General features: G+C 41.0%; 1 protein-coding gene and 1 pseudogene across 6 annotated transcripts; both read left to right on the forward strand.

Moving 5' to 3' along the window:
* Positions 1–31,481: 31,481 nt before the first annotated feature.
* On the forward strand, positions 31,482–75,688 carry LOC148018095 (Protein kinase superfamily protein). Of its 6 annotated transcripts, none has more exons than XM_087661345.1 (13): positions 31,485–31,763; positions 31,925–32,482; positions 32,703–32,828; positions 32,922–33,116; positions 33,296–33,343; positions 47,675–47,803; positions 72,156–72,283; positions 72,473–72,583; positions 73,696–73,804; positions 73,892–74,010; positions 74,132–74,285; positions 75,010–75,142; positions 75,227–75,688. In XM_087661345.1, the coding sequence occupies exons 2-13, from the start codon at positions 32,255–32,257 to the stop codon at positions 75,316–75,318; spliced, it is 1,572 nt and encodes a 523-aa protein (XP_087517471.1). In that variant the 5' UTR covers positions 31,485–31,763; positions 31,925–32,254; the 3' UTR covers positions 75,319–75,688. The 6 variants fall into 6 exon arrangements, with proteins under 6 accessions (XP_087517474.1, XP_087517475.1, XP_087517472.1 ...); XM_087661344.1 differs by having other exon boundaries at positions 31,943–32,482; XM_087661346.1 differs by lacking the exon at positions 32,703–32,828 and having other exon boundaries at positions 31,484–31,763; positions 31,943–32,482.
* A 67,553-nt stretch (positions 75,689–143,241) lies between these two features.
* LOC148018096 (NADPH--cytochrome P450 reductase 1 pseudogene) overlaps positions 143,242–144,179 on the forward strand; it is a 4,002-nt pseudogene continuing 3,064 nt past the window's right edge.

Here is a 144,179-nt window from a genome sequence, read left to right on the forward strand (position 1 = left end):
GCATGCGGAGCTTGCACCGAAGACGTGGGTGGAAGGGACTATTGTGGCTTGCCTTGGAGGAGTTCTGATGTTGGTGCGGATGAAGGTCGTTGGTGGCACTTTGCTGTTTTGATTGGCTGGTGATATGATTGTTGTAGGTGGCGATAGGGCTACTCTTTGTTGGGAATGGTCACTCATAGTTGGCATGGGTGTTGGTGTTCTTGGGATGCTCATGGTGGATTCTGCTCATGATGATTCTCTGGTGGTCTTGCATGATGAAGTAAAGGACAAGAGTTCAAAGTTGAGTGTTGATGTAGAGATGACGGCGCTTTCGTTGGAGTCTTTAATACCTGCAATTGGAAAACCTCTCATGTGGTCTCTTCTTAAGGGGTAGTGCTAATCTTCTTATCATGCACAAGACATATTTTGATTAGTTTGGGAGATAGGTCGAACTCTAAGCAAGCCTAGAGTATTGTCCTGCACTTGAGGACCTAAACCATGTATAGGTTATAGTGTGAATATTAAGTGAGTGCACGTGCATATTTAGGTATTACTTAGTTAGAAGACTGTTAGCCTGGTTCCTTATATAGCAATGGGTCAGTGAAGCAAGGGGCTAAGTTGATGGAAAAATTTATTGATGAAGACGGGGAGTGCACTTGAAGATTGCTTGAGACATCATTATGGTCTTGTCAATGCAATGTAGCATAATTGAGCTCCTTGATGTCTTAGCTTTTGGTAGCTAGTGGCTACTTGTAGCGCTTGAAAAGTATGGTGTACTTTTCCATTGTCTTTCATGCCTTGCTTACCACTGTTGATTGTAATGGCATTGAGATGGAGTGTAAAAAAATTGTGCAAGTGGTTCAGGGTGACAGGTCTAGGTATGTCCTGCCCTTAATGTGCCCTGACCAATTGTGGGGGATGTACAAAGGGCTAGGGGATTAGGGACGAAGCCAGTCGACCAAGGTGACTGGACGTACCTAATTTGAGGACCCCTAGGTGCGGTGCTGTGATCGTGTGTGCTTTTTTTCTCTCTCTCTTTTTTTCATTTTCTTTTTTTTTCTTGCTTTCTTTTTTTTTTTGGGTGGGAAAAATGAATACAATCAATGCCATACATTGAGGCTGTTAGCCTTTCATTTGGATTGAGAAATGTTGGGATCCAAAGGCTATGAAGAATGGATATTACAGAGATGATTGTGTCACCACCCTTGATGCTAGAGGAACTGTTGTTGAGATGAAGAGATACACTTTAGATTTTGCAAACCTCTTTGTAACATGTGAGACATCGAACAATTGAGGTAGCACTTGGAGTGAGCTGTGCATGGACAAGGGCAGAGCATCTTGCGAATTGAATCCTGGATGATGAAGAGATGTTTGCTCTTGTTGAGAGCGTGGCTCCTGCCTGAACATAGAGTTTGGCCAAGGAGGAGGTAATCGATGATTATGCTTTGGCCATGCTCAGTTGCAACATGTGCTTTCTGCAGAGGTGTCCTTGGGTTCTCATCCAGTGGTGTTTCCGTCATGGCTTTTGTTTCTTGGTATTCCTATCACTTCCTCCATAATAATTCTTTGTGGGGTTGGTGGTCTTGTGGTCACTTGGATATTAAACGCTTCTAGACATTGACCTGTGTCATTCTGCATTCACTTGGAAAGGCGTGAGAGTACATGCAAGTCACATGCTTCAACCATAATGAAAATGTCCAGCTAAACAAGACATTGCCAACCTGAATCCCTTAGTTTTGACTTGATACGTATCACTTGCACTTGGTCATTATTGCTCATGGGGTGTGTTGGCCTTTGCTTCTTTTGGTATTATTTACACAATCACAAAACACGTTGTTTATTTATGTACATGTTCATGAAACCATGTCACTCCGTGAGGATAAAAACCAATTGTAGAACTCAGGATTGTACTCGAGTGTGGCACACATATCTAGCTTCTGTGGTAGCATACTTAGCAATAATAAATATTTGGCAAAATTGAGTAGCATGGTGCCTTGTCCGAATCTACTGGAAACATGTAGCTCCTCCTTAGTGAGAACTTTATTAATCAAAGGGTTCTCTAGGCTAGTTCCAGCTAGGTCCATACCTCGAACTATAGCTAGAACTCGAAATGAAGTTGGTGCCACATAGGTCGGGTCTCTTTGGGACTGCCATTTGGCCAGTCGCTCCTCTGAGACTGTCATGATTTGGGCTCCAAGTTCGGCCATTGTAGTGCGGTTTTCAAACCAACATTTTTCAAATTGGCTTCTACCCTCTGATTGTCGCTTTAGTTGCTCATTCTCTAAGAGATTTGGCTGGTAGAGCATTTCATTAAATGTCACGATTAAGCGTAGTTCGTTAGCCTCCTCATTAGAGATGAGTCGCATGCATTCATGTAAGAGCTTGTCATAATGTCCATCAAGATATTCTTGCTCTTGCCATGATAGCGGATAAGGCAAATATTCCTCAAGCTGCTCCCTAGGGAATGTGCCCATGTCTGCATGAACATAGACACATGCAAATAATTTCAGTTTAGTGTCCCACTTGGTCAAGCACTCTGCGACATCTCTATGTTCTATGAGGGCTTGCTTGGTTGCTATCTCATGCAAAGTTCTAAGGGTTTCCTTAGGCTTTAGCATAGCTAGGGGCTCAGGCCTAGATGAGTAAGATTGATCAATGCCAGGATTGCTTATGCCTTCGAGGTTTTCATGTTTCTCCTAAGGCTTTATGGTAGTTGTGTCATGATTCTCCTCGGATGTGACCGGCGTGGTCTTAGCATCCTATTGTGACAGTGTTGTATCCACTCTTGATTGATCAATGCAAGTTTCTCTATCGGTGGATTGAGTGTTGCAAACAATAGTTGACGGTAATTGTTGCTTTGATTTATCAGAACACATGGATGTGTCTGAGATTTCATTGCTGTTAGGAGAGATGGCAATGGGTTTATCTATGGATGAACAAGATGCTTTGTTCATCATCTCTTCAGTACTCTTGGTCCCAATCTTCTTGTCGTCTGCAGTAGCTTGCAACTGTCATTGTTTTTGTTGTTTTCTTCTCTTTCTCTTGGGCACTAGAGTTGTATCCTTTAAGGACTCAGGATCCTGAACTAGGTCAGCAGTTGATGTGCTTGGTTGGGCCTTAGCATTCTCTTTCTGTGGCATGTCGTCATGGGATTTTGCTATGGCCTCACTAGGTTGAACAACCTTGCTAGGTTGCGAGGGTTCAACTACCTCTATTTTTGGAAAGCCTAGCTGTCCAACTAATTCTCCTCTATTCAGCCCCGCATTCAATTGCATTGACAGTTGCTCTTGGTTAGGCATTTGCTTTAGATTTTTGTCCTTATCTATTAGAACCTGTCTCCATTGCTTCTTGTCAAGGTGAGTATTGTGTTTAGAGTTGTTGTTCTCTTGCTCTGAAGGTTTAGGTAACTCTAGTGTAGAACCATGAGACGGTTTAGGGTTTTTGTAATGTAGGCTGTGAAGAAACCAATTGAAGAAGTCAGGGTTGTATTGATGGGAAGCATAGAGATCTAGGATTGCAGGGTCTTGAGTGAGGCAGAAGACATATGCGCTGACATCAAGTACCATGCTCCCTACTCCTAGCATGCTAGCCACGTGAAGATCTTCTTCTAGAAGCACTTTATTATACAAGGGATGTTTTTGGACAGTGGTAGAAAGCTGGACATCATGGGCAGTTGCCAACACTCTCAATGAGGTCGGGGCAACATACGTGGAATCATGTATTGATGTCCAAAGGGCTTTCCTTTGCTTAGCAAGTGTCATTAGTCGGTGGCCACTTTTGGCTGCCAAACTTTGGTTGGAGTACCAAATTTGTGCAAAGGTACCTTGTCCTTTCCCTTTTCGTTTGATTGCTTCAAGCTTTTCCTTGTTTGTCTCACATAGAGCTATATAAAATGAGGGTATCAAGAGCAATTCTCTAGCTGTGGCTTTTGGGATGTCCTTCATGACTTCTTCAACAATAGCTGCATAGCAGAAACAAACATGTTGCTGCTCATACCAAGTTAGTGGTTCAACTATGAGCTTTGTGTGCTCTAGTGTTGGCCTTCCGATGTCCACATGGACGTATGCACGTGTGATGGCTATCAGCTTGTGATCAAGCTTCACCGTGCACTTCATCTCTGGTTCATTGGTCAGATGCGCCATTTCTTTGGCCAATTCTTCGAGAGATTTATCCTCAAGCCTAGGATTTAGGTGCTTTGGAAGGATTGAAGGTGTCAAGGATATTTGTTGCGACATCTCTTCCAAAGGTGAATTGCTAAGGACATGTTCCGCAATGGGTGTTGTCACGACCAAAGGTGGTGACTGATGTGGTCCTTGATTGGAAGTAGTGGTGGCTAGTTCAATGGACTGGCTACCATTGGTAGATTGCGGTGTCAAGTCCTTATGCAGATCAAAAGTGGTCGTGTCTTTTGTTGCCCCTTGCGCATTCACTTGTGCAGATTGAGCAACGGCACGAGGCTACTGCTGCCGTGCTTCCCGTGTCCATTTAGGTGAAGAGGATGTAGGAGATTTGGGACTCCTACATGGGCTCGGCACTAACTAGAGAATTTGCTCGTGATTGTTAGACGATTTTGTCATTAGCTTTGTTGAGCAATCAGCCTTATCATGAGCAATGTTGTGCATGTGGTTCTCATTATCATCTTGGGAAGTCAAAGGCTCCTTGGGCACTAGTGGACCTTGTGCACGCTCGATAGTTACCTTTGATATCTGCTTTCTAAGCACGCTAGACTGAGGATCTACTTTTTGATAGGTCATGTTTGGTTTCTTGATTTCAATCGTGAGGAGCTCAATCACTCCAATATTTTTGATTCGAGACTTGGATTTTTGTTTAGGTTTCTCCTACGCCTCTTTGCTTTTAACATAATTTGGGCTTTTGACAGAGGTGGTTTAGCAGGGGGTTTTGGTACCCAAATCCATCGGTTGCCTGTATAGTACCCTTGAGCACGAAGCAACGCCTTGGATATCCATTGCGGCATTGTGCTGGCTCTCCATTGATGCCTTCGTCTATAAGGCTTGGGCTTCTTTCGTGGTCTTCTACGATATTTGTAAGTCCAAACCCTATCCTTGGCCTTGTCTCCTAACCTTTTTGTTTCAAGTATGGCCTCACTCACTAGTTCTCTCCGTTCAATCTGCGCTTGTATCAACTCTTTCAACAACTCCTTGCTCTCATTACTAGGCTTGCTTGGCATGTCAGAATGCTCCTTGCCCTTCCCTTGAGGTTTGGTGAGGTCACCCTTGCTAAAATTCGTGATTATCCTCACACCTGGTAGTGTTAGGTGTATCCTCTGTGCTATATAGTCGGCTTCACACTTCGTTGCCTTTTTGAAGGGCCTTCCTAGGAGGATTTCCTTTCCACAATTCTCACTATTTGGAGGAACATAGAACAGAGCTGGCAAGCTTTTTGTTTCAATAGTTACAAGGATTCTGCACTTCCCTAGAAGTGCTTGTGGGTGTTCCTTGTAAGGATTAAGGGTTGCATTAGTCGGTTTGAGCTCCGGATGACCTAGTAGAGTCCATGCTTCGTAAGTCAAGATATTGAAATCTGCTCCTTCATCAATGAGAGCATCAACACTATGCTCTCTTTTTGTGGTGAGTTTGACCCTAAGATAAGCAGGTGGCACTATGTCTTCATCTTCCGGGTCTTGGTTTACAGCTTTAAGCCTTCTGATACATGCCTTTGAGTCCCTAGCTGCACAATCAGACGTGGATTCTCTACTAAGGTCTTGGGTTGTCTGTGCAGCGCTGATCAAGATACATCTATCATCCAGACTATCATGTCTAGTCATTCTTGCATTGATAGCTTGATGATGTTGCATTCTGCTTCGACTAGACGCAATTTGAACACAATGTACATGTGTTCTTGTGGTGTGGCCTTTTTGCCCTTGATGGCTAGATTGGCCCGTTGAGGTTCTAGGGTCTTTGTTCGTCTTTGTTTGGGTATGGGGGGCTTCTGTTTGCTGCTTTGCAAGTGAAGATCTATGCTTGTGTAGAGCCATTACTACCCGAGGGTCTAAGTTGGAGGGCCTGTCATGGCGCGCATTTTCTCTCCAACCTACTTGGGGAAGGTGCAGAGGGGGCAAAGCCCTCTCTGCGGGGGTCCGGGGGGCAGTCCCCTCCCCGACTCGCAGGGCCGTTACGGTAAATACCATGTGTAGTTTGGAGGATCGTTCAGCTAAATCTTGAACCACTTGCTCGAAGTTTTGACCCAATGGTGGATCTATGATGCGCCTTTCGCTGTATGTAGCCCATGGGGTCAATTTCGGGGTTCAGAGTTTTTCTAAACTTGTGGCCTCGCTCGTTTCTGGGTATAATCAAGCTTTTTCACTCAACGGTTTGCATTTAAGTCCCTGGTCTCGCAACTGCCTACTTCTAGCACAGCTGAGCGGCTACGCCCTACAATCTTGCCTATTTCGTGTGCCAGAATCAAGTTCTGAGCATCCTAAGGGCTTTTTAAAGTTCGTACTACTGAGTTCTAGCCGAGTCAGGTCAAGGTCTCTGAAAATTTGGTGAAACTGTACACTCGGCCTAACTGGTCCGAATTGCAGGGTCCGAGTGTCCGGTTCGGCACGTCTGAGGGCCGAGTGGGAAGGGCCGTATGTAACTATCCGAATGCCGAATTCGGCCGGTCCGAACCCGGATCTCCGAGGGCCGAGTGGGCTGATGCTGGGTCAGGTGGCTGAGTGGGCCGAGGATGAACTCTAAGGTAGTCCGAGTGCTCGATTCGGACGGGCCGAGTGTGGGCATCCGAGTGGTAGTGGCCGAGTGGGTCAAGTCGAGCAGTCTGAGGGCCGATTTTGGGCCTCGAACCAGAGTAGTCGTCACTCGGACGTGCAGGGTGCTATGTGCCTTTTCGTCGAACCTCACGAAATTCGCCGTGTCGGGTGTTGGAGGCCTTCCCCCTTGTCGAGCAGCTCAGATCTATCCTATTCATGTAGGGAAGGTGTAGAATTACCTGGGCTGGCCAAATATCTCTCTGATGCCAAGATTAAAGCGGATCCCCTCACTAAGCTTTCCTATTCTCTCCTGCTCTCTTGAAACCCTGCAGTGTACAATGTGGCCTTTATTGCCACTTTTGGCCCTTATACCCCTTCTCGGGTAAGGTATTGATGCCCCCAATAGCTCACTTGCCGATCTTAGGCATCACAAGCGAGTTTTTTACCACTTTTGCACGATTCTTTCCCTATTTTGCAACAGTAAAACCTAGTGTTTATTTTCTTTGTTTTCTCCTACTCTAATACATCCAAATCAAAAAGTAAATACCTACACTACTCCATCTCACAACATCAATCTCAAAAAGCAAAAATTCTATTTCTCAAGGAGATCGAATACCATCTTCAACCCCCTCACTTCCTACCCATCTCAAGCATTGGTTCGGGGGAAAACCCTTGCTTCGATGCTCGATTCGAAGTGCGCAAGCGCTCAAGACTTGAATCCGTTGGTCCCGGCAACGGAACCAAAATGTGGGAGCTTTCGCTCAACCGCCAAGACCCACGGACGGCTTATTGTTTCAAGCGTTCCAAGCCGAGCACTAGTGGCTACCTCTCACATAGCCGACGTGCCATCCATATCTACGAGTGTAGTGAGCTTACCTCCATGCCATTCGAGTTACCTCCTCTCCTGCGCACTTCGGTAGCTCCACGATCCAAGTGCAAGCTTCAAGCAAGCTCCATCCTCAAGCTCCACGCTCCAAGCTCCATAGTTGCGAGCAAGACAAGAGAAGAGAAGAGAAGAGAAGAGAAGAGAAGAAGAGAGGAGAAGATGGAGAGCTTCTCTTCCTCGATCCCTCACCCTCACACACTCACTCCCTCACACTCTCACACTCCCTCTCTCAAGTACAAGCTCAAGCAAGCAAGAAGAAGAAGAAGAAGAAGAAGAAGAAGAAGAGGAGAGCCACTTTTGGCCACGCACAAGAATAAGCTTCTCATTCACTTTTCAACTTTATATACAAAACCCTAAATCCCTTTTGGGCGGTCATCCCCTTATCTCCTTTTTTACATGGCCGACCGTGGCCTAGGCCCTTTTTCCCATTGCCCTTCTATCTTCCTAGCTTCCTTCCTACCGCCCATCTACCTTTACAAATTGCACGAGTGAGAGACCGGCGCTCTTTAAATTAAACCATGATGCGCTTGCGCTCTTTTACAAAAGTATTGATTCGCGCTTTTTCTTGTGCACCCTTTTCCTTTATTTAGGACTTTTCTGCATTTCTTGTGCTTCCATAGTTTTCTTGGCGCGCCTTCGTCTTCCGTTTCACTTTTGCCTTGGCCTTTGTCTTCTGCCAGCTTTTTCAATATTTTCACCTTGTTTATCTAACGGTTAACAAGAGTAGGAGCTCACCTACCTCATTTAATGTACCACACACACACACACACACAGAGAGAGAGGCAAACATGTGGACAAAAGGATCTCGTAGTTATCCTCTTTGTAAGTATCTTGGATATTTGGGGTAGGAGCTCACCTACCTCATTTAATGTACCATATATACCATATATTGGAAAACATGTGGACAAAAGGATCCTGTAGTTATCCTCTTTGTAAATATCTTGGATATTTAGGGTAGGATCTCACCTACCTCATTTAATGTATCTCATATATATATATATATATATGTGTATACTAGTAATGAAATCAATAAATGTAGTTCACTCTGCTTTTCACATTGTCTCTATCTCTTTCTCTCATTGTGCACAATGTCCTCTCATCTACTAATCCTCTAATCCCTATTTTTTACTACAACATATTTTTGGGATGTGTGTCATGCACGATCGCTCTAAGGGGCTCCTTTACTTGTTACAAAATGAGTATATCCAAAAGGTCCTTGACTGGTTTCATATACAGGATGTTAAGCCCGATGGGTATCCTTCACCTTCTCATATGAAGGTTAGTCAAGGCCTATTATTCATAGTTTGATGAGCACATGACCGAGATGGCCAAGATCCCTTAAGCACATGCAATGGGCAGTTTGATATATGCCAAGATAGCCACTCATCCTGACATATCATTTGCAATATGAGTTATGGCATGCTATATGGCTACACATGGCAGATGGCATTGAGATGTCATAAAGGGTATCATGAGATACCTTAAGGGCACTACAGATATGTGCATATGTTATGGTGGCCAGGATATATATAAGTCCTAGGGTACATTGACTTATTTAATAATTCTCACTCTTCTCTTTCCAAACAAGATGAACATGTACTCTTTCAAATCTATTTATTTTGATCTCTTAATATATGTTCTACAAAGAAAAATCAAAATCCAAATAGTTTCATTGCATTCCTTTACTCATTGCAAGTACAACTCATAGTTCCATTATGTTTCTACCTTGGTGCTATGTGTTCTTAAATAATGAAATATAGTAAGTGTTGGGGATAAAGGTGCCTATGCCTATGTTGGCATGTATTTAGTTCACATATCATGACCGCACACTTGTACAAATCAGGTGGCAAGTGCCCATCATTGTCACTTTATTCTTTAATCTTTTGATGACCATTGAATAAGGGAAGACCAATCACACATTGTGACTGTTGAAGTTCCCACATACGGTGTCTCTCTCTCTTACTCTCTAGCTCCATCTGTTATAGCTCTTACTTTTGCTTGTGTGCTTCCATTCAGGATTTATCTTTCAACTAGTATCAAAGTAAATATTTGAGGAGCTTCTTCATTCTTTGCTTCAGCCTAAATTCAAAGCTTCAGCTTAAGGTTTCATGGCAACCATTGTTTCTTCCTCTTGAGGTATGTATTGAGTCTTCCCTTCTCTTGGCTTGTTCCAACTTATTCCTAGCTTGTTGAGGAACTTTTCAAGGCACTAAGCCTTGTTGAGTGCTTATTGAGGTGAGAAGTAGCCATTCTATCCATTTGGAGTGGATATAGAGCATACTACTGAAGTCATGGACAACTATGGTAGCTTGACATCACTTTCATATTTTGGCCATAACTTTTACATACGATATCAGATTCAAGTGTTCTATAGTTAAAAGCAAAGAGCACGACAATAACTATAGATTTAAGCACTAAAATTTTTACTTTTTTATAAGTTTTAATTCTTTATTTTACAAATAATAGAATAGTTCTAGTATGATAGCAAATATAAATTCCATAATGCATGTTTGATGTTTTAGGGATGCTATTTTCATGTCTCATGGTATGGTTATGCTTTGGGGTTGTAGTTAGATGGTTCAGAGCTTGATTAGCTCAATTTTGCAAATGTATATTATTGTCATAATAGTTTGGATAGCAAGCATACAACAATGAGCTTCATGCTTTAAATGCCTATTATGTCTACATGGTATTTTTGATATGTTACATGTCTAGGTGATGTAGAGCATTGATATATGAGCCCGGATATGCTTATGACATGCTTTGGCACTTGGATTTGAGCTACATTTGACGTACTTGGGATTGAAAGGTGGAGCCTAAGTGGAAATACACAAGTGAAAGCAAGAGCCATTGCAGAAGGATCAAGAGAGAAAGAGAGAGAGACAATGTATATGGGAACTCCAATAGTCACAATGTGCAACGGGCCTTTCCTTATTCAATAGTCACTAAAAGAATAAAGAATAAAGTGATAGTGATGGGTCCCCTCCACTTATAGTGTATAGGTGTGTGATCATAGTGTGTGAAGTAAATAGAGGGTGGCATAGGCACATGTGCCTTTACTCCCAACAAGCAAGACTCTACTTCATTCCACAAAGAGTGACATCAAGAATTTTCTTCCATTAACATGAATGAACCCTAACTAGTGACATGTATTTTGGTGTTGGCATTTGTATGCATATACTATTTTGTTACGTAGGACATATAAGAGACTACATGGCCGATGTGTCCTTTGTCCTAGTAATGGAATCAAAATGTTGCAATCTACGAGCTTAATGTTGGGATCCTTGAACACAATCCTTATTGGTTCAAGGATTTCAACATATGAATCATGTAGCTATCTCTTACCTTGCCTACTCATGCGCCTTTATGAATCTAAACAACTTGAAGCAATGTAGTGAATGCGCTTACTAATATTCACCACATTATGGTCTTTCGTATTGACAAGCCATGCTCCATGATCCATGCATATACTCATTAACTTGTCTCCTTCCTTTTGTTATCATCCATGAGCTTAAGAGGTGTCGATGCCACAAATGAAAGGAGATAAAGATTTAGAGAAGAGCTTTGCATTGCACACCCCTCACAAACTCGACACCACACACTCTAGCTCAAGCTCTCAACTCACCACAAAGGGATGGACATTAAGAGAAAAGAAGAAAATAGATGAAGCTTCATTATTCACAAATCCCTCATTCCACACACATTGTAGGCACATTCTCAATGACTCCTCCTTCACTCTCATACTTTTCAATAATAGAATAGTAAGAGAGATAGAAAGCAAAGTTAGTGCACACATAAAGAGCTTGGTCTATTCTTTCTCATCTCTTTTATACATGTTTTTTAGGGTTATGATTTTCCCATTTTCCTCGGCATCCAACCCTCTTTGTGGCCACATGACCAGTCTTCCCTCCTTTTGCATGCACTAGACCTTAGTTTTAATGAGAAATTAACTTGTGCTCATCCTAGCCTCACGGTGCTGCTTAATTTGATACAATTTGCACAAGAAAAAGCCGAACTCCAAAGAAAATATACAATTGATTAATACAACAATCCTTCTCAAAAATTATGGGCCTCTCCTTTTCAAAAATTATGGAGCCTTTTGCATTTGCAGTTAAGAGAACGCTATAATTAACTAGGGGGTTTAATCCATTTCTTTTATACATGAAGCTTATGGTATGGAAAGAGCAAGTTAAAACAAGCCTTTTGTATGGGAAGAGCAAATTAAAACTAGCTTTCAATTTCTTAAGGATTTATACAATAATGAGGATATGTTATGGCCTCTCAAGACCACAATAGAAACCTAGAAAACACCAAACTACCTGAAATTAGCAGATAACCTTCTTGAATCAGCTTACAACCATTTTAATCTTTTAATATTTAGGAACGATATGCAAACACAAAATATATATTATATTCATTAATATAGAGCTGTTGTCTTGAAAAATATACATAGTTTACTATCATCATGATCATTTCTAAATGAATAACTTAAAATAGACAACATTAGTTTTCTGAAAACCAACACAGATAGATAAAACCAAATATCAACAACCATATTTAGATGCTATCTTGAAGATTTTTCTCATTCATGATCACAAAAAATGTGAAAGGTTATAACACTTGATACCAAGGACAAGTGCCTTCACTTCAAGTAAACTCATATGACATTTAAAGATGCTTTACACATGCTCATCCTATGAGCATACATGCATATAAGTACTAAGGTATAAAAGTACTAAATAAATTATGCAATCTGAGCCCTAACACCTAGCACAACCCAATGGATGATTGAGATAGTCAAGACCCAAACCCACCAACATGAACTAAATGATCTGAAGTATGAAAACTAAATGACATGAAGACTAACCTAGAGAACATAGTTATACCTTGCTAGAGGCTTTGCACCTTGTGATAAGCCACACTGAGCAACAGTGAATAGAGCCCCTCTAGGATACTCAAAGACCTCTGATGTAGTTGTATAACTAGTCCTAAGTGCCAATAAAATGTATGTAGCTAGTAACTGTGATGAAGCCAAATAGGAAGTACAACTATTACAAACTTAAAACTATGCATACCCTATGATGAAGCCAAACATGAAGTACAACTATTACAAACTAAAAACTATGCCTAGATACATAGGGTATGATAGCCATGCATAAAGAAAGTTCCATAACTGGCTAATGAGCAGTAGCTAGTATAGAAGAATCATGGTCTACGACTTTAAGCTCTACCTTAACTTCATGAAGTATCTCTTACAACATGTCATCCTTGTCAATAGACTTAAATTCTTTTTGTTGCAACAAAGAAGCCACATAGTCATCACTTTGTCTTTTTGCTTCCAAAGCATTTTCCAACTTTGTAGTCAAATCCAAACATCTAGTCTCCAAATCATTCTATCTTTTGAGGCAATGCATTCTTCTCCTACACCAAAATGCATCAGATTCTACTAAAATGAAGATATCTTTAAGCATGTTATACGGCCTAGATATAACACCATCAAGCTTTTCAACCACCATTTTCCATGCATTTTTACCATCAGCAACTAAATCATTTCGAATATCCTAGAATTCAGATTTCAATTCCACAAAAGCATCCACATCAACTTCCAGATTTTGTAGAATATGGTTTTACACCTCTTGAAGAGTTTGAAATATCTCAAACAAAGTTTATGTTCTCACATACATTTCCATGAAATTTTCCATTTGTGCCATACATTTAGTTTGAAGCTCATGTGTCCATTATTCAAACAAGGTTAATAGTCTGAGTTACCACAAGTCTAGAAGAACTCTTCAAGATTACCTTCTTAAATGTTGAGAATATGATGTCCTTGAGTCCTCTAGGAATACATACATAATCATTCCCCAAGTCCTTGTCCAATTTGGCTAATTTAAATCATGATCTATCCAAAAGCATTTTATAAGAATCCCCAACTTCTGACATCCTTAGCATAACAAAACTTACCTTGAACTTCAGGCATGAACTTCAAGCCAGCCACTTTGATTTGCTCATTCTTAAGAGTACCCAATGGATGTAACCTCCTTTCATCTACCATGCTAACCTCGAATGGGGCTTGTAGGATTTCTCATGCTCGGTGGCCAAATATGCATGTTTAGGAAGTATGCTGACTCCTAATCCCCTATACAACAAGACATCATCATGCTTCTTTCCTACATAACTTGAATAGTGGGCACATGATAATCCACAACCTCTTGTTGGGTTGATATGACTACCTAACATTCAGGAATTGCTTGATCTTGAAGAGTTTTATCTTCAAGAACTTCTTATTGCTTTTTCCTGAGCTTCAAGAGCAACTTTTCCTTGAATCCTTGTATTAAGTCCAAGATCTACTCCAAGGTTAACTACAAGGGTCACTTTTCTAGAGCTTGAAATAGCTCTTTTGAACCTCCTTCCTGAAAATTTTTTAATATCCTGTCGTCGAGGTCTTGTTGATCTAGATGTAGGGGACCTCGGCCCTCTTGATCATCAAACTTCTTAGATATTGCTGTCCCTGCAACTTTTTGTAACTTCCTAACTTGCTTTGTTGCCTTTTTCTTGGCTTTCTCTTGTTCTTGCCAATCAAGTTTCAAGCCTACTTCACCTCTAGTAATAGCTAGTACCATAGCTTCATCAGGACAATCCTCTACTTAAATGCAATTAGAAAAATCACATTCAACATGCATACATATAGCATTCAAGTTACCTAACACCTTCTTTGCCCTTTCTTGAACTCTCTCTTGATGAGTTTTCCTATAACCAGCACCACCAGTACCTTCAAGAAGTTGCCTTTGCTCATCTTGGTTAGGTAGCTCTATGAGAACTACTGCAATTGGGGCAAGTGGATGCTCTGGATGAGGTGCTCTTGCAGGTTTTCCATCATTGTGGGCCCTTGCTACTAGCATTCCTCTCTTAGTCCTATGCCTTGCCCAAAGTTCACAGTTTGGTCCAACAAAGTGTCCTTGACCTCCACAATAGTGGCATATTCTTGATTGAGTAGTTTGCTGTTGTACTTGAAAATTTCCCCAAGGTTGTCTCACATGCATTCTTTTAGGTCCCTTGAAGGGTCTCTAAGGCATTGTGTTAGTAATAACTTGATTGACTACAATTGGCTATACATATCTTAACCTAGGTTGCATCACTGGCATCTGCTATGCCATCTTGACATTAGGATTGTACCAACAAGTCCTAGTTTCATGGCTATTCCTTTGGCATATTTCATAGTCCTTTTCCTTCCTCTTAATGTCAAAAAGACCTATATCTTTCAACTTTTGTTTAATCTTCTTATCTAGTTTACTCTCCTATGTCTTTTTGTTGGTTTTATCCTTTGCCTTCTTATTCTTAGTCTTGTATGAACCCAATTTCCTCTTTTTCTTCCTATGCTTCTTCTTATTAGACAACTCATCATATGAGTCACTGAAATCATCCTCTAATTCTGAAATGTACTCACTATCCTCATGCTCACTATCACTCTTTGATCATGAATCTGAATCTACATCAGAATTTGAATCCAAGGAATCATCATTCTTTAGGGGTTTTGATCAAGAGGTACCTAGCCTCCTTTCCACTCTCATAGCAACCCTGATCACGGTAACTAATGTACCATTTTGACCCAATACCACATTACCAATTGGGTTCCTAGTTTTACCCATAAAACCCTCAATGAAATAAGTGATTTACATCCCCACAAATGGTGCATCGACATCATTCAGCCTATTAAGCAAGTTATTGAACTTCTAGCCATAATCTTCAACTAACATGTTCTTTTACTTTATCTTCTTGATCTTCCTCGATATATCTATAGGATTTTTGTCCTTCTTGAACCTACCTAAAAATGCATTCCTTAACTCATCATATGTATTAAATGATGCCATGCCATAGCTGCTAAACCAGTCCATGGCTTTCCCTTGCAAGGTGGCTACAAATTGATGCTTATTGACCCGATCTTCATACATTTGATTAAATCCACTTGTTGTCCATCTTGTTTCAAACTGAGCCACATGGTAATCAGGGTCTTCCATCTTCTTACCTGAAAACTTAGAAGCTCTCACCTTTGGGTTGACCAACTAATTTGGATTCATTGTATTTTGCTACTTTTCGGGCTTCTTCAAGGGTGCTAAAGGGTTAAACTTTAAAGATTTCTTTACTATAACTCTAGTACTTTACAAAGAAGATTGTCCTTCCCAATACTAAATGTTGCAATCGTTAAAGTGCCTATTTGGGAGGAGTATCTTGATCCTTTGGGAATAATAGTGTTTCCTCATCATTTAAGAGGCTTGGTATGCTTGGAGGAGTTAGAGGATATTCTATGGAAGTGGCAAGGGAATGGTATACTATTGTGGTACACACATCCTGAAAGCCATAACCATCATTTGTGAACTTTTCTTTATCTAGCAACATGCCTAATCCTCCTACTCCCCATGTATTATTCAACAATGCTTCGTGTTGTTGTTGTCTTGCCAAAGCTTCCCTTAATTCCCGAGATCTACTCCTTGTTAAAATAGGATTTGACATATATACTACCCATGAAAGGCACTTAAACATCTTTACTACCATTAGCGTCTTGCACTCCTATAGTCTGATCTTGTGGAAATTGGTTGCCTAACTCATGAGAATTAGGCACATGAAACCAACAGGATCACCGAAGTGATATGGCCTCTCAAGACCACAACAAAAATAGAGAAAATACCAAAGTGCCTGAAATTACCTTGTTGCTGCAAATAACTTCATGAATCAACTTACAACCATTTTAAGCATTCAATATTTAGGAACAATATGTAGACACAAAATACATATTATATTCATTAATACAAAATTGTTGTCCTACAAAATATCACACACAGTTTATTGTCATCATGACTATTCCTGAATGAAAAACTTGAAATAGACAGCATTAGTTTTCCAGAGACCAACACAAATAGATAAAACTAGACATCAACAACCATATTTAGGCACTATCTTGGAGATTTTTCTTATTCGTGATCATGAAAAAAATGAAAGGTTACAACTCTTGATACTTAGGACAAGTGCCTTCACTTCAGGTGAAGTCACATGACATCTAAAGTTGCTTTACACATGCTGATCCTATGAGCATACACACGTATAAGTACCAAGGTATAAAAGTACTAAATAGATTATGCAATCCAAGCCCTAATAGATATTAGGGCCATCCCAATAGAGCATACAATTAAGGGAAGCACAAGAATATATTTTGTTATAAAGCCTAATTGAATGGATACAAGTCTCAAGTTTGGGCTTGTTAAAGATGAAGTAATGCATACTACAAATGGTACTCCAATAGTATTGAAGTCTTATAAGCAAGGTAACTTATGGTTAAGAAACTTGGGGTCACTTATTTAGGAATAATAAGCATCATTTGTAGCACATCTATTTTGAGTACAAAATTTTCATGCATAGAGTAAGCAATGCAAGCTGCATACTAAATAAAAATGAGAATATTAAAAATGAGAATAGAGTAAGCAATGCAAGTTGCATACTAAATAAAATGAGAATATTAAAAATGTCAACAACAATGCACTACATAGAGAGAAAATCTATAATACATGTTGGAACAAGAAACCATTTAAAAGAATTCATCTAACTAAAGCTATGTTAACTACAAAAATATACAATAGAGTAGTAATGACATTAAATCATTTGTAATAACTACCCTAAATCTAAAAGTTTGTAGAAAAGGCGATGCTTAAATTTGTTTAATGATTAAAAAGAAACATCAAGTCAATAATAACAATAACTTGTGATGGGTCAAAAATTCAATGATTGAATTATTGCAAGCATGGAATTAATATAACAAGCATTGTTGGACTAATCGAATTAATTTTCATTCACTCTTAATAGCATCCCATTATGGGCAATTAGAAGCTAATAACCTTGCAAAACCTATTAAAGAAAGGAAAGATTTCATAGTAGGAATGGGTGGAGAGTTTGCTTATTGGGACTACCAGTTAAAAACATTATTATCCAACAACTATAGTAATCCAAGTTGGTTATCTTTACAATAGTTCCATATGGTTCAAAATCCTATATACTTAAGAACATGAGATAAAATTACTTTACTAAAGCAATGATGAAATTCATTATCCAAATGCCTTAATAAAGCTAGTTTACATGAACTTATATCATATTTAATTGGGATTAGGGTATGTAAGAGAAAATGCCCATGGTCATCCACAATATCAACCCTTCATTTCCCAAAGAATTTACAAGTAGGAAAAGGCAAGGAGTGATTCCAACTATTTTTGGAAACCCAAAATTTTAACTATGTGTGCGGCTAAAGATTTAAATATAATTTTCATTGTGAGCACTAACCATGAATATATAATATATCATGAAATCATATTTAAGGTAAGTAGATCAATTCACTTAGTAAGCACTGATATATCAATTTACAAGTATACTAAACTGAAGGGAAAGAGCCAAACTTAGCATGTTAGAAATGATTTTAAGGCATATCACTTCATTTAGAAAAATGAATTTAGGGGTTACACTTTCTATCAAAGTATACATGTAAAATCATGTTAATACCAATTTAGAAGCTAGAATCAAACTCGTTAACACATTACAATAAGAGTTAAATCAATAATAGATCATAGTTGATTAAGGCAGTTTGAATATTGGGTTGAAAGATGTAGAGCATTTAGGGATTTTACTTTGTACATATACATGTAAAAGCATGTAAATACCAAAGTAGATGCATGTTGGAAATAGAGCCCGAATTCATTGTACTAGTAATAACATAGCTCAGGAGAAAAAAAAAATAGAACCGGCTAACATTGCCAAACATGAAGGGGTCTTTTTATGAGAGAATATACCAATCAATTTCTGAACCTTACTATATATGTGGAGTCTGTTAATGATGCTACTAAACTTCACATATACATGCATGGTTTAGACCCTAGTCTTTCAGCTAATATAATTGCATAATCCCTTGTAAGTTTATTTAAGGCTCCTTTGCAGTCACGTTTTGGGTAGCAAACAAATATATTGAGACACGGCCAGTTAGAGGGACATGTTATGGAGGAAGTAATAATTCATTTAGCAACCCTATAATACCCACCTATCCACCTTTCAATGCATTATGACAACAAGGTACTTTTAGCCCAATAAATAGTTCAAGAATGGATCATAAACAAGGGGATAGCAAGACTAGAAATACTTAAGCAATTGCTAATCCAAAGTCTATTCCTATGGAGATATACTAGGAAACAAAAGAAAAGGGGCTTTGTTTTAAATGTGATGAGAAGTATACATTCAATCATGCAACAAACTGTGCCTACAAGAATGCAAAAAGCCAAGGTTCATAGTACGATAGTCCTTGAGGATCTCAAAGGATGATAATGATGATGCAAATGCACTTATGGCTAAAGCCAAGGTTCATAGTATGATAGTCCTTGAGGATTTCGGAGGATGATAATGATGACACAAATGCAATTATTGCTAAAGTGTGCCTACAAGAATGCAAAAGCCAAGGCTCATAGTATGATAGTCCTTGAGGATTCAAAGGATGATAATGATGATGCAAATGCACTTATGGCTACCACTAAAAATGAGGATATTGATGAGGATGTTGGGCAATAACAATTCTATGATCATGTTGATGCTTTTTCCTTTTGACCTTGGTGGTAGCATTCCTTTTGATCCATGAGGGAACGATGAGTCATATGCTGCCACTACTTGCTCTATTTCAATGGATGCATGGATGGATTAAGAAGCCCAAGCACACTTTGTACCCAAAGGAGAATTAATGGGAAAAATGTATTCATTTGGGTTGATAGTGGTAGTACCCATAGTTTCATAAATAAATTAGCCACCATAGATAGGTTGAAGTGTTTCCATACCGATTTACATCAGCCTAATCATCAAAGTCGAAGTGGAAAATGGAGATGAAGAAATCACCAACCAAGTGTGTCCCAAAGTGTATATTCAGTTGGTTGAAAATTATGGGCAAAAAATGGACTTAATTGCTTTGGAGTCGAAAAGTTTTATGACAAAATAACTTCTATGGAGATGGAGAAATCAGCGATCAAGTGTGTCCCAAAGTGTATGTTTAGTTGGCTAAAAATTGTGGGTAGAAAATGGACTTAATTGCTTTGGACTCAAAAAGTTTTATGAGAAAATAACTTCTATGTAGAATATTTAGATACTATTCTAAAGGTAACTTTATTCTAACTTGTATAAGTCCATTTGCAAATACACACACATCCAAATTAGTGTTTACAAACCCTCATCCATGTATAAAGCTCAAAGCTTGGTGCCTTATCAATGTGTCTTGAGTGGAAATGTTTTTTGACAAAATTTTTATAGAGTAATCAAATACTATCCCTAAACATAACTTTATTGTAGCTTGAGTAAGTCCATTTGTAAATAGACACACATGTAATCCAATCAAGTGACACTGTCAACAACAACTACAACAATTTGTAATAGATTAAAACAATATATTGTGAGAATAATTAATTCAATGGCACCATCAATCAAAACCATTAGCATGAAATGTTTGGCTTGCAACCAAAATCCTCTATGAGGATGTATAAGAAACATCAATAATATGCACAAGTTCAGTTTTAAGACTAGACCAAAGGCCAAATGCATCTCTCACCACATGCATTAGCTCAATCTCCTGACACAAGTGGGCCTAATCTTCTATCTACTTAGTCAAGTATGAACATATGGTACATAGGCTCAACTTTAACTACATCTTCATGCATGCCAACATCTAAGTAAATATTACACATAGATATGTGAGTAGCAAGGTCCCTTATCCAAGCTCATTATATGTTCAAATGCTTGTCTTGCAAGCTCAACATTGCTCCACTTTTGACCGATGCCCAGCACAAACATGCCAAACCATAATATTAGAAGGGAAGGGCATCTTCTTAATCATCTTTATTACTTTTTCTAATTGCCAAACACAACTAAAGAGCTCAACAATCCAAGTGAACTGCTCACAAGTTGGAAGAAAGTATAGTCTTTATTCATGCTCTCAAAATACATTGCACCCCTCTCCACTAATCTTGCATGACTAGATGCATGAAGGTGAAAGGTGAGAAGGATCGAAGCTTGCACGCGAGCTATGGCGGGAGAGCAAGAGCAAGAAAGAGAGAGACAAGAAATGGGAACTCCAACAGTCACAATGTGTGACCGGGCCTTCCTTTATTCAAACTGTCACTAAAAGAATAAAGAATAAAGTGACGTGACGGGCGCCCGCCACCTGCAGTGTGCAGTGGCGGGTACTGTCAGTGTAGTAATACACGGCCCAAATCCTTCATCTCAAAGCTCTTCTTTAGCTGAGATTTAAGAGCATCTAGCTCATCATGAGCTTTCCCTACTATCAGCATATCATCAACATAGAGTACCAAGATAAGCAAACTGCCATCACGGGCTTTCTTCGTGTAAAGACACGGATCCATAGCACTCCTGCTGTAGCCCTGTGACTGCATAAAGGCATCAAACTTATGATACCATTCCCTAGGTGCCTGCTTCAAGCCATACAAGCTCTTCTTCAACTTGCACACTAGGTGCTCCCTGCCAGGTTCTGCAAAGCCCTTAGGCTGATCCATATAGATCTCATCATGCAAGTCCCCATGTAGAAAAGCCGTCTTGACATCCATCTGATATAGATCTAAGTCAAGCTGTGCAACCAAAGCCAAGACTAAGCGCAGGGTGGTCATCTTAACCACAGGAGAGAAGACCTCATCAAAGTCCACACCATGTTCCTGCTTAAAACCCTTTGCTACCAATCTAGCCTTGTATGCCGGCTTGGGGTGTCCAGGGGTACTTTTCAGCTTGTACACCCACTTGCATGGCAAAGCCTTCTTGCCCTTAGGCAAGGCAACCAAATCCCAAGTCTCATTCTTATGCAGGGAGTCTATCTCAGACTGCATAGCCCTCTCCCAAGAGTGACTGTCACCCCTGCGCATAGCCTCATCATAAGTGAAAGGCTCTCATGCATCTGTAACCAAAACATAATGCATAGAGGGCTGAAATCTGTCAGGTGGACGTCTATCTCTAGCAGACCGTCTCACCGCAGGCTCTGCTGCCTGTCTAACTACCTGTCCAACATCCTGGCCCTGTGGAGGAACTGCTGCAGGCTGTACTACTGGCTGTGCTGGAGCTTTAGGCTCCTCCTGAAAGATCACTCTGCGGATCTCAACCACCTTCTCAGGCTGCCTGTGCATCTTGTCTTCATGGAAGACGACATCATGGCTGCGTACTATTTTCCGCGCCTGCGGATCCCATAGGCGATAGCCCATCTCTCCTGACTCACCATAGCCAAGGAATATGCATTTAATGCTCTTTGGATCCAATTTACTCCTCTTGTCCTTGGGCACATGGCAGAATGCCTCACATCCAAAGACACGGAGATGCGCATAAGAGGGTGGCTTACCAGCCCAAACTTCCTCTGCAACCTGGAAATCCAATCCACTGGAAGGCGATCGGTTTATGACATGCACTGACGTACTAACTGCCTCAGCCCAAAAACTCGGGGGTAGGCCTGCATGGCTAAGCATAGAGCGCACACGCTCTTGAATAGTCCTGTTCATGCGCTCAGCCAAACCATTCTGGGGTGGGGTGTAAGGGGCGGTCAACTGACGCTTAATACCCCTGTCATCACAAAACTGCTCAAAAGCATGCGAGACATATTCTCCCCCATTATCTGTCCTAAGGCATTTCAGCCTATACCCAGTCTGGTTCTCAACAAGAGCAAGCCATCTCTGAAAAACTGCCAAGACATCGGACTTCTGCTTTATGGGATAAGCCCACACTTTCCTAGAAAAATCATCAATGAAGGTAACGAAGTACTTCGCGCCACCCATAGACATGCAAGGCATAGGCCCACAAACATCGGAATGCACCAATGCCAAGGGCTCACTCATGCGTGGCCTACCCGATTTCTTATGCGTAGACCTATTCTGCTTACCATAAAGACAATGATCACACGAGTCAAAACATGCATAATCCAAAGGCGGAAGATACTGCAAACCAGATAACATTTTCATTCCTTTCAAAGACATATGCCCCAAACGGGCATGCCAAAGTGATACATGTGGGATAGAGCCCACTGCCAAAACATGGTCTACAGAAGACCCAGATACAACAAGAGGATAGAGGCTGCCAACCTTGGCGCCTCTAGCAAGCACAAGTCTGCCTTTGGTAATCTTCCAGGTAGAATCCCCAAAACAGACATGAAATCCTGCATCATCCAACTGTCCTGCAGACATAAGACTACGCGTAAGCGCAGGTACATGACGTACATCCCTGAGCAAAAAGGAACTGCCAGTGGAAAACTGCAACTGAATATCTCCACAGCCCACAATATCAAGAGACCTGTCATCTCCAAGTTTGACTGATCCAGATACAGTACGGTAAGAGTGAAACCACTCACGGTAAGGCGTCACATGGAAGGACGCACCTGAATCCAATAACCAGCACTGTGCATACATACTAGGTGTCTCAGTCAAGTGTGAAGCATCAGAAGAACTAGCTGCAAGTATAAACTCATCACCACCATCGAACTCTTCAGTCTGCGTGACATTAATTTCCTCAATCTTGACGTTGGACTTCGCAGGTACTATGCTGCGATCAGAGGACTTCTCCTGCACTTTATCTTTCCCCTTATCCTTGCGCTTCTCATTGCGCAACTCATGACACTGTGGTCTAATATGGCCCTTTTTCCCACAATGATGACAAGTGACATTTGCATTGCGCCCACGCGACTTACTACGTGACTTGCCACCACGAGATTTAGACCGACCCTTCTGCGAGTCACGGCCTCGGCCATTACCATGGTCATACCTGTCATTCCTGCCTCTAACTGTCAAAGCATGACTACCACGAGAGGCATCCAAGTTTTTGCGATTCACCTCTTCCTGAAGAAGAGCACTCTCAACATCTGCCAATTTTAGAGTAGCACTAGAGGCACAAAGAGCAGTGCGGAATACATCCCATGACTCATTCAGAGTTCCAAGCAAGAAAAGAGGAGTTACTTCCTCTCCAAAGGTGATATCCTGCGAAGTCAGGTTCTTCAGTATAGCATGGAACTGGCTCAAGTGAGCAGACATAGTCGCATTATCCTTCATGCGCAGATCCATAAGCTGCTTCAACCAGTACATCTGACTCGCCGGACTTTTCTTATCATAAAGATTCTTGATCTTATTCCATAGATCCCATGCACTCTGTGCTTCCTCAAATACATTATAATGTACCTGTTCAGTGAGAGACAATACAATCGTGGACTTGCATAGCTCATCAAGTTCAAGCCAGTCGTCAATGTCCATAGTTTTAGGCTGCTCCCCACTCAACCGAAGTGGCTTAATCTGAGATTTCTGCACCAAAACCTGCCATATTTGACTCTTCCAGTAAGAGTAGTTGGTACCATCCAACTTTGTAATGTTAAAGATGGCACTATCATGCGAAGATGACGCCATTATGCAGGCTGGAAATGCCCAAACAGTCCAAAACTGCTTGCTGTTTTACTGCAGAAACTGCCCAAAAATGACCAAAACGGGGTCCAAAGGGTGAGCAAAGTGTGCCAAAAGTTGCTGCCCACTTAGTACTAGGTGCGGTACACCAAATCAGGATATTTCAGCATGAAAAGTACACCTCAGTCCACCAATAACTGCTTGCTGTAATAAATTGCAGGTATGCAGTCTAGAGAGCAAACTGTCCCAAAATAGGATCCAATGTCAAGCAAACAATGCTAGGTCCAAAGCCGGCATGAAACGGACATAAGCAAGGCCAATGACAGTGAAAATAACATGAGCTCAACACCAAGCATGTCAAAATAACATCTGCCAGTGAAAGGCACACCCCCAGACACTCTAGGCAAAGTGTTCCTGTAACTGCCAAAACCTGACACAAATAGGTATTTGCTCAAAGAGAAAGATCCAAATATGAGACTCAGCTCATAAGCATCCTGTGAACCAAGAGTACATCAATGCATATCCATAAAGATCGGAGTATGATCCCAAAGTCTCAATGTGTATGTAGCTGCTCAAGACATAAACTGCTTCAAATACATGTAAGTGCTCCAATAGCATGCAACTGTCAAAGGTCAAGAAAGCATGTAAAATGCTCCCACTGGCACAAAAGGCATACAAAGCGAGCTCAGAAGCTCAAACAACCCAAGAGAAAGCACCAGTGATAAGTGACCCTGTCAATGCATCAAGCGCATCCGAGAGAGCATGACATACATGAAGCACCGGTCGTATTAACCATGAAGCAATACATAAGCCCAAATAAGCTCTCGGTCAACTCAATGACATCCAAATAGCAACCAAGATCAGTGATCAAGTAAGCCGGGAATGCTCAAATACATCCAAATCCAAGCTCCAAATGTCGGTATGGCATACACGAACCAAATAGCATATGTCACGAACCAAAGCATGTAATGCAAAAGCCTAACTGTCAAGCAGAGACATGAGGCATAGGTGGTCCACGAGCATGCCGAGTCGGTCCAAATGCCAGTGAAGACGGAGCTAATGCGAAGCTCAAAAGCATCCCATAATCTCATACATATGCTCCAAGTCGTCCCCAAATGTCAGAGATATCATGCCAAAGCTCAAAGCATACATCCGGTATCGGTAGGTAAGTGCCAAAGCATGTAAAGTACCTTCAGCCCACTGTTATTCCAGCATGTATTTACTGTTCTAAACAGTAGATTTCAGCCCCAAATTCAAGCCAAAATCATGGTCAAACCAAATGCATACATCCCCAATACATCCGGGTAGGAAGTAGACCGCATACGGGCATCAAACAAGGTAACCGGAGTAGAGTATAAGCATTAAATGCCAATGCCAAGTGTGGCTGCCCTGTTTCCAGCACTGTATAACAGTAAATAACAGTCCCAAATCAGCCAATATTTCAAGCCAAAATCATGGCATAATCATGTGCATACATTCCCAAGGCACTAGGCATCATGTAGACCGCATACGGGCATCAAATAGCACAACCGGAATGGAGTATAAGCAACAAATGCTAATGCCAATGGTGCTGCCCTGTTTTCAGCCTGTTATGACAGTTTATGACAGTCCCAAATCTGAAGAAATCAGCCCTGAAAGATCAAGACCAATACCCAAAGCTTGAATGACATCAAACATGAAGTCTATAGCCCTCTTGATCAAGGTATAGAGCAAGAAGCAATGGCCAAGTGTGGAGCTGAAGTAGATGAGTGCTCACAGCCTGGAAAAAAATGATGCAATCTGCCCTGTTGGTGCTGAACTTGCTGTTGCTCCACATGGGCTGAAAAGGGGGTAATGGGGGGCTCAATGATGGCCTTTTTGGTGATGGTTTGGAGGTGGTGAAAAAGGAGCAGGGTGGGCAACGGGGTGGAACTTGTGTTAATGATGGTTTGAATCCTACTAGTTTTGGTTTTTACATAGCTATGCAACTTGTGTTTGGCACGTCTAGCTTAGAATTGCCCAAAAAGTGGAGTTTTGCCATGATATTGGTAGAGCAAATAGAAAATGAACACATGAAATATTATCACATTTTTCCCCCTTTCATTGGTTGGGTTTGAGCTGGCCCTTAGATCATATCCAATCGTGCCATTTTGGGGCCTTCCTTGTTGAGTACTTATGATCCACATGATGTGAAAATAAGTTCATATTCATTAGTTTGTTTTTTGGGGGAAGGAATTGTGAAAAATGAACCATTTGTAGTTTATTGTTTGAATCCTTGACAATTCAATGTATATGGATGAACCTTCTCCAAATGAAGACTTGTGGTTGTTTCTCTTTTGAAACATCAAGTATGTCTTAGTCATAGGTAGATAATTATTACTTTAAAAATGAATACATGTTGCAAGCTTGTCAAATATTTATTTGTAGCTCATTTACAAGGGTTATTTTAATTGCAAGATAGTTCTTGCAATGGATGGAGAAGAGGGAGATGGGTCTAGAATTTGCTAGTGAAATATGTGTTGAAGGTAAAGCCTTTGTTATGCCATTTGTGGTATTTTTGAATTTTACTAGAATGATCTTGTTTAATTAATTTTAAAGTATATGTGTTACATGCTATTTCTCAACTTTTACTATGCAAGGTCTTGGCAAGATTGTTTCAACAATTTCTCTTACCCCAAAGGGTTAGCCTCATTTCCCATCTCTTTCTTTAATACTTATAAATAGTCGAATTGTGAACTATGGATATTGATGAAGATGATTTCCAATCCAAAATGACAACTGGTTAGATAAGGATCAAAGAGACATGCCATGTAGAGAGAAATCTGCTCTTATTTCACAAGGTTGTTTGTCTACTGGCACTTTAGTTGCCTATCCTACAACTGTTTTGAGAAAATAGGAACTTGAGGGTTTTTTTTTTTTTTTTTTTTTTTTTTTTGGGGGGGGGGGGGGCAGGGGGAGACACCCTTGTTTGTATTTGTGTTGTGCACTTGAGTGAAAGTTTATTATCATTTGTGATCACATTACATTGAACAATTGAGCCATGCAAAAGGTACTAGGCAACGTAAGCAAGATCATAATGATGGATTTTTTAACACAACTCACTTAGTGCTAAGGTTTGGTTTTTGTTGAGTACATACATTAAGAAAAGCAACACTTGACAACTCTACACGTGCAAAATCAATGGTTCTCATGTATGGTAAATCAAACTTCACAAGTAATCATTTGTAAGTCAAACATCCCTTTGTTTGTGCCAAATTGTTTTAAATACAATGCTTTTGATATGCTTGCTCTTTTTCTTGTTTTCTTAGTGGAAATTCTCATAGACAATTTGTGTAAAAGTGGAATATATTCCCCAACTTTTTATTCCTATCTTTTAGTTTACACATTACTCGTATGAAACAAATTTAAAGAGTCACATGACATATTTGTGTACTTGATTTCATTAATACTTGATCATGAAGCTCTATAATGGTACAACTTTCCTAAAGGCTAGTGATGTTACTTTGACATAAGTGTTTAAAGTAGGTACCTTGACAGGTGATAAGGAAAGCAAATTGATGTGAATGATGAGTCATTGTAAGATAAGCTATATTAATGGCTTTATATTTTAGTTTACTTGCTTCAAAACCTTACGGATCTTAGTAAGAAAGTAACGTAATAAGGGTTTGGCAAAAACACCCTAGTGAATGGGATACATAACCTAATTTGAGTATATCAATGGGCTAATCGTGGGTCTATGACAAGGGACACAACAACAAAGTATGAATAGAGTATAAGAATTATAGGTGATCGTGATTGTAGTGTGAAGATGGAGCTCACTTCTTATACATAAAGGATTGAACATGTTCTAGTTGTCAATACAATAATTGATAGCTTTTAGACTTTGCAACACCACAAAAAGGCTCCTCCATTGCAATCAACAACTCAATAATGCATGCAGAAGACTTGAGACTTTCTAAAGATCAAAATAATGTGGGTATTATAAAATCAATTCAAATGATAAAAACTAGCGTTGGAATGCTAGGCCGCTTCGCAACAACTTCGCTGGCTTGAAGCAACGAGCAAAGCTGCATGGTAACTTTGCTCAACAATCCATTTCTCATCTTTCTCTCTCCTCTTTTTCATCTCTGTTTCTAATTTGTTAATTTACTCTCTCTCTCTCTCTCTCTCTCCCCCCCAAATTCCCTATGTCTAATTTTCTCTCTTTCCCTCTCTTTGCCTTCTATTTTAGTTTATTTTTTCTCCTCTTGGTTTTCTCTCTCCCTGCTTTTCTTCTCTCTCTCTCTCTCTCTCTCCTCTCCTCTTTTTTCCTTTTTTTTTCCTTCTTCTCTCTCTCCTTCTTATTCTTCTTTCACTTTCTTCCCCCCCTTCAGTCTCTCTTAAAGTATGTAAATTTCATCTTTTCCCTATTTATAATTCTCTCTTTATGTTTATATTCTCTCTCTCTCTCTCTCTCTCTCTCTCCACCCCCTTTTCTTCTCCTCCCCTTTCTCCTAATTTTCCTTTTTTTCTTCTCTCCCTCTCTCTCTTTTAAATCTTATCTTTTTCTTCTTCTTCTCTCTCTCTCTCTCTCTTCCCCCCTCTCTCCTTCTCTCTCCCTTCCTCTCTCTCTCAAAAAATATTTAAATGAAAAAAATTTATTTTCTCTTTTTCCCCATCTCTCTTCCTCCTTCTTCTTCTTATTCTTCTCCTCTCTCTCTCTCTCTCTCTCTCTCTCTCCCCCCTCTCCTCTCTTTTTCTTCTCTCCTCTTTTTTCCTTTTTTCTTCTCTCTTTAAATTTTTACTTTTCTCTTTCTTTTAAATTGCACATTTCCTCTCTTTGTAATTCTCTTTCTTCTTCTTCTTCTTATTTTCTCTCTCCTTTTCTTCTCTCTGTTTCTCTCCCCCCTTTTCTTGTCCCCCCTCTCTCCTCTCTTTTCCTTTTTTCTTTTCCTCTCTATAAATTTCTCTTAAATTTTATAATTCCTGTCTCTATAATTATCTTTCTCTATTTCCCCTCTCTCTCCCTCTCTCTCCTCTTCTTTCTTTTTTGCTCTTTGTATCTCTCTCTCCCTCTCTCTCGCTCTTTGTTAGATTAAACTTTTGAATTAATAAGGAGAGAGAGAGAGAGAGAGAGAGAGAGAGAGAGAGAGAGAGAGAGAGAGAGAGAGAGAGAGAGAGAGAGAACCTAGGCTCTACACATGAGAGAGAGGGGGGAGGGGGAGAAGAAAAATGTTTAAATTAAAAAAGACTATTCTCTTTCCTCTTTCCCCCTCATCTCGTAGTCGTCTTCTTTTTATCATTCTTCTTCTTCTTCTTCTCAAAGTGTGTGAAAAACTATGTTTGAGAAACTTTGAATTTAAAAATGATTTTAAAAATGTTTAATTTAAAAAATTAAATTAAAAAGTTTAATCAGAGAGAGAGAGAGAGAGAGAGAGAGAGAGAACCTAGGCCTTACACCATGAGAGAGAGAGAGAGGGAGGGAGAGGAGAGGAATGCAATCAAAAGGAGGAGAGGGAAAATAAAGAGAGAGATTAAAAGTGAGAAAGAGGGGAGGGGGCTTTAATTAAAAAAAGTCAGGTTGGGGAGGGGGGGGGGGGGGGGAGAGGGGGGAGGGGGAAGGCTTTAATGAAAAAAGGGAGAAAGAAGAGAAAATGAGAGATTACTTGTGAGAAAGAGAGGAGGGGAGGGGGTTTTGATTGAAAAAGGGAGGTTTGGAAAAGGGGGTAAGTTCAGGAAGCCCTATGGAGGTTTGGGGCTTTTTGAACCTATAGCAAAAATAATATAGGAGTAATATATTTTTATGTTTCTTAGAGAAGAAAATTCGCATGCATGTTGTGAACGTTGCCCTTGAGGGCGTTTGTTAGCCATAAACATTTAGATCAAGCTTACTTTACATTTAGCGCACATGGGCTACATTTCTAAGCTCTTTTCTATAGCCTTGTTTCATATCACCTCCCTTTCTCTCTCTCAAAACCTAAGCTTTGCCTCATCTCTTGGATGACACTTGCACCCAATTCATTTAAAGTAGAGAATGTTCTTCATTGGCACGATTAGGACAAGATTCAAACACTTTGAAGTTGTATTTAAATGTGAATTTGAAAAATCATATAACATGATCGAATGAAGATAGATTGTTTTTAGGAAAATATTAACATATCCTTATTTTGTGAAAATGCATAAAAACCCTTAAATTTGAAACTCCAAATTTCCCCTCATATTTGATTAAAATTCTCAATATATGTGCTCTTGATTTCTCCCCAAAATTCCCAATACTTGTTACAAAAAATTCCTAAATACATGATTTTGCAAGCTTTTGCGGATTATTGTATTCATGAATAAGGGATAACGAGGATAGTGTTATACAATGATGAGACAAATTAGTTTATTATTCAAGAATACAAAATGTCACTATTTTTGGACTCATTTGTGATAATTGGCATTAAGGCACTTAATATATATCCTTGATATATAAAAGAACAATGGGGTGTATATTCACAAAGTAATTTGAGTAAAGATAAATAAAGAGGGAGGTTTGGGAAATTACCTTATTACAAGAATGATAATTTTTAAAACATGCTAAGAGACTAGAGACGAGTTGAAGTCTTGCGAACAAAGATGGTAGGGTAAGGAGGGGACAAACTTCGATAGATAGGCATGTCCTCCCTGAAAAGCTTGTAGTACTTCATTTATGAATATAATAAGCCAAGTATGTATGTCCTCCCCTAAGAGCTTGTAGTACTTCTTTTTACTCATGTGCGTTGATAAGGAATTTTGTTGTTGCATCGTGCAAGGTATAGTAACCCTTGGAGTCGCAAATCAACCAAACATGGTTTATTATTGGCTATTGGCTATTGCATCCTAATACATCATCCAATAAAAAAAAGGGGGATGTGTCCTTTTAGTTTTGTGACAGTACAATAAAAAAAGAACTCAAAAGAAGGGTTTGTACATGAGAAAGATAGGCATCCATCATATTGGCTTGCTTAACCTAAGGTTTAGAAGCTCCAATTTGAGCACATCCTAGATAGACCTTGGATCTCGCCCTTGTACGCTTGATGTCTTCATAATTGAAAAGAAAGGCCTCTGCAATATTGGCTTGCTTACCTTAAGGTTCGGTAGCAAATCCTAGATGCAACTTGGATTTCATACAATTGTACGTTTGTGATTTCCATTAATGAGGTAAATAAACATAGGCATAAGCTTACAATTAGGGGATCAAGATTCGAGTGTATATAATGGAGGTCTTCATCAATGAGGTACATGCAAATATATGTTTATAAGGATTCTTTTATTTAGTCTTTGGAGGGATTAGGAACCACTTTAATTTAAGAAAAGGCAATCTTAGGATTGAGTGTATAAGGATAATTGCTCTTTGATGAGGAACCACTAAAATAAAAATAATAGAAGGCATTTTCAGGGTTAAGTTTATAATTATAGTGAAGGGAGCAGGACCACTTAAATTTAATTAAGGCATTTTCCAGCCGCTTTTCAGACCACCCAAGAGAGAGAGAGAGAGAGAGAGAGAGAGAGAGAGAGAGAGGGGTTTTCAAGTGGTTGGAACATTCCAAATGATGTCTCAAAGGGAGAGAGGGAGAGTTCAACCAATAGTTGAGCTCTGTTTCTCAGCTCCCAAATCTTTGCCAGCTTATCAAGTTGCAAGCATCATAATTGCAGGTCATAAGCAGGCTTGTTGAGCCAAGGGTGGCTGCTATCAGGTTCCCGCATCGACCATATCCTATCCTAATCATGCCTATGTAAACTTGGAGCATACTTCAACCGGCAAGGCCAGGTGCGTTTCATTTACCAACCCATATTATCGCTTCGCCTTCTTACTGACTTAAAGATCGAGCATAAAGCTTTAGGCGATAGTAGTCTTGAAGGCTTGGCTCATCAAAAAACACAGTCTTTTTGCGTTTTTTCTCGTCTCTCAATCTTGGGATGCCACAACAGATTGGGTGCTGGATACAGGTTTTCATCATAACGGCTGGATAATCATATTGGCTAGTGATTTTTTACAATTGGCATGCTAAGATGATAAATTTTGACATAATCATTACTGGGTCTTCCACTTGTACACAACCGGATTGCCCAGAGGACTCCAAGAGAGGTAATCGTCCAGGCAAAGCTTTCCTCCTTTGGGAAAGCTCATAAGATCTAAGGCCCAGACTTGCTCAGTATGAACGGATGAAATGAGGATTAGGCCTCCCTTGGTATAATACGAAACAGACCATACTGACTGAGTGTCAATCAGTTGATGTGCTCTTAGAAGGAGTATCTGCCATGGTTCATTTACAGACAGAGGATTTGTACACAACATCAAGAAGCTCATCTCATCTGACTGTCTTCTTTCAAGAGCATGTAAAGACCTGGGCAGGAGCAGTTTTAGATGTAAAGAAAAGGTCTGTTCATTTGGACTCCCTTCATCAGACATGGCTAAAGAAGCAACAACCACTTGATAGAACTGTACGATTTTGGAAGCGTGCCATTTGTATTTATGCAAGCTACAAGGTGATAACCCATTTCTAAGTCAGTTGGTGCTTTTTACGTTTGCTCTTTAGCTCATCTTGGACATGAAATGCTGTTCACTATATGACAAATGTATGAGATTTTGCATTGGTTGGTCATCCAGCAGTGATTAACAGTAATGTGTAGTCTACTATGCATCACACATACACCTTAGAAGATGATTTATTAAATGCTCCTGCCAGTGAGGTTGTTTTTGTTGCAGCTTTGTCAGTTACGCACTGTGTTTCTCCCCAAGAATGCAACAAATGATGTTTGGGAATCACAGCATGAGTGGGGTGCAACAAAAGTGTACTCACTATGTTCCGAGCTTGGAGGATTTTTTCTGAAGGTGTTTTTGGGGAAAATTGTTGAAAGTTCTTGCGTTTGTGTGGTTTGAGAATCAAATGCTTGGGGACTAAATAGTGGACCATTTAGTGTACAGGTTGCACAGCTCATTGGAAAGCCAGATCTTGCTCCAGATGCTTGGGTCAGAAAATTAGTGACTCTTTGTGATGCTGCACCTGCAACACCTTATTCAACCATGAAATGTATGCTTGAGCAAGAACTGGGGGCATCGATCGACAATTTGTTCGAGGAATTTCACAAGGACCCGATTGGTTCTGCTTCGGTGGCTCAGGTTTTCTTTCTGAACACAGGAATCAGTTTGTCAGCTTTGTTTTGAGAGTGATTAAGGACTTTTTTTAGTGTTGTTACTTGCAAAAGTGCCATGTCAATCTATGTACCAAAAAGCTTATTTTTATTCTCTTTTATTAGCTTAAGTTTAACATGCATAACTTTGTTCCCTTTTTTCTACAGGTCCACCGTGCAAGAATCAGGGGTGCTAAAGATGATGTTGCTGTCAAGGTGGGGCTTTTTACAGAGTAAAAGCTTCACTTATTGTGTGATAGGTTGAAATCTATGCCAATTCTGTTTTTTATGAGTAGAGTGTTCTATATGAAAGTTCACATCTAGAGTATAGAGCAAGATGTGAGATATGGCCCTAGCTCTTGCACTGTACTGTTGCGAATAAAAAGTGAAGATGCATAGGCTGTATGATGAGCATTTATGTAGATGCCTTGTACAACATAGCATGCCCGATAATCATATTATTTGATTATATTCGAGACTTAACATCTCAAGAAAATGGAAATAATGAATATTTAGAGTTGGAAATGATAATTATGTAGAAAATTATTGCCATGGAGACAAGTTGATGGTTAATGATGGGCAACAACCACACACCATATAAAACAACCCAGTTACACTTCTCAGTCTCACAAGATCATGCAAAGGATGTACTTAGTTACAACTTGAGGGTGAGAAGTATTTCTTACTCTCATGAGATCATGCAAAGGATGTACATATGTACACATGTGTCACATGCATATACGTATTTTGAGGTAAAACAATTTCTTACAAATTAGGATAGGATGAAAAGGAAAATTAGTCTTTCTTCATTGTCGATTAGTAGTACATGGATGTGGCTTCCTTTCGATAACACTGAAGGTTTAGCTTGAAAGAGAAGGAAGAGATTGCCAAGCAATTGTACGACTATCTTGCAAAGGGTTTTATTGAACTTGTGAGAGTCTGCAATGGAAAGGAAAGTGAACATGGAGAGAAGGAAACAAAGAGAGAACGTAGGTAAGAGGAGGAACTAGTGATTGTGATGTACAAGGCTGCAATAGTTAGCCCCAACATGTAGCTCTACGCATCAGTGTGGGTGCCGGATGGTAGTAGGGGGATGAGAGAATGAGGAGGATTGACTGATCACGAAGGATCAATGATGGATAACGAGAATAGGAGGGCAGGCTATTTATTTTTAGGTGCACACGAGGATCTTGGGCTGCTATCACTTGCAAGAGCATCTCCTTGCTCTCTAACAGCCTCCTTCTCTCTCACAATGGCTAGAATAGACTTCCACTAGCTCCTAAAAACGTTTTTCCCACTTGCATGGGCAAGTTTTGCCAAGTGCAGCCGTCTAATCCCATTTTTTAGCATTTTCAGCTTATTAAATCAATTATAAAAATTATTTAATAATTACTTTAGTGCTTAAAAAATAATTTCACTAGTCAGTAATTAGATTGGCCAGGCCAATTTGTCTTCCAAGTATCCATGAGTAGTTATTGACCCTTAGACTATTATTAATCAATTAATTAATGCCTAGTCTCGAATGTCACCACTGACCTTAGTGACCAATTAATTGGTCTAGGCCCAAATCTGAGACTGGGTACCACCTAGCACTTGTTGGGCATAACTCCAAAAATCTCCTTCTAATACTAATTTCATAGTCCATGAATCTACAAAAAAGAAAGAGTTACAAAGAGAGCAAATATCAGTCAATACACATGCTCCAAACAACAATGGTTATTCTATCAAAATATTAGAAAATTTGGGTCACACAATAGTGATGTTGACATAGAATACATGACATTTCAATATGCAAAAGCATTCAACTTTTCACAACCATGGAATTTTTCTTTATGTTTGTTGATTTAAAAAAAAATCACAATGTGTCCACAATCAGTACTTACACACTACTAGTCCTTGTAGAATATGAACCGTCCAAATGATGCATCAGCTTGTTCAAGCTTAGATTCCACCAATAGCACTCCAAGGGGAATAAAATTGACAATTTATTTGTTATGTCCTATCCGTAATTTAATTGACTATTGTGAAAATTAGTAGCTCACGAGAAACCCTTCAAGCCCTCCCCTACAACCTTCAGTGCTTCCATGGGCCAAGGACGATCATGAAGTTATCGATGTCTTTCTCCACCCAATGTCGACGTTGCTTTGGGGTGCATCTGCTTCAATCCACAGACGGCCAAGATTTGAAAGATACTTTGGAGAAGAAGTTACGCATTGGCACATAAAACTAAGGCTGTCAATACATGTCAGAAGTGGAGCAGCGGTGGAAGCATAAACATGTGCTGAAATAAACTGCTGAAACACAAGACAAAAAAGAGAAAAGAAAACGATACAGATGAGAACTCAGATGTATGCACGGGAAATGGAATCCATATATCTGAACACGAGACAGTCGCATACAACAGTGAGTCACTGGCTGCGTGGGCACTGGCACTGGCACTGGCACTGGCTCCTCTCTCTCCACAAAGTCTGCAGATGGTGAAGATGATGATACTGACTGAGGAGGAGCACTGAGTACAAATAGGCTGAAAAAGTGGGGAGCAATAATGCTGGTCGGACAGCATTAATGCTGGCCGACTGGTGCATAAAATGCTCCATTGGCATAAAATGCCACACCAGAAAATACCTAAAATACCTAATAAAAATGCCCAGCCCAGATCAAGCTCAGACTCACACATGAGCTGACAAATACTCTGCTAACACCCTCTCTCAGATCATGGGTGATCTGATACAATACAATAGTACAATGAAAAGGGATCAAAAACTATACAACAGAGAACCACCAAGTAGAATCATGGATACCCAAGCAGTGGGTGATCAAGCCACCACCAAGGTGCCTCGGAGAGAACCTGATGTCGATGTCGATCGTACCAAACACCTGAAAATAGAGAAGATCATAGCATGTCTCTGTGTCCTTCACCAATGTCTCGCAGTAGCATACAAGACCATCCTGTCAAAAATGCCCCTGAACATAGGTGACCATGGATTTCCCGCCTTTGGCCAGACCGCCAAAGTGTCCCCTCATGTGAGCTCCAGACGAAAGCCTCCCGTTCTCTGTTGTAAACGCCCCGAACAACGTAGTATGCTTAACAATTATGATATTCGCTTGTTTTCAAGATTTAATATAAAAGAGAATGAACACTTAAAGCTAAAAATGAAAATTACTCACAAAATTATAGCCATGAAAATGTAAAAGTAATGGAGACAAGATTGAGGGTTGAAGATGGGCAACCCCCCCCGAAGGAATGTATTTCTGCTCAACCCAAGTCCCTTAGGGAAGAGCTCAGTTACAATCAACCTGAGAGTGAGAAAAAGGTAATTCTCACTCTCACAAGATCATGCAAAGATGTACAAACACACATGCATTATCTATTATGCAATGATAAGAACTGATTTCTTTACAGTATGAGAGAAGAAAAAGGGGAAATCAGCCTTTCTCCATCGTTGATCAGCAGTACATGGATAGGGCTTGCTTCTTGTTGCTAAAATGGAAGAAAAAGCTCAAGAAGGAGGTGTTGTAATGAATTTACAAGCTTGCTGTCTTGTAAAACAGCAGTGATAGAAGAGGGCATATGGAGGAATTTGATAATGGAGAAGTGGGGGATGATGATGGGGATGGATGGGGCCAGTTTCTGGCTATCTGTGGGTGCTGTACATGAGTTTACAGCAAAGAAAAATGATGTTGAATGAAGAAAAACGAGCTCTTATTTATAGGAGAGGGGAGAGCTAGTACAAAAGGGGAAAGTGGAGTAGCACAAGACAAGTGTCCAGCCACATGTCATGAGATGTGACAAGTGGTGGGACACTTGGAAACTTGTGTGACAAGTGTCTTGACACTTGTCTCTTCTCTATGGCCTTCCTTTTTGGGTTGAATACTGTCAAGAATAGAAACAACCAAATTTAGTAAGCACAGTCAAAGTACAGAACTTACTATTTTGAGAATGACATCCCTATTTTTTAGGACTAGCATTTTTAGGCTAATTCGAGGCTCCTAAAATTTAGGGATCTCCTAAAATTTAGGGACCCCCCCAATATGGGTATCATATGAAAGCTTTTTCCGTGTATATCGCAAAAATGGTATCCGAATCTTCATGTGACTTTCCTATGCAAAGAAATGTGCATTTCAAGCTTTCAGCCCACACATGCACATTATACAAGCATTTCATGATCATGCCATCTTGTTGATTGTAACTGTCTGTTCTGGTGGATCTAGCCCACACTTCAAGGCATCAATCCTTTCTGTGTGCGAGTCTAACCCTGATATGTGTGAGTTCTAGTCACAGGCACCCAATCGGGTAATATAGGTGGAAGTGTGAACTATCTTTTCTCTAACCCACCGCGTGGGTCCACCATAACCTGTGACCACTCATCAGTGGCCAGCTCCAATGCACTTTTCTTTATATCTAATTAGTGCAAAGGAAATAAATTGAATAAATCATTATATAGACAAATTAATGAAAAAGGATACAAATTCTGTTTCTATAGAGTTGTGACATCTGTCAGATAACCAGCTCATCATGAACCTGGATGTCAATCCCAACTCCAGGATGTGATTCCGCCAGACTGAAGTCGATGCGTCAAGGACGTCCCTCTCTGGAACCTGTGTATCTGTATAAAAGTATAGATGAGGCGCGGCTGCCCCATCTGAACACCTGCTCACACTCCCTCTCTGGCACAAGAGAGTCGTGAGGGATGACCTCATCACCACCACTAGAAAGCAGCCAAGGAAGGGGCCACCAAGCCCTTCCCGTGATCCGAAGAAGAGGATCCCTTCCGCGCCTTGGACTTCACCTTGGTCGGAGGATCGGAGTCGGAGTCTGATGAAGGAGAGGACTCATCGGTAGAGTCAACATCCCGCTTCGTCTTTCTGCTCCGTCTTCCTGGAAGCCGCTAACTTCTTGCAGTCCTTCCGAAAATGTCCCTTCTTGCCACAGTGGTAACACTGGGCCTTCGACTTCTTCTTCCCGTCACCCCTCTCTGAAGCTACATAAGCCTCACCTCCATAATGTGCCGGAAGCCGCCCCTGTAATCTCAAGGATGTCTCATGCTCAAGAAGCATCGAGGTCATATGTGTAAAACTGACAGGAGTTGATGAGTCTGCGTCCGCAAAGCATTGGCCACTCCATCAAACTCCGGGGGGAGCTTGTAGAGGACCGTCCCGACGAGATGCGCCTCGGGAAGAGCAAATTGCATGTGCCCAAGCTGGTCCTGTACCTGCATAACACGAAGAAGAAAAGACTGAATAGTATCTTTCGGCTCAAACTTCATCTGCTGGAGCTGGCCATAAAGTGTGACGGCTTGCATGGTGGAAGGTGCCTCGTACATCTGCTGCAACTTTTGCCATACTTCAAGAGATGTCCTACAGGAGGTAACCGCCGGTAAGACTGCTTTAGAAATACACCGAAGCAACGCCGAGTAAGCACGGGCATCGTCCGAGTCCCATGTGAGCGCCGCTTCCTCATGGTTGTCCTCATCAAAGTCTTCAGGAAGAGGAAAAGGACAGAGAGGACGAGGAGTAGCTCCACAGACGATGTACCATAACCGCTTCTGCACAAACCAAGCTTTCATGACAGCACTCCATGTGAGATAATCAGGTCCATGTAACTTATCATCAGTGGAAGTGCACGGAGGAGCCATATGGAGAGGATAAGAAGAGAAGTAGAGAAGAGATGGAATGTAGAGAGGAAACACAGCCAAAACACAAGCACAGACTGCAGAAAATGAGAGTTCACATGCAATAGAACCCAAAATCTGATCAATAGAAGACAAAATCTGCTGCAGAAAGTCAAAAAATCAGTAAAAAACTGCCAAAAACAGCAAAAACGGCCTGAATTAACAGTCACCCAGCCACGAGAGATGCTGAATCAGCAAAACACAGGCTGTGAACTGGAGAAAAACAGGTAGAAAACTGTCTCCAGCAGCTGCAAATGAAAAACGCAGGCAGTAGAGGGTGCATAGGCAGCAGACGATGGCAAAACTGCAAAAAACGCAGGCTGAAAACAGCCCCAAAACAGGTTGCCTGGCTGCGACAGCAGTCGCCTGATCAGCAGGGGTACAAAACAGTCCTGAAATCAGCAAGAAAACACAGCAGGAGCACAGATCCTGAAATTTGATACCATGTCAGAAGTGGAGCAACGGTGGAAGCATAAACATGTGCTGAAATAAACTGCTGAAACACAAGACAAAAAAGAGAAAAGAAAACGATACAGATGAGAACTCAGATGTATGCACGGGAAATGGAATCCATATATCTGAACACGAGACAGTCGCATACAACAGTGAGTCACTGGCTGCGTGGGCACTGGCACTGGCACTGGCTCCTCTCTCTCCACAAAGTCTGCAGATGTTGAAGATGATGATACTGACTGAGGAGGAGCATTGAGTATAAATAGGCTGAAAAAGTGGGGGGCAATAATGTTGGTCGGACAGCATTAATGCTGGCCAACTGGTGCATAAAATGCTCCACTGGCATAAAATGCCACACCAGAAAATACCTAAAATACCTAATAAAAATGCCCAGCCCAGATCAAGCTCAGACTCACACATGAGCTGACAAATACTCTGCTAACAATACATTGGTGGAACCACTTTGTCTTCTATAGTCGAGAAGACGACGAGCATTGGTGGGAGCTATTTAGGCTACTCTATCCCCTTTTCACAACACACTGCGATTCGCTCCATCTAGATTTGCAACAAGGGAACATTCCAACATCTCTTTGCAAGATGCTTGGCCGTATTTTCAGTATGAAGCGATAGTGGTCATGCTACTACTTTAGGGAATATCCATGCGCACATTGTAAACACTTTTGGATGTGGTCACTCCATTGTCACAAAGTTTTTGCAAGAGTTCATCCATGCCATTATGCAATATGGTTCCCACTTTATTCATTGGCCCAACGCAGAAAACGAGCTAGGAGAGGTGAAGGAAGGCTTGCTTTAGATCACTTCATGGGATGCCCAATTGTTATGGAGCAATTGATTGCACACACATAAACATGACTCTCCCTCCCCACGAAAATGGAACCCCAATGGTTTGATTGTCACTTTAACTACAATATGATCATCTAGGCTATATGTGATACACACATGAAATTCCTTGATGTGAATGTCAGATAGGCCGGATCAGCAAATGATAGGCACGTGCTAAAGAACATTGGCTTCTATCACCTTTATCAAGGGCATCAATGTCTTTCTAAAAAGCCAAATGATTACTAATAAAATGTTATCGGCAAGATTAAAGCATCTCAAAATTTCACATCCCCGTAACATACAATGTACCCACACACCTATATATTATAGGTAGTGGGCGCCCATCATTGTCACTTTATTCTTTATTCTTTATTCTTTCAGTGATATTTGACTAAGGGAAGGCCGATCACACATTGTGACTGTTGGAGTTCTCACGTACAATGTCTCTCTCTCTCTCTCTCTCTCTCTCTCTCTCTCGCTCGCTCTTTTGCTCCATCTGCCATAGCTTGTATCTCTCTTGCTTCCACTTGCTCGTGTCTCCACTCGGGCTCTACCTTTCAAGATAAATAATGTATCCATCGAGAATTTTGACTCCCCCCAATGTGTCCATAAAGTCCATGTGCGCCATTCAGATGTGAATATGTAGGTTACACCTACGCTATATGCTACCCAAGGAATCAGATCTAGTAGTAGCCCTTATTGTATCAAGAGAGGATGAAGACAATACTGCCACTCTTCTTCCATGTCGACAACAACTTGGTCCCTTTGTCAAGTGGACATGCAATTGTGCGAAGCCTATTTAGGCTTGCCATCTAGACTTGCTGCTGCCCACGCATAGACCAATCACCCCACACAAACTAGTCACTGCCACTACATCCTCCCCCCCGCCGGCCTGTTTGCCCCCGCCCCGCCGGCCCATCGTTACCAGCCGCTAATACATACTCTCTCTCCTTGACACACGATCGTTTTTCTCTTTCTTGACATGATTGTCTCTCTTCTCTTTCTCTCTCTCTCTCTCCTCGACACCCATCATTCTCTTTTCCTCTCCCCAATATTAGATTGTTTGATGTATTCAAACTATTAACAACAATGTCAACATAAAATTAACAATAACATTAATGTATACATCAAATGCTAAGAATATTGTAGCATTTAGTGTTAAGTTAACATTAACATTAATGATAATGTGCACATCAAATGTTAAATCAATTGTCAAGAGAGAAATTCTAATATCCCTAAATGGTGAGGTTTCAATGATGATTGATAACGGTCTGTCATAGCCATTAAGTGGCAGCTCCCCAAGCTCCATCATCAATATTATTGAAAACCCCTATGCACATGCATCACCCCAATGTAAAGTCTCGAGCGTGAGTATTAGACAAGAAACATATCTTGTTGTACCTACCACTTGCAACATGTGTCCCCATGCATGCCTTGCCTGCTAGCAGTGTCTCATACTATCCTAAATGAGATAAGAGTGTACTTGTTAGGTGTGAACTATCATGGTTTTGTGAGCAAAAGTGGTTTTGTGTACGTCATCCAATCTCGTGCCAAATTGCAAGTTGATGTGTTGTTACAAATGAAATGTACCCTTAGGATCCAACTTGCACACGAGATATGACACAAGCCACATTCACAAATATCAAGGATTAGACATGAGACTCACCCCTCAGCCATATAGCCAAATAGGCTCACCCCCAAATTTGGGGAGCTAGTAGCACTCTGGGTCATGACTATACCACCAATCCACACCATCCAGATATATGGATGTGTCGACCAATGGGCCAAGAGTCCTAGAGTGGTGATCACACAATGAATGAATGTGCACAATAGGGCCTTGAGTTCTATAAATAGGACTTGGCTGCCCTAACGCCAAAGTGTCCTTAGTGCATTTGCATGAAGTCACTCCATGACCATTGTGAACAATGCTATGACCATCTGGATGTCCAAGGATATAACATCTAGCCTCCTCTCTTTGCTTTTGTGCTGTCATCACCACCATGAGTGGACCTCCCTTTCACATGCTTTCAGCCCCTCTTTTTCCTTTTGTAATTCTTCCTACAGATTTATATCTTTTTTCTCAAGTGCATTCAATTCTTCCCTTATTTCCAAGATTTCAGATTCAAAAGCTTCTATCATTTTCTGCATTTCAAATTTCAATGTGTCTATTTCAGAAGACATTAGCACTATTTCTTTTTCCAATTCCTGCCTCATAATTTGTAGTTTTGCGAATCATGAGATGAACTTGTTGATATTTCCTTTCATTCATGATGTGCGAGGTCTTCTCAAGCTTGTTAGATTCTGGGGAGATGGTCTAGTCATGGACCCTATGATTGTAAGTCTTATACCATGTGTTTTTAGAAGGGGTGTGATACACTGCTTCCATTGACAGTTGTTGCAGCTTTTGGTCAGATCCATCTCCCAAATACTCTTGTTCCACGGTTTGATGTTTACATTTATCCGTAGCATTCATCAGACATCCCCATGATTAATGGAATCACACACCATGCATGGAGTCAAGCACACAAATAGTGGCACTGATTTGCATGCAGTTGTTATAGATGTGTTCGGCCCAAATAGTGTCCACTAGTTTTCTCAGCACAATCATGTTGGTCTGAGTACATTCACTTCAGTCTGAGTACACCTGCAATCTGAATATATTCATGTCAATCTGAGTACATGCACTTCAGTCTCAGTGCATCTGCAATCTCAGTACTCTTACGTCAGTCTGGATTCACACAGGTATCCAGTCTGCACAGCACATCAGGCTTCATGTCAGTCTGAGTGCATTCATGTCACATCAGTCTGAGTACATCTGCCATCTCGATACGTTCACACAGGTCTGCATTGATGTCAGTCTGAGTACATTCGTGTCACATCAGTCTGAGTACATCTGCAATCTTGGTACGTTCACACAGGTCTGCATTCATGTCAGTCTGAGTACATTCATGTCACATCAGTCTGAGTACATCTGCAATCTAAGTACATTCACACAAGACTGCATTCACATCAGTCTGCACAGCACGTCAGGCTTCTGAGCACATTCCGGTCAGTCTGCACAGGACAACAGTCACTCCAGCATAGCTATGACATGCATGCCAGCAGTTCTCTTCATGCCAGGGCAGTTCCATTCCCTTAACGCCAGCAGTTCCCTCATTCCCGTCATTCAACATCAGATTCTCCTGTCATTCCAGTGTCAGATCATTCCCTCAGAGTTCTCCTATCAGATTCTCAAGTGAGAGTCCTTCTGTCAGATCATTCCCGTCAGAGTTCTCATGTTACATTCTCACTTGAGAGAGAGAGAGAGAGAGAGTTCTTACTAGGGATGTGCTGCCATGTCTTCAGTCACTTTGTCTTATACTTGGTAGTCACGTGGCTCCTGGTGGAAATCATGGGTGTGTATGGCATCCAAGAGAGAGAGAGAGTTCTTACTAGGGATGATCTGGCTCCTTTGCATACTTTGATCTCTTCAACAGTTGTGTGACTTACTTTCTATAGGTTGAAATTAAAACAATTATGCATTATTTGGGTGTGTTTGGGAGAGAGAGAGTGAAACCAGCCTTCCTTCTTGGAATGGGTAGTGATAACCTGATTTAAGAGTTAATTACAGCAATAAATAAATGCACATAAAACGAAATACACACTTTACCATAACATTATTGGACAGTAGACTCTCTGTTGGCCCCAAAATTACGCCCCTTGCGGTATTTCTTTAGCTTTCATTCAATTGGAAGGAGTACAACTCGAGATTCTTCAACCTCCTTCTGTTAACCGATTGCTCTTGCTGTTATAAATGACCAGTAAGCCTTTTGGGTCATTTGCCCCTTGATTCACCCAGGACTTCTTCTCCAATTTGACCCTTGGCTGGCCAAATGCTGCCCCAAATCAAGTCGGGATGGGCTGGCTCCTAAAATCCCTTGATAATCCTCAATTATCAGCTGCTGATTTCAATCCCTTGAGCCTTCAATCTCTGGCACGGATCCCAAGGTGGCTGCTAAAGCCTAATTTCTGCTGTAAATTAGGGTTTACTGCAGAAATTACAGATTAGCCCACCAAAAATGGCCGAAATCTCCTCCAAATGGCTAAGAATTACTGAGCATAGGCTGAAGGAGATGAGAGAATGCTATAGAGAGAGAAAATTCTGAGATTTGTTGCGAAGAACTGATCAAAATCAGCTGCTGCCCTGCTGTACCAGCCCCAAACGGATGCACCAACAACAATAGGAGCATCAGAGACTGTGATCTTCAAGAGAAAGTGCATCAACAGCAATTGCCAGCTTCCCAAGGTCAAGAATATGCAATCTCCATCACCAAAATGGTCTCCAATGGCTAGGAAATGGCCCCAAAAGCTGGCAGCCACAGTCCAACACCTCTTCCCAACAGCTCCAAAATGAAAAAACGAGATTTCCCTCTCCCTTTAGTCCTATTTAATCTTTTTCCCACTTGCATGGGAAAGTTTTGCCAAGTGGCAGCTTTCTTAATCCATTTTCAGCAATTTCCAGCCATTTAATTAATTTTCAGAATTAATTATTTCTGAAAATTAATTCAGCCTTTGATCCATGCCCAGAAAATTGACATTGCCCATCCAAAAATTAATTGGCTAGGCCATTTGCAACCCAAAGCGATCCCATGCATAAATTGACCTTTGGATAAGCATTAATCCATTAATTAATGCCTAGTCCCTAGTGTCACCACTGACACTTAATGGTCAATTAATGGTCCTAGGGGCAAACTGACACCAAAATTCACCTAGAATCTAACAAGTGTAACTTGTTACAACTTCTGCCTTTGACATCCATCTTCAACTGTAAAAGAGTAGCTTGCACCTCACACGTGCAACAAATGTGCATTTTTTAATTGCACATTTGATTAATCCTTTAATCAAATGTCAATTAAACACAAGCAAAGCATCAAATTTTCACGTCCTCATGACACACACACACACACACACACACACACACACACACACACACACAGAGAGATTAATGTTTTACGAAAAAAAAAGAGAGAGATTAATGTCTACAAGTGGCCAATGTGGCCTATGAGACAAGGACCAATACATCTGTATCCAATGTCATCTCATCATGATAAAGCTGAAGTGAAATAACATGAAATAAATGTATCCTAATACGAGGCTAATATCTACAAAAATGAAAAATGTCTCTAAAGCTGAAGACTCTGTGTGTGTGTGTGATATTTGGCTATAATGATCCCTCTTTGGGTCTCAGGATCAGCATAGAATCTCCATCCTAAATGGTCCAGGGCCACTCTACTGATGTGTTGAGGGGTAAGTCTCCTGTGTCTTGCAGTGATGGCTCTAATATGACACTGGTATGGGCCTCTTCGTTGTTAGTCAGGTGCTCTAGGTCGTCGCACTTTGTAGAGTGCGATTGCCCTATCCAATGTGATTCTACAGTGTGAATGGTTTGAATAGATGGGGCTGGATCTGCTGAACTAGTGGTATGTGTGGAATCTCATTTGTAAAAGAAGTCTGTCACCACCCTCTACTTGGGTCCCCTTGGGTGGATTGGTCTCCTGTCTTGTAACAATACTATGGAGCACGTTTGAAGCTCTAGGAGCAAAAGTCCTAAGCATCTTTGGTCCTCGTGCTCCATGACCCGGCGGAGAGGACCAAAGCCTTCACGTAAGAGAGAATGATCTCTTCTTGGTATATCATAGTAAATTGTGCATCTGCATGTGTAGTGTTCCTCCATCTTGGGCTCTTGATCACAAAGGTGACATATCCTATCCTTTGCCGTAGTATCTACCCATCTGCTTATCTCTGACTTGAGCTAGTGGGAGGAGGTGTGCATTTGTCCAATAGCAACTTGCATACCATGGAGGAGGTGTGTGTCCATATATTGTGGTCGAACAATGAATCCATTCTCAGAGGGATGTAGAAAATGGTTCTTGAAACGCTCCATCCTCAATCCTAGAGGGACAGGTTGTTGGATCCAAATTCTCCCTGTTTCCACTCGCACAATATTGGCTCTAATGATTGAATTCTAGCTCAAATCAGGTAAGGGGGAGTTTAGGGCAATCCAAGCCATAGTGAAATGGGAGATCTAGTTGATGTCCTGTCCATGTAGGCTTATCCATGTTGTCATTTGCGAGAACCAACAATCTTTCATCCCTTCCTTTGCTAGCTTTTTGGAAGAGGCCAGTGCCAATCTAGAGTATCTATGATGTGGGAGCTCCCATATCCTATGTAGGAATGTCATTGCTCTAAAGAGTGCCTCTACAACCATGGGTGTTGTCCCTAGCTTTGCTTTGATGATAGGGTGTAGTGTGGAGGCCTTAATCTTGATCATATGTGATATCATCCTCGTCAATGGCCTCTCTATGTGATCCCAGCGATCATAATGGTCTCTCTCTAGGCCGGTGTGGTCTAGAGGGGGGTCAATCGTCTATGGTATAGGTTGCAGCTGCATATTTCAGCTCCATGCAGGAGAGTAGGAGTGACTAAGGTATCAAATAGCCATAATTTGGTGTGGGGTTCTTGAAATTGTACATGGGTGCACAGACTCTCAAGGGCCCCAATTGCTACATAGCCTCATGCTAATCGGGCTCTAGCTACTCCCCTCAGTGAAATCTCGAGTTAGAAAGGGTGGCTCCCAAGTATACATATTCCCTTACATGCTCCACTGTATCCCCTCCAAATGTGGACTGATACATAGATTGGGTCACCCATGTTACTGAGGTATCGAATACCATCACTTTGGTTTTCTATGAGGTCTTTGTCCCTGCAAAAAGCATGCAATGCATCTAAGTGGTGCTGCAATCCCTCTGGTGAATCAGAGACAAGTACAATATGATCAGCATAAAGTAGTATCGGTATCAATACTCCCGCTAAGCTAGCTCCAGTCTCTCCTCCCCTATCAATGTATTCAAACACCTTGTCTAAATAATGTGGGTGAGAGTGGGCATCCTTGTTTTACTCCTATGGTGCTGTCAATTCGTTTAGACATCCCTGTAGGTGTGCATATATGGCTTCCCACATTCTCATACAATGCATAGATGTTCCATTGCATACCTTCTGGCACACCAACTTCATGCAGTCTTTGCATGAAACGTGCTCGAGGTACTGTATCGGTTTACAAAGTATCAATAGGTCTTCTTGCCTTGAGCCCTGTCCTTCCCCAACGATCGCTTTGATGATGTCTCAAACCAGCTCATCCTTGTGCTCTTCTATCCTTCTGCTCAGCCCATGCACTAAGTTTATGTTCCAATATGGATCCATATATTTTGGCAAATGTGTGGCCAACCATAATGGTCCTATAGTTGTTAGGGATCAAAGGATCATTGCTTTTAATTAGTGGAACTGTGGTACGGTTTGACCAAATCTCAGGGAATCCCTTGCAAACGGCCCTATTGAACATTTGTGGCAGTATGGGTGCTAGTATGTCACATGCATGTGAGAAGTGCTCTACTACTAGACCGTCCTCATCCTATGATGCACTAAAAGATAATCCGTGATATACTTTGCAGAGAAGCTACGGTGGTGTACGAGAGAGAGAGAGAGAGAGAGAGAGAGAGAGAGAGAGAGAGAGAGATTCATTAAGGTTGACATTCCTTTTTAGGTACAACATCCTGGTGTCGAGGAGTTGATGATGACCGACATTAGAAATCTGAAAGCATTTGATGCTTTTGTGCGACGATTTGATATTAAATTTGACACGTTATCAGTATTGAACGAGCTTGAAGAACAGGTATGTGCAAACCTACTCTAGTACATCCTAATCTATTGAGAAGTGCGTTGATGAGGTTCAAGCTTTGTTTTCAAATCTCATTTCTTGTTGGGATTCATGAAGGGGTCACTCATGTATCCAGATTCCAGGAAAAATTTGATGAGGGTATCTGTAATATTCAATGATCAGTTTATTATACTTGTTTGCAATTTTTGAGTCATCCTTGATACCAGAACCTATTTTTGTGTCATGTTAAAAAAAAAAAAAACTTGAGGGAAGAGACTTCCTGGCAGGAAAAAAAAAGGGGTGGCAGGGGTTTTTGGTTTGTGGAACACATCGTTTCTCTTGTAGCATATTGCCTGACTCTATTAATTAGGCAGCAGTGATATCTCTTGATAATCAAGCAGCACCATCAGAAGGGGTAGGACATAATTTTTCTCACGTTTAATCATAGAAGAATCCTTCAATTTAGGCTAAGTAATAAAATCAGACAGAAGCCATGATTTAGACTCATCAATACATAGTATCAATGGTGGAATACTACTGGTTCATCCTAACATAGTTTTTGATAATCTTAGTTGGGCACCTATCCATATAACACATTTTGTCCTTTATTGAGTTTAACTATATCATTGTCTATCCAAGTTTCTACGCCTTGTTGTTACAAGCATCAATCAGTCCAAACACTTACACAAATGTTGGTGTAAGTTTCTGTCAGCCAGGCTTCATTTTATGAGTTCAATGATGCAAACAACATGCCATGTGGTAGTCCAGCTAGTATATCATCAATCCTGTCTGCTCTCCCATTTGTCTTTCTGCTGTCGTGTACTTTTTAATTTTTATTATGTCAAGACTGTGTGTGTAATGGGCATTTGATGGGTGGATCCAACTCCCTGCCTAATTGTGGATGTTCCCAGATGCATCGCCTCGTCCAAAGTTACAGTGTCTTTGCAAAACTGCCTCTCATCAAGCCAGGCCACATCTGGCACTAGATAAAACTTGAACAGGTACTGAAGCTTATTTCTGTGTGAGTCCTTTTATATCAATGAAAAGCCACCTCCTTTGGAATCAAGTCCTTTTGTATGCCTTTGTCAGCCATGAGTTGGGTCAGCTCATGATTTGGAATGGAAGAAGGAATAGGCCATTGAACTCCACCAAATAACTTTTTAATGAACAGTGAATGCATCTTCCAAAGTGGCCAGCAGATCTAAGTTTTAGGCTACATAACCAACATTTACTCCCTGCAAAAAGACCTCTCTTTACATAGTGTCCTATTAAGAAGTATGCCTTGTCAAACTTCATAGGATATCATTTATGATATGCCCTACAATTTAATTATTCCAGCTAAGGACTTTGGCTAAACCACAACTTTCAAAGGGCATTGTGAACGTATCTATCTATCACAATTTTATCAGATCCATGCCAGCTTAAGACATTGTGAATGAAGACATGAGCTTTTGGAACATTTAACATTTGTCTTGCATGGATTCAACTAATGGTGCTTAGTTAGCCTATGTGTTATGCCCTTGGACATCTAGAATAGGCACTTGCAGCATTAGTTGCTGCCTTGTGTCATAAAATGAATAGGTTTAAATGTGCCCTTAGGCTAGGTTGGTTAAGAAGTTAAATAAATAGGACTTACGGGCTCCTTTGCTATGATCATTGCACTTAAACTCCAGCCAAGCACTTTCGCTGAAGCAGGACTTTCAAATGCAGAGTTAACTTTCTATGTCTACTTGTCCCAATTTAATCACAGCCATGCCATTTGAAGACAATGTGATTGAAGATACAAGCTTCTGGAGCAGTTGCATCTAACTTGCATGGAATCAAGTGTCCATGCTAGCTTAGCATGTGTGTTACATCCTCAAACCTCCAAAATGGGCACTTGCAGCATTAGTTACAGCCTTGGGTCATGAAATGACTTTATATGAACACACCCTTAGGCTAGGTTGGTCAAGGAGTCCTATAAATAAGACTATGTGTCAAGATTGTGGGAGAGAAGGAAGGAGTCTCACTTGTAGCTTTCTTGCTTGCACAATGGGGGAATACACACAAAGGCGGAGGCTGAAAACAGTTTTCCTCTTCTTAGTTGTGTAAGCCAAAAAGAACTCAAGTACATAGAAATAGAAGAACCCTATATATGGGTCAAAAACCAAACTCAACTAACTAAGGTGGCATACTAACTGAGCCACGAACTAGAGTAGATAAGGATAGCTGTCATCTAGCTATTATTCATGGGCGGTGTACCAACCGCATTTGTAATTGACAAGTCGGTGACATAAATGCATAACGGTCACCTTGGCATATCACAAGTGGAGCTCGATATCTCAACACTCCCCCTCGAGCTCAATCCCAATTCCTGCACACCAAGTAGGTCTCTGAACTTGCGCAGCTTCTCTGTGCCCAATGCCTTCGTAAATATGTCAGCTACCTGATCCTCTGTGCTGACATAAACTAGATCAATAAGACCTAGTAAAACCCTCTCCCGCACATAGTGATAATGCACCTCAATGTGCTTTGTTCTAGCATGATAGACTGGGTTATTTGCCAAGTGTATACTACTCATGTTATCACAATAAATGACAACTGGCCCTTCTGTAGGCTGATGCATATCATAAAGTAGCTTATGCAACCAAGCTACCTCACATGCAGCCATTGTTGCACCCCTGTACTCAGCCTCTGTGCTTGACAAGGCAACTGTAGGCTATTTCTTGCTGCTCCAAGTGACTGCAACACTCCCAAAAGAGAACACATATCCACTGGTAGATCGTCTATCAGAAATACTACCAGCCTAATCAGCATCAGTGTATCCATGCAACTGTATCTGAACCCCAGTCTCATAAAGTAGTTCATACTGCAATGTGGACTTCACATACCTGAGTATGATGCGTCTAGCCGCATCCAAATGCGGTTTTCTTGGAGCCTGCATAAACTGACTTACCAATCCAACAGCATAGCTCAAATCTGGCCTGGTAATAGTCATATAAATCAAACTTCCTACTATGCGTCTGTACATAGTAGGGTCTTCCAGAAGCTCACCTGCATCTGCGCTCAGCTTCACATTCTGCTCTAAAGGAACTGAAATAGGCTTACAACCTGTTATCCCATATTTGGACAGCATGTCCAATCCATACTGCCTCTGCAAGAGCCGTATCCCACTTGGTGATCTAATCACCTCAATGTCCAAGAAATAACGCAGTTCTTCCAAATCCTTCATCTCAAACTTCTGCTTCAATAGCATTTTCACATGAAGGATATCTTCATCATTGTCACCTGTCATAATCAAATCATCAACATAAATGACAAGTAGCATAATACCTTTCTCTGTTTTTCTCACATAAAGTGAGAAATCTGCCTTGGAAATCTAAAAGCCAATAGTGACAAGATACTGTCCTATCTTGTTAGACCATGCTCTAGGTGCTTGCTTCAAGCCATACAAGGCTTTCTTCAACCTGCAAACAAACTCAGGATAAACAGCATGCACATAACCTGGTGGCTGCTCCATATAGACCTCTTCTTGCAAATCACCATGCAAGAATGCATTCTTTACATCCATCTGATGTAAAGACCATCCCTTTGATGCAGCCATAGCAATGACTGCTCTTACGGTTGCCATTCTTGCAACCGGACTGAATGTTTCTTCATAATCAATGCCATATGTTTGTGCATACCCCTTGACTACTAATCTTGCCTTGTATCTATTCACAGAACCATCTGCATTGTGTTTCACCTTATAAACCCACTTACAACCAATTGCATGCTTATCTTTAGGCAAAGGTACCAATTCCCATGTAGCATTTGCTTCCAAGGCATCCATTTCTTCATCCATGGCTTTCTCCCATTTTTCTTTTCCCATGGCTTGCTCAAAAGAAGTGGGTTCTGGTTCCTGTATCACTTTGACCATATATGCATAGTGAATGGCTGTAAATCCATCATATTTCAGCCTATCCACAGGATACCTAGCTCTGGTAGACCTGCGCAAAGTAGGTTCACTCCCAGGTGCTCTCAAAACATCCCTGGTCTTCCTTACTCCAGGTGTAACAATAGAAGGAATACCCAACTCATCATCAATGCTCTGTTTTGAGCCACTGGATTCACCATACACATAAGAGTGACCTGCATTCACATCAAACATGGGCTGATCTACCTTCTCTTTTCCTTTTCGTGATACCTGCATACCACTATCTGTATTTCTTTGAGAAGATTCTCTTGATCTCAATTTGCCTGTCCATGGCGAAGAATGTGAATCACTGCTAGAGGACGTTCCAGGTCCACTAATATTTTGTGACTGCTGCTGTGAATTCTGTGCAGCATTACCATTTTGTACATCTACATCATCAATCACATTTACTGGTTTATACCAGCTACTCATCTTATCAAAAACATCTCTGCTCACTGTAAACTTACGAGTAGAAGGGTTATAGCATCTATACCCTTTCTGTTGCAAAGAGTAACCAATAAAGATGCACTTCTCAGCTTTTGGATCCAATTTGGATCTCAACTCATCTGGCACATGAACATAGGCAATGCAACAAAAAATTTTCAAATGAGAAATATCTGGTTTCCTACCAGTATACCTCTTCTCTGGAGTCATCCCATGTATTGCTGCAGTGGGAGTCCTGTTCATTATGTAGACTGCTGTAGCAACTGTCTCAGCCCAATAAAAATCTGGCAGGTCTTTTTCATTGAGCATGGCACGAGATACCTCTCCAATATGCTTGTTTTTCCTTTCTGCAATTCCATTTTGTTGTGGAGTATGACTGCATGAATATTGCTGCTTTATGCCATGCTCCTGCAGAAACCTTGCAAACTCATTTGAGAGGTATTCTCCCTCTCCATCTGACCTTAGGCATTTTATTTGCAGGCCTGTTTCTTTTTCAACCATAGCTTTAAGAGTTTTGAAATGCCCAAAAACTTCACTTTTCTTTTTCATAAAATACACCCAAACTTTTCTGCTATAGTCATCAATAAAAGTGACAAAATAATGACAGCCTCCAAGAGATGCAGCTTTAGTAGTCCACACATCAGAGTAGATTAATTCCAATGGCTTATTACTCTCTTGAACATGTCTAGGAAATGGCTTCCTTGCCTGTTTTCCAAATTGGCAGGCTTCACATACCTTATGCATTTCTGCAATCTTGAATTTAGGCAATCCTGCAACAATATTTTGGGCCTGCATTGATTTAAGTTGCTGTATATTAACATGACCAATGCGTTTATGCCAGATATCAATATCTGCAACTACACCGGTTCCATGTGCAAACATTGCTGCACTCAATTCAGACATGTCTGCATCCAACGTAAACATTCTGCCCTTCTTCTTTCCTTTTGCTATCAAGCGACCTTTATTTTTCATATCCTCAACAAAGCATCCATGAGGATTAAATCTGGCCTGCAAGCCCTGCTTAACCATTTGACCAACAGAAACCAGGTTCTTGGTGATATTCGGGACATGAAATACATCCGACAGGTATTTCTTTTTGCCATCCTGCATAGACAAATGAATTTTTCCAATCTATACAATAGGATGTGCAGTATCATCACCAGTCTCCACAAATCCTGGTTTTTCCATTTTCCTTGCATCCTCCATCCATTCTGTATGACCTGTCATGTGGTTTGATGCACCTGAGTCAACATACCATACATCCTTGCTTTCTTCTGCACTTGTCACAGAATTGTTCATGTGCTGCACCATAAACAAATGCTCATTTCTGTCATTACCCTGTGTACTAGAAGATGCATAATTCCCTTGTTGCAATTTTCCATTCATGATGTCATTCTGCTTTTTATAGCAGTCTTTAGCCATATGACCCATTTACCACAGTAGTAGCATTTAACATTACTGTTTGCATTTTGGCCTCTTTGGCATCCACCACGACCTCTTTGGCTCCCCCTGCCTCTAGAGTTACCACGTCCTCCTCCATAGGACTGGTTTTCTTGAGTTTGCTGCATATTCTGATTTCTACCACGGCCTTCAGATCGGCCTCCTCTACCTCTGCCTCTACCTCTTCTAGCATTTGAGTAGAAGACAGCTTCTTTTGAAGTTCCTCCTGAAGAAGATGCACCACCATTTCTCTGCTCCTCAGAAATTAGAAGAGCAATCAACTCCTCAAAATCAGGAAATCTTTCACGGACGGAAATAGATGTTCGGAACTGTGCATAATCCTTTTCTAGACCATTCAAGGTCACAGAAACTAAATCATCATTTTCCACTGGCGACCCGATGGAAGCAAGTGCATCTGCAATCTTCTTCACCTTCATGTGGTAGTCATTGATGCTCATATTTTCTCTTTGCACATTGTGCAACTCTTGCTTGAGCTGCATTTTCCTGGCTTGCGTATTTGTGCTATACATTTTTTACAAAGTATCCCATGCCTCCTTTGGCGTACTTGCATCTTGAATATGCACAATCATAGAGTCTGAAATGTTGATAGACAGCCAGTACATAACTTTCCTGGCTCTCTCATGCCATGCTTTAAATGTCTGCATTTGCTGTTGATTGGGAACATCAAGAAGAACTGGTTCTTCCTCATTTCCTGCAACGAATTCCCAATATTCTTTTCCCATAAGGAAATTCGTCATTCTAAACTTCCATGCTTGAAAGTTGTTCTTGTCAAGCTTTTCAGTGACAATCTGTGAAAGAGAATCAGACGCCATTACAGAACACTGCAAAAAATTCTATCACTGTAAAGCACACAGCTTCAGCTTCACAAGGGCAAATCTGCAAAACTGACGAAAGTGGTATTGACCACACAATCACTTCCTAGTGACGATTTTGCATCAACAGGCAACAAGGATGATTCTGTAACTTCCAATGTCTTTGCGCACAGGCATACGATGCAATTTCTACAGTAACTTTTCACCGACCTGTAGAACAGTGGTCGCACAACATAAAACTGGGCATTTTCCTGAGTGCGTGCAGAAAACTTCCGCCTCCAAAACAGGACCCGAAATGGCCTCAAATAAAAAAAACAGAGCAACCAAGGGCTAAAGCTCTTTCCGCAGCATATACTGCCCTCTTGCTACACCGCGAAGGGCGTCTTAATCTGAGACAATGCACTCTTGCACTTTCCGGCTGTGCTACCTGCAGAGACTTGCTCCCAAAACAGAAAAATGAAAGCAACACTGGTCCTCTTACCAGAACACCGCGAGCTTGGTTTGCTTTTTTGAGCTCCTTACCACGAACAAGGCTCTGATACCATGTCAAGATTGTGGGAGAAAAGCTTTCTTGCTTGCACAATGGGGGAATACACACAAAGGTGGAGGCTGAAAACAGTTTTCCTCTTCTTAGTTGTGTAAGCCAAAAAGAACTCAAGTACATAGAAATAGAAGAACCCTATATATGGGTCAAAAACCAAACTCAACTAACTAAGGTGGCATACTAACTGAGCCACGAACTAGAGTAGATAAGGATAGCTGTCATCTAGCTATTATTCATGGGCGGTGTACCAACCGCATCTGCAACTGACAAGTCGGTGACATAAATGCATAACGGTCACCCTGGCATATCACGAGTGGAGCTCGATATCTCAACAGTTTGTGCCACCTTTGGTATGATCACCACACTTGGACTCTAGGGACATAAACATATGACAACACATAAGGATCTTGCAGTTTGCGTTTTTGCGTTTCCGCATTTTACTTTTAGGGTTTGCAGCCCTAAAAAGGGGTGGCATCCTAGATTGATTGTGCCTATTTATAGGTCACTCTCTCATTCATTCCTCACGGCTGATTCATTCGGTCCATCACCTCTTCACTCCAGCCTCTCCATTGCCCTCACACCCCTTGAGGAGGACATTGTGTTTCGTGGTTTGTGGTTGTCTTCATCATCTTCCGTGTGCTACGGTACCCTTGTTCCCTTGTATCACATTCGCTCCATGATTCAGATCTTCATCATTCCATTCATCAGAGTTTTTTCTCTCTTCTCTTCTCTTCTCCATGTTTGCCGAGTTCACTCCGTGTTCCTCCCCGCAAACCCTACTATCTCGTTGGTATGTCATCTTCTGACATGGCATTAGAGCTGGATCTGCTCAAATAATAGCAAAGATCCCCACTCTAGTGGCGGCAACGACCGGTGTCGGGTTCGGCATCCACTTCTCTTCTTCTTTCGCTGCATCAAAATCTCGTTTTTGCAAGTTTCAGGTGTTTTTAGCTTGTTGCCCACACCCCTTTCGCGGAGGACATTGCAGTCTCAGTTGTCCCTTGCTGTCATCTACAGTCTGGCGCTTGTTTCTAGCCTTCCACTTGCAGTTTGCAGCTATTTACAGCAGAGCGATTGTTGCTAATCTCTCTCCATTCAAAAAACAATCTCGTTTTTGCAGATTTCAGGTATTTTAGCTTATTGCCCACACCCCGAACGCGGAGAACATCGTTGTCCAAGCTGACCATTGCTGTCTACAACAGTCTGGCGCCTGTTTCCAGCCTACCACATATTGTTCGGAGCTGATTTCAGCATATTGATTGCTGTTATTGGTTTTTCTTGCGTTTTAAGTCTTTCTCTCTCCTCCTTGTTGTCGCTGCTGTTTTTCTCTCCTCAGCGTGTCGCAATAGATTTTCTCTCTCCTATAGTCTGCGTTTTTAGTCTTTCTCTCTCCTTACATGCATTTTTCTATTGCTTGCAATCTCTTACTGTTGGTCGCATCCTCCTCCCACTAGCAGCTCACTTCCAACCCTTTCATTGTCCTCCGTGCCCTTGAGGCGAACATTGCAGTTCATGGTTTGTGGCTGATCTCTTCCTTCTTTAGCAAGGCACACTGGAATCCATGGCTTCTTTACCAATAGATGACCAGACTACTAGGTGCTTCTACTATGGTATCACTAGACATACCACCGATGATTTCTGACTTTGACCTTTGCTCCCTATCCCCTTGGAGTATATGCGTCTTCCACCAGACACTCCTTGTGCCACCTCTCCTTTTTGGGCCACAAAGATCGTTCTGCATCGGCTATCAAAGTACTATGCTCAAGGCAATGAGACTCATCCGATGCGTACTAAGTCCTTACGAGCACATGGAGGATTGATTGGTGCTACAATCTCCTGGAGATCGTCGCAATGCCGGTAGTAGTCTTCTCCCATCTATTTTTGGGTACAATGGTTACCATGGTCCGCGGTTCTGCAGTTCGCTCCATCGAGAGACAGTGATTGTTTGATATCGTCTCCTCATCCGTCCGCTCCTTCGAGAGACAGTGACTATTCAACTCCTTCCTCTTCTTCGGCTTCCCGGTCCACTTTATTGAGAAGAAGCTATTGTTGCCCACTCATTGCTCAGTCTAAGCCCCATCCTTCACCCTCGCTTACTCAAGTTCGATAGGCCACCTCTGGGAGTTCTTCACCACCCTAGATACCTTCTTTAGCACGATCGGTAGCACTTCCTTCACCTTCAGACATTTCAGATCTGTGATCCATAAGTTTTTGGATTCCCTATCTACCTTAGAGGGGGATGATCTTTCTTTGCCCTCCGAGGGGGCATCTACATCTATTGTGACTTCAGAGGGGATTCCTATTCCTCTAGTTTCACAAGGGGTCCCCACCCACCGCTCAGTCCTCCCCACACCTTGGCAGAGGCCTTTTACCTTTTTCTACTCTTGGATGGGGTGGCTTCCTTCCAGCGGTCATCTCACCTATTGATTCCCAGGATCTTGAGGATCTACCTAGATTGGGGCCTTGGAGGTTAAGCTGTGACTTGGTGACGAGGCCTTCATATTCCTTCTTGCATGGATACACGGAGCTAGTGGCTTTTCTCTTGAGGTTGAGTTTCGGGTTCTTCCGTTCACTCTGTCTACTGTTCTTTACTGCAAGTTACCTTTTAGGTGGAAATCTTGGATCTTAGGGATCCTCTACATCTTCTTCCTCCTCTTCTTCTTGCCTTGGTTACTTGGTCAGCATGGAGCCAACTCCCGATGTAACTAGCCTTCCTTCCGTGGATGGGTGGTAAATCCCTAATTATAACTTTATTACAACAGAAAACAATTAATACAAATCTGAAAATATAAATTCACCTACTGATCTTGGACAATGCACACCCGATTGGTCCCAAAATTGGCGCCCCTTTCGGTATTTCTTTAGCTTTATTGAAGAAGAAGTTGATTTACAATGGGATTCTCTCGATTTCCTTCGCAATCCAAACTACTCTTGCTGTTCAAAGTGACCAGCAAGTTTTCAATCTATTTTGCCCCTTGATTCGGGCACTTAATTGGCCTTCACCACTTCATAGACGATGGAAATGCCCCAAATTCAATGGCTGGCTAGTCCTCCACCTGAATTTAGCTGAAATTCACCTTTAGTCTTGTTAAATCCAAGTCTTGGAGCTTCCAATTTGTGGCACGCTTCCCAAGGCTACTGCTAAACCCTAATTTTGTTAGAGATCAGGTCATAGCCTGATCAGGGGCAGCAGGCTGGTGCAGTTGGACTGCCACGTGGCAGTCCGACCTGCAGCAGCCAGTCGGCTGCATTTAATGCAGCCGCCTGGCCATTTCTGGCGCCCTATTTCCCCCGGTTTTTCGGCTATTTATACCCAACATTCTCAGCAGTCTGACACACTTCTCTGCTCGCAGATTACAGACCGGTGACACGCGCAGATTCCGTCTCTGTTCGCAGATTTCAGACAGCAGACAGTGCAGACTGCAGCGGACTTCGAGGTGGACAGCAGGTTGCATCGTCGAGGTGGAGATACGCAGTCCAGCGCACTGCGCCCGTGTATATATCTGCATATCTTTGTATTCAGCATTCTTTATACAGCAGATCTTCATCGTCCACTGTCTCTTTCTCTCTCTTCTCTCTCTGCGTTCTCTCTCTCTCAGTCCTACGCTTCCGCACCGCTGCACTCTGACATGGTATCAGAGCAGTGTTTGAGGGCTGACTGAGCGCAGAAGCAACCTGAAGAGGAGTTTCCATCGTGACACAAATTTGCGTTTTTTGCGTTTAAGGGCAGACAGGAGGGCTGCGCCTTGGAACAAGGCTGAAACGAGTGTGGGCGCACAGGAAAGGAGTACAGGTGGTGGATTTGCTGCTGTTTACTGCTGTTTGACGCAGAGGAAGTTTGAGTTTTCAGCCTACAAGTGCAGGTTTTGCTTTCTTCATCGCCTCCGGCGGGTGAAGAAGGATCAGGACGTAGAAGAGCCTTAGCAGGCTGAGTTTTCCTAGTCAGAGGGGGCTGCTTTTGCGTTTGTGAAGGCATTGCAGGTGAAGATGTCTACAGAGATTGACTTGGAGTTCCAGGCGATTATGGACCGGAAGGTGCCTGTCTTATCGGCTCTTCCCACAGATCAGAAGCTCGACGGCGACAACTACCGCATTTGGCGCGTCATGATGTTGGCCATTCTTGAGTCCTATGATTTGGCGGAGCTGGTACAGGAGGAGATTGACCGGCCCTCGGTAAGAGATGAGTCCAAACTCTCTTCCGATGCTCGTGCAGAGTTGGCCAAGGCCCAGTCTCATTGGGACAAACTGAATGCCAGGATTCGATCCTTTCTCTTTCTATCATGCACTACAGCCGTGATCGCTCACATCGAGCACTTGACGGTGGATCGGGAGATATGGCTGGAGCTTGATCAGATGTACAATCGGATGACCCTAATGAAGCGGGTTTCTTTGGAGGTACAAATGCGGACCTTGTCCGCAAATAAGTCTTCTTCGCTACGGGAGCACATTAACAAGCTAAGGCAGCTACAGATGCAGGTTCAAAATGCGGGAAAGCCGATTTCCTCCGAAAACATGGCAATCACACTATTGTCCCAGTTGCCGCCACGATTCGGTACATTTTACTCTGCCCTTATTGCTTCGGGGCGAGAGTCTACTCTTCGGTGGGAAGAGTTGGTTCCTATGGTCTTGGACCAAGAGGAACAGTTAAAGGGACAGAATGCTTCCAAGTCGGAGGCGCTGACAGGTCAAGCCTCTTAGAAGAAGGGGAAGGACCAAAAGAAGAAGAAGGGGGATAACAAGTCCAAGAAGGACAAGGGCAAAGACTCCACATGCCATATTTGTGGAAAGACTGGCCATTGGAAGAAGGATTGCCCTGACAAAGATACAAAGGACACCAAGAAGAAGGACACCAAGGATTCTGGAGCGGTGGCTGCACCCTCATCAGCTGCATTTCTTCATCTAGCTGTCATTGAGGACGCTTCACCGAATGCTTCTGATGCTGCGATGACGGCTCTCCAGGCTCGAGAGTGGATTGTTGATAGTGGTGCCTCACGGCACATGACTCCTTTATCAGATGGTGTTGCCCAGCTGCGACCCTCGCGTGGGCAGATTCTCATTGGAGACAGCTCTTCAGTATCTATTGCAGGTCAGGGTAAAATGCAGCTTATTCCGGATGGACGAGGTGGTACCTATACCTCAGAGGTTTTGCATGTACCAGGATTAGGGTACCATCTCCTTTCAGTTCATAAGATTTGCTCCCTTGGTCTTCTGGTGGAGTTTGACAGTACTACGGTGCGAGTCCTTGATCGTGGGTCGAGGAAGGTTCTCTCATCCGGATATGAGGAGAACGGCATTTACAAACTGAAGTCTTCCACCGCCCTCTCTACTCTTCTTCTTACCTCTCAGTCACAGTCAGAGTTATGGCATGCTCGGTTTGGTCACCTGAACTATGACTATCTTCGGAGGGCGTAACGTGGACAGCTTGTTCGAGGGTTGCCGGATATAGTGGTGAGCCAACAGCCATGTGTCTCCTGCATACGGGGGAAACAGCATAGGGATGCCATTCCCCACACAGCTTCGCGGTGGTCTACTTCACCGATGGAGCTAGTATCTACGGATCTATGTGGCCCTATGAGGAATGAGTCCCTGCGTGGGAGCTCGTACTTCATGCTGATCGTGGATGACTACAACAGGATGACATGGATCTACTTTTTGGCACTAAAGTCCGAAGCTTTCTCGCACTTCAAGGATTGGCTTCTCTTTGAGGAGAACTGATCAGGCCGGAAGTTGAAGACCTTGCGATCCGACAAGGGAGGTGAATTTGTGTCTAATGAGTTTGCTCGGTTTTGTGCAGATAGAGGAATTCACCAGGAGTTTGCCAATACCAACACTCCTCAAGAAAATGGTATTCTTGAACGGAAGAACCGCAGTGTGATCGAGATGGCGCGCACCATGATGGAGCACCGACAGACCCCTCAGGTTCTGTGGGCCGAGGCTGTGGCTACTGTTGTCCACATCCTTAATCGATCCCCTACTTCGGCCGTGGAAGGGATGACCCCATTTGAGGCTTATTTTGGGACGAAGCCAGATGTTTCTTACTTTCGGGTCTTTGGGTGTGATGTCTATGTTCACATCCCCAAGGCTCATCGTGATAAATTTGAAGCAGCTTCCCGAAAATAGGTATTTGTTGGCTACAGCTCCCAGTCCCAAGGCTACCGACTGTATGATCCTGTCAAGCGGGATGTGTACACTAGCCGTGATGTGCGGTTTGTGGAGATTCCGGCTACTTCAACGGGTGAGGAGCATCCCGTTCTTGGAGATCCAGGGGAGAGTTGGGCTCCTTCGACAGTTCCACTGGAGCCTGTGCCTTTTGATTATGATTCTGTTTCTGACACAAAGTCTACTGTTCCACCGGACACCTCTGACGAGTTACCGCCGGTGGATATTCCAGAGTCTTCTGCTGATGGAGAAAGACGAGGGGAGGTTCGACCTCCTCCCCGCTGGGCTCGTGACACACTCCGTGATTCAGGGATCGAGGGGGTTCCTGAGGAGTAGGGACCGCAGTATGGTCCGCGGCGGTCACGGAGGCACTAGGCACATTCTACGGAGCTTGTTTGCTCCAACTATTGTTTGATGACCCGTGTTATGCAGGATCGAGAGTCCACCTCTGTGAAGGAGGCTTTAAAGTCCGCCCCATGGAAGAAAGCTATGGAAGCCGAGTTGGAGGCTATTGAGAGGAATGACACTTGGTCACTTGTGCCTCGCCCCCCGAAGGAGAAGGTGATTGGAGTCAAGTGGGTCTTCAAGACCAAATACCTAAGCGATGGTACTTTGGATAAGCACAAGGCTCGCCTTATTGCTAAAGGTTTTGCACAGCGCCCCGGGATTGACTGTCATGACACTTTTGCCCCCACAGCTCCTATGGCGACCATTAGAGCTGTTCTTGCTTTGGCTGGCCATAGGAGATGGCCTGTTTATCAGTTGGATGTGAAGTCCGCCTTCCTTAATGGTGATTTGAAGGAGGAGATCTATGTTGAGCAGCCTCCTGGCTTTGGATCTTCAGATGGGAAAGTCTACAGGTTGAAGAAGGCCTTGTATGGCCTCAAGCAGGCTCCGCGTGCATGGAACGAGAAGATTGATTCGTTCCTCCAATCTCAGTTGGGATATCGGCGGTCCAAGGCCGATCCGCAGCTATATGTTCACACTTCCGAGGATGGTTGTGTGCTGTTTGTCTTATATGTTGATGATTTGATTGTCACAGGTGATGATGCACAGCAGGTCCAAGAGACAAAGTCAGCTTTACATCGGACGTTCGAGATGACGGACTTGGGTCTACTCCATTTCTTTTTGGGCCATGAGATTTATCAGTCTCAGAGGGGGATCTTTATCTCTCAACAGAGATATGTACAGGAGCTCTTGGTGTCTTTTGAGATGGAGGATTGTCGGGCCCTCTCTACTCCTATGGATCCGAACTGGAAGGCCACTTCCCATTCAGCTTCTCCTTTGGCGGATGCGTCCCGCTATCGACAATTGATTGGGTCCTTGATTTGGCTTCTCAACACGAGGGTTGATCTATGTTTTGCTGTTGGGCTCTTGGCAGGGTTCATGAGTGAACCTAAGACGGTGCATTGGCAGGTTGCTCAGAGGATACTTCGGTATTTGAGGGGGACGTCTGATTTAGGGATTCATTACCCCGCAGGCACAGATGGTTCAAATCTTGTACTTGCAGGTTGGAGCGACTCGGATTGGGCCGGTGACGTGGACCACAGGCGGTCTACTACAGGTTACTGTTTTACTTTGGGTGCAGGTGTTATTTCATGGAGTAGCAAGAAGCAGCCCACGGTAGCCCTTTCGTCTACTGAGGCGGAGTATCGGGCTGCGTCTTCCACCACATGCGAGGTTGTGTGGCTTCGGCGATTATTGGAGGAGCTTGGGTGCCCCCAGACTCGTCCTACTTTGTTGCGATGTGACAATGAGAGTTGCATTGCCTTGGCAAGGAACCCTGTTTTTCATGCCCGGACAAAGCACATCGAGATCCAGTACCACTTCATCCGCGAAAAGCTTCTGGATGAGACCATCACTGTGGAGTACTGCAAGACGGAGGACAATCTTGCGGATTTGTTTACGAAGGCGCTTCCTCAGACTCTACTTCGGCGACATTCCAGATCCCTCAGGCTTCTGCCCTGCCCAGGCTCTGAGAGGGGGTGTTAGAGATCAGGTCATAGCCTGATCAGGGGCAGCAGGCTGGTGCAGTCGGACTGGCAGTCGGACTGCACAGTCGGACTGCCACGTGGCAGTCCGACCTGCAGCAGCCAGTCGGCTGCATGCAGCCGCCTGGCCATTTCTGGCGCCCTATTTCCCCCGGTTTTTTGGCTATTTATACCCAACATTCTCAGCAGTCTGACACACTTCTCTGCTCGCAGATTACAGACCGGTGACACGCGCAGATTCCGTCTCTGTTCGCAGATTTCAGACAGCAGACAATGCAGACTGCAGCGGACGGACAGCAGGTTGCATTGTCGAGGTGGAGACACGCAGTCCAGCGCACTGCGCCCGTGTATATATCTGCATATCTTTGTATTCAGCATTCTTTATACAGCAGATCTTCATCGTCCACTGTCTCTTTCTCTCTCTTCTCTCTCTGCGTTCTCTCTCTCTCAGTCCTACGCTTCCGCACTGCTGCACTCTGACAAATTTCTGTTGTAAATTAGGGTTTACAGCAGCAAAATTTACAATTTCTTAGCCTCCAAGGGTCCAAATGTTGAGATCTTCAGAGCAAGGCTTCGAAATGGTTGGGAGATGAGAGAGAAAGCTGTAGAGAGAGAAAATTTAGAATTTTGTCACAAAGAATGACTGAAAATCAGTCAAATGCAACTGCTGCCCTGCCACAATAGCTTGCAGATGCAAAGAACTGAAGAAAAACAGTCATTTATTGCTGCTGTCTTGTCTCAACAACCTGTAGATGCTGTCACCTGCTGTTGATTGGTCTTCTCTTGCCCTTGGCTGCCTCAGAAGGTCCTCTAATGGCTGCAAAATTAGACCAGCAGCATCTCCTTCCTCTCTTACAGGCTGGATACACTAAAAATGCCTCTCTCCAGTCTCTAAAGACGTTTTTTAGTTTTGCATGGGCATTTTTGACAAGTGGCAGCCTTCCCAAATGGTTTTTTTCAGTATTATCCATAATTAAATATTAATTTTCAGTATTTAAATACTGAAAATCAATTTAATAATTATTTTGGTGCCCTGAAAAATAATATGACTGGCCAATAATTAAATTGGCTAGGCAACTTCCATTCCCGAGTGTCTCTGCGCCATCTTTGACCATCAGATTGATGTTAGATACCATTAAACACCACTTCTCTAGTGTCACCAACTGACATTTATTGCCAAATGAATAACCTAGGTTAACAACTGGCACCAGATATCACCAAGTACTTGTGCGATATAACTTATAGCAACTTTTGCCTTTGATATCTCGTGATTTTTCGGGTCCCGAGCTCTTAGATTTACTTTAACCCCAGTTGCACATCACATGTGCAACATTTACTTAATCATGTGATTAAAAATTAATCCACATGTTAAGTGAGGTTTTAAAAATCATGTCCTCATGATACCCAAGGTCGAGTACGGGCATATCCTTATGGTTCTCGACACCACACAAAGTCTGGCATTCCTATTCTTCATTGCATGTTTTCATCATCTTTGTATTAGGGTGCTTGGGCAAGTGAACAATTTCCCCAAGAGGGACATTGTCCAAGTGGCACATGCTGCATGAGTATTCTTCAGCATGTAGCATTCCATCTCCATTTCACTCTTCTCTTCTTTCCCTTTTTGGGCTTGAGAGGGGGTGTTGAGAAACCCTGTACCCTTCACCCGCAGTTTGCTCTTTTGGGTTTCTGTGTTTTGCGTTTAGGGTTTGCAGCCCCAAAAAGGGATGCTATCCTAGACTGACTGGGCCTATTTATAGGCTACTCCACTCTCATTCATTCCTCACGGCTAATTCATTCAGCTCGTTACCTCTTCTCTCCAGCCTCTCCATTGCCCTCACACCCCTTGAAAAGGACATTGTGGTTTGTGGTCTGTGGCTGTTTTCATCATCTTCCTTGTGCTATGGAACCCTTGTTCCCTTGTATCACATTCACTCCATGATTCAGATCTTCATCATTTCATTCATCAGAGTTTCTTCTCTCTTGTCTTCTCTTCTTCATGTTTGCCGAGTTCACTCTGTGTTCCTCCTTGCAAACTCTACTGTCTCGCCAGTACGTCATCTTTTGCAAGGTGTGAGCAATTTTATGGGACGCCAACCCTTCTAACACAAGTGTGGGCCGTTATGGTACTGGCCCTAAAGAGCATGCTTGGCTCTGTGGTTTGAAGGTTGGATCCTTGGTGAGTGTTACATTGTTACTAGAGTGATAACTTGATTTTTATTTGTGATGCAATGACATGTACAAAACTAGTGGAATCTCATGGCATTGTGATGATCTTGGCTAGACGAGTTTGTGAAATTTGTATTTTGTCCACATGATCTTTTAAGGTCATTAGAGCTATTAGTTTCCAAATGATTGTATTTTGATTTGACAACGGTTGTAGTAACCTTGTATATCAATTCTAGTATATGGAGCACATCTCCGATGGCATCAAAGGATTGCAGTCCGCTCTCTCTTCACTGTGCAGATTCTCCACAGGTGTTGTCACCCGATTCAAACAGGACAGTGCAGTTATCTTTTGAGCTTCGGCTCTGCTATATCAGCTTTTCTTCTCATGGCATGATTTAGCGCATCATCACCGTGTTCTTCTTGTTTCTGAGTTTCTCTTCTCTCTCAGTGTTTGCCCTACACACCTTGTGTTACTCCCCCCAAACCCTATTGTTTCTTTGCACCACCACTTATTTTGACATGGTATCAGAGCATTCTTGTTATTTTTGACGGGAGTGCCAGCCTACTTTCCCTTCTCTTCCATCCACTGTTGTGTCAAGTATACCTGCTTTAACTTCTATATTAGCGACTATTGTTTCTACTTCATTGCAAGATTTTGGTGATAATCAAGAACAAGAAGGAACTCTTCAATCTATTCATAACATCCAAGTTTGAAAGGACCGTTATCTTTATTGTAAACACAAGAGGAGGTGCGTATAAGGAAAAATCAGTGAACCCTTTTGTAAAATTTCCTTCTCCCTCTTTTCCTTTAAGTTTTGTTTCTCAAGTCAATTTGAAGTTAGTATATAATCTTTTTCTTCCTTTTCATGATCGTCCACATTTCAATTTCAACCATTCAAATTTGAACATCAATTTAATCTATTCACTTCATGACCATTCAATTCAATCCCCTCAACATTTCAAATGCTACCCATTCCATCCTTCTCTTCTATTGCATGGACATCTTCTTTTCACACATCACAAGTGATATCTCATATCGCAGTGGGGGGTTCTTTAAACATAGGTATAACCTTTAGGACCTCTATGTTCACACATATGGGTGGTGTAGATGCATCTAATGGGGAGATTCGCCTCATCTCACACAATTTTAGGATTTCCAACGCATGGGATGCCCTCCCAAGCATTCTTGAATGTAGACTAGTCGCTATCATAGTTTGCTCAGTTGGCTATACCTAGTAGACCTTCTAATTATGTTTCAATGCCCCAACGACAGTTGGTTAGGGTTATCAAGTTTTGGTGCCGCCTCCATATGGAAACCCTGATCCCATTTCTACCTACCTTTCTTATTGTCCTTACCCCTGTTACCTGATACCTCATAGTTCTTTGTCCTCATCAGCCAAGTATAAGGAAAACCCAAAATTTCCTTATTCAAGTTTTCCTCTAAGTTTTTCTTTCTCAAAGTTAGAATGAATTAAGTGCATCATCATCATCACCATTTCAATTTCAAAATTCTTCATTCCTATTCACTGCAACTTCACCACAATTTCCAATCCCACGCTTTTTTTCCGCTGCACCCATATCTACATTCATACGGTTTTCCATATTAGCGTTCACCATTCCTCATGCTCAACCACACACCACATTGAGAGAGTCTTCAAACATAGGTATATTCTATCCCTCTAGGTCTTGTGCTTTTGCACATCCAGGTAGTGGAGATGCACTGGTGGTGGGGATTTATCCCCCAGCCCAACCATCCATAGGGACCTATATGCATGGGTATCCTATCCATATGTCTCAAGCCCTACCATTCTTCCATGTGGCCACATAGTTTGCCGACATTACAATCCCTAGTAGGCCATCCTATACCTTTTTAGCATGTGGACCATCCACAAGTAGGGCACACATCTGGACTCACCTTGCTAGGTATCTCAATGCCTCTCATGTAGCGCCTAGTTATCCCCATTTTTATCCTATGCCACCTATCTATCCCTGCCCTCAAGCCATCCATCCATTTGCATCAACCAAGCATGCATTTATGTATAATACGCATTTCCACGGTTCTAACTTTACTACTTGGTCAAATTTCATGCAACATATCTTGGATCCCCAAGGCTTGTGGCAACTTGTTCACGGGTAGGAACCCTAGCTTGACTCCCATTGGTTTTCATATGAGGTAGTTTGCTTTTGCAAGAGTAGAAATGCCACAGCCATAGTTGGGTAAATGCAAGGCTTGATGCTTGAATTTCACTCTCAAACTCTAATCCTTTGTCCTTGCATTTGAGCGTTGGGCATACCTAGTTGATTGCTATGGGGTTTGCGATTGTACTCAACGTGACCATGAGCTCCAAGAGTCCAAAATTACTTAGAGGGATGATTTGATTGTCATGTTGGTTGAGTATTGATGCTTGATCGCTGAATTTGCCACCATTGGCTTCCTTAAGTCACCCGATAATCAAGTCACTTTGTTCATGAACAAATTACCACAAATATATTTCAATTTTATCCAACAACTTATCTCATAGCCCTAGTTATCCACCTTATATGAGTTTGAGTATCAACTATCACATTATGTTTGGTTGTTCCATAAACTTCATAAGAAGCCCCAATATTCAAAGGGGGCCTTGACTTCTCAGAAGGTGAAGCATGCTGGTGAGAAAAACAACACCAAGATTGAGTTGGGTAGTGATGAGCAAAGTGCTCTACTCTAGGATTGAAATTGGGTTGGCAAAATGTACCCAAAAAGAATAGGTACTATCAACATTGCTAAAAGGTCAGCCATTTTGAGAAAGAATGTCACTCAAAAACCAAGGGTAGTTTGCCCAAGACTAGATCCTCTTTTCCACCTAGGAACTTAAGCACATTAGGTGAGGGTATTTTAAATCCACCTCCACAATTGGGATGGGCTTACCCTCAACCCTAGTAGGGTAGATCCGTTGCTCACATGGCAGCAGGACTGTCTGCCCCCATTACACCTGAGGGGTCATTTGAATGGTCCGCTAATGCCACTAGTCTAGGCTTGGGTGCTTTGGCACTCCTTGTCTCCCTTGAGGATAGACTTGATGATTCCTTATATATTTTTGTGTTGCTTTTTACATCGAGGGCGCAGCCAAAGGCAATTGAGCCCACTTTTCCTAAAGTTCCTCCGATCAAGCGATCGTGGAACCTTCTATTGGTCCAAATGTCGGCAATAGTGATAGTAGTCCTACCATACCTCCCACTTGCGTCTTTGTTGATTCGTACAAGGCACGTTCTAGCCCAGTTTTTGTCTTCTGTTGCACATTCCTTCTTCTCTTGAGTCCTCTCCTACATCTTTAGTATGCTTATCTTTTGGTAGTGGGACTATCTCAAAACCCAACACATTGCACTCACAAGTACTTTTCATTGAAGTTAAGGTGGCATGTTTTATGGTCTTATGTGGTATTCTTGCTCCTAACTTGTTTTTTGCAGGTTGGTATTAACCCTCACAGGACCTACCAATTGATCGGAGCGAAGATTTGGATCGTTTGGTACTTCTTGGTTGCCCTTCCTTGATGGGGCTTCACCTTCTGGACCAGCATGGACCGTGGCGTCTTCCTCTCTCGAGACCAAGTTCTTGCCTTTCTTGAGGTGACCGTGGAGGTTATTCATTTCATAGATTTTCAACTGGATATGGCAATCTCCTCTTCTTCTTTGGATACTTTTCCTTTCCCCTATCGACATCGATATCTTTTGGAGAGAGGGGGTGCTTACATTTTCTTTCATTGTCTACTGGTGAGAGATGACAATATTTTTCTCTTAGTATTTATAGGGTTTTGCTTCATGGACATTATTATTGTACTTTATTTGTATCATCAAGATGATTATGATTGTAAAAGGGCAATTGGGTAAGTGAACAATTCCCCTGTGAGGGCAGTGTCCAAGTAGCATCGTTGCATAGTATTTTGCATGAACATCACCCGTTGCATTGCCCTTTGCATTACTCCATGCATTGCCGTTCTGTTCTTGTAAATATGCGGGTGTACACATTCATCCCTTGTCAGCCAGAGAGTGGTTGACTATGGAATCACCATATTCATGGCAGCTCACATGACAATCTTCCTATTAGTCTCATTTGCAACTTCTATATAATCCCCCATATCTTTTCTCTTCATTGACACCCATAGGTGGTTGGGATAGCTTGTCTATTTTGCATGTGTTGGATTCGACCATCCATTCTTAGCTCCCCAAAGGGCACAAATACTCAATAGGACACAAATAATTACTTCAAAAAAAAAGGTTCAAAGTGGTTCTATCTGCCTTTGTAGGTTTGGTTAGGTGACTAGGCAACCGACGAGCACCCTTTGTCTGATACCTTGGCCTTAGGTGGGACACCTTGGGGTAATTATGGGCTTGAGCTATCTTGATAATTCCTTCTTGGTTCCAATTTTCGGCCTCAGCAGGGATGTTGAGCTCAAAAATGCATATAGATTGATTAGCTCTTTATTTCAGCCCTAAAACTCAAATTAACCAAAGTTTTATTAAACAATGCTTGATACTAGAGAGTCCCATAAGTTGTTAAGCAAAATTATAATTTGGGAGGATCCACTCATCTATAAATAGACAAGTTGCCCACCACTCAGTCCATCCTTGTTTTGCAAATTGTTGGTGCTTGTCCTCTGCTGTTCACACTCCTTTTGAGTGGGTATCTCAGTTTGAGGTTGTTGTCCATCACCTAGCACTTGCATCCAACCTTCTTCCATCAGCTTGTGGCTGTTTTCTACCCTCCAAGCTTGCCCTTACTGGTCAGCAGCCTCCTACACCCTATTGATAGTTTCCAGCGTGCTGCATGTTGTTCGAGCTATCCTAGACCTGTTTGGCACTGATCCAGACTCTCTAGATCCACATTTATTGCTGCCATACACATTGAGGGGCTGTCTGCAGCATTTTTGGATCTGTACAGAGCATGACACTCTCTCCAGCTCATATCCTTTGCCTTCGCCCTTCAAAGACATGAGAGCTCGAGGTTCAGTATTCACCTTGCATAGTGTGTTTGCTACATTAAGCATTGTATCTAGTTATTCGTTATCATTCATTCATCTTCAGTGTTCATTGTCTTTGAGTTACTCTAACCCTACCAAGTTCTTTTATTAGCATGGGCTTTGTCGTATGATTGTGTTTGTTATCTGTAGATGAGCATTGCTTTACACTATCTAGAATATCACCATCTAAAATACCAATAGCCACCTAATTGGTTCCAACAAACTTGGCTCCTCTTTCCACCATGATGGAGATAGTTCCTATACTGCCAGATTTGCACTGGTTGGAACTAGGATAATTTTGGTAAAATTTTCAAAACTATCAATCAAATAGGTATTGTGATTCGTGAACCTATTCTTAATATGAAAACATAAAGGAGAAGTGACTTACATATTCCAATGACCTACATAAAATGTTTCATGTAAGCAAGCTGAAGAGAAAGCTAGGTGCCATAGATTTTTTAGGTCTCAAGGATTGGGATGGGTGAAGTCTTCAATAATCAATTACTTCCACGAGCCTAGGAGGATTTTAGATGTTTGTAATAAGCGAACAAGGAATGTTAGATATTAGGAATGCTTGTTGAAGTGGAAGGATTGTTCTAAAGGGAGTTCAACTTGGGAGCGTGCAAGCACTAATGAAACTTGGTGTGCCAAGTTGGAGTTGGACATTTCCCAATTTTGTTATCTAGGATGAGAACATTTCTTAAGGTGGAGAAAGTGTCGAATCAATTAATGTGACACAATGGGGAAACACCAATAAGAGTTGTGACCTTTCAGTTACTGTCGATTTTAGACATAAGGTGTTTTAAGGGGCATAACCATTACGCACACGTGAGACATGCGCACATATGGGCTAAGGCCTAATAGTGTACGGGCTCGGGCCAATTAATGCATATTGAACATCAGCTTAGGCCATGTAAGTGGCATGTACCAAACTTACTATGGTCTCTCTCTTATGACATCCTCCTCTTGTCTTTGCTGATTTGCTAATCTTAATTTCTGAGATCATTCAGCTCTATCCATCGGCTATCAAGGCCCGATCTCGTGTTGATGCTTGTGTGTAGGAACAATCTAGCTTCCATGTGTTATCCTTGCTTTCTAATTGAGCCGCGTTGGAACTGTTGTATGACTATGTGTTATTTATTGCCTTCTAAAGTATCGAAGCCTGGTTTTAATAAATATATTATGGATAAGCCATTGTCATATGTAAAATGGGTAAAAGGCATATTATACCCAACATTATTATGCAGAAATGCAGACACATACCTTAAAGATGATGCTTGCAGGAATTTGGGGACAAATTTAATGGCTCAAGAAAAAAAAGGTTACAGAGGGGTTGAAAATGGTTTGTATCTGTTTGCACATATGAACATTGGCTTATAAATATCTAAGGCTTATTGTAGATAACAACGTACTTTTAAGGTTAACAGTCAAGAAGAAAATACATTTTTAACTGGTAAAGTGGACACTCTTGGAAACATGGATATTCTTGGCTGGGCACACAACATCTCCAGCTCTAGATGGAAGTAGGCATATTTGTACACTTCGTTTTGGATAGCTTTATATGGACTCGTCCTTTGTATTCAAAAAGTAACATACTATTCTATGGTATTTCACTGTGTTCTCTCAAGATCTAAGCGCAAGGAGCAAGTTTGATGAATGTTTCACTGAGCAACACACTTTGCTAGTGTTCTATTGGGGAACCTCTGATAATGTTTGTGGACAACTCTTTGGTTAAGATTAGTACACTCACATCTGTGTGTGCCAATGTGCATGTGTGTTGATAGGGGAGTTGTGCACCTGCATAAAATGCCATCTTTGTGGTTTTTGAGGTTGTACTTATACCCTATTTTGTCTGACAGGTGGGCCTTGAATTTGACTTCATAAGGGAAGCAAAGTCGATGGACAGAATAGCAAATTCTCTATCAGCTGCAAGAAATGGAAAGCCTGTAGTAATTGTCCCGCATTCTATTCCTGGGATGGTCACAAGGTTGATATTAAACATTGGCATTGTATAAGAAGATTGGTACCTTATGACAAGTCTTGCAAAGTTGGACAGGAGAGACTATTGTTGGTAGTTGTGATTATGGTGCTGCAATTGCAATTGTATTTGCACAAATACAGTAGCAGGTGTTGCTCAGTCAGTGAAAGTTTACTTACTGGTTTTCCTTCTTTTCAGGAGGGTTTTGGTGATGAATTTCATTGAAGGAACCCCAATATTACGATTGGCTGAGGAAATGGCAAAAAGGGGTATCAACCCAGCTGGAAGGATTGCAAAGCTTGCCAAAAAGTTAGTTGATATTTTAACCTTTTCCATATAAAAAGCAAACATGTGTTCATAGAACATCTTGATTACAGGCAGAATATACCCAGTCCGGAAAATACAATGATTGCAAGCTCGTTTAATGTGTTTGCTACTTTCCAAAGACTGCTAGGTGATTCTGCTTTGTCTGTCAGTTGGCACTTCCTAGTGGCCCATAAAGTGCTTGCAAATTGCTGCTACAGTAACGGCTCCATTTCCCTCCTTGTGATCCATTTTGTGGTTATTTATTACAATAAAGTGCTTACAGCATGTGTGGCTTTGGGACAGCCTGACTTATTATATGCAAACAACGTTATGTTCCCTTTTCATGTCAGCCCTTCCAATGCAAGTGCCTCATTGGCCTCACATAGGTTGAACCTTTTGGCGTGGACATCAGACTCTCTGCAAGACTCACTTGATGAGGACCATGAAAGAAGGAACCAGATGACTTTGATGAAGAGAATGGGTTTCATTAGGATTCTTTTCTATGTATCAAAAGAGAATGAACCGTTTGTTTGATCCAATCAACTTATGCTGGCACCAAGGTATCTGCAAATCAGCTATGAACCTCAGCAGTGTCTTCCTGTGAAGCTGTCTGCAACTTGGAGATGGCAGTTTGCTAGAGATTTTATGATGTTCGAGGCAATACAAGTGATTCTTGCCATGCCATGTACCTCTTGAGCAATCGAATCTACAATATGTGACATGATCAAATGCATATTCTTCCCATCATTTACCTGATTACTCCTTATTGAAGCAAGATGAATGCTTACCTTATTAATTTGCCACTAACACTGGTCCATCAGGTGTAAGCAAGCATAACACAAACTATTGTCGAAAGCCTAATAAGTTACCCCTTGTCACCTACTTCTTACCACGTTTCATTTAGCTAATTGACAAGCACTTTAGCTTTCTGCTCGCATTGGAAAATCTTCGTCACTCTCTAGGCCTTTTGGTACCCACACGGGGGAATTCTCTTGTTGCTTGATGGACCTTTTTGATTAATAGCAGGATCATTTATGACAAATGATGAGCTTTCAAAACAAGGATTTGAGTGCAAAGGTTGGCCTCCAATGGTTGTTTAATGTCTGTGCATGCAGGAATATTTTGAAAGATTTGACTGCAGCATATGGACACATGATCCTGAAGGATGGGTTTTTCCAGGCAGATCCGCATCCAGGAAACATTCTGATTAATGAGAAGGGAAAGGCAAGAAAAATATTTTGAAAGTTGCTGTATCATCACATTTGAATTCTGCAGACCGTAGTCACATGCACATTTTTTCTCCTGTTACAGGTAGCACTTCTGGATTATGGTCAAGTAAAGGAACTTCCAAACAATCTGAGGTTGGACTATGCAAGGCTTGTACTGGCCTTGAACCATGGTGATCCCTTTGAAATTGGGCACTGCTTAGAGTAAGTTTTCGAAGGTTCCTACTGCACTAAGGTGTGCCATTATTAGTACCTGTACTCTTTTTTATTCCATGGCTATCAGCTATCAATACTCATTGATAAGCTGCTGGTTAGCTTCCTGCAGAAAACTCGGTATTATTGTTGGTAAGAAAGTTGAAGTTGATCCTGTCTCCTTTAAAATCATGGCATCTTCAATGTTTGATACAAAAATGCCTCCTGGACGGAAAAAAGCAACCCCTTTTGGAAACGATTCTATGCTGAAGAAATTCCCTGTGGAAGTAAGCATTGTGCTGAGTTCTTCACCGTGAACAAGTTTATTTTAATTATAATGCAAAGCTCTTTTTGGTGTGAGCGCTGTGTACTGTTTTGGGGTGAGGTTTGATCTGCTCATAAAGAAAGTGAAAATGACATGGATGTAGCTCTAGTATCTTTTTCCTGATGAAGCCTATTGTATTGGAAACTTTCGGGAATTCGTGCATGAAGCAAGCCAAAATAATGGAAATTGGTTCTGGTCGGATTAGGAATTTGACCTTGTTTATGTGCTGATTGTGGCTCTTACAGAATCAGTTGGTGTAAGTTAATGGGTATGCTTGTTTGCTATTTGGTTGCCCAGCATGGAAAGTTTGATGTTGAATTCGAACTGTGACCATGTGTCCAGTCTAGGATGTAGCAAATATCAGATTGATGCTGTTCTTCCCAATTTTATTTTCTCCTGGGTTAAGAGAGTCAAATGATCACAGAAGCTGCTGTCCATATGGACTCTTAGTTTACCTTGACTACAATGTATGTTTGAATGTATGTATGCACTGATTCTCTTTTGGATTTTGGTCTGGGATTAACCTTCAGCTAATGGTACTCAACTTGTCACAAAGGCCACGATTATTTTCGGACTCATAGAACCTGTGCTTTGATGCTTTCAAGGAGCCGATAGTTGACATAATTATGCCATATATCTATCTTTTTGTCATGATAAAAAACCTAAAGCTTTGGATGTTTGGGCAGAGCTTTCCAAAGGAGCTATTTTTTGTGTTGCGGACGATACATCTGTTACGAGGATTAAGTGTTGGGATGGGCATTCCTTTTTCCTGTGCAGAAGAATGGAAAGATCTTGCGTTTGAAGCTCTCTCCACATCAGGTTTTAATCAACCACTTCTGCTATGTGCAGATCATGTGTTTCAGCATACTCCCTCACCCTCACTGTAGTGTTTGTGATTAACAGATGTTGGCCAATCAAAGGCAAAGATAGGACCTCCAAGGGAGCTTATTTGGGAGAGAAGAAAAAGAAGTCGAAGGATTAGCTTTGTGTCATAAATTGCAATTGATTATCTTTTGAATGAATGATACAAAAGCATCACCTACAGGTCCATTCCCTCCTATGGAGCTCCCAAGGTGTAGAACTTGCATGCTGTAACAGTGGGTTTGTGTATTGGATGCAGAACCTCTTCCGAAACATGCCTTTTACAGAAGCTTTTTAATGGGCAAATGAGCAGAGTGTGGTTGATTCCATCTTTTTCTGCATTGGGCTTTTAAAAATTTTGTGGAAAATCTTGTACTATGCCACAGAAGTGGAAGTGACATCCCTTCAATGTGAGGGCTGGTTCAAGTAAATGTAGCATGTTAACATCCCTTTCTTATTTAGCTTCAAAACTAAGCTTGGAAACCATCTATCACAGTTCTGGAATATGGGCACATGCAGCATGTTAAAAACAATATGTGAAGTTATAGAAATAATAATATGAAGAAACAGGAAATTGCTCATATACACATTTTTGAAACAGGAGATTGCTCATGTACACATTTTTGAAAACATTAAATATAGAAACCCATAAAAGATTAACATGTTAGAGGGAGGTAGATCGTGACATGATTTGATGAGTCATCCGATGGCAAGACGCAAACAATGTAGGGCCATGTGCAAAGGCTGGACTCTTGTCTATGGGAGCTACATATTTGTTTCAGCAATTTGAGGTGGTTAAATGGTCCACTACATCAAAATAGCTCGAAGCCTTGAGCATTTCCATAGGCCTATGTTTTGATTACCATTTTAGTTGTTATAATCTATCTTTATACCTTTCTATATATTTAAGACTAGTAGCTAAATTCACAGATAGTCCTATTTGGCAAACAATGCTCCCTAAGTCTTAAAAGAAAAGGAAAAATTTTAATACTTGAAATTTTTACTTATTAAAAGTAATCCATTCTCTTGATTGTGACTTTAAGAACCTCTCTCTCTCTCTCTCTCTCTCTCTCTCTCTCTCTCTCTCTCTCTCTCATTTCATGGTGAGTTGCCATTAAATGCTTGAAGGGATTGAAATAAAGTCAAGAAGATACTTTTGGTTGTGGGATGTCCCAAGACATGACATGGTTTTGTTCCAAGTTCATTTTCTTATAGCAATAATGTGCCCCCCTTTGTTGCACCCACAGTGCCGCCCCCCCCCCCCCCCCCCCCCCCCCCCCCCCCAACACCCCCCCCCCCCCCCCCCCCAAAAACACCCCCACACACACACACATACGTATGCATGCGTGTGCACACGGGAATGCTTGAATCTAATTGTATTGGATTGTTGACTCCTCTATGGAACTAATCATAAATCTTTCCAATAATACATTTCGGGCTTATTCACTTGATATTAAGAAACACTATGAATCCATACCTTATGAAGGATTGAATGGTTTGAAAGACATTTAGTTTGATGATCACTTAGGCTCTTCAATTTGGCAAATCCTATGCCATCTCATTTCCAAAATTCCCCTCAAATTATACTTTCTAAAATTGTTGCAATAGAAGGAAACCCTTCTTTCTTGATCTACATGATGTTTTCATTAACAATTGGCTCATAGATCACAACTACAAGTAATTGAATGGGCAATTTGGCAAATGAATCTGTGGTGTACCCATAGGATTTTCTCGTTCACCTTTTGCCCAAATTTGGTAAGAAACAAAGATGGGACATTTTGGTTCTTACAGTTTTTGCTTTTTCAATGATTGTCTTGATCAATGTTTCAAATGTGTTGGTTTTCTTTAATTAAAAAATTTAAAAAAGGGGTTTTCAACATTTGTTTCAAAATATATCACAACCCTTAGAGCACTTTGATAACAATTTCATGATAATACAAGTTAATTATTACATCTAAAGGTATGTCCTTTCTCAACTTGGAAATTGTGATCTTCAAAAAGGGGCATCTCCTAACGAGTTTAGCAAAATAAACCATCTACTTTCTAAACCAAAAAGGTTTATTCATAGAGGTAGTAATAGACTTTTAAATTGGGATTATAAGGTCATTTATCTCAAATCATTGCTTTGTAAAAGCATGAACATAGAGTATAGTTATGTCCTTTAGAAAAAAAATTTCATGACTAAGTTCAATATCCTTGATCTTCAAGGCCTCCTTCATGGTGTGTCTGTAAGGGATCGAACTAATGGGTTAGCTCTCTATGTGACTACTATTTGCTTCCTTGATTCACTATCATGCGGGCTATGATGTGTATTTTAATACTTTCTCATGTATATTCTCTCTTTTATATAAATCATCACAACATTTTCCTTAGGTGTGAGTGATTATTAAACATTCTCATACAGTCGTAAAGAATTGCCACCTCCATAATCCTTGGCAAATATGATTGCTAAACTTAGAAGTAAGGTTGCAAAGATATTGCCTTTGTTCCCACACATACTACTCATTTTAGATTTCCCTCACATGCTCAAAACCTTATAACTTCTACCAAGGTTCTCAACTTTTAAAGATCATTTAATACAAACAAACAAACTTTGAGAGACAAAGGCAACTACTGCACTTTGTAGAATACAATGGCTTCTCCTACTTCAAATTAGGGTATCCTCTACATGGCGGAAAGGGGATAACAACTGAGGTGGTCCCCTAACACCTAAAATTTGTTAATTCTTCTTAGTCCTTTACTAATTTGTGTTATTGGTTTGCTTATGAGTAACATGACTACCTCTTCATCAAGTGTTCAATATTTTCATTCTTGGAAATCAATGTTTAAGTTCTTGCATGATACTTATGCATCATTTTGAAACCTATTCAATAATTGGATGATGGTTCAATATAGTTTGTATATTTTACCCACAACTTAGCAATAAAAGGATAAGCATGTTCATTGATTCTTCCTACTAGTTTGTCATTATTTCTTGATCTTAGCAATTTATATCTTTAGGTTGCATTAACAAATTTATGATTATCTAGATTCATTTCGCACGCACACATGCACGCGCATGTGCACGCGCGCACACACACACAAGGTAGGGTTCCCTAGTGATAAGCTACTTATTGTATTGCTCTATTGACCTAGGTTTAAATCTCTCTTTTTCTATACCTATACTAAAAGACTCTACATAATTAGGAGTTGAATCAAAGACATTTTGGTCACAACATGTTCAAATCAAGCAATTGAGCTACATCTCTCTCTCTCTCTCTCTCTCTCTCTCTCTCTCTCTCTCTAACCAAACTATGGATCACAAATGAACTCACACTAGCACAACTCAAAGCATGACTAGGCGAGATTGCCAAGATGAAGATAGCTATAAAAGAGGAAAATTAGGTAGTTTATCAAGGTGGCAAAGCCATCATACAAGAGTTCAAAAAGCCTAAGCATTATGCTACTTTAGCCTCATTAACTTATATAGTAACTCTTATCAACTTAGTAGTTCATGTTTATTGATTCCAATGGAACCTTGAATTGGATTATATATTAATCTTGAGTTATTGTTCTTTTTTATGCACCTTTAAGGCATCTTAGAGGAGGGTGTTAATATCACACACACACACACACACACACACACACACACACACACACACACACACACACACACACACACACACACACACACACACACACACACACACACACACACACACACACACACACACACACACACACACACACACACACACACACACACACACACACACACACACACACACACACACACACACACACACACACACACACACACACACACACACACAAACTTGACTTTTCCTTTTACCTACATACCTTTATGATTTTGAGAAACCTAACCCACTCCCTTCTTTGGTAGTTAGTATTTAAAACATCAAGCTTCTAATAATGATCTGGCCACTATTTTTTCATACTTATCCATATAACTCTACACACACACACACACACACACACACACACACACTCTCTCTCTCTCTCTCTCTCTCTCTCTCTCTCTCTCTCTCTCTCTCTCTCTCTCTCTCTCTCTCATTTGGGAGATTGCAACTTGCAGGTCATCCCTGTAACTTCTATACGAGTTAATTCGTTGTCCATTCCTTTTATAGTCTGCTATTGGCTTCCTCAGCTTATTGCCATGGGATATTGTGATTCATTGCTACCCCCTTCCACTTTTGTACAAGTATTACATCAAACTATTATAGACAATGATTTGGTCACCCTCCAAACAAACTATTGTAGACAATGATTTGGTTGCTCTCCAAGTTCTTCTAGATTCTGAAATGCTTTTGTTATTAGGTCTAAAATATTAATTTTCAAATGGCTTGTCATCATTGAGGCACATGATGTAGCTAAAGCAACCATGGTTTTCTCCTACTTTCGAGATATGTTTCTTATTGCAACTATGAACCCTATGATTAATAATGCTTCTCAAAGTATTTTTGGCAACATCAAAGGTGAATGGGGCGGACTCATTGAAAGATGCTTCTCCAATAACAAAGTAACTAATCTTGTAAATGATTCCTCCTTATACAAAGGAGCACACAAGATTCCTCTTGTGGTACAGATGGCCACAAGGCCATTATTATAGGCCTAGAAACTTTGGTTCTAGGAGCATCACCACTTTAGCCCATGGTTCTAGTAATACCCTCAACACATCTCATAATTTAAATAGGAAGAGAGTTTTACTAGAAGACTATTGTTCAACAAGTAAACACTTGCTGTGTGACTAATTGTTGCAAATTATTTTTATTCAACCTCATGGTCAAAAGGATATTATTTCTATCAAGTTTCATGCTAATACCCTTCACAGTTCTTTTTGTAATGGGTTACTAGATCTAGTTAAGTTAAAAAGATACTTTAAACAGTTCTTTTACTTCCTAAATTGGTCACTTCCCCCAAATATTTTTTAATGATCTTATCCTTAGATGGAGATTTTTCCATCTTTGTTAAGCACAATTTGAGATGGCGAAAAATGAAGGAAAAAGCGGAAAAAGAATGGAAAAAGAGCAAAGGCGTAAAGGTAGCCCCTAAAGCTAAGCTGGGGCAAAAAGTGCAATTTTAAATGAAAAGCGCCTCAAAAAACTCTAAAAACCCTTGTAAAAGAGCGTTAGGCTCCCTCCTGTGCCATTTGTAGAAGAATAGACGAGTATAGGCTTAGGGCATGAAGTAAGAAGAGGGAATTAGAAAAAGGGACCTTGCCACAATGGCCGGTCATGTAAAAAGGGATGGGTGCCCATGGAAATTTAGGGTTTTGTATATAAAGTTCAAAAAGTGAATGAGAGCTCATTCTTTGGTGTGTGGCTAACAAGAGTCCTCTCTTCTCTTCTCCTTGCTTATGTGTGTGCTCTTGAGAGAGGGAGTGTGAGGGAGTGAGTGTGTGGGAGTCAGGGATCAAGAGGGTGAAGCTCTTCACCATCCCCTCTTCTCTCTTCTTCTCTCTTCTCTTCTCTTCTCTTTTCTTGTGCGCGCAACAGCTATGGTGGATGGAGCTCGGAGATGGAGGAGGCTTGAGGATGCTTGAGCTAGCATCTAGGATTGTGGAGCTACTGGCGTGTGTGAGAGGGGAGGCAACTCATTTCGGCATCAAGGTAAGCTCAATACGGCCTGAGAGGATAGGTGAGAGATAGCCACGAGAGCTCGCTTGGAATGCTTGAAGCAATAAGCGGTCCATGGGTCTTGGCAGTTGAGCGAGAGCTCCCACATTTTGGATGCGTTGCTGGGACCAATGGATTCAAGCTCAAGCACTTGCGCATCTCATATTGAGCATCGAAGTAAGGGATTCATCCTCGAAACAGAGCTTGAGATAGGTAGGAAGTTTGGGTTTTTGATCTTCGAAACAAGTAAGTACTTTGGGTTATTTTATTGGTTTGATGTTTGGAAAAGATGGAGAAATTATTTCAGTTTTTTGCCTTCGATCTTTGTTGCATTTAGCGTAGGTTAGGATTAGGAAATCCGATCCGAAAAGCATAAGGTTTATTGCTATAAAATAGGGCAAAACAGGGCACGAATCATGCAAAAATGGGAAAAAAGAGTGCTTGGGATGTTTAATGTCGACAAGTGAGTGATTGGGGACATCAAAACCTTACTCGAGAAGGGGTTTAAGAGCCAAGAGGTCAAGGAAGAGCTCATTCCACACCCTGACATTGAAAGAGAGAGAGAGAGAGAGAGAGAGAGAGAGAGAGAGAGAGAGAGAGAGAGAGAGAGAGAGAGAGAGAGCTCTTAGAAATTCGATTCAATCTTGCTGCCACGGAGCCTACCGCGCATTCCAGGTATATCAAGCCCTTCCCCTTATGCCTTGGTACTGATCTCGAAGCTCTTGTGTGATGTGATTGCATGTGTCACAAGATTCGAGCAAATAAGTGCCTTCATGACCATCGTCGCACGCCGCTCGGCCCATCCAAGTGATCGGTTCCTGGGCCGAGTCCCAGAATCCGCCCTTGGCCCACTTACTCTCGGCCGACTCGGTCCACTAGTCGAGTCACCCTGTCCAAACGAACCCACTCGGCCCAAAGTTCACTCTGCCATATCGAAACTCGGACCTCGGCCCACGTGCCTCGGCCCGTCCGAATAGACCCCCTCGGCCCATTCGAATCACCCTGCCTGAGCTTCCCATTTGGCCCTCGGCCACGAAAACTCAGCCTGTCTGAGCAATACACTCAGCCCATAACTTCCATTCTGCCCAGGATTTTTCCAAAATTTCAGGAAATTAGACCAGACTCGGTTAGAGCTCATCAGCCGCGTAAACCTTCGTGAGTCCTCCTGATGCGCAGAACTCAATTCTGGCGTAGCGAAGAGACAAATTCGTAGGACGCATCCACTTAGCAGCTCGAGTAGGCTATTGCAAGACCCAGAGTCCTAGAGACAACCAATTGAGCCAAAGACCCTGAACAAACCTAAAACAGGTAAGACAACGCAACAAGAGACCCTAAAACCTGATAAGACGACCAGAAGTGGGCCAACAAGCCTATCAGGCCTAAAATGAAGCGAGGGTGCATAAGCCACTTAGATACTTGTTTTTCGCACTCACCCTGAATTTCTGCACTTGAAGTACACTTAAGGACATTTGAAAGCCTGATTGAGCACAAGTGCATGGGAAAGAGCACACACGCACTAAGTAGAGATAAATTGAGGATTGGATGCAATAAGTCAAGGAACTCACTCATATAAACACCTCAAGGAACCCACCAATAGGAGAAGATCCCAAGACATAGATGGACGACCAAAGCACAGAGTAGGACCGAGCAAGCGACGCTAGAGAAGTGGATTTGACCAACTTGCTCAACCTGATCGACAGCTTGGTGGAGCACGAGAACGTGATCATGACAGAGGAAAGCTTAGACCGCAGACTGAACGAGAAACTCGACTTAGGAGTTTTTCCAGAGGCAATTCAACATCTAGTGAGTAGCTACGATGCGCAGCTCGATATGGGCACTGCGCGGCAGATCGATAGAAGCCATTATAACAGGCTTGGAAGAGTAATGGAAGCTAGCCCACAAGGCATTGCAAGGCATAGTGAAATACAACCAAGACTAGCATGCTAGGAGCTTAAGGCAGAACACAGAATTGTACGAGGTACAGGGGGTGTTGGACCTAGCAGGTGCCGATCATGAGAGAGCCTTGGAAGGAGACTTGACATTGAGAGTGAGCTTCTCATGAAGCGACTGCTCGACAACACATCAACAGAACAGAGTGCTGCAACACTAGCGATATCATTACTAGCAGGATTAGTAGCAAACCACAGATCTAAGGGCCAGTCTAAAATCCCAATTGTTACAAAGCAACTCGACAAGTACCAACCCCATGAGGATCCCTACAGCTTTGTAGAGAAATTCGAGCAAGTCTACGAGGCCAACGGCCTCACCGACGTGACTCAACGCTCTCAAGCATTCGGGCTTTGCTTAGGCGACAAGGGTAGGACTTGGTACACGAGTCTAGATAAGGAAGAACGAGCGGACTTTAACGGCCTCAAAAACCTCTTCATCAAGAGATTCTTCGAGCCTGGATACTCTGATAATCTGCTAGTAAGACTGATGCATGTCAAGCAGAAAGAGAAAGAGGACATCCACGACTATATCACCCATGTGAGGAGCCTTTCAAGAAAATCCCCACGGGTGAACGACCTACCGAAAGAGCGTGTCCACCATATTTATCAGTGGAATACAAAGTGAGGAGCTTTATAAGGCCTTGGCAGACAACTCGAGCTTGCAGCGGGACTCACTAGGGTGTTTGAAGAGGCCATTCGACTAGATGACCAGCTAAAAGAGCGGAGCTCTAGGAGCTCAAATTCAGAAGAGACCAACTCGCGAAGTTCAGAGAGAGCGTCATCCTCTAGTGAATGATCAGGTCCAATGACCCAGGACAAAGGGAAAGCCATTGAGACAAATCAAGACTTGGCTGAGGTAAAAATGGAGATAGCCAAACTGCAAGATATGTTGAGACAACCAACACGCCCACATGTCCAATGCGTGTATGTGGCAGAAACCACTTGCCAGCCGAGTGTCAAGACCCTAGGTCATGACTTTGCGCTAATTGCGGAAGATTTGATTACGACATCGCACATTGCAGATTATCGAGAAGACTTCCGTACTCACAACCACACGGCCAGCCATATCTAGTGAGCAGACCCCAACAATTCTTTGGAAGGGGAGCCCCATTGGCCCTTCTTGCGCCTAATGACGTTAAACCGACTATTCCTAGAATGGACATAAACCCTATAGGCATATCTAGACCGCCTGGTCCCTACGTGACCCATCCACTGAGTGACGCTCCAGTCCACTACGTGGAGGAACCAAATGAGGAAGAGACTTACATCTACCCATACGTCTCGCATGACGACGAGGGCAACGCAGTCCTTATGGACTATCGACCAGTACTGGTGATAGCGTTGGGAAGAAGCTGAGGTAGAGGCCCAGGAGGGCAGACACATGACCCGATCATGTGCTAGACTTGTGGTCATCCAGGGCACATCTCATCACGTTGTCTTGAAAGGGAGCAACCAAATAGAGACAAGGCAGACCTAAGGTGCCCTGAGTGAGGAATCACTCATCTCTTCATTGACTGTCCCAAGCAAAAACCATCCTTAAGCCCAGCCAACATGCCATCTGTCCCATTGGGGTTGTTTGGCGTTAAGAACCTCGATGGGGAGGCCACACCTATCCCATGGCGTGTCATGACCTAAGCATAGATAAAGTAGGCTAGCATATCGTTGCCAGGCCCTAGCAACCTCGATACAGTCTCGATCGGGAAGAAGAGCCGTAGATGGAGAAAGAAGAGACCCGAAGCTAAGATCATGCTGAAAACTGAGAGTGCCATGACTCTGCTTGCTAGAAAGAAGGTCATTGACGCAGAGGTAGAAACCTCAACTCCTAAGACGATTGAAAAGGGAAGCGCTAAGGTAGGGGAATACCCGCATCCAAAGCGCCAACTAGAGGCTATCGAGAAAGTGAAGGAATGGGTAAAAGAGGCCCAAGAGCACCTAAAAGATGCTGAGCCCATCCTAGAGGACGAGATCGAAGATCTCTCTAGCATGAGCACACCAGTCCCACCCCCTCGACCAAAATCGAGAGATGCGACTGTGCCGCAAGTGGTATTATTTAGGCAAATCCTTGACACTACACGCCAACAAATCAGTCATGGCTATTGGCCAGGACAATCCGGAATAGGAGACAGACGAGCAGCCAACGACCTCCTTACCATGCTCGTGACCACCCTTGTGACGCTGAGCCTGGGAGACCTGCTTAGGCAGCATCCCACCCTATGGCAAGACCTGAAGCAGTGGGTTGAAGGATCACAAGAGCAAGCTGCTACTGCAAACCTGCATGATCATGATGCAGAGACACAAATACCGAGTCTAATGCTGCACGTTGTGCCTAAGTCCTTCCACATTAATGCTTTTTGGGAAGGCACCGAGATGCATGTGGTCTTACCTGTCTTAGCCCTAGGCGAGACAATGAGAAAGGGGATTGTAGACACAGGAGTGGGGATTAGTGTTCTGAGCCATGCAATGCTTCAGACTTTGGGAAACCCGCCTGTCGAGACCGCTAGGTTCAATGTCACACTAGCAAATGGTATGACAGTGACACCATTTGGGGTACTTAAAAATTGGCCAGTGAAAATTGCAGGCATCTAGTTCTCGGTTGACTTTATAGTCATGAAGGGAGTGGACTACGGTATCCTATTAGGCCGACCCTAGATGCGCAATGCTAGAGTCATCAAAGATTGGGGTAACGGCTTAATCTTCCTTGGCAATAGAACGGAAGCTGTGAGAGTAGGGATGGACACGTGGAAGACCTCACCAGTTGACTTGGATGCCATCTCCACGATGCTTAAAGGTAACACTCAAGTCAAGAAATCCTATGGGCCCTTGTCCAAGTATATTCCATGCCCGGAGGATGAGCAAGATTGGATGCATGTCCTTGCTACGATCGACTTGCCATTCTTAGATCATGAGGCATACGAGCAAGCCATCAAGACAGTTGGCAGGTCAAAAGACACACCCTCCGTAGTACCAGTCTGCATGATGGCAGGAACCCTTCGTGGGCGACCTAAACCTGTCACATTCCAAGTGCCAAATAACAAGAGGGAACTCCAAGAGATTCTGGATTATTTAACTCGCAAGCTAGTTGGTGGTCCAACATCAAACTTCAAGCCACTCCAAGATCTGTTAGATGAACTAAGGTGGCAATGGACCAGGATGCATGACTTAAACCTCATGTACAATTGGGCCCTAGTCCCCGATTAGAGATAAGAGATATACCAAAACCTAGGAGATGATGAGCAGTCGGACGAAGATGACTCCAATGACGAGTACAAAGATGGTCATTCTTTCAGTGAGACGAAAGTGAGGGTGAGATAGACACGGTGGAATACAACACTGAGGGATGAGAAATAGAATAGATACAAGCGGACTCCAAGCCACAAAAAAAGGGTGTCTTTAAGTTAGAATGAGGGGTCATGCACATGGATTGTGACCACGCTTGGTTGGAACACACAGGAGCCATAGATTTCGAACAAGCAGGCCTAACCCAACCAGGTATGACACCAGTGCTTAGAATAGAGTCACCCTCTGAGCTGCGACTGCTAGGAGAAACCACCTCTTCTAGCAAAGATGGCGAGTTTGATTCTGAGTCAGAAGTAAGCTCAAATACCAACCCATAAATACCTAGACCATCCAAGACCAGACACACCAAGGGGGACCTACCCGTCCACCTAAGGCGTAGATGGTTGAAGGAAGAAAGGGCAAAATAGCCTAGGGACACGCAAACGGAAGAGCAAAGAAAGTGGCAGGATCTCCCGAAGAGATTTACAAAATTCAAGAAGGGTGACAGGGTAGTAATCCTGTTGGACGCCAAATGCCAAGGGAAAACGAGTGAACCCATCGCGAGCCAAGGTCAAGGAGGTGAATCTAGCACAAGACGGGGAGACATCCCGATTGGTCTTTATTGCCGATGACTTGATTGAGGAAGAGGAGATGAGTCTTGTTGCTCTCTTGCGAGAGTATCTAGACGTGTTCGCCTTGTCCTTTAAAGGGGTAGATTCGAGTGTAGTGACTCATAACATACCCATGACACCAGACACAACGCTGGTCAAGCAGCACCGTACCCGATGAATCCAAAACACGCTCATGCAGTCAAAGAGAAGATTGAGAAGCTGATGAGAGAAGGATTCATTTACAAAATTGAGCACATAGACTGGGTGTCACCCATAGTCATAATGATGAAGAAAAACGGAAAGATTAGAGTGTGCATCAATTACAAGAAGGTGAACACTGCCACTAAGAGAGACAACTACCCATTGTTGTATACCGAGCACATGCTTGAAAGAGTGGTAGGCGAAGAGGCCTACAACTTTTTGGATGGCTTGTCTGGATACAATTAGGTGCAAGTGCATCCTACCGATAGGCATGAGACTGCCTTCGCCATTGCTTACATAGTCATGCTCTTCGGGTTGACAAATGCCCCAACCACCTTTCAATGCACCATATTTAAAGACATGCTTCGCAAGGAATTGGAGGTCTTCGTGGATGACTTATGTATTCACTCGACCTGGAGAGACCACTTGGACAAACTCTGAGCAGTCTTTGAGTGGTGTTGCCTATATCGTCTCTCCGAACCCCTTAAAGTGCCAGTTCTAGGTGAAACATGGATGCATCCTAGGGCACGTGGTGTCGAAGAACGGCATTGCCACTAACTCCTCAAAAATCAGGGTTATTGTTGATCTTCCATCCCCAATCAACTATAAGGGAGTTCAATGCTTCTTAGGCCATATGGGATACTATCAACGGTTTGTGCTGAACTATGCATTGATTGCCAGACCTTTGTACAAGTTGTTGATCATCTTCGAGTGGACTGAAGCATGCCAACGAGTGTTTGAGGAATTGAAAAAGGCTCTGATTACTGCACTGATTCTACAAGCCCCAAATTGGACCATTACCTTCCACGTGCATATTGATGCTTTGAAATTCACCGTGGGGGGAGTGTTGTGCCAACCTGGCGAACACAACCTCGACTATCCAGTGAGCTTTACTAGCAAATAACTCACTGAGACTAAAATGAATTACTCGACGATAGAGAGAGAGGGTTTAGCCATGGTATTTGCTGTAAATAAGTTTCGGCATTATCTGTTGGCTATGCCTTTTACTTTCTTTGTGGACCATCAAGCCTTGCTATATGTAGTAAACAAACCCTACGCTGCAGGACACATAGCTCGATGGCTCCTTCTGCTTTTGGAATTCGACTTCTTCGTGGTTGTACGGAAGGGAAAACAACACTACATGGTTGACCTCATGTCATGCATCCCCACAGGAGAGGCCGCTAGACAAGGCATTGCCGATGAATTGCTAGACACCCATCTGTTTAACCTTTCTAGTGAGAGAGATTTATTCAAGGTTGATCTAACGCTATTTTGGGCAGATGACATCATCCAAATGCTGGAGCACAGACTGCTTGAGCGGCCGATAGAAAAAGCCCAACTTAGGTGACTTATCCTCAAAATCCAACCCTATCAGTTGATAGCATGCCAACTATATAGGCTAGGGCAAGACAGGTTGTTGCGTAGATGTGTATGCGAGCATGAGATGCATGATGTGCTCGTAGAGGCACACAATGGAATTGCTGGAGGGCACTTTAGCGGAGACACGACAGCCCGCAAGGTGATGCAGTCCCAATTGTGGTGGCCCATGATTTTTCGCGATGCAGCACGATTTGTCAAGCATTGTGACGAGTGTTAGGGGGGACAAATGTCCCGATTCGCACAACAACCCTTTGAAAAATGGGGGAGCGACTTCATAGGACGGATGGATACATGGAGGAGAAGGTAAATCATTTTTGTATAATACATTGTGCATCCATGGAGAAGTGGCTTAATAGAGATGGGATTGCTAGAATTGAACAAGAGGTAGATTATAGTGGATGAGATGGAGTACTTTGGAAACTTGCAAAGTGTGATTTTAGTAGATTATCATATCTTTTCCATGATCATATTTGATGTATAGTGGTTTAAAGTAGTGTTAGAAGGAGCGAGAGCCACCATTCGACGAGGGTCATTTGGATGCCTAGAGGTAGATTCTAAGAAAAAGTGGAGTGATTTTGAGACATATTTGTCTTGCCAAGTGATTATGAGGAGGTGCATTTCATCTTTCTCAAATTAAGCAATTGCAAGCCATGAATACCATTTAACAGTGATTAATTCTTGGTTATTTCAAAAGGTCATCTTCTACCCTAATCCACAAGAATCTTGTTGGTTGTATATTGTCCCTATAACACCTTGGAGGTTTGAGTGTGGAGACCTCTACATAGACCTTTCGGTGTATGCCATGCCAAGATGAAGTTATGGAGTTGTAGAACCAATCATGTTTACAATAGCTTACTATTACAATCATTGATCCCTCACTTATATTGGTACATTATTATATATTTTTAAAATTTTAGTAAAGTCCACATATATGTTGTTATTATACTTTTCTTTCACCTCTACATTTAATTAATTGACATCTCTTTTTAATTGTGCAAGTCACCATACTTGGTCCAGAGAGCATCATGAGCTGACATCACATAAATGAGCAGCTAGAGTAGATTTCCACACATATGTCTCTAGATCAAATGGTGTATTTTCGAGATAGACTAGATACTTAGTTGTCTTAGTTAACATGCTCATGTTCTATCTCTGTACACTTCAATGCATCGATCTCTGGCATATATAGTCGATGCTCTAGGTGGGCATATTGGATCTTGTTGAGACACGGAGCCTTTGTCTCCTCATCATACTAGGAGTTGATCCTCAGGATATTGCAGAGATGTAGATGCTCTAACCCTACAGCCAGTTGGCATTCCTCTCCTCGTTGGCAAGATGCTAGGGAGGGTGGCTCCAGTGGTTGCTACAAGGATAAAAATGTTGTGTCCCCCTCCCACATTGATTGAGTAGACACCCATCACCTGTATTAGCCACATCCATAAACACTATCACTTGTGTGAGACCTAGATAATCTCATTTGCAATGGGTGGCACTTTTGCAAGTGCCACTCTTGCACATACACCTAATATACGGGGATCTCTTCATTATGGTAAGTAGTGTACTCGCAAGTGGAAGAGAACCTATCTTAGACTTTTCTCACTAGGCTATGAGTACTGGGTGGACATGCCCACTAGTGATGTGCTTATGATTGAATGATGAGGGGAAAAGAGTCATGGCACACATGTGTGAGTCGTATCAACAAGTCTTTTGGCATAATATAATTGATAGATGGAAGATATGCTTGAGAATAGCAAGGACTATGTGATAGATTTGCTACATGAGGCACTCTCAGTACCTTCTACTAACTACTAATTGATTCTTGTGTGACAGGGTGGAGTCATGGAGCAAATGCATACACACATGTTGTATGAGCAATTAGATGCACAAAAGGCAATAAAGTATAAGAGAGGGAAGATCGAGTGGCTAGACAAGGAGGATTGGAGGAGACTCAGAGAGGAGTCCACTTCATCTCCTTAATGATGGTAGAGGCAGAGGTGGTGGCAAGGGCATGGCTAGAGGTAGGGGTCATGCATCACCTTATGAGTTGCGACCACAAAATCTACTTGGAGGATTTTGCAAGTTTACTATTGGTTATGAAGTTTTTATTGCTTTTTGTGTTGCTCATAGTACTAATGTAATTCTAACAATGCCAATTTATCTTATTTTACATAGCACTCTATTACAAATCGAAATCCCACCAGGCTTGAAACAAAATATGCAAAAAGACATGTTCTTACCACCCTCATCAACAACAAGCTCTATGTACAAGGTGGTCTACTATGTCATGTATTTTTTGATAGTATAGCAAATTAATAGTTCTCATTATGTGTGATGTCTAATTTGGATTAATGTTTGGCTATGTTGTAGAAATCTTTTGATGATCCCTTGTGTTGAGATGAGCTCCTAGATGGTGACTAATTGATTATGATCTATCTTTTCCCTTCAGCCACATGTAAGGCCTAATGGTGTATACCTTTGCTCTTTTTTGCACCATCATTATCCATGATGATGATTGTTATTATATTCATTATATATAGCATACATTGTTTATTATAATTTTATCCTATGGCTTAGTGTAGTTCTACCTTGTCCACATTGCATTATGGAACATTCAATCAATGATCATTTACTTTTATTAAAGTGTTTACAATTTATCAAATAATGTATACTCTCTTAAATTTAATGGCATAATTGGTTTTCAGTGTAATGTAGCAAACTATGGTACCCTTTTTTTGCCTATAGTTGTCACTATTTTTACTACAACTATCACTATTAGTGTCATTATTTGCATTGCTAATTAGCCTTAATAGTGACACCAACAGCAATGGTTCTGTTATGATTTTACCAATACCAATAGCAACGATTCTATGACAATGATTTTAGTGATGCTTTTAGCCCAATATATTGTAATGATGTGCATCACTCATTGCTTCTTTAAAAGCGTCACTTTAGATGTCTACTTTCTAAAGGAAAAGCTCCTCAATAATCCACGTCTTTAGGTTGAATAATGGAAACTCAATGTTGCCATTTGAAAATCTGGTAGGGAAAATTTTAGCCTATAGAAACTAATCTTCCTTCTATAGGTTCCAGCATAACATCCTTGCCTAAGCCCTTGATATGCTTTCCTTTGCATAAGCTTAGGAACTTGTCTCCATATACAACTAGCTATAAAACATTGAAACAAATATAATGAACTTTCCATCTGTTGATAGTTTTGTTATGAATTTGAACAAAGGATGACCTCTATCAAATTCTCCCATAGCTTTGAGCCCCCAACTTTATTATATAGACTCGAACTATTCTTTTATTGGGAGGCTACATTCATAGCACATGGCATCATTATACGCAAAAGCTACTATTTTTGTCATTGAAGGAATTAAGTTTCTTTGATATGAGAACCCAACAATGATTTTTTGTCCACTTCATGATCCTTTACAAAATTATCATCCACATTAAGTTTCTAGGCAACAATAGCCAAGAAATAGTCTTCCCTTAGGTTGGATGTTAAAGAAGAGGGCATAGTGGTAGTCGCTAATGGCAAACAAAAAAAGAGAAAAGGTTGGGATATTGCCTCCCTCCTCTATCATATTTTGCTCTTCTCGATTGGCGATAGTTTATGTACCTTTTCTTTGTAGTTTCTCAGTGTCTAATTGCACTTCCTTGCTATTCTCCACGATTGAGTCTATCTCTTTCATTGTATCTTGAACTTCGCTCTACACTCTAGTAGCTTTTGGTGTTGTCTCAACCTCTTTCTTCTCCTTGGACTTCTGCTCTTCCATGTCATGTAAGTAAAAAAGAAGGGCATGATGCTATTCTATTATTTTGCAACAAAATTGATGTACACACTAACTCTTGATATGTACATTCTTTGTGGTTAATTTGTATAGGTTGTTCTTCAACAACTTCTTTTGTAACTATATAAGTATAGCTTTGAGGATTCACACATGGATAATTTATCTATTCTTAATTGAGTTAATAATGGAAAGAGAAATTTCAATGAATTTCTATTCTGTCTCTTTGATGAATGGCTTCACAAATGTGAGGTATCCTCAAAGATTTACACTCACCAAGAAAATGTGAGAGATTTGGAGTTGCAAGTGATTTTCTTGGACTTTCATTGGCAAATCTCATTGGGTATTTCTTCAAAGTTCACCTTAGGTTCCTCTTCAATGTCTAAAAAATAAAGCTCTAGACTACAAAAAACCATGAAAATAACAATTTACATAGCAAGCTGTCCATGATGATATTTACCCTAAGAATGTGAGACCATATCATTGTGTAATACAAGCAATCCCCCTAGAGCTATTTAGGCTTATCTACTATAAAAAGACCCCTATCAAAATAGTGAAAATGGACCATATTTGGGTTGCAAACGAGGTCCTTTCATACTATTGGGCCACTCCTAAATGGTTTTTAAATTTGCGCCTAGACAAGACAAAGGGAGGCCATCCTACATGAAGGAAGGGAACTCCTACATGAAGGAAGGGAACTCCTGACACTATTGGCCTCCTACCACTTCTTTGTCATCAATCCCAACTATCTTGGGAATTTTAGAATCGATCTCAGGTTGATTTGATGGATGGATGAGCAAAAGCTAGTTTGCCTCTCTATGTTTAAAGGAGAATAGAGCAATGACAAATGATTTTCAATGGCATAATGCTAACCTTGCATTGTTTGGTCTATGACTAGTCAACCAAATCTTACCCGAGAGAAGTTTTAAAAGACTTAGTATGCCCTAAAGTAAATAGGTATATATACAAGGCTAGGGAAAAAGAGCTTTTTAAAAGGGAAATCAAATAGTCTAGGAGTATTGACAGACATCACTACTAAAATATGGCAATAAATCCCCTGAGAGGGATGCAATGAACAAGAGTTAACATTCATGTATAGGGAAGTACCAAGCATGATGGACTAGATCAATTTCCAAAGGGGAGTAACCCCAAGGTTTTGTGAAAAGCTTTAAACTTATCATGGGAAAAAGCCTTTGTCAAAAGAATTGCAAAGTTGTCTTGTGTTGGCATATAGGCCAAGTTGATTTCTCCTATAGAGAGTCTTTCCCTATTGGGCTTTTCACTCAATTATGGAACTTAATGGAACTCTTATTGTTTCAAGAGCTCTAGCTGTATTGGCTATGCTATCTTAAACACTCTTTCCCTACCCTATGGAGTACTCATTGATCTATTAAGAGAATGAATACAAGATTAGGTTCGACACTTGAAAACTCACCTACTCACCTATCATGTTGTGGACTTGCAAGTGACTCCATGATCCACTAATGCTTGGCTTCTACTTGATCCTTGCATGCTCCAAGTGGTTGTGAATGATGAGAAGAGAAAGAAGATGGCACTAGGATGGAGAAGTGCTTCTTCAAATGGTCTCTCACTTACTCTCTCCTAATGAAAACGTGATACATGAAAGGTGAGAAGGATCGAAGCTTGCACTCGAGAGCTATGGCGGGAGATCAAGAGCAAGAAAGAGAGAGACAAGAAATGGGAACTCCAATAGTCATAATGTGTGACCGGGCCTTCCTTTATTCAAATTGTCACTAAAAGAATAAAGAATAAAGTGATGGTGACGGGCATCCGCCATCTGTAGTGTGCAGTAGCAGTGACTGTTAGTGTAACAATACATGAGCGGCTAGGCGGAGGCACCTTTACCCCCAACAACCTCCCACTTAAAGAGGCAAATTTGCCCTAGTGAGGAGTGAAAAGAAAAAAGAAAAAAAAGACAGTACAACATGTACACATGTGTAACAGGATGAGGAAAGACATCATCTCATCCCATGCCCATCAACCTCCTGAGGAAGGCAAACCGCTCTGTAGAGAGGCTTTTCGTGAGTAGATCTGCAGGATTCTGGTCAGTCGAGATCTTGACAAGGTCAACAGACTTGTCCTCAACGACCCCACGTATGAAGTGATACCTCACCTCAATGTGTTTCGTCTTCACATGGAAGACCGGATTCTTGGCTAACTGAATAGCACTCATAGAATCCGAATGCAGTGTAGGGGTAGCATCAATACCAAGGTCAGCAACCAAACGGCCCAACCAAATGGCCTCCTTGGAAGCCTCAGTGGTTGCAACATACTCAACCTCGGTAGTAGAAAGGGTCGTGCATTTCTGCACCCTAGACATCCAAGAAACAACACCTCCAGCATAGATGAATACATAGCCGGAAGTGGACTTCCTACTATCTGTCAAGATTGTGGGAGAGAAGGAAGGAGTCTCACTTGAAGCTTTCTTGCTTGCACAATGGGGGAATACACACAAGGGTGGAGGCTGAAAATAGTTTTCCTCTTCTTAGTTGTGTAAGCCAAAAGAACTCTCATACAAAGAAATAGAAGAACCCTATATATGGGTTTCAAACCAACCTCAACTAACTAAGGTGGCATACTAACCAAGCCACGAACTAGAGTAGATAAGGATAGCTGTCATCTAGCTATTATTCATGGGCGGTGTACCAACCGTGTCTGCAACTGACAAGTCGGTGACATAAATACACAACGGTCACCCTGGCGTATCACGAGTGGAGCTCGATATCTCAACACTCCCCCTCGAGCTCAATCCCAATTCCTGCACACCAAGCAGGTCTCTCAACTTGCGCAGCTTCTCTGCGCCCAATGCCTTCGTGAATATGTCAGCTACCTAATCCTCTGTGCTGACATAAACTAGATCAATAAGACCTAGTAAAACCCTCTCCCGCACATAGTGATAATGCACCTCAATGTGCTTTGTTCTAGCATAATAGACTGGGTTATTTGCCAAGTGTATACTGCTCATGTTGTCACAATAAATGACAACTGGTCCATCTGTAGACTGATGCATATCATAAAGTAGCTTATGCAACCAAGCTACCTCACATGCAGCCATTGCTGCACCCCTGTACTCGGCCTCTGTGCTTGACAAGGCAACTGTAGGCTGTTTCTTGCTGCTCCAAGTGACTGCAGCACTCCCAAAAGAGAACACATATCCACTGATAGATCGTCTATCAGAAATGCTACCAGCCCAATCAGCATCAGTATATCCATGCAACTGTATCTGAACCCCAGTCTCATAAAATAGTCCATACTGCAATGTGGACTTCACATACCTGAGTATGCGTCTAGCCGCATCCAAATGTGGTTTCCTTGGAGCCTGCATAAACTGACTTACCAATCCAACAGCATAGCTCAAATCTGGCGTGGTAATAGTCATATAAATCAAGCTTCCTACTATGCGTCTATACATAGTAGGGTCTTCCAGAAGCTCACCTGCATCTGCGCTCAGCTTCACATTCTGCTCCAAAGGAACTGAAATAGGCTTACAGCCTGTCATCCCATATTTGGACAGCATGTCCAATCCATACTGCCTTTGCAAGAGCTGTATCCCACTTGGTGATCTAATCACCTCAATGCCCAAGAAATAACGCAGCTCTCCCAAATCCTTCATCTCAAACTTCTGCTTCAATAGCATTTTCACATGAAGGATATCTTCATCACTGTCACCTGTCATAATCAAATCATCAACATAAATGACAAGTAGCATAATACCTTTCTCTGTTTTTTTCACATAAAGTGAGAAATCTGCCTTGGAAATCTGAAAGCCAATAGTGACAAGATACTGTCCTATCTTGTCAGACCATGCTCTAGGTGCTTGCTTCAAGCCATACAAAGCTTTTTTCAACCTGCTAACAAACTCAAGATGAACAGCATGCACATAACCTGGTGGCTGCTCCATATAGACCTCTTCTTGCAAATCACCATGCAAGAAGGCATTCTTTACATCCATCTGATGTAAAGACCATCCCTTTGATGCAGCCATAGCAATGACTGCTCTTACGGTTGCCATCCTTGCAACCGGACTGAATGTTTCTTCATAGTCAATGCCATATGTTTGTGCATACCCCTTGACTACTAATCTTGCCTTGTATCTGTTCGAAGAACCATCTGCATTGTGCTTCACCTTATAAACCCACTTACAGCCAATTGCATTCTTACCTTTAGGCAAAGGTACCAATTCCCATGTAGCATTTGCTTCCAAGGCATCCATTTCTTCATCCATGGCTTTCTCCCATTTTTCTTTTCCCATGGCTTGCTCAAAAGAAGTGGGTTCTGGTTCCTGTATCACCTTGACCATATATGCATAGTGAATGGCTGTAAATCCATCATATTTCAGCCTATCCACAGGATACCTAACTCTGGTAGACCTGCGCAAAGTGAATTCACTCCCAGGTGCTCTCAAAACATCCCTGGTCTTCCTTATTCCAGGTGTAACAATAGAAGGAATACCCAACTCATCATCAATGCTCTGTTCTGAGCCACTGGATTCACCATCCACATAAGAGTGACCTGCATTCACATCAAACATGGGCTGATCAACCTTCTCTTTTCCTTTTCGTGATACCTGCATACCACTACTGCATTACTTTGAGAAGATTCTCCTGATCTCAATTTGCCTGTCCATGGCGATGAATGTGAACCACTGCTAGAGGACGCTCCAGGTCCACTAATATTTTGTGACTGCTGCTGTGAATTCTGTGCAGCATTACCATTTTGTGCATCTACATCATCAATCACATTTACTGGTTTATACCAGCTACTCATCTCATCAAAAACATCTCTGCTCACTGTAAACTTACGAGTAGAAGGGTTATAGCATCTATACCCTTTTTGCTGCAGAGAGTAACCAATAAAGATGCACTTCTCAGCTTTTGGATCCAACTTGGATCTCAACTCATCTGGCACATGTACATAGGCAATGTAACAAAAAAATTTCAAATGAGAAATATCTGGTTTCCTACCAGTATACCTCTCCTCTGGAGTCATTCCATGTATTGCTGCTGTGGGAGTCCTGTTCATTATGTAGACTGCTGTAGCAATTGCTTCAGCCCAATAAAAATCTGGCAAGTCTTTTGCATTGAGCATGGCACGAGATACCTCTCCAATATGCCTGTTTTTCCTTTCTGCAATTCCATTTTGTTGTGGTGTATGATTGCATGAATATTGCTGCTTTATGCCATGCTCCTGTAGGAACCTTGCAAACTCATTTGAGAGGTACTCTCCCCCTCCATCTGACCTTAGGCATTTTATCTGCATGCTTGTTTCTTTTTCAACCATCGCTTTAAGAGTTTTGAAATGCCCAAAAACTTCACTTTTCTTTTTCATAAAATACACCCAAACTTTTCTGCTATAGTCATCAATAAAAGTGACAAAATAATGACAGCCTCCAAGAGATGCAGCTTTAGTTGTCCACACATCAGAGTGGATTAATTCCAATGGCTTCTTACTCTCTTGAACATGTCTAGGAAATGGTTTCCTTGCCTGTTTTCCAAACTGATAGGCTTCACATACCTTATGCATTTCTGCAACCTTGAATCTAGGCAATCCTGCAACAATATTTTGGGCCTGCATTGATTTAAGTCGCTATACATTAACATGACCAATGCGTTTATGCCAGATATCAATATCTGCAACTACACCGGTCCCATGTGCAAACATTGCTGCACTCAATTCAGACATGTCTGCATCCAACGTAAACATTTTTCCCTTCTTTTTTCCTTTTGCTATCAAGCGACCTTTATTTTTCATATCCTCAACAAAGCATCCATGAGGATTAAATCTGACTTGCAAGCCCTGTTCAACCATTTGACCAACAGAAACCAGATTCTTGGTGATATTCGGGACATGAAATACATCGAATAGGTATTTCTTTTTCCCATCCTGCATAGACAAAGGAATTTTTCCAATCTGCACAATCGGATGTGCAGTATCATCACCAATCTCCACAAATCTTGGTTTTTCTATTTTCCTTGCATCCTCCATCCATTCTGCATGACCTGTCATGTGGTTTGATGCACCTGAGTCAACATACCACACATCGTTGCTTTCTTCTGCACTTGTCACAGAATTGTTCATGTGCTGCACCATAAACAAATGCTCATTTCTGTCATCACCATGTCTACTAGAAGATGCATAATTTCCTTGTTGCAGTTTTCCATTCATGATGTCATTCTGCTTTTTATAGCAGTCTTTAGCCATATGACCCATTTTACCACAATAGTAGCATTCAACGTTACTGTTTGCATTTTGGCCTCTTTGCCATCCACCACGACCTCTTTGGCTCCCCCTGCCTCTAGAGTTACCACGTCCTCCTCCATAGGACTGGTTTTCTTGAGTTTGCTGCATATTCTGATTTCTACCATAGCCTCCTCTACCTCTGCCTCTACCTCTTCCAGCATTTGAGTAGAAGACTGTTTCTTTTGAAGTTCCTCCTGAAGAAGATGCACCACCATTTCTCTGCTCCTCAGAAATTAGAAGAGCAATCAACTCCTCAAAATCAGGAAATCTTTCACGAACTGAAATGGATGTCCGGAACTGTGCATAATCCTTTCCTAGACCATTCAAGGTCACAGAAACTAAATCATCATCTTCCACTGGCGACCCAATGGAAGCAAGTGCATCTGCAATCTTCTTCACCTTCATGTGGTAGTCGTTGATGCTCATATTTTCTCTTTGCACATTGTGCAACTCTTGCTTGAGCTGCATTTTCCTGGCTTGTGTATTTGTGCTATACATCTTTGACAGAGTATCCCATGCCTCCTTTGGCGTACTTGCATCGTGAATATGCACAATCATAGAGTCTGGAATGCTGATAGACAGCCAGTACATAACTTTCCTGGCTCTCTCATGCCATGCTTTAAATGCCTGCATTTGCTGTTGATTGGGAACATCAGGAAGAACTGGTTCTTCTTCATTTCCTGCAACAAATTCCCAATATCCTTTTCCCATAAGGAAATTCGTCATTCTAAACTTCCATGCTTGGAAGTTGTTCTTGTCAAGCTTTTCAGTTACAATCTGTGAAAGAGAATCAGACGCCATTACAGAACACTGCGAAAAATTCTGTCACTGCAAAAACTCAGCTTCACCCTCACAAGGGCAAATCTTCAAAACTAACAAAAGTGGTATTTGACCACACAGCCACTTCCTAGTGACGATTTTGCATAAACAGGAACCAAGGATGATTCTGAAACTCCCAATGTCTCTGCGCACAAGCATACGATGCAATTTCTACAATAACTTTTCACCGACCTGTAGAACAGTGGTCGCACAGCATAAAACAGGGCCTTTTCCTGAGTGCGTGCAGAAAACTTCCGCCTCCAAAATAGGCCCCGAAATGGCCTCAAATCAAAAAAATAGGGACGCCGAGGGCTAAAGCCCCTTCCCGCAGCATATATTGCCCTCTTGCTTCACCGCGAAGGGCGTCTCAACCTGAGACAATGCACTCCTGCAATTTCCGGCTGTGCTACCTGCAGAGATCTGCTCCCAAAACAGAAAATGAAAGCAACACTGCTCCTCTTACCAGACCACCGCGAGCTTGGCTTGCTTTCTTGAGCTCCTTACTACGAACAAGGCTCTGATACCATGTCAAGATTGTGGGAGAGAAGGAAGGAGTCTCACTTGAAGCTTTCTTGCTTGCACAATGGGGGAATACACACAAGGGTGGAGGCTGAAAATAGTTTTCCTCTTCTTAGTTGTGTAAGCCAAAAGAACTCTCATACAAAGAAATAGAAGAACCCTATATATGGGTTTCAAACCAAACTCAACTAACTAAGGTGGCATACTAACCAAGCCACGAACTAGAGTAGATAAGGATAGCTGTCATCTAGCTATATTCATGGGCGGTGTACCAACCGCGTCTGCAACTGACAAGTCGGTGACATAAATACACAACGATCACCCTGGCGTATCACGAGTGGAGCTCGATATCTCAACACTATCTGCATGTCCTGCATAATCAGAGTCAGTGTACCCCATGACTCCTGTATCCTAGCTGCCATAGCATATGTACATATCTGCAGTGTCCTTCAAGTACCTCATGATACCCTTCACGGCATCCCAATGCTTCTTGCCAGGTGTAGCCATATAGCGTGCCACAACACCAACTGCAAAGGCAATATCTAGACGAGTGGCGATCATGGCATACATAAGACTACCCCCACTGTGGATGCATAGGGAATCTTGGCCATCTCAGCCCTCTCCTCATCTGTCTACGGACAATCAGTCTGTGATACCTTCACATAAGAAGGTAATGGACAACCAATAGGCTTTACATCCTGCATGCAGAAGCGCTCAAGGACTTTATGAATGTACTCCCTCTATGACAGGTAGAGGAGTCCTTGATGCCTGTCGCGTCTAATGCGCATATCAAGTATGTGAGCGGTCTGTCCCAGATCTTTCATCTCAAAGCTCTTCTTAAGCTGAGCCTTAAGAGCATCTAGCTCATCATGAGCTTTCCCTGCTATCAGCATATCATCCACATAGAGTACCAAAATCAATTAAGAACCATCACAGGCTTTCTTCATGTAAAGACACAGATCCATAGCACTCCTGCTGTAGCCCTGTGATTGCATAAAGGCATCAAACTTATGATACCACTCCCTATGTGCCTACTTCAAGCCATAAAAACTTTTCTTCAATTTGCACACTACGTGCTCCCTGCCAGGTTCTACAAAGCCCTTAGGCTGCTCCATATAAATCTCATCATGCAAGTCCCCATGTAAGAAAGCCGTCTTGACATCCATCTAGTATAAATCCAAGTCAAGGTGAGCAACCAAAGCCAAGACTAAGCGCAGGGTGGTCATCTTAACCACAGGAGAAAAAAGTCCACACCATGCTCCTGCATAAAATCCTTTGCTACCAATCTAGCCTTGTATGCCAGCTTAGGGTGTCCAAGGGTACTTTTCAGCTTGTACATCCACTTGCATGGCAAAGCCTTCTTTCCCGTAGGCAAGGAAACCAAATCCGAAGTGTCATTCTTATGCAAGGAGTCTATCTCAGACTGCATAGCCCTCTCCTAGGAGTGACTATCACCCCTGCGCATAGCCTCATCATAAGTGAAGGCTCTCCTGCATCTGTAACCAAGACATAATGCATCAAGGGCTGAAATCTATCAGGTGGATGTCTGTCTCTAGTAGATCGTCTCACGGCAAGCTCTGCTGCCTGCCCAGCTACCTGTCCAACACCCTGACCATGAGCATCTGCTGCAGTTGTAGGCTGTCCAACTGGCTGTGTGGGAGCTCTCGGCTCCTCCTGAAATATGACCCTGCGGATCTCAACAACTCTCTCAGGCTGCCAATGCATCTTGTCTTCATGGAAGACTACATCATGACTGCGGATGACTTTTCGCGCCTGCAGATCCCAGAGATGGTAACCCATCTTGCCTACATCCCCATAACCAAGGAAAATGCATTTGACACTCTTAGGATCCAGCTTACTTCTCTTATCCCTGGGCACATGGCAAAATGCCTCACATCCAAAGACATGGAGATGCGCATAAGAGGGAGGTTTTCCAGTCCATACCTCATCGGCAACTTGGAAATCCAAACCACTAGAAGGTGATCTATTTATGATATGCACAGCTGTACTAACTGCCTCAACCCAAAAGCTCTGTGGTAGGCCTGTGTGGCTAAGCATACTATGTACACGCTCCTGGATGGCTGTATTCATCTGCTCAGCCAAAACATTCTGGGGGGGTGTAGGGGGCGGTCAACTGATGCTTAATACCCCTTTCATCACATAACTACTCAAAAGCACGTGAGATATACTCACCCCCATTATCTGTCCTTAGGTATTTTAGCCTATACCCAGACTAGTTCTCAACTAATGCAAGCCATCTCTAAAACACAGCCAAGACATCAGATTTCAGCTTAATGGGATAAGCCCAAACTTTCCGTGAAAAATCATCTATGAAAGTAACAAAATACTTGGTACCACCCATAGACTGACAAGGCATGGGCCCACAGATATTCAAATGTACCAATGCTAAGGGCTCACTCATGCGTGGCCTACCAAACTTCTTATGCGTAGACCTAGTCCGCCTGCCATAAAGACAATGCTCACAAGAATCAAAACATGCATAATCAAGGGGCAGTAAGTACTGCAAACCAGAAAGCATTTTCATTCTCTTCAAAGACATATGGCCCAAAAGAGCATGCCAAAGAGATACATGTGGGATAGAACCCACAAACAAAACATGATCAAGGGAAGAAGCGGATACAATCAAGGGATAGAGGCTGCCAGCCTTGGCACCTCTCACAATCACATATCTGCCATGAGTGATCTTCCATGCAGAGTCTCCAAAAAATACATGATAACCTGCGTCATCAAGCTGTCTGGCTGCCATGAGACTACGTGTCAAAGTAGGTACATGACGTACATCCTGCATAACAAAACTGTTGCCAGAAGGAAACTATAGCCTAACATCACCAATGGCCACAATATCAAGAGAGATGTCATCACCCAAGTGCACAGAACCCAAAATAGTACGGTATGAATGAAACCACTCTCAACAAGGTGTCACATGAAAGGATGCACCTGAGTCCAAGAGCCAACACTATGCATACATAGAGTGTATCTCTGTCATTTACAAAGCACTAGAAGAAGCTGCAAGGATATAATCATCATCAACATCCTTAGGTTGCTACATAACATTGATCTCTTCAATTTTAACACTGGACTTTGCAGGCACTATGCTGCGATCGGAAGACTTATCTTGCACTTTGTCTTTCCCCTTATCTTTGCGCCTTTCATTGCGCAGTTCATGGCATTGTGGCCTAATATGGCACTTTTTTCCACAATGGTGACAAGTAACATCTGCATTCCTGCCACTGGATTTGCTACGTGACTTCCCACGAGACTTGGACCGAGATTTCTGAGAATCCTGTCCACGGCCACTGCCATTGCCATGCTTTCCATGTCCATCATTCCTGCCTCTAATTGTCATAGAATGTGACACACAAGAGGCATCCAAATTCTTACGGTTAACCTCTTCCTACAGAAGAGCACTCTCGACATCAGATAATTTCAAGGTAGCTGTAGAGGCACATAATGCAGTGCAAAATACATCCCATCACTCATTAAGAGTACCAAGCAAGAAAAGAGGAGTGACATCTTCTGTAAAAGTGATGTCCTGCGAAGTCAAGTTCTTGAGTATAGCATGGAACTGGCTCAAGTGAGCAGACATGGTCACATTCTCCTTCATGCATAGATCCATAAGCTGCTTCAGCCAATGCATCTGACTTGCTGGACTTTTCTTGTCATAGAGATTCTTGATTTTATCCCACAACTGCCATGCACTCTGTTCTTCCTCAAATACATTGTAATGAACCTGTTCTATGAGAGATAATATAATAGTGGACTTGCATAACTCATCAAGCTCAAACCATTCCTCATCTAGCATAGTTGGAGGCGGTTGCCCGCTGAACCTCAATGGTTTGATATACGATTTCTGCACCAATACCTGCAAAATCTGGCTCTTCCAATAAGAGTAATTTGTACCATCAAGCTTATGATGTTGAAAATAGCATGATCAGTGGACAAACTCGCCATAACGCAAGTTGGAAGACTGTAGACAGTTCAAAACTGCTTGCTGTTTACTGTAGAAAATGACAAAAAAATCACCAAAATCGAGAGAAAATGGTGAGAAAATTGTAACCAAAGCTGCTGTCCACCAAGTACTAGTGAAAGTACAGCATTTCAGAATATTTTAGCATGAAAAATCCATGTCAGTCCGGAGTTAAATGCTTGCTGTAATAAATGATAGCAGGGTACTGTGAGAGTCAATTGCTGACCAAATCATTGCGCCAAGTCAATAAATGATAACCAAGACATGACCAGCCATAAATGGGCATAAATCAGCACCAAACAATCATCAAGACCCTGAGCAGATACCCAAACATGTCACCAAAGCATCTGTCACCAGTGAGTAGGCATACCCCGTGGACAGTAGGAAAAAGTATACATAACACTGGCAAGACCTGACACCGGTAAGTGTACGCTCACTAGAGTGCAAAGCCCAAGCTCAGGTCAAAAGCAATTCCAAGATATCAGTGCATGAACCATGCAACATGTAAGTGTAAGAGATCCCAAAGTCTCAAGTATCTGCAAAATGCTCAAATAGCATAAACCTCCTGCTCAATGTTGGTCAAGCATACAAGATGCTCTCATTGGCTCAAAAGGCGGATAAATGAGCTCAACAGCTCAAGCAAACCAAGTCAAAGTACCAAAGATAGGTAACCAAGACAATGCCTCAATAGCATCCAAGGTCGTAATGGAAAAATCCAAGTCAATGTCCAACTACTCAAGGGAAAACTCAAATGAATGTCGAGACGAGCTCAAACGATTGCTATCCACAGCCAAAGCATAAAGCATTCACCAAGACATCATAACCCGTACTGGGTAGCCTAGGCATAAACCATGTCATAGATAAAATGCCAGCTGCAAAGAAGTGACAGTCAAACCCAAATCGAGCTCTAATCTCAACTCAAAAGCATTCCAGAGCATAAACAAGATATGTGGCATAGTCCAAATACATCATGACATCATACCGAGTAGCCAGGAGCACCCTGTGACCAATAGGCATAACCCAACTGTAGCATAAATAGCTTCAGCCCTGAAGTTTCCAATAGCATATAACCTTTATAAACTGAGCAAATCAGTGCTCAATCCAAGCTCAAATCCATAGGCATAAATTCCCGTATGTATAAGCACCAACCGGGCATAATCGGGCATCAAGCCAAGACCTGTAAGCATAAAATTGAAGTAACAGGTGGTTGCCCTGTTTTGGACAAATATGGGATTGTTCAAAACAATCAATGGCTGAGCTAAAGCAGCTCCAAATGCGTCTCACATAAGAGGCATAACATCCACAAGTGATCCGGTATCAATAGACATCAGTAGAAGCATCACATAAGCCATAGGCATACAAATGCATGATGTTCAGACCTGAAATCTGTTGCAGAATATTCTGTCATCAGAATCTGGCAAATCCGACATCACCGTCGCGTCCGGAGCATGCCACAATCCCAACTTAGACTCTTACCTTGCTTGAATTGGGTTTCGAATGCTCGAGATACGACAAAAAGAGTGATTTTTGGGCCAGATTTTGAAACAGGCGCAAAAAGAAAACGTGAGCTGGCTGGGGGGTCTACTGTCCCACGTGTCAACAATGGGGCCCAAAGGAGGCACAAATGGGAGCCAAAGAAGGCCTACACCAAGGCTCAGCAACAAGCCTTGATAGGCTGGAAGCAAGATCTAGGTGAAGGAAGCTCCAAGAGGTGTGAGCTATGGCTGCCCACAACCTGTGAAAACCCTGTTTACCTAGACCTATGGACTGAAATAAAACTCTGGAATAATGAAGCAATACCTCAATGTCAATGCCCTGATGGTGCCTCAATAGGCCGGGAAGAAGCTCGGGAATTCGGGGAGTGATGGGAGCTCAAGAGAATGAGCTATGGCTGTTGGGAAGGAGACCCAATGTGAGTGGGGAGTCAATGGGAAGTTGAGAATGCCATGAGCCAAGCTCAAGAGTCAGGAAGATGTGCTCTGATACCAATTGAAAGGTGAGAAGGATCGAAGCTTGCACTCGAGAGCTATGGCGGGAGAGCAAGAGCAAGAAAGAGAGAGACAAGAAATGGGAACTCCAATAATCACAATGTGTGACAGGGCCTTCCTTTATTCAAACTATCACTAAAAGAATAAAGAATAAAGTGACGGTGACGGGCGCCTGCCACCTGCAATGTGCAGTGGCGGTGACTGTCAGTGTAGTAATACACGGGCGGCTAGGCGGAGGTACCTTTATCCCCAACAATACAAAATCCATGGGAGTGAGTACAATTCTTGAGTAATACAATATAATAGTTTCTTGAAAATTTACAAGTATCTCAAAATTTAAGTTTGATGAAGATCTAGTCACATGTGTCCTTGAAGTTGACTCTTAAAATTTTGTACTTCTTTTCTCCTTCTACCTTATACTTTAAAAGTGAGGTTTACATTACCCCCTTCTAGATGAGTGCCAATCCCTTGGAAATATATCACCATGGAGCTCTTACTAGGGATAGTCGCTAAATAAGTGATGGTCTTGTTGGATGAGTAGTATTAGTTCTTAATGACATGATAGGATTGTTATTGTGGTTGTGGCAGTATAAGCTTGAGGATGTGGATAAACATTTCATAAAATGGTAATTGTAGAAGATGAGTGGCCATTGACATTGTTGGGTGCTCCTTAAGACTTCAGTTTCTTGTAATTGGCATGCTCTTGTAGTTCACTTCATTAGACTAGATCAATCAAATGTGTTGCTTGATGTGCTCTCTAAGTCAAGTAGCAGTGTCCTATGGTTAGTCACTTAGCAAGTCCTAGTCTATGAAGCAAATAGCTCACTTGAGTTTAGCTTAAACTATGAACATGGCTAGAATGTTACTCTCGAAACTCTTCGTCTTAGTTGCTGACTTTGACCTTGATGCGTTATGGAAAATGCCCTCAATGGCTGAATTTTATTGCGATGCCTCTCAACAATCCTACGCAGGTGTAAGTGATCAGTACCTAGATTCCTACAATCTAGTGTGGGATGTGATCCTACGTAACCTAATCTATTGAGTTGTGCTTATGCATGATGTGAGATAAGACCCTAGCGATCAAAAATTATGTGAGCTATGCCTAAATGTATCATGAGAGTCTACTAGGGAAACCTTAAGGGTTAGATGTTCATAAGAGATGTCCTACTACATGGGGCTTGGTGTGTGGCTAAAGAGACAGATGAGACTAAAATGCACCTAAGGTCATAAGTGTGCAACTATGCGTGATGTTGGGGATTCCTAAGGTGTGATCTATTTAAAGTTTGATGCTAAAATTTGTGAGCCCTAAGTTGATGTCCAACTATGTACTATGAGTAGGTAGAGAAGTATCCTAGAGTGGAGCTTTAGCCACTTCTAGTCAGAACTTGAAATTCCAACTAATCCTAGGGAAAACATACAATATGAAGGTGTAAGAGTTGCAATTTACACTAAGTGTAGTGGCTTAAGACTACTAAGGGCACATGGTATAAGACATAAGGTAGGGGTTTTAGCCTATGTTGGCTCTTCAACCAAGGAGTTATATGTCCCCAAGGTTAGATGATTGAATGAATTTGCAACTGCAAGGGTCACTCTTTACCTAGAGGATATATGCTTTTACAAGAACTTGTGAACTTTACCTTCGGATGTGCATGTATCCCTATTCTTTTAATATGTGTGGTTAAGTAACCCTTAACATGCATGCTCTTGGTGCTTATGCTTGTGATCCTAAATGATCTATGCCTCAATTGGCCATGCCTAATTGCATGTAAGCTTATGAAGGTTAGGTCTAGGATGTGAACCTAAAGGCTAGATCGCCTAAGATGAAGTGCATTGGCTAGATCACCTAAAGGGCTACCATTGCCATGGAAAGAGTGTCAGATACTTGTAGATGGAACCAAATTCCTATTGATCCCAAGTCAAGTCCTAAGGAATGAAGGTGCAAAGGGGTGCAGCTTGCACTTGGCGTAAGGATTTGGAATCACTATGGTGATTGTGGGTGGTGGATATCTAAGTGTGTACTAGGGGACCTAGGGCAATGTGCCCAAGTGCACTTATCTTGGTGTTGTGGAGTAGACTACCTCAATGTGGCCTAGTGTGCATTAATGGTATGGTGCATTTATTTATGTGTGATGGCTAGTGCAGTGTGTGACTAAGCTAGTGTGATGTGTGTTATGAATGTGGTTGTAGTGGAGGTGTGGTGTAGCTTAGTGTGTTGTGTAATGTGTTAATTGAATGTCTAATGTGACTAAGTGTGTGGTGTATATGGTGTCTATAATATCCTATGTTTTCGTGTGCCTAGTGAGTGTGCATATGGTTTTAAGTGTCTGTATAGTGAGGTGTTGCAAGTGTGAGTTGTGTGTATCGAGTGTGACACATGACACATGTTTTGTGACAATGCCTAGTGTATCTAAGGCTATTGTGTGAGTTATGTGAGGAACATATTGAGCACATGTCTATAGGGTGACTAGTTGTGAGTGTAGTGTCTAAGGCTTGTATGACTACTGAGTATTGTGTATGTGGGTTTGAGTGGGATGCTTGCATGATTAGTGTAGTATGCATGATGTGGGGTGTATATAGCATTTGTGAATGGAGCATACTAACTAGTGTGAGTTGTAAGAGGGAAGCAATGGTGGGGGCATGAGATAGAAGCTATGGAGTGCAAGAGGGTAGAGAGAGAGAAGCACACAAGAGAGTCGAGTGGGTGCAATGAATGGTACCCTTATTTTTTGTTATCCTCACCTATATATGACTTATACAATATGTACTTATACAAGGAGTGCCTGCTCAGCCACCTACTCAGCCATTGGCTATTGGCCTTTACTCTACAAGGGTTTTTAGACATCTAGATAAGTTAAGCTTTGTCTCTAGACTATGTTGTGATTACTAATTATCGAGAACCTAACATTTCCTTGGATTGAAAAGCACATGCCCTCAATTGATAAAACAAACTAAACTACATGGGGATGACCAACCATATCCTAATGCTATCTCATGTGATGAATATTCACTACATCAAAATATTTATGTACTACCTCAATGCAATTAATTTGTATGTACCCTTATGAAAAAAAAGGCAGTCATGGATTGAAGGCTTTAGTTATGGCCTTGGAATTGGGTCCATTACCAACTTGAATACATTTAAAGAGGCTTCTCACACTTTTGAGAAATAGTCTTACATGCTCTCCTCCTCTTGCTACTCAATATTCATCAATTGAACTATGAGGTTATCACCGTAGCTGGCTTCTACAGAGCATTTAATAAAGAGGTCATTGAGCTGTATGAATGAGGATTTTTTTGTGACACCACAAGCCTAGTGTACCAGATTTGCCCCTTTTCTTTGAGGCATAGTCCAAATGCTTATGCTTCCTTGGCATCACCCACCATAAGGTTATTTAATTAGTCGAGTTGCTTGAATTGTTCCATGAACTTGTAAGGGTTGTCCCTAGCTTGATGTTTATTCAACTTCTTAGCTTGTAACAAAAAAATTTCTTGACCTTTGTTCCCAGATTTGTTCTGCCTTCTGGTTTGAGGGTTTGAGCAATGTGCATATGTATTTATAACATATCTATGTGGTTAAAAACAAGTGTCGCTCCATGAGATCCAATAAGGAATCTTGTGAGAATCCTATGGCTTTGGCATTCAACAACATCCTTTGGATGCTATCCACCTTTGCTTTGCATGGTTACAAGTTGCTATTGAGTATCATTGTTGATGTCCAATTAATGATTGAGTGTGTTTGTACCTTGCCCCTATAGTTCAATGGATTATGGGTTAATGCACAAGTGCATTGCAAGGTTTCACCTTTCTCCCTCCTCTTTCCCTTTGATCCCCCTTGCGAATAAGATGGGTATTAGAGAGAGAGAGAGAGAGAGAGAGAGAGAGAGAGAGAGAGAGAGAGAGAGAGAGAGAGAGAGAGAGAGAGAGAGAGAGAGAGAGAGAGAGAGAGAGAGAGAGAGAGAAGAGACAACAATGAATGTGTATGTTACTCTACATGTAAGGAGGTGTGGACATGTATGTGTGCACTAGGATACATTAGTGCATATGGGATACACAATACATGTACATTATTGCATTATGCACTATGGTGGGATTAACCTAGTATTGAGTTGTGTGTGCATAGGTGTAAAGCTACATGCACAATGGTATGCAAGGAGGATGTAGGTGTCTGTGCACTAAGGTGTGAGGGTGTATGCAAGGGTATAGTGCACCAGGTTAGTGCACAATGTATGTAGGTGTAGTGTTCTAGGGTAACTGCACAAGGGGGTTAAACTAGGGTGTAAGGATGAAGCTAATGCACTATGTAGTGCAATAAGATGCAGGGTGCAATGAAAGGGGTACTACATGACGATGGTGTGGATTGTGGTGTGCACATGCACTAGGTTGTGTGTGTATGCATGTGTGCTAGTGTAGTGAACTATGCATGACAATTAGTAAATTGATTTATGAGACAAAAGTAGAGAGAGAGAGAGAGAGAGAGAGTGTGTGTGTGTGTGTGTGTGTGTGTGTGCGTGTGTGTGTGTGTGTGTGTTAACATCTACAAAAGTCCAAATCAACTTTTGAGACAAAAGTAGATACATTTGAAGTTCAAGAAATTGTCATGTTTCCAAGTAGAAATAAAGAAACTATAAATCTTTAAAAACATCTACCTAGGAAACAACAAATAATTGAGGGGGGGGGGGGGGGGTGTGGAGGGAGGCTAACTTGACAACTGTCGAATGCCACCTTAAGCCACTACACTAGGATACTTGCCCACTAATTGTGAAAGAGAAATTAGACCACTTGCCTATATGCATGTGTGTGCACACACACAGACACAAAATTTTATTAATATCTCTACAAAATTATGAGATAAAAGTACATTTTAAGAGCATTTGAAGTTCAATGAATTGTCATGTTTCCCAAGTAGAAATAAATAAATTATAATCTTAAAAAACATCTAGCTAGGAAATAGCAAATAACTGTGAGAAAGAGAGATGAAATCCATAGTTATTGAATGCCCCTCAAGCTACTGCACTTGAATACTTGCCCACTTGTTGTTGAAAGAGAGGGGGGGTTAGCTAGATCATTGCCATGTTGACATGACTTCCTTGCTATCAGAGAGAGAGAGAGAGAGAGAGAGAGAGAGAGAGAGAGAGAGAGAGAGAGAGAGAGAGAGAGAGAGAGAGAGAGAGAGAGAGAGAGAGAGAGAGAGAGAGAGAGAGAGAGAGAGAGAGAGAGAGAGAGAGAGAGAGAGAGAGAGAGAGAGAGAGAGATGTGGGGAAAGGGAGTGAGTTGTATGGCTCTCAAATAGAGACATAGTGCATAAAGACCCTCTCCTACTCTTCTATTGTTGTTGTGCCAAACATGATAGTATGCCTAGTGCACTATCAAAGCTTCATCTTAGCATGGATCAAGATATGACAAAGGGGGCGGAGAGAGAGAGAGAGAGAGAGAGAGAGAGAGAGAGAGAGAGAGAGAGAGAGAGAGAGAGAGAGAGAGAGAGAGAGAGAGAGAGAGAGAGAGAGAGAGAGAGAGAGGTGACCCAACTATCAAGCAAAAAGGAAGTGAGAGAGAGTAGAAGGTGGAGAGGGGGGAGAGAGAGAGATCTATACCATCTATATAACATTAAAAATTCACTAATCTACCAAACCTTACATCGATCCTACATGGCACTTACATGGTGTTCCCAAAACTCTTCTATCCAATTATGCTTTTCTAGTAAGTATATATGCAATGTGCAAGGTGGTTAGGCTAGCTATTATCTCTCCTACACATGGGCTAGGGCCCATGCTACTCCCCCCTCTCCCTAATGCTAGCTTTTTTCTATAGCTTCTAAGACCCATTTGGAGCCCATGCACACCTAAATAAATTTCACTTGTACATGTTTACATTGTCACTTTTAATAGTGCATGATTGGTTTGTTTGACCACTCTTAAAAATGGTGGTACTCCATGAACTTGGAGAAGTTCAAAGGCTTGGCAATCATTGATTGGTCGAAATCATGTTCTCTCTCTTAAAGACCTTTCTCTCACTATCCTCTAAATAGCTCTCTTTCACCTCAAGCACCCTCTCTCTCATTGTTGGCACAAGTGGGTTCCTTGTGGAGTCCATGTGTGGTTAGCCTTGGTTCTTTCACACTCCCTTTGCTTGTTTAAGTCCATCAACTTAGGCATAACATGGCCCTCTTTAATGACATCCTCCCTTTCTTTCATTTTTTCTTGTTTTGGACCACCCCAAGAGGAGGTCTCTCTCTCTCTCTCTCATGATAGTCTTTTCTATAGATTGTTAGACCCATTTAATGGCACCCTCCCTTTCTTTCATCTTTTCTTTTTTGGACTTGTTGGGGGGGAAGGGGGGTGCTCATATTGTATCTAATCCCCCTCTCTCTCATGCAAATGTAGGGTCACAAAAACCAATTTGTTCTCTCTCTCTCTCTCATATATATATATATATATATATATATATATATATATATATAAACACACATGTATGTATGTATGTATGTATGGTCATAGGGGTATAGAGGCAAGGGCATCGCTACGATAGAGGCAGATGTGAGGGTGTGGAGGCCACTACAAATGGTGCACTAGATCATGATCTACCTCTTTGACACCCTCATGAGCTTCTCTTTTACCATGTTTACCAATTCATTGCTAACTACTATTGCTCGAATCACCATGTTGGAAAGAGGAAGGGAGGTAAAGCATCCTAGTCTTCTATGCTACATCATGTCATGTGATTCCTTTGTTGTTGGTATTGCTACATTCATGAAACAATTGGATCCTATTTTTTTGTTGTCTCTATAGGTCCTTGCTAATTGGTGCTACATTTATTGGATGTAAATCCTGTCACATATAGTAGCTGAGCCTTTTCATTCACAATTGATGTGGAGAATTTTCTTACAAAGAAGCAAATTGGCATCAAATGTCACACTCTATCATATAGCCACAACTCAAAATGAGAAATGTGAGTATTTGAGTCTATGTGTTTTTTGGTACACCTTGTGCTTATGCCCTTTGAGTAGCTTGATCTTTCTAGAATGTGGATAATGATTTTTGTATGCTAAATGTTCGCATATGCAACACATCGTAGGCATCACATGTATGATGAATGATGGAATCTCAAGGTTGCACATACATTAGGCATCAAATTCACAAGAATCCTACCTGAAAATTGAGAGAGAGAGAGAGAGAGAGAGAGAGAGAGAGAGAGAGAGAGAGAGAGAGAGAGAGAGAGAGAGAGAGAGAGAGAGAGAGAGAGATTAGTTTTTAAATGTATAACAAACTATAAATGAATTGTGCTTGTTATGTTACATAAAATAATTGTGAGAACTCACTACAAGTGTTATATATTCTTAATGATGATATCAAACATCAAAGAAATTTTGGTGATATATGTGAACCAATGTGTGTTACACTTCAGTGTAGTGTGATAATTCATTATGTCATTCCATCTCTAGCATTGTATATTATCTATATCAAGTGAGTTATATTATGTGGCTATACTATGATTCTACATCGTGTTGTACCATCCTTCGCATTGTATGCCTTCCATGCTCATCAATGTATTCATCTTATTTGTGCATATGTGGGCAAAACATTTTGATATTTATGTTGTGGTATAAATGCGTGGGACACTTTTGAAGACCATAACTTCAAGCCTTAAAACATTGAATGTAGCATCTGAGATGTAAATAGTTAGGTTATGGGTATCTTGAAAGTCATCAAACAAACAATATGATAGTCATTCTCTTAACATTCAATGATTCTCCACCTACTTGAGTATGCATGTGTTGATGCATTGTGTGCACACATTCTATGTGCATACAAGTCAAAGGATTTGGTAGTAACTTTGCAATTCATGCCAAGTATACACATGCATGCACTCACACATATACACACACATATGCACGTGCGCATGCACATGCACATGCACACACATAGAGGATTATGACATAGCTTGGATATACAAAGACATCTATAAATACATTTTTTTGGAGGTATGTGAAGTTGAGGTGAGAAAGGTCTACATGTATTATAGATCCCCTTATTTCAATTGCTTTGGTACTTCTGTGAATCAAGGTGAAGTTGCTTTTGCACAAGGTGAACACATGAAGCACACATAGGTACATTCTAAAAGCACAAAATTATATAAGTTCATCTATCTATATTCAAAAGGACATTGTGCTGAAAGCCATCAGAGATGCAACTTCACACATCAAGTAATAACCTCCAATCAAATGAAAAAGCTAGGAAGGCTCGCATCTGCCTCAATGGCCCTTTGAAACAGGAAGATGAGGTTGTATTGGTAAGGAAATCATGTAACTTATTGAAGGGTATTCATGGGGCATTACATGCAAGACTAGATTTTGTTGAGGATCACCTCCATGCTCATCTCAAACAATACATGACAAGTGTGGAATCATGCAAGCAACGATGGGTCCATGGAGAAAAAGGGCACATGCCACCTCTACCCTGCTCAATGTTGAGAGAGATGAGCTACCCTCTATGTGCAATGACACAAATAGTGAAGAATGCACATGTGCAAAAAAAACAATGGGGTTTGATAGATAATACTCGCAATGGCAGGGCTTCACCCAACTTGTCGTGTGAAGAGGAAAAGCTATAATGCTCCTAAACCGAAGGACCACTACACTAGCTCTAGTGATGAGGAAATCATTCACAAATTAACTCTACTATAGAAAATGCTAGCATCCCCCATCTTTAAGAGGAAGATCTAGAATATGTTAAGGGCTAGGTTGAACGAGGTAGGAGTGGGGTGAGTGGGGGTGAGTTGCCCCTACTCCCACACTATCGCACAGCATAGGAGTGGGGTTTCTAGGCTTTTTGTAGACTTGTGAATCCCTTGCTAGCACCTTTGGGGAAGAGGAAGTTTATAAAGTATTAGGAGTGCTATCCAATTGTTATTCACTGACACCTTTTGTGTATCTTTTGGCACCAATAGCGTTGAGCCTTCACAAGTGATCTACCATTAATATAGTTTAAGATGTCACTTTATTCCATAAATATAGTCCTCCTTGGAGCCCTATCAAGCACGCATCCATTGACCTACGCATTAGCAGGTAGCATAAGTAAGTCTCATGGACACAGACAAGATGAGAGTTTGCAGTGGCTCCCACTGCCAGCAAAAGCAGAACTCCATGTGGAAGGGGAAAAATGCAATGGGAGGAGAGAGAAAATGCATTCGAGGTGCAAGGAATAATGACTACCAACCAATGTGTGCACTGCACAACAGCATGGGTCCCTCCAAGTTAATCGAGCAAACCTTAGTCCCTTCCATTTTAGTGATTACTCAACTAATTGGCTAAAATCCCTATTTTTTAGGAAATAAGTTGAACTCACTTAAGTCAATTTGACTTATGTGTGGCATGACTCTTACTTTTTTGTAATTCTCGTGTGACCACTTGTGATCTTTGCATGATGAAAGACCCATTGGAATCCCATTGCCCTTTATGGGACCTAGCTATTAACAGTGAGTAACATGTGTGTGTGTGTGTGTGTGTGTGTGTGTGTGTGTGTGTGTGTGTGTGTGTGTGCGCGCGCGCGCGCTTGTGTGTGCGTGCGTGCGTGCGTGTGCGCGCACGCGTGCGTGCATGTGTGTGCGTGCATGTGCGGGCGTGGGCGTGTGCGCGCGCGCGCGTGTGTGTGTGTGTGATGCACACAAAGCTTGTCGCTTTGTATATTTTTTGCTCTTCTAAAAAGTGATAAGTAAAACCCTATAAGGGGCTTGCCAATTCTCTAGAATGAATAGTAGCTTCGCCCGTTTCACACTCGAACAGTGGACAAAAAAGCATGAAAACCTTTGTTTAGGAGATATTTTACAAAATGTCCATATGGTTTTCACACTTGCCTAAATACCGTAATGGTAAAGTTTCAGCTTGTGAACTAGAAGGTTTATGATTCGAATCTCATAGTAGCTACTCATTGATTTAACAATTTTTCAAGTGGACTTGGTCATGGTGTCCTTACCGGTGGCGGGCTTGGATAGAATGTGTGCAATTGTGTCAGATTTCTATGAATGACCATTTGAACAAAAGTCTGAAACCATAATTTTATTTTGAGCCCACTCATTCATGGCTTTTTCACTTGCACAAAGTTGGGCCGATGAATGTATAACTACCCTTACACTATCTTTCTCCTTTCTATATACTATTTGAAGGTTTGGTTTGGGGATCTCAAAGTAGCTAAAAGACTCCCAATCCCATGTAGTACAAGGAGAAGTTTGGTATTTAAGAAATAAAGAGGACTTTTTCTTGGAGGGTGAGAGTGGGTGTAATATTCTCTCTCTCTCTCTCTCTCTCTCTCTCTCTCTCTCTCTCTCTCTCTCTCTCTCTCTCTCTCTCTCTCTCTCTCTCTCTCTCTCTCTCTCTCTCTCTCTCTCTCTCTCTCTCTCTCTCTCTCTCTCTCTCTCTCTCTCTCTCTCTCTCTCTCTCTCTCTCTCATATAGATTAGCAAGCAAGCCAATCATGGAATGCATAAGCAATAGTAGACGAGCAAGGGTGCAAGTAAGGCCAACCAAGGGAGGCATAAGCAACTAGAGGTAAGGGGGGTGCAAGAATGTCAATTGTGGGAAGCATGCATTGTAGCAGGCAAGCAAGTAGAGCCCCAACGCGATAGTGACAGCAAGAGGTGAGCGACAACATCTAAAAAAATTTCTTAAAATGAGAAAATGCTCTGCATGCACTCTACATACACACAAACACATATATCTAGATATATGTATGTATGTCCACCATAAAACATCATAGTAAATCTCTATTGCAAAATGAGGAACTCTCTTCATCATTGTCCCCCTCTTCTTCCCTCTGAATTGCACAAGGATCCAAGAAATTTGTTTCGTTTGACATGAGAAGGGGAGAGAGAGAGAGAGAGAACACACAATTTAGTAATATTCTCTCTCACAATTCGATGCTCAACAAGCAAGAGCGATGCCAAATTTCATTAGAAATACAATGATTGGGATTGTGAGGGCCTCTCATTCATTATCCCCTTCCTCCTCTTGGAGCACCCCCCCGCCCCCAAGATACACAGATTTTCCATGCTACTTTATATGGATACAAAAGGAAGGACTTTGTTTAGCTTCATTCAGCCACTCAAATAAATATGGGTTTGTTAAGCACAACTTCTAAGACCAAAAGTTTGTGCTTTGTGAGCCAAACAAGTTGATGTAGGTTTGTGGAGACATGGCTTCTAAGAACAAATGATGTGCTTTCTAAGTGCATTTTAGGTTTAGTATGCTTGGAAGAAACCATTTCAAAAGCTAAAATAGTGCTTCACATGATTATGCTATGTAGGAGCAAGGCCCTTACTACCACTTCCTTCCCCACAAAAACATTCTCATAGAACTTCACTAAGCTCACCACAACAACATTCTTGTGGGACTTTAGCCAAAGCTTGGTGATCCCATGTGACATCTTGCCAAATCTAGCACATTCTTTGATTTTCAATGTGACTTCTATATTTGGACTTCATATGACAAATAGTATTGAGTGGACATAAAAGTCTATGGTGTGAACATTGAGAAATGACATTAGTTATGGTTTTGTGGCATGCACACATGAGCTGGCTACTCAATTGGCCCATCGAACTCGGTACTCTCTAGGTGGACTCCACAAGTATACTTGACAAAGAGACCATGGGCAAGCATCTATTTTGGTCCATCTAGTGCAACAATAATAGTAGTAGCTCCAACATCTAGTTGGCCTAAAAACCCTAGCTAGCTAGGTGCCCTCATATTTGATTGAAGTGCATGCATGGTTGCATTGAGCACACGTAGTTTAAAGTGACCCCCAAAAATAGTATTGGTTAAACATATCCTATTTGAGCAAGATCAATATATATAATATTTGTACAGCATCAGAGGTTTATCAAGTTGTATGGCCACTCTACTTCCATGTATTGCCTTCATCTCTTGCTCCTATTAATGTTGTTATGATCGTGATACCTTCTAAATTTGCAAGTCTCATTCTCTGTCTATAGTATAATAAACATAAAGATGATTATTCACATACTTCTCTCCCTCATCCAATAATGTCATCATGTTGTCTATTCATATCTTCACAATGATATTTGACCATAGACTTGAAGAGCTAACAATATTATAGGACTGTTCGTGTAGTGTAATAATTGGACATTTGACATGATGCATGAAGTATTTTTTCATAGTTAATTCCGTCTATGCTCTTTTTAAAACTTAATTCCTTAATTCTATATACAACTTGGTGCCTCAAGAGACACTTTTAACTTCTATTTCTAGATTTTTGTCTTAATAAAGCAACCAATTATTACAACTTAAGTATTGAATTAAGAAGGGTCACATTACCGTGGCACTGTGTCTATCCCAAAAAGAGAATGTTAAAGCTTTCTGGTAATGTTAAAGCTTAATGCCACGCATCATCAAGAGCTTCAACCTTGCCTACAACCTAGATCTACACCATAATATCTATGGAGAGAATGTATTGTTCAATGAGTAATAGTATTTGATGAGTAGTAACTATCAAATTAATAAGCATGATTAATCATGAAGGTTGGTCTATTTAGTGATCGTATTACAATATACATAGGAGATGTTGGACTCTTTTGAATTTTTGTGGGGGCAAGGTACAATACTAGCAAACAAACCTACCATCATAATTCACCTAAATATCCACATTGTAAATGTTTTATTGGCACTACAAGCACTATAAGCTCAAATGAATTTTCATATACCCACAAGAGTTCAGATTTTAGAGAAACATGACAAAAGAGAAGAAAAGGCCATATTTTAGCTAACTAGTCACTAATCACTAACTATTAGAGATATCCAATTAATCACTAATCACTCATTATTAGAGATAGCATAAGAAAAGAGAAGAAAAAATTGTCTTTAAGCAAAATTTTGCTCTCCTTGTAGGCATAAAGTAGTTTGTGGCTCCTCTCATCATGTTTTTTGCTTTGTCAACTATCTTTTTTGCCTTTTCTCTGAAAAATGAGAAATCCATGTGGAGTAGATATATTTATTTTCCTCTCTTACTCTTGTAACAACATCTACTTAAAAACTAGAAATGCCTATGATGTGTATAGTATCCATCTTGAATGTACCATGCATCCTAATGGTATTCAAATCAAGCATCAAAATCCCTATACCAAGGTGCAAGGAATGTTCAAAACTCCCCCCACACCTTCAATTTTGCTTGCATGCTTTCTAGCTTTGAACATGTCCCCTACATGAGCCAAGAACATGTTGCTCTTTGAGAAGGTAGTATCATACATGAAAAATTCACAATCTATGGTAAGAAAAAGAGCATTCACCTCTAGTAGTATCAATCTAAAAATTAAGTATATTTGTATATAGAAGGAGCAAAAACATCCACTTATATTTTTGGTTAGGCTAATAGAAGCCTTTAATTATTTAGGCAATGGTGCTCTAGAATAATCAACTATCTATTGAGGGGAACAACAGCTCTCTAGCAACATAGTCAATCCTTCACCTTATGACCTTACAAGTCATTTATAGCCTTCTTGTTGGCTCACTTAGCCCCCTTCCCACATTGAGCACAACAGTTTTCCTTAAGATTCTTTTATCCAATTCCTGCAAGGCCAACAACCCCACCAACAGTAAGCCACTTCCATCCATTATAATAGGCTAATCAAGCTGGGTTTCCCAAGTCAAAATGGGTTGCTTCATTTTTCTTTTGAATTGCATCAACACTAGATATATTCAATTAGATAGAGCTATAGTTACTCTTAAAGTAGCAATTATGCTTCAATGACAAGTGAATTATATCAAATACCTTTCCAATCTAATCAGCGGATGCCGCCTTTCTGAGTAGATACTATTAAAGGCTTTGCATAAATAAGCATGTCATCCTAATTGCCCTAAACTATCATACCACAAAGGCCTATCACTATTTCTATGGAAGTATCATCAAATATCATACAACTTTTGTGCTCAATATGCCCTCTCTAGAGAATATGAAATCAAAATGACCCTTCAAGAAAAAACCTCATATATAGTTCTCCTAGTGTGCAATGACATCATTCTAAAAGGACAAAAATTGAATACATACAATTAAAAATTTTACATTTTCAATTAGACTCGAACCCTCAATGCAAAGTGAAATGCAACTAATCAATATTATGAGCTTGATTGTGCATTGTAGTACCTACTACCACTCATTATCAATCTTGCTACAGTGATGAGGCAAAAGCTTGTAATATAAAGTCCATGAAAGCTTTTCAAAGAAGATGCTCTTACCCAAAGCAGTCAAATATCCATAGGTGTAAGATTTTGATAGTTGAGAATAGGTACAAGCACAACTCGGCTAGATCACATATTGCAAATCAAGAGAAGTTTCTAGTTACTCTAACTAATCATCCCTATAAAGGGACAAAGAAAAAGAAAACCCATTTAGAAGTGAACCTAAATAAAATGAGTAAAAACTCAAGAAAAAAGTATTCACTTGTGGAACTAAATACAATTATTAATTGGATTTTGAAAAGATTATTAATAACAAACATATTGTTCAGTTTTTTCGTACACCATAAAGGCAATTGTAGTAGTCAAAGCATGCATCGGCACTTAGATATCTTGCATCCAAACCAAGAAGTAATTTAGTGAACATTATGTGGTCCTCTATACAATCTTGGAATCAAGTTGGGACTCTGAAGTTTTATGATCCAAGGCCTAATAGTTACAATCTTTCTCTCTATGAAGAAGGCTTCATTAAAGGTGGGTCACTCAAATCCTCCTCGTCACTAATGGCAAACTATGCCAAGATAGAAACACTTCATTTAGCCTTTTGGCTTGGGGCCTTAATGTCTTTAGCTTTGTTAATAAGCCATAACCTAGCAGAGCCAAACCTTGGTTGCACAAATGAGATGCTTGGACCAACATTCATCACTAGAAAAGAGGACAATAAGGAAAGCGTAAGACAACTTTTCAAAAGTAGACCAACATTCACTTGAATAAGTTTACTTTCCCAACAAATCTATACCTAATTATTTCAAAACCAACTATGGCCTAGACCAAACTCTCTTGTTTCAAAAAAGCCACAATAAAATTGAACATTTTTATAAGAAATAGTAGTCAAAGCCATGGTTTTCAACAAAAAGTCATACAAAAACTGAAATTGGAAGTCAAAGGATTAAAGCATGATTGATCAGGTCCAATACATAAATCCTATGTGGCATGCCTTGTTGTATGGGACAAAGGCTTATTAGGGATTGAAAAGGTGAGCTTTTTATAAGCCCAAATGTAGAAAAATGAATAGGATTAGAGCTTCTTAAAGGTGCTTGCATTTGGGGTGGGAGAGGACTCTCTCAAGCACATAACACAATCAAAGGTAATACTTTGTATAAGAATCACAGAGAGAGAGAGAGAGAGAGAGAGAGAGAGAGAGAGAGAGAGAGAGAGAGAGAGAGAGAGAGAGAGAGAGAGAGAGAGAGAGAGAGAGATGTGTGTGTGTGTGTGTGTGTGTGTGTGTGTGTGTGTGTGTGTGTGTGGACACTTTTTTATGAAAGAGAAAGAGAGTCCCCTAGGGTTGAGAGAGAGGAGGTAAGTAGATGACTCAAGATAGGAGGAAGCAATCAGCCCTTGTGGTTTAAAGAGCCCTAAAAGCTTCTAAATCTAAGTGTCTCATATTTCCCCCTTCCAATGATGTACATAACATATTGAAATATAGATATAGACCTACATCTATCCACATTAAAATTGTGGACTCATACATTTCAATAGATTCCACAAACATGCATAGTTGAGTCATATGCAAAGAATTGCACAATTTTTTAGACACACATCATACTACAAATGCTAGAGTCAAATGGTAGATTATACTCAATATAGGGCCTTGGAAGAAACTCCTCACCTTCCTTAGCGTACCTTGCACTCACTACTCACTATATTAAGAAGCATTCAGTAGCAATACACTTGCCACATTTCATAGTAGTAGAGCGGTTAGTCCTTGCAATGGCATGTATCCATGAGCTTGATAACATGGGAGAATAAATCTAAATATAGATCCTTTGGGCTTAACATGTTCTTCAAGTTCAAAAATTTAAAAGTGACTTCATGTTAGACTATTAGGATGCTTTGCACATGAAAGCATATACATGTAAGGTTGCTTCTATAGCCTTGAGAATGCAATGTGACATTGAGCTCATGAAATTAATATAAATTATTTTGTTTAAAATTTATTATAAACTATTATTAAGGTCTATTTTGATATATTTTTATGAGAATTATTATTATTATTATCTAGAATATTGATATAATTATAATATAACCATTCATGATATAAATGTGTATTGTATTATGATATAAAAATGTTTATTATAACTTATTATTATAGCCATTTATTAGTAGTGTTTAATAATAACTAATATTATTATATTGTAATTTATAAACATTTATTATTATTATTATTATTATATCAAAGTTATCATACATGATAATATAATAACTATCTGGTTGGTTAGTGTTAACTCCATCAGGTGACATGTGATGAGAAAGAAAGCAAGGCGCTAATTTTTTTATTATAATAGTGCGAGTTTTGCTAATGCTATAAGAAGTAACTAGTGTAATTCAAGTGTTGGGCTCACTCCGTGCAGTTGTAATAATCTTTGTGGAGATGAATCCCACCACTTAGCTTTAACATCCACTTGTAAATGTAAGGTCAATTTTGATGGAAAATTGAATGGTCTAGGCACCCAAGGGGCAAAAGGGGCTTGAGCCCTCTAAACCTATGTATAAAAATTAAAAAAGTTAATGAAAGAGATCATTCGAGTGTGTGCTTTTGTTCCTGCTACATACTAAACCAAACACAGACACATCCTGAAACTAAAACAATACAAGGAACTCTAGTGCATCATAAACAACAGAACTTGAATAAGAAACATAATAGAAACATCACACAAAGTGCGCAAAAAATAATAGAGATGTAGTGCAGAATAGATCCCTTATTATTCATTCATTCCCTTGATACAACATGGCATTCCCCTTGAACAACTGTTGTTGCACTGATTCTAACATACACCAAACTTCACATGACAACTAAAGTGCATTTACACCGAAAAGAACTAAGCTGTAGGTCATGCATGTCTAGCTTGACCAGCAAACCAACGATCAACACCTGACACAACCTGATGGATGGCTACCAGATAGCCAAGACATGAGCCCACATATCCCTTAACTAGCATGCATAAGTACTATGGCCAAGCAACTATCAAATCCCCACCTAGAGCCTTGCGCCCTAAAGTGAGCCACACTGAGCAATTTAGAGCAAAGCCTGGATGCAATACTAGGGGTACTCAAAGCCCTCTTGCATGGTTGCCTAGATAGTACAATACATAGATGATAAAGGGAAACTAAATGAAATGTATAACTAGGGAAAAAGAAATCATTCTGGTTATTCTCAACAGAAGTGGGAACAATAATTTCCAAAGCAAGACTAGTAGAGGGATTATCAGAATTCACTACCTTTGTAGCCTTAACATTTTCTATAGCCATCTCCTTAACCTGCATTACACAATCAACAAACTCTAGTATGTTTTCAGGTATAGGTTCTTGTAAAGTCACTTCTTCAAAACACTGCAAAAATTCTATAGTAAAATCATCAGACATATTTGGGTAATCAGAAACATGTTGTCTTGCACACTTACAACGTTTTATCATAAATTTTGAGATATCATCCTCTTCATGCATATCAACCTATCCCTAATCTACCACATTATCAAACACTATCTATTGCATTGTTGAAACTACAAAACTCTACAATTGAGAACTAAGGATGAACAATTGAACTCTCTTGATTATGCATCCCAACATCAAAACCACCATCTACAGATTTAGAATGCATGTCCAAAGACTTCTAATGCAAAGTCTCAAAGTCAACCAACTGTTTCTACAAGACTTCTACTCTTTGTTCAACAGTAAGTTTAGCCTGCAATGCATCCTACAGCTTCACTTTAACCAATTCATTCTACAACTAAGCAATTTGATTACAATGATCCTCATTAACCTTGAGCAATCTTTTTGCATCCTCAAAAATAAATTATCTCTACAACACTTCATAGAGTCTGTTTATGCAAGGACATAAAGCATAGGAATTTGCCTCATTTTACCTCTATTTGTATGTTTTAATGCATGTTTATCGCCTTCTACATAAAGAAAAATTACATGAAATACACTTTTAACCTACCCATTGAATGCAAAATCTTAAACAATAGGGGAAAGGGGATTGTGGGAGTTAAGTATCATTTGAATTATGATTTTATGCATATTCTAGCACATAGGATTTGTTTGATTTAAGTCTAAAAAAGGGTAGTAGCATGGGTTGTTCCAATGTTGCCTTAGGAATGAAGCAATATACTAGAGTGAAACCATGAAAGGGCTGTTTGTGCACATCCACACTGATTGATTTATAAGTTTACTTGTTTGAGCACATATGCCATTCACCTTGCATTTGCATTTTCATACATGGGATCAAGAGAATTATCTCCGATGCATAACACTTGATTTCAAACTATTGACCCATGTTGAGTGTGAGGACCCCTTGAGCTATAGGTTTAGTGTTATCATTTCCTTTGGGGATTGATGTGGTAAGGATTATATTATCTCTTGGAACATCTTATCAAAAGAGAGGACTATATTACATATGTGCTATATGTTGAAACGGCACATCCTAGGGTTATTCCCTGGGGCATAGGAGAGCCGTAATACTATTTTGCAATACGTAGAGACAGCATCACAAATTCCACATGCACTATAGCTTCCAATCCATAAACAAATTAGAACAAAGTCATCCCTATAGTGACCTTATACACTGTGCAGAAAGCCCACGAAGTAGAATCCAACTTTTGATCCCAATCAATCTTATTATCTACTACTATTATCTTCAAAATCCACATCTTATTTAAACTTTATGCTTGCCCATTTGCTTATGGATGATACGAGGTAGACTTCTTATGTAAAATCATATGCTTACAGGTCAACTTTGCAATCACTTTGTTCAAGAAATGTCTACCATGATCACTAGCTAGCTCAATCGGATATCCAAAGTGGAACATAATGTTAGAATACACAAAACTGGCAGCACTACTAGTAGTTTTATCCTCAAGGCTTTAGCCTCCACCCATTTGGTGCAAGAATCAGTACAAACCAGAATATACATGTTCATGGTGTGCTTTGCAGGAGGTTTAATTGGGCGTACAAAATTGATCCCCCACTTTTGGATGGTTCTAAGGGAAGCATAGGGTGATCCTTCATGCGATCATGTGCTTGAGGTTGGCCATCCTTAGCACAAATCAAACAACATTTCACAAATGGATATGTATCCTTTAAAATTGTAGGCCACCACAATGACCTACAAAATCTTCATGCCTATAGTTTCACCTAGTCAACTGAGACTTATCCAATAAATAAAGTAAGGTCTAATGATCTACATGAAAAACAAATTTGTTAGCCAGCATAAATAAAGTAAGATCTAATGACCTACATGAAAAACAAATTTGTTAGCCAGCAAATAATGCCTAAACTTCTGTAGAGCAAACACCATCTCCAAAGCCTCTCTCTTAGTCATCACGGAATAGTTCTTCTCTACAACACATAGCCTTCATCTTGCATAATAAATTTGTCAAAACCATCATTGAACCTCATCATGCATTAAAGCCACATCGATTGTAACATCAGAGGCATTCACAAAAACTATGAAAGGGGAGATGCCACGTTGTACGATTGGTGCAACCACCAAAAGAAAGCCTAGAGTCTACAACTAAAGGAGACCAACCACTAGCATAAACTAGTGAAGCATCTAGCATAATTGAAATAACTAAAAGGCTTGATTCTCCAAAATGAAAAGCAATTGAATCATTGCATGACCTAGAGAGGCCCCACAAGGAGATGAAAGAAATAGAGAACTTGAATTAGCAACGGCTAGAGTATTTGAATGACCAAGGTCTCTTAAGCCCAAACATTCATCATCTAAAAGAAAGAAAAATAAGAAAAGAAAGCAATAGCAATTGCACTATAGAAACGACAAAAGCAAAGTGCATGGACAACAATAAGAATACAATAAACTTGCCACAAAGTTAAACTATAAATAATTCCACACCCATTTCTCCCAAGAATGTTAAGCCTAAGAATGCTTCTAAAGATTCTAAGGATTCAAAGCAGCAATTATCATCAACTATTGCTAACAAAGTCAAAGCAACACCCACAAGTTAAAGCATGAGCTGAAGAAGAGGATTGATGTCAAGAATGAGGTAGCTTGCATGCGCAATACATGCTAGCTACTCATGAGGTTGTACTATTTCTACTAAGCTTAAATCTCACTAAAGAAGGCTCAAAGCAATGTAGTGGAGGTCCTCAATAAGCTTGGAAGTGTGAGGTAATCAAAGAAGCAACGAGACTAATGTATACATTGGTGTGTGGCTGCCATGAAAGCTTCAAGTCAAGCTCTCTTCTCGAGCTAAATGCAATGTTGGAGAGGCTCTTAGAATACTCACTTTGATACTAGTTGAAAGGTGGAGCAAAATTGGAAGCACAAGCAAAAGCAAGAGCTATGGAGGTTCAAACAAGAAAGAGCAAGACTAGTATGTGGGAATTCCAACAATCACAATGTGTGACATGCCTTCCCTTATTCTATTGTCATGTAAAGAATAAAGAATGAAGTGACAGTGATGGGTGGCCACCACTTGCAGTGTACAAAGGGTGTGGATAGTAAGTACATGTAAATGTAGGTAGCTAGGTATAAGTGGCATTTAACCCCCAACATTACAATCTCACCCAACACTAAAATATCTACCAATTGATCACAAGAACCTCATCCATTGAAACCATGACCTAAGTTCTAGACTACTACAAAAAATAACTCAAGGTTCTCTTCGTTATTCCCCTTTGACTTTTTTGTCCCTCAACAATGATGATACTTCCTATCCTTCACCCATCACCCTACTATTAGTGCCTTACCTAATCAACTGTCGAGAAGAGAAACCATGATACTATCTTTTAACTATGTAATAGCCTATGTAAGCACATGTATTCACATAGTAGTACACCATTATCTATACATGGATTGGGTCCTTGATGCCAGGAGGCATATTACACGGTGTATTCCGTGCCACGGTGGATTTCGTGAGGTTTTACGATGGATTCCGTAAACTTTTGTTATTGGGACTCATACACAAAGTGGATTCTTTGTGCGAGAAGTTGATGGGGACGTCTATCCTTTTCGGGGCGTTTTGTTAATTTAGTGTGTACATGGGTGATTCCATAGCGGATGATTCCACAAAATACATATTTAAATTAATAAACGTTTATGAGTTTAGAGTGCGCACTTGTAATAAATTAAGGTTAGGATTGATTTCTAACCAATTGATTTATTTAGCTGAAGACTGCTAGGTATTCACTTTTGTCGATTTAATTGTATTATTTTACTAACGATTGTGAATGCTTCAGTTGATGTGTAGAGATAGCAACAGTGGCGGTGGAAAGCATTGGAGGATAGCGTGTATTCGAGTTATCATCTATATTTTGATGGGCGCATACCTTAGGCATGGCACCTATATTTTTCCGCGCCTATTTATCAAGGCGTTGGATAATTATTTATTATTTTTGTATGCGCATGTGCACACGATTTAGATATTTGTATTTGGACATTGTATTGGGTATGCCTGACTTCTTGGGCGCCCACCCATTAGCTTTATTCCTATTTGGCACTAAAGCAAACTCAAAAGCCAAAAGCGTGCTATTTTGTAATTTGGGTTATTATTTGAGCTTGAAGATGATTAATACATAAACATGCTTTGTGGAGCGCTCACACAAGGCATGGGGGGAGATTGCACCCAATTGGTCTCTTGTTCATGTCGTGCAAGTCTTCTACATTGATTTGTGTGCAAAAAGTAGAGTTCTTTTGTTCTTGGGGACCTTCTAACACTCACTACGCGTGCTTACGGCATCTAATCTGTGCACCAGTGGTATCAGAGCGAAGCTGAGATCGAGAGCTTCCAATCGCTACCCATCTTGCGCGAAGGCGGAGCTCCTGGAACGATCGAGCTCTACAGTTAATTTCATCGCGAACGATCGATACGGGTGGATTCCTGGTGGTCAAGAACCTCTCTCTGCAGCCTCTGGTCGCGAAGGACCGGCCTGAGAAGGTGGACGACCACGTCAACATCTCCTTCTACAAGTCGTTTTTCCATAGAGAATATAGTAAGCTTCATCATAATCAAAAGTTCTTAAGCTTTAAAATAAAGCTTATTAAGCTTTATAAGAAGCTTAAGAAGCTTCAACTATAAAATTTGGCGACAGGCGGCAAGAAGGCGTGCTGGACGGCGACGAATCCGTCGAGGACATGAATATGTCCTAAAAATCCACGACAGGTTAAGAAGCTTAAAGCTTCTTAGTTATCCAAGTTTACTAAGGCTTTCTAACTTCCCAAGTTCAAACTTACTTACTCTGCAAGTCCTATAGGTCACAGAGGATCAAAACCGACTTATCTCAATTACTCCCATAAAGACTGTTCCTGCGCAGAAGCACAGAATTACAAAATTGCTCCCTGGAAGACTCTGTTCACACACACAGACTTGCTGAACCAGTTTCAGCACACGCAGAAGGTCATACGCAATTTCTACGAAGACTACGAACACCATAACCGCAAAAGACGAAGACCATAAAAGCCAAACAAAAATATATAAGCCTTGTATACCCAACTTTGAGCTACGCTCATCCCGCTAATCAGATTTTGAGAGTGTGAGGTCTTTTGGATTTTTAGACGATGACGGAACAAAACATGGATGATTTAATGGCTGAAGGTGATCTTCCCGAACCTACGATGGAACAAAAATTGGATTTAATTATGATGCAGCTTGATGAAGAACGAAGAGCCCGACAAGCTTTTCAAGTTCAATTGGCCAATTTGCAACGATCTACCACCGACAAAGATGGACCGCAACCCGAAGATCTTATCCGACGAACCATCGATGCGACGCTCAAAGCCCAATCCATCCGCAAAGAAACAAAGATAAGTAAAAGAAATTTCAAATTTCACACTTTCAATGGAACTCGAGATGAAAAGACTGTACTTGCATTTATCAGTCAGTTTGATGATTACTTTCATGAAGAGACATATGCTGAAAAAGACAAAATTAAATGTGTCACTAATTTAGTCGATCGAGCATCTCTATGGTGGACTATGGTTCGCAAGAGCATTGATTGTCCCACTACCTGGGAGAGTTTCAAAAAAAAGTTTTTGCAGAATTTCCTTCCTCCTCAATTCCATGAAAAAGCCATAAAGCAATGGAATCTTCTACAGGAAAGAGACCGTGAACCTATTTCCCAATACACCGAACGTTTTTGGAATGCCTTATTGCAACTCCGCATGCTTGAAGATGTACTTGAAGTGACTCACAAACGCAAGTTGATGTTTGGCTTACTTGGACATTACTACACTGAAGTCAATATGTTCAAGCCTACAACCCTTGAAGATGCAATTTCTTTGGCTCATGACACTGAAGACAAGATTCGAGGAAGAGACAAGCGTCCACAACAATTTCAAGCAAATAGTAACTATGGTTCCAAGCAATTCAATTCAAATTTTAGAAGATTCAATCAAAGTTGTTTTCTTCCATCGTCATTCCATAAGTCTTGGACAAAACCATCTGCTTTGCCGTCAAATACCAATCAAAACCCTAAGCCATCCTCACAGCCAAATCCCAATATTCATAGACTTCCTGCCATTGCCAACAATGTATCTAAAGCCAAACCTATAATTTGTTACAAATGCCATCAACCTGGACATCTAGTAGCCAATTGCCAATTGAAGAAACCACCTGTCCATATCAATTATCTTGGAGCAATGGAAGATGAAGAACATGAGGAAATGTCTAACTTTACAGAAGATGAATACGACATTGCTACTTCTTCAGATACTTTGCCAGGTATGCCAACTCCACATTCTTTGTTGACAATGAAATGTTTAGTGCATGGTAAAGAAAAGATTATTTTGCTTGATGATGGTAGCACACATGATTTTATTTCTACAAAGTTAGTGAAAGAATTGAATTTACAAACTGTTTCTACACATTATCGCATTAAAATAGCATTTCTAGGCATGGGATATAATGGAACACAAGAAGTGCATAACTGAGAAATTAAAATTGGTAAATACACTGAACGAAGAAATTTCCTAGTTGTACCTTTGCAGTCTAGTGATATTATCCTAGGTATGCCTTGGCATCATCAGTATAATCCTGTCATAGATTATTCCATGCATTCAATTAAAATTCATTTCCAAGGAAAACAAATTACATTGCATGGTATGCATGCATCTAATAATTTTCCACTGCTTACTCATACTCAAGCTAAACGTGCATTACGTAAAAGTAGAAAATCTTATTTAATTTGGGTAAATGAACTTCAAGCTAAAGAAAAACATATGCATCCTAGGCATAAACAATTTCTTGCTCAATCTAAAGATTGTTTTGCTGATGATTTACTACCTGGACTACCACCTTCACATCCTGAAGATCACAAAATAGATTTAATTCCTGGTACACAACCACCATGTAAAGCACCATATAGGCATAATCAAATTGAACAGAAAGAAATTCAAAATCAAGTAGAGGAATTGTTAAAGAGACGATTAATTAGACCTAGTAGTTCTCCATTTGGTGCACCTGTTTTATTGGTAAAGAAGAATAATAATACTTATCGCATGTGTATTGATTATCGTGCCCTGAATAAAATTACTGTTAAGAATAGATATCCAATTCCTAGGGTAGATGATCTTATGGATAAACTACAAGGTTCTGCCATATTCAGTAAGATAGATCTGAAATCTGGTTATCATCAAGTGAGATTAGATAAATCTGATATATTCAAAACTGCATTTAGAATACAATTTGGACATTATAAATTTCTAGTGATGCCTTTTGGATTGACTAATGCACCTGCTACATTTAGTCGAATGATGAATCGCATATTTCTGAAATATCAGTATTGTGTTATAGTATTCTTTGATGAATTGCATATTTCTGAAATATCAGTATTGTGTTATAGTATTCTTTGATGATATATTGGTATTCAATAAAAATGAGAATGAGCATTATGAACATCTGTCTTTAGTTTTCAAGTTGTTGAAAGATAATCAATTGTGTGCTAATCCAGAAAAGAGTGAATTCTTTCAAACAGAAATTGAATATTTAGGCCATATTGTTTCATCAGAAGGTATTAAGGTTGACCCTAAAAAGATAGAAGCAATATTGAATTGGCCTATACCCAAAAATGTGCATGAGTTACGTTCTTTTCTAGGTCTTGCTAGTTTTTACAGAAAGTTTGTGAGAAATTTTTCATTACTTGCTTTGCCTTTGACTAAACTTTTAAAGAAGGGTATTGTTTATAACTGGACTGATAATCAACAAAAATCTTTTGATTTATTGAAACATGCATTAACCCATGCTCCTGTATTACAACTACCTGATTTCAATAGACCGTTCTTTTTGGTAGTTACTGATGCTAGCGAATCTGGAATAGGAGCTGTACTTATGCAAGATAATCATCCCATAGCCTATTCTAGGTGTAAACTGAAACCATCTGAACTTAAATATTCTACATATGATAAAGAATTGCTAGCTGTAGTACAAGCTTTATGACAATGGAAACATTACTTAATGGGTTCTGAATTTATGATTAAAATTGACCAACAAAGTATTAGACATCTCCTTAGTCAACCCCAAATATCTGACCGACATATCAAATGGGCAGCTTTCATTCAGAGTTTTCATCCCCTTATACAATATCAACCAGGAAAAGAGAATGTAGTAGTAGCTGACGCTTTGAGTAGAAGACCGACAATTCATAATATTTCTATGATATATTTTGATTCCCTTATCCCTATGAAAGATACTTATCATCAGGATATTACTTTTCAATCTGATTGGAATAAATTAGCTGCAAATAACTGGATTTCTATTGATTCACTGTCTTACAATAATGGATTCATGTTTTAAGAAAAGAGATTATGTGTTACAGTTCCATTTAGATCTTTTGTTTTGAATGAGATTCATTGTCCTCCATATCAAGGTCATAGAGGTATTATATCTACTTTGCGTACATTGACTGAAGATTTTTATTGGCCACATATGGACACTGATGTATCTAACTTTGTTTCTCAATGTTTAGTTTGTCAAAGAGTTAAGAGATATCATGGTAAACAGTATGGTTTACTTATGCCATTATCTATTCCATCAAGACCATGGGAACAGATTTCTATGGATTTTATTACTGGTTTACCTAACACTAAAGCTAACCATGATATGATTTGGACTGTTGTAGACAGGTTTAGCAAACAAGCATATTTCATTCCATGCAAGAAAACTTTAACTGCATCTCAGGCAGCTCAATTGTTTTTGAAAACTGTGTTTACTAACCATGGTTTACCAAAAGTTATTATTTCTAATCGTTATTCTAGATTCTGTAATAATTTTTGGATTACTTTGTTTGCTAACTTAGGAACAAAGATTGATTTTTCATCTGCATTTCATCCCGAAACAAATGGTCAAACATAAGCTACTAACAGTACTATTTTAGATCTTTTACGTACTTACACTATTTCAAAACCACATACATGGGATACACATCTACATTTACTTCAGTTTGCATATAACAATACACCACACACAGCTACAAAGAAAGCACCATTTGAAGTTATTTATGGTTATAGATTGCCCACACCTGTTGCATCTTTATCAAATAAGATTCAGACTGCTGATGATATTGCTAACATGCATGCTACTATTTTTGATGAGGTTAAAGATATGATTGCCAAAGCCCAGCAATCATATACAAAGCAAGCAAATAAGAAAAGACAGGCCATGAATTTCAAAGTTGATGACTATGTTTAGTTATGTATAGAAAAATGTAGATTACAAAGTGTAGATAAACACCCAGTTGTGAAATTAGCACCTAGTTTCTATGGACCATTCAAGATCATACACAAAATCAATGACAATGCATTTAAACTAGAACTACCACCACATTGGAAAATTCATAACACCTTTCATATTAGTTTATTACGACCCTTTAGAGGCCAATTACCTGTACACCCTGTTTATGAAAACCCACCTTTGTTAGATGAAGAGACTGAAATCCTTGAGCCTGAAGCTATTATAGATACTGACTTTATGACCACTAGAACAGGCCGTAGATATTCTAGATATTTGTTCAAGTTTAAAAATCATCCTATTGAAGAGGCCCAATGGATGCACGCTGGAGACTTAAATGCTTTCCCTACTCTGTTAGCTCCACATTGAGCTAATAGCAATTGAGGACAATTGCTATCCCACCTCGGGGGTATGATGCCAGGAGGCATATTACACAGTGGATTCTGTGCCACGGTGGATTCCGTAAGCTTTTGTTACTGGGACTCCTACACAAAGTGGATTCTTTGTGCGAGAAGTTGATGGGGACGCCTATCCTTTTCGGGCGTTTTGTTAATTTAGTATGTACATGGGTGATTCCATAGCGGGTGATTCCGCAAAATACATATTTAAATTAATAAATGTTTATGAGTTTAGAGTGCGCACTCGTAATAAATTAAGGTTAGGATTGATTTCTAACCAATTGATTTATTTAGCTGAAGACTGCTAGGTATTCACTTTTGTCGGTTTAATTGTATTATTTTACTAACGATTGTGAATGCTTCAGTTGATGTGTAGAGATAGCAACAGTGGCGATGGAATGCATTGGAGGATAGCGTGTATTCGAGTTATCATCTATATTTTGATGGGCGCATACCTTAGGCATGGCGCCTATATTTTATCACACCTATTTATCAAGGCGTTGGATATTTACTTATTATTTTTGTATGCACATGGGCGCACGATTTATATATTTATATTTGGACATTGTATTGGGTATGCCTGACTTCGTGGGTGCCCGCCCATTAGCTTTATTTCTATTTGGCATTAAAGCAAACTCAAAAGCCAAAAGCGTGCTATTTTGTAATTTGGGTTATTATTTGAGCTTGAAGATGATTAATACATAAAATACATGCTTTGTGGAGCGCTCACACAAGGCATGGGGGGAGATTGCACCCAATTGGTCAGTCTTCTACATTGATTTGTGTGCAAAAAGTAGAGTTCTTTTGTTCTTGGGGACCTTCTGATGCTCACTACGCATGCTTACGGCATCCGATCTGTGCACCAGTCCTCAAGTGTGGGACAATACTTCAAGCCTCCTTGGAGTTCCACACATATTCCAATCCACCAAAATGTCATTTGCACACAAAATAAACTAGCACTTCCGTAGGGAGGGAATATATGAGAGGTTTTTCCTTGTAGGTATAAGAAAATGTGGCAAGTTATAGCCTCTAACTGAAACTAAATCTTCCACCAATGACTAACTTTGACCACCGTGTTCAAATCTAATCAGCCTTGCAGTAATAGATCTCCATCTAATCCTAAACACCACTTTTGTTTAACATCTGGCAAGGCAATTCCAACAACCACATCGAGCTACAATGATAATCACTACTCTCCTCATAATGTTTACACCATTATCTCCATCATTTATTGTATACAATGCAAGTTAAAGTTGCTACCTCCTCTGATAAAGAATGCCATGGGACTAGCACTTGAGTAGGAGGAGAGTAATGTGAATCGCAAGACAAAACTAGAAATTTGCAGAAAGATAGAAAGCAATCAACCCTTCTCATTGGCAAAATGCTTTTGGATGCATTATCCCTCTCTTGATGGTAGCTCTTTTCCTCTTGCCTCAACTAGCTAAGCATCAAAAGTGTAGAGAGTAACTCTTTATGGAAGCCTCATCAAATTTTGAGCAATAGCTCATTGCAAAGAATCTCCTACCCTTTCTCATCAAGAAAATTAATTTTTTGAGCATGTATCGAATGTTGCATTCTAAGAAAGCACCATTATGGCACATACAATGCCAAGGAGGTGAAGTAAAAGAAAATTAGCCAGAGGGGTGCTCTTCCATTCTAAGCAGGTTCAAGTCACCACCAAAGTGGTAGACCGCATGCAAAGATGAATCCTAGCCTGATTTTGGAGAAAATAAGTGCATTAGTAAGGCTAAAGCTAAGGACGACCAAATTCATAGTGAGGAGCAATCGGCTCATCTTCATTCCACCATAGGGCACCACAGTGCTAATCAACAGTACTCTATACTCTAGACACTTGTAGAGTATGAAAGGCTAGGTTGGAAAAGCTTAAGCATTAACATTTTGGGCCTCATGCTGAATTCCATTAAGTTCTATCACATCTCTACATTGAGCATGATCCCAATTGTGTGTACACTGGAATGGTCAATTCATGACAAAACATATATAAAGGAGGTCAAGTTGCTTCCATAGTTGGGATCTATTTTATGAAAAATGTAAATGTCAATCTAAAATGTTTTGTTTTTGCAACATTTGCCATGTTGTGTACATCTCTGTCCCAAAAGGAATATTCCATTGGTTCATGTGAATTGCTCAACAAGACTATATCTATTCAAGCTAGTTCTTTGCTACTACTGCATGGACCTTCTTGTGATTTTTTTGAATGGTCAAGAACCTCTTGCATTACCAATTCTCAATAGGTTTATGGCTAGACCCTATTGAACTTTAGATTGATTTAGGAATGTTGCTTGGAAGTCACTCCATAGAGTGCATGCCAATTAACAAAGCATGTGGCTTCTATGCTGCTTGGCCTTTAGAGAAATTTTCTCTACCTCAGCACATGAAAGTTTCTAAAGAAGAAAGACTGAGTGAAGATTCCAAGTTTGTCTTACTTTCACGAGTAATGTAGTTTCTTAGATCTCTCAATTGTAGCCATGTATGTCTTTATCCACCACTAAGGCTAAGTATGTTGCATCCCACAGAGACTTGCAAAGAAGCTATATGGATTATGCATCTAGGTTAGGGAATAACTTTCTCCCTTAAGGCCAATGACAAATTGCCTTAGCTGATATTGTGAAATTTGGTACAAACGAAACTTGACATAAGAAATGATTTTCCAGTTGTTTCTTTAGGAAGCTAGGAACTTGATAGACTTTGATAAAGTAATGTGACATACTCAATTAACTTTCATTAAAATTAGCATTCATGCTATAGGATGCACATATATAGATATTCAAATATTATTCCTAAGCTTAAAGGAATTATGAAAATATCATTCATGTTATAGGATTCACATATATAGATGTTCAAATATTATTCATAAGCTTAAAGGAATTATGAAAATGAGATACTTCAAACATAGAATTCTCTTGTTCAATAATCACAAAACATTATTCGATGTCAATTCTATTAAGCGAGCAAAATGTAGAAGCATAAATGGTATATAGGTGAAGCAAAAATCTTCCTTGTTGGGTAAATTCTTCATCTCTGTGAATCAATTATGTGCATGATCCCCCCTAAGATTCATGGAAGGTGGCAATCATTGGCTTTTCTAGCACCATTGAACATACCAATGCAAACATCCCCAAAAGTGAGAACCTTTGAGGCTAAAGCAAGGATATCTCTTTCAACCCTTCATTTTCTCAAAGGATGGATCATATACTCTTTCATTAGAAGCTAGATGGAATTTATGACATTTATGATAGAGTGAATAGTAGTAGTATTGCAGATTTGATTAATTTGATCTATAAAGTGTTAACTCTCCCACCCCTATTAGAATTTTTCATCTGTCTTGCTATAGTTTTGATAACTTTAAACTTCTTATCATGGTTAGGCAAAAAATTGGGCATTTTCTATCGAGCCATCAACATTAGAATCATCTAAGTTACCAATGTTCTTTACTTATATTAACCTACTAAGAACTCCAAATGACTTAGAGATATGACATGCACATATCAATTTGACCTGTGTGAGTTGTCATAGTCATTTACTTGGTCCTTATTGATTCCAAATCTAGCACTCACGGTACTTGGATGAGTTCATGAAGTACCCTCCTTTTTTGAGGTTACTCCATGAACTTAAGGAAGTTAAGAAAATATATTGTACTACCACTCGTACCAGTGTTTCTCTCACCTTTCATGCCAATGTTTCTCTCTCCTTATCACGATACTTGCATTTGCTAAGTGTAGGCATGGAAACCAAATGACATAATGGGATGGGTGGCAAAGGGATGGATGTCTACATATGTATAAAAAGATGAAGTAATGTCCACATCAACATAAAGAAATAAAAACCATAATCAATACCATGTCACCATCTCTTATAAGCACTCACCATCAATGTTTCCAACTGATCTTCAATGCATGCTTGCCGAATACATTTATCACAAGTGATGTGAGAGTGGTCTCACTCTGACCTCTAACATGCACTCCTTTTCAGTTTTTTGCGCATTTGCTTCTTCTTGCTTTGCATGCGACCATGCCCCTATTGTGCATTATAGGACTTGATGCTTTGATGGTCATCGCTTTCCTCATCAATATCACTCTCCAATACTATGAGCCTTCTCTTGATGTCACTCCTTCCCCACATGCAAGTGCAATGGCTACATGTAGCTCAGCAGATGTCAATGATCATGTTTGTATTGCTCTCCCCCTCACTCTTGGAGGGTGACTCCCCCCTTGTGATTGCATGCTAGTGGTGACAACAGCTTGTCCTACTCTAGGTTGTAGGGGCAAGTCGGAGTCCTCATGAGACTCGTCCTCGATCGTCACTCTCTTTCCTACACACAACAATCCAAAATAGAGTAAGACAGGGAGATAAAGCGGCCATAACAAAAATCAAGAGAGGGGCTTGTCGTATGTTCCATTAGCCATTGCACAATTGTGTTTTCCTCGATGTCAATCTCAGTATTGCATATGCCATGGGCCTTCACACCTCTCCAATGCACAATGGTGACAAGAACTCCCACTTGTCCAAGGAGCAAGCTTGGTGAGGGAAACACTTGTTAGATTAAACCTTCTCCTATGCTTTCATCACCCTCGAAAAGGGTGACATGATCTTGTCTTTTGAAATTTGAAGTGGCCATGATGGAGGCATTTAGGGTTACTTCTTATAGATATATTGCTTCCTTGATTTCCTACCATCAAATACCAATTGTGATATACATAAACCCAGTAGCTGGGTAGGAACAAATCCAAGTACAAACTCTCTTATAGAGACAAACCGAGAGAGAGAGAGAGAGAGAGAGAGAGAGAGAGAGAGAGAGAGAGAGAGAGAGAGAGAGAGAGAGAGAGAGAGAGAGAGAGAGAGAGAGAGAGAGAGAGTGTGTGTGTGTGTGTGTGTGTGTGTGTGTGTGTGTGTGTGTGTGTGTAAGAGAGAGAGGGGGGAGGAAGAGATGACATATTGGGATGAGAGAGAGAGAGAGAGAGGAAAGGAGGAGAGAGATAGAGAGAGGACAAGGGGATAGATTTGGGGAGAGAGAGATATATATGGAGAGAGAGGGAAAAAGCTTGGGATAGAAAGGTGAGAGAGTGTATGTGTGACTAAGAGAGAGAGAGAGTTGTGCTGAGGGTAGGGGATAGAAAACAAAAACTTGAATTACAGGAGGGGTTCCTTTTATAGACAAAGGAGAGAGAAAGGGGAGAGAGTGAGGGAGGGATAGAGAGAGAGAGAGAGCCACATACCAAGTCGTGAGAACAATTCGCAATGTGAAAAAGGGGGGGGGATGGGTCCTTTTATAGGTGAAGGAGAGTGAAAATGAGAGGGGGAGAGAGAAAGAGAAATGAGAGAGAGGGGAGAGAGAGAGAGAGCATGTGATATGTCTAATTTTTCGCTTGACTAGTGGTCACGTCGGTAGTCCTTTCTCGGGCGCAAAAAAAGTCACAAGTCCACTTATGGGCTTTTTTCCCACCCAAAAAGGGGTCGTCATCAACCCCTTCTTGAGTGAAAAAAAAGTCACAAGTGGATTTGTGGGTTTTTTTTCACCCAAAAAGGGGTTACCAAGGACCCCTTCTCAGCAAAAAAAAAACCACAAGTCCGTCAATAGAGAACATGGGGGGAAGAGAGAGTAAAAGAGTGATGAGAGAGAGGAGGAGGAGAGAGAGCATGCAACGTGTACTATTTTTTCTTGCCAAGAAGGTATCACCGATAGTCCCTTCTTAGATGAAAAAAATAGTATATGGCATATTTATGGCTTCCTTTTTTCACCCAAGAAGGGGATGTCGATGACACCTTCTTGGCAAGAAAAAATAGTACATATTGCATGCTCTTTCTCTCGTGATCTCTCTCATCACTCTTTTACTCTCTCTTCCCTCCATGTTCTTTATTTTCAGACTTCTGGTTTTTTTTTTGTCAAGAAGGGGTCGTTGATAGTCTCTTCTTGGGCAAAAAAAAAATGCACAAGTCCCCTTCACCCCCTTCCAAGTGGAGAAATTTCACAAGTCTCTCTCTCTCTCTCTCTCTCTCTCTCTCTCTCTCTCTCTCTCTCTCTCTCTCTCTCTCTCTCTCTCTCTCTCTCTCTCTCTCTCTCTCTCTCTCTCTCTCTCTCTCTCTCTCTCTCTCTCTCTCTCTCTCTCTCTCTCTCTCTCGTGGGTTAGTTAACAAAAATGCATAATTTTTTTTAGAGAGTATTAATTTAGATGGTATTAATTTAATTAAACAGTGTTATGTATTACTTATTAATATATTAATAATTAATTAATTGATAGTATTATGTAATAAATACCAAACTAATTAACTAATTGATAACTAATTAATTAATTAACTACGAAATAAGCAACTAATTGATCAATTCATCACATGTCTAATTAATTATTAATAATAATTATTAAATAATATTAATTAATTAATTAATCAACTAATAATCAATTTACCAATCTAACTAATATTTATTTAACTAATTAATTAATCGACTAATACTTAGTTAATTAACTAATTATTAGCTCATTTTTAATAATCAACTAAGTAATTATTTATTATTTTTAACTCATTTTAAAGTATTAATTAATTTTTAATAATTAAGTAATTAACTAATTATTAATTATTAGCTAATAATTAATAATTAGTTGTTAATTTTTAACTATGAATTACTAATTAATTGGTTGCCAGTGAATTTTTAATTGTTAGTTACTAATTATTAATTATTAGCTAATTTCTAATAATTAACTAACGAATTTAAGGGGGGTCTTTTTTTGGGAGGGGGGTTTCAAAAAAATTTCCCCTTATACAAGGGCGCTGTGTGTGTGTGTGTGTGTGTGTGTGTGTGTGTGTGTGTGTGTGTGTGTGTGTGTGTGACTAAAGAAGCTTGTATACTTTAATGGAAGTTAAGGCAGAAAGAGAGACAGGACGAATGCATGTAGTAGATGGCTGTAATTGCCAATCCATAAGCTTATCTGTATCAAGCATAGGTGGAATTGGTAGAAAGGAATGCAGTAAATCAGCAATTTTCTTCCATATAAACCTATGATGCATTCCCAACGCATAAGAGGTCATGGCCCAAGGAAAGGATAAAGTATATCCCCGATCATCCACCACATCCTGTATGTACCTAATTCCCTGTGGCACTTAACGAAGTCTCTTGCATGGTGGCGAAAGAATCTTAGGATACTCTGGAAGTGTAAAATGCCACTGAAACAAAGGCTTTTTCTTTGGAGATGTTTGACAGGCACACTGTCAGTGGGGGTCACACTTGCTAAACGTCACATTGCATCATCCACATGTCTGAGATGTTTGGCTCCCTCAGAGACTGTCCCTCTTATTTTGGCATTGTCCTTGTTCCAGGATCCTCCTCAAGAGAATTTTAGATTCGCTTCAGCTTCGTTTCCCGAGTCATAGCTTTGGGAAACATTTCTAGCTCTTTGGCAGATTTATGCGTTCTTTGTCTCAATACTCACTCTTTCTTCTTTGGGTGAGATATTGGGCTCTTTGGACAATCTGGAGTGATCATAATTTGGCATACTTGGGTCACCAAAATCACCAGCAATATGAATCCTTCCGAGCCTCACTGCGGCAATCTCTATATGATGCCAGCTATGAGGGTGACATGGACGCTTCCTGCATAGAGCTTTTCTTTTTATGTTTCTGATAGTTTGGGATAGTTCCCCTTTTTCGGGGTCCCCAGCTTGTAAATTTGTGAGCACATAAATATATTGCACTGGATATTACCAAAAAAATGTGTGTGTGTGCGTGTGTGTGTGTGTGTGCGTGTGTGCGTGTGTGCGTGTGCATGCGTGTGCGTGCGTGCGTGCGTGCATGCATGCATGCATGTGTGTGTGTGTGTGTGTGTGTGTGTGTGTGTGTGTGTGTGTGTGTGTGTGTGTGTGTGTGTGTGTGTGTGTGTGTGTGTGTGTGTGTGTGTGTGTGTGTGTGTGTGTGTGTGTGTGTGTGTGTGTGTGTGTGTGTGTGTGTGTGTGTGTGTGTGTGTGTGTGTGTGTGTGTGTGTGTGTGTGTGCGAGCATGCGTGCGTGTGTGTGTGCGTGTGTGTGCATGTGTGTGTGTGTGCGAGCGCGCATGTGTGCGTGCGTGCGTGTGCGTGTGCGTGTGCACATTGCGTGTGTGTGCATGTGTGTGTGTGTGCGTGCGTGTATGCGTGTGCGTGTGCACATGCGTTTACTTTTTTGCTAGTTAATTAATAATTTATTAATTAGCTTAATTTAATATTAAGATTATTTATTTATTTAATTATTACTAAAATTAAAAAATACATGAAATTAATTAAACTTAGTTATTTTAGATAGCTAATTAATCTCTACAAATTAATAAATATTAAGTTAATCATTAGTAATTAATTGATAAGTTTAATAATTAATTAATTAATTAATTGGTTTACTAAATTAATGAATTTATTAATTAATTATATTATCAAATTAATCAATATTTATTCAATTATTTAATCAATTAATCGATTACTAGTTAATTAGATTATGGAAGGACGGGTGTATCCCTTGGCAGATGATCTATCGGGGTGTGTGGAACGGCTGAAACGTCTCCCTCATCAATTTCAAGAGCTACTAAACTGCCTTAACCGTGACTCTTCTAGCATAGAAAAAGCTAGCTATATGCTATTTCGTCTATTTAAGGGAGGAACTACCCGATACTTCCAGAGAAGGTGCCCTGTACAACATTTGTTTACAACTTCCTATAAGGATTTGGCTGGTTATCCTAGGCTGATACCCTAGACTGAGGGGGCATCAACAATCAAGTAATTAGTTAATCACATATTTAGTTAATTAATCAAATCTTTAGGTAATCAATGAATTAGTTTGTTAGTAGTTTGTTATATTAAATAGTTAATTAATAAGTAGTATTATTAACCACTCAATTAATTAATATTCAACTATTAATTAAATTACTAGTGAACTCTTTAGTTAATATTAATATTAATTAATACATTTATCACTTAAGTAATACTTAGTTGGATGGTATCAATTAGTTTATTAATTAGTTAATTAGTATATCAATCAAATTATATCAATAAGATTATTAATTAATTTGTTAGTATAGTAATCAATAATTATAAAGTGAACCCTTGGTATATTAATATTAATTAATTTATATATTAATTAATGTGTATGTATTAATCATTTCATATAAAGCAATGTTTAGTATTGTAATATTAATTAATCAGTTAATATGATAGTACATTAATATGTTAATTGTATGGGATTTTTTTAGGGGATGAAGAGACAGTGTGAGTGCTTGTGGATTAGGATTGTTTTGCTGCCGAGAAAGGGGTGGGCCATGATGGTTGACGAGAGAGAGTGCATGTGGACTTGGATCATTTTGTTACCAAAGAAGGGGTCGCCAATGCCCCCATATTTGGTGAAGAAAAATATGCCAAACACCCCTCCCTCTCCCCTCTTGCAGCTCTTTCTTCGTACACAGCACATGTCTCTCTGTCTTCCCTCCCCCCCCCCCTCTCTCTCTCTCTCTCTCTCTCTCTCTCTCTCTCTCTCTCTCTCTCTCTCTCTCTCTCTCTCTCTCTCTCTCTCTCTCTCTCTCTCTCTCTCTCTCTCTCTCTCATGCATTTAATGCCCCACAATCTCAAAGTGGCTATATAAGGCTACATACCCCCTATGACACAGTGCCTTCCCCTCCCCCAAGTTGTGGAATATTTACTTAATCTCGTAGGTACATACACCTCTTTCCCTCTCTCTTGCCTCTCTCTCTCTCTCTCTCTCTCTCTCTCTCTCTCTCTCTCTCTCTCTCTCTCTCTTTGCCGTCACCCCCTCTTTCTCCCTGGTTCCCTCTTTCTACCCTCCCCCCTCTCTCTCTCTCTGTCTATCTGCCGTCACCCCCTCTCTCTCTCCCTGGCTCCCTCTTTCTGCCCTCCAACCCTCTCTCTCTCTCTCTCTCTCTGGCACCCACATCAACTCACATACACACTCTCTCTCTCTATCTCCCACTTTTGCTTAGCACCCAAACACACACATGCATGCTTTCTATCTCCCTCTCTATTTCTCTCATGCACACACTTTATATACCCTCCTCTCTCTCTATCTCTCTCTCATATATGACATACATCTCCACACAGTCTTTCAATATCACCCATATCTAACATGTGTATTTGTACATGTATAGATAGCTTTGGAAATGGATATAGTGTCAAGTGCTACACCAAACACTGAGGTCCACATATTTGTATCCTGCCTCTCTACCAAACTTATTATGCACTACACAAGCAATCGATTCCTAATTTTGAAGAAGGAAGAAATTTGCAATGGCAATGGCTACGGTGTTCTTGCTATCACCCATGCAAATGGCCAAAAACAAAGCACGTCCGATCTATTGCAACAATGACCATAAGGCTGGCCAGGTATATGTTCTGGACACCCAAGTCTTGCAAGACTATCTTGCTAAACAAGGAAATGGGCCTACACTACAACCTTCCCCCACTGTAAACCTCACCTAGAACCCTCGCAGTGTTGAGAAAAGAATAGTCACTGTGGAAGCCTCACCACCCCTCTATGTTGGGGGTAAAGGCGCCTCCGCCTAGCCGCCCGTGTATTACTACACTGACAATCACCGCCACTGCACACTGCAGGTGACGGGCGCCCATCACTGTCACTTTATTCTTTATTCTTTTAGTGACAATTTGAATAAAGGAAGGCCCGGTCACACATTGTGACTGTTGGAGTTCCCATTTCTTGTCTCTCTTCCTTTCTTGCTCTTGCTCTCCCGCCATAGCTCTCGAGTCCAACCTTCAATCCGTCACTCCCTTTCAACTGGTATCAGAGCTCGGCTTCCCGACTCTTGAGCTTGGTTCGTGGCATTCTCAGCTTCCCATCGACTCCCCACTCGCATTGAGTCTCCTTCTCGATAGCCATAGCTCATTCTCTTGAGCTCCCGTCACTCCCCGGCTTCCCGAACTTCTTCCCGGCCTATTGAGGTACCATCAGGGCATTGACATTGAGGTATTGCTTCATTATTTCAGAGTTTTACTTCAGTTCTCAGGTCTCACAGGCTATAAACAAGTTGTTGGCAGCCATAGCTCACACCTCTTGGAGCTTCCTTCACCTGGATCTTGCTTCCAGTCTATCAAGGCTTGCTGAGGCTTGGTGTAGGCCTTCTTTGGCCCTCATTTGTGCCCCTTTTGGGCCCCATTGTTGACACGTGGGACAGTAGACCCCCCAGCCAGCTCACTTTTTTTTTGCACCTGTTTTAAAATTTGGCCCAAAAATCACTCTTTTTATCATATCTCGGGCATTCGAAACTCGATTCAAGCAAGGTAAAA

Source organism: Lygodium microphyllum, chromosome 21, assembly GCF_053477565.2.
Source record: "Lygodium microphyllum isolate KBCC chromosome 21, Lygodium_microphyllum_v1.1.10, whole genome shotgun sequence".
Classification (NCBI taxonomy): domain Eukaryota; kingdom Viridiplantae; phylum Streptophyta; class Polypodiopsida; order Schizaeales; family Lygodiaceae; genus Lygodium; species Lygodium microphyllum.

Excerpts from the sequence above, each read along its gene's own strand:
- LOC148018095 (XM_087661345.1), top strand. The coding sequence starts at position 32,255 with ATGGTTCATTTACAGACAGAGGATTTGTACACAACATCAAGAAGCTCA. Across the intron at positions 32,483-32,702 it reads GTATTTATGCAAGCTACAAG|CTTTGTCAGTTACGCACTGT; the intron begins GTGATAACCCAT and ends TTTTTGTTGCAG. Across the intron at positions 33,117-33,295 it reads GTTCTGCTTCGGTGGCTCAG|GTCCACCGTGCAAGAATCAG; the intron begins GTTTTCTTTCTG and ends TTTTTTCTACAG.